We start from the raw sequence: 138,457 nt of genomic DNA on the forward strand, positions 1-138,457 counted from the left end.
TCAAAGTGTCTTTTTTGTTTACCTTTTGTTGTTTCCCCCCCAAAACAAAAGACTTTGTACAACTTCCTAAGCAGGCCTGGGGGAGGGAGCAGCTTCGCCTGTGGAGTCCCCCTCACCAGGAAGTGTTAGGGATCTTTGAACCAGTGATCTACGCGTTGAATTGCTGTATTTCCAAACTTTCATGGTTAAAAAAAATTTTTTTTTTCTTCTTCTCCCTGTAAAAGAAACTCAGAGACTGACGAGGATCTTCTGTTATGGAAGGCGACTTTTCAGGCGTTTTCTGTTTCCCCAGGCAGCTGGGCCGTTGGCGTTCCCAGGCGGAAGCGGGGCCTCTGGGCTGGGCCTCTGCCCTGCCAGGAAGCGGTCTGGGGGCGGCCCCTCGGTATTTTCAGATCCCTGGAAAGAGAGAGCTGGGATCTAACCGCGGAGACTCCCGAGTTCTCGTTGCCTGGGCCCGAGCTGCGCCCCAGGGTCATCACTGATGGGGCAAGACCACGCATTCCCCACGACCCCCGACTTCTGAACAGTTCAGAAAGTTTGTAGTTTAAAAACCAAACAAAAAATACTGGCACAACTTCTATTGCCGTATTGGCCTCTCCCTTAATAAAAATACGGTAACATGAAGCGATCATTTTTTAAAAATCTGTTTTCAAATTATAACACCGAAAAGGGGCAAGGCACAGCTTTGTAAGGTAATGAGTTCCCCGTCCTCAGAGGCGTTCAAGCAGACACTAGGCTTACAGTGGCATGGAGAGTGTTCTTTCTCTTTGGAACTGGATGAGCCCTCAGACCCTTGAAACGCCGAGTTTTTTTGGTTTTTGTTTTTGTTTTTGTTTTTGTTTTACTCCTATGTTTATTACATTTTAATCCAACAGCATATAATCTAAACTGCTCCCTCACGGAGAGCCGCGGCTGTGCCACCTGCCTGCTTTGGCCACGGAGACCGGAGTCAGGCCTGCGGGGAAAAAGGTATGCCTTTCCCAAGTCCTTTGCCAGCTGGTTGCTCCCGGGCCTCCCGGACTCTGCGTGCCGTGGATCTGGACCCCGACTGCAGACACCGCCCCACGACTGGGCCTCCGGCCAGACTGTTGCCCCACAGGAGGAGGGTTCCCTAAGTGTGCAGAAGAGGAAAGTTCATTTATAAAGAAAGACCTTGCTCCTTCGAACTGAACGACCCCCACGCCCGAGGCCTAGCTGTGTCCCCGCCGGGCCCAGGCGGAGCTCACTCCACACTGCTCCATAGCAGGGCACAGACTCCGAGAGGGCCTGGGAGTCCTGGCCTCAGAGGACCCACCGCCCCGCAGGCCTGCCCAAGCAGGCGCCCCCGAGAGAGTGCGGGACAGAGAGGGCCTGGCGGGGCTCCTTGGCGCTCAGAGCCTTCCTTCTCCGCTGCACCCAGCTCTGCCAACGGGGCTGGATGAGTGGGGGCTGGAGTCAGAATCCCAGGGTCCACACCCGTCGACGGCCGCAATGCGGACCCGCCCTGCCTTTCTCCTAAGGAGAGAGGGAAACAGCCCTGCGGGTGACCCCAGCCTGACCACCAAGAGAGCGCCAGCGTTTCTGTTTTCCTAGAGTGAAAACGTCAAATCGATGGGGGCTCCTACGCCGCTGGACACAGGTGTGCCCGGGCGTCCAGTGCGCGCAACACACGCCCAGACACTCTATATGCAAATACGCCCGCCGCCGCGGGGCCGGCCGGGAGGCAGCGTTTGTTCGCTGGGGCTCTGCTAGAAGTCATTCTGTCTCCCGCTGGTTTAATATCCGCCCTCTGCGGTCTCCGCTCGCCTCGGCGGCTACCCAAGCGCCCCCGGGAGGGTCCCGGCTCCGCCGAAAACTGCAGCCTGCCAGGCGGAGCCGCCGCGCGCTGGGAGGTTAATAGCGACTGACGACAAAGGGCCAAGGTGCAATTCCGAAAGCGGGGATTCGCCGGGCGAGGCAGAAATCGGCCTCCAGGGAGACGGGTCCCCCCTTCCCGACGCGCCACTACAGCCCGGCGCCGGGCCTCCGGGCGGGGATCCTTCTTCCAGGCGTCGCGGCCCCATTCGGCGGAGAGCTAGGCCCTCCCCAGGCCTCCGAATAGGGAGCGGACAGGGGTGGTGGGGAAGGGAAGCCGCCGGCGGGACGAAGAGTGGGGTCCCCTGGACCCTGGGGCGGGCAGGCCCGGCGCGCGGGCAGCTCCGTTGCACTGATTTGTGAGCGATGCCGATGGCCTCACTGCCGCGCGGCGCGAACCCCAAGTAGACCATTCATGTTTCTATTAATAATCTCAAACACTTCATGATATTTATGCTGCCTGCCCAGAGAAAATAAAAGGCCATTCTTGAACCCGCCTGAAATGTAATAATATTCATTAAAGCGGCTCCTAATTATGTGATTTAATCAAGCGTGGTGCGCCCGCGCTCGCGGCTCTCGCTGGAAAGGCTGGCGATGACGGTTATTATTACTGCTGTTGTTAGTGGCCTCGTGCTAGCAGCCGGCCAGCTCTTCAGTCCAGGCCCAGTTTCCTCAGAGAGACTCGAGGAGTCCCACTTTGAGGGGTGGGGTTCCCCGGAACGACTCCGAAGTCCCGGAGACCAGGCGCGGCCCAGGCCCGCTGCCCTTCTCCAGCCCCAGCCCCAGCCCCAGCCCCAGCCCCAGCCCCAGCCCCAGGCCTGTGCAAGGCCTGGGCAACTCTCCCAGGCCGAGGGTAGGGCTTTCTCCAGACCCTTGGGGCCCTCTGTGTCCCCAGGGGACGCCCGACCCGGCTTTCTAGGAGGAGGAACTCCGGGTCCTGAGCCGGGGCCCCGCCCCGTTGACTGTTCCGCCCCTCCAGGGCTGAGCCCGGCGCAATGCCCGAAGCAGAAACAAAGAGTCGCCGAGATCTGCCTCCTGGGCCGCCTTTTCACCCGCTCAGCCTGGAAGGCGTCCCAGAGAGGCCCCACCCCCAGCCTCACGGAGACCCAGGAGGGAAGAAGAGCCGGGACCCGGTAGCCCTGAGGGGCTTTCTCCGCCGCAGAGGGGTTGGGTGGGAGACGCAGGCGGGAAGGACCCTGTCCCAGCCGAGGGTCCTCTGTGGGGACGAGGAATGGTGAAGATCACTGTTGGCACCAACTGTCTGGAAGGAACGGGGCGGCCAGTCGCTCGACCCCATCTGTCGAGATGTGAAACTTGGCCTCGCGGTCCGGGCGAGCGCTGCCTCCGCGGAAGGAGCTGCCTCCCTCCTTTCAGCCAGCGCATTCGGGGTTCTCCCCTCCCGCCAATTCCTTTGTCTGGAAGGGGACTGGCAGGCTCTGTCGTCGTGGTGTGCCCCCCTCCTTTCCCTAGCCTCTACCCCCTCCACTAACTTTCCTTTCTTTCCTTCTCTTTTCTTCCCTCTCTGGATGGGTAATCACAGGCTCCGCTGCCAAGCGCGCTGCGAGGAGCTGCTGCCCGTTCCCGTCGGTGCCCCCTCCCCGCGGCAGCCTGGCCGCGTCCGCCCAGCCTGCCCAGGACATCCCTGGCCCCCGCGCTCGGTTTCATTCAGTGGCCATGGGATGTTGCATCTGAGTTTTTCCTTTACACCAAAACTTTGTGCCGAGGTTTTTCTGAGAGGGTTTTATTCTCCTACTCCAACAGCAACAACAACATGTAAATTCTGAAAACCAGTATTTCTTTAGATTCAGGCAGTCAGGGAAATGGCAGAATCACCAGCCGTTTGCAGAATTCTACGCTCGCCAAGGCGAGTATTATTAGCATATTTTCTCCCATTTTTTTTTTTTTTGTTGTTGTTGTAAAATACACATGACAAAATTTGATCTTAACCATTTTAAGTGTACACTTCAGTGGCATTAAACAAACCCAGAGTTTATTTAATGCAACATCGCCACCATGCATTTCCAGAACTCGTTTTATATTGTAAAACTGAAGCTCTGCACCCATGAACACAACCTCCCCACCCCCCACCCAGCCCCTGCCACCCACCACTCCACATTCTGCCTCTATAACTGTGACTGTTCTAAGTGCCTCATACAAAGCTCTTACTATGTGGCTGCAAGTAAGGATCCCCAGTAAGTCATGTCCATTATAACACAGAGGCTGCCTGGGTCAACCTCACCATGCCTTCCAATGCTCGTGAAAGTTGAGAAACTCCCAGTCACCCAAATGAATGGTGGAAAGACTGTAGCCTGCCTGCAAAGAAAGCTTTAGGTTGAGCTCTTCAGATGTCCAGGAGTTTGCTGTTGCACACTGGCTTAGGACAGCTTGGGTACCATGTTTTTCATGCAAATACTTCTATAGCATCACTTAGCACTGAAAGAAGTGTGGTTCGGTGAAAAGCATAGAATTTTGAAATGAGACAGCCCTGTGTTCAAATCACAGCTTGACTGTTCACTAACTCCTCCAGAGTCCAGCCATTCTCCTCTTACTCAGAAAGTTCATCTACCTAATGAGTTTCTGGTGACATTGTTTTGGGAGGTGAGGAACACACAGCACCTGGCATAGAACAGAGAGGGGATAGGGAAGCGAAACTCTCCCAGGTGAGCCTCTGCACCCCCCAGCAGTGGCACCCTCCACAGCCCAGGTACGATTTTCAGTAGAACCCTTACACCTCCTTGTTTTGCCCAACCCATGAGGCATCCATGTAGCTACTTAGGAGTAGGGGAAAGGATGTAATGCACGCAAGAGGCAGTGTCCACACAGTGAGAAAAAAGTTGGACAGAGGCAGGAGGTGCGGGAGAGTGGGACAGGATTCTGTCCATGAGGCCCAGGATGCTGGCCAGCCCTTCCAGGAACAGAACTTTCCTGCTCGTTGGAAACTGCTGTGTGAGTGCTTGTTTGTTGCAGGGCTCAGACAGGCAAAATCTTCATTTCAAGATTTTTTTCTCCACACTTGTCTTGACCCCCAAAAAAGCAAGGTGTTCTGCCGTGGGTTTCTATAGACACCCAGTACTTTACACACCACTCTCTTTTCCATTGCAAGTGATAATGGCCACACTAAGCAGGAGCCCATCACAATGAGGATTGGACTCAAAGCACAGACAGGAGTGTTTCCCGTCGCCAGGCACCAAACCAGGCAAGAGGGCAACAGGCAAAGCCAGCCTTGCCTGTGTGTCGGTCAGTGCACGCCCCACGCACCGTGCCACCCCATCCCAGCTCTTCCTCCAAGAACGAGTGGGCGTCCTAATGGTGGGATGATCTATTTTGTCTAAAAAGCAAAGAGTCTCAGTAACCCTTTTAAATTAATTGCTGTTCCTATAGCTAAAAGCATAACAGGCTTTGATTACATGCTAAATAGAATGAAACATAATCCTGAGTTAATTACATGGAGATAATTTTATAATTATATCATTCAATTTAAGAACCAATGTATTGCTAACCTCCAACTTTAACAGAAGTGATTATTCAAAACAAAAACAGTCACAAATCTGAACCTTTTGAAGGACCCAGCAGAGCCATCTCTCCTTTCCCTCAAGTGGCAGAGAATGCGCATCACTCAGCCATCCATGGTCCGTCCCTCTACCTGCAAGTCCTCCCTCTGAAAAAGTGAAAACATTGGAAACTCCCAGAAGAAAGGGGCTGTCTGCGGAGAGCATTTTCCAGCATCAACCTGCCGTCATCCGCTGGAGCAGCCAATCTGCATTTCTGTGCTGCCTGGCTTGTATGTGGAAGTAATGTCCTAGGGTCCCTGACTCCAGGAGCCCCAGGCAGGATGCTTTGGTCTCTAATCAGGTATGAATGGAATCTGTGGCCAGAAGCTGGGGTGAAGGTCAAAGCCCCACCACCTCTACAGGTGGCTCACTTCCTGTCCCAAATACTAGTGCCCTTGGATGGCAGTGGCCACTACAGCTAGCAGGACCAGGACTGGTCATCAGTTTGTACCTGTAACTCCCTGTCATAGTGTCTCCCCTGCCCCACCCACTAAGCTTTAAAGGAAGAGGCTTCTGGTGGCCTTTGAGGTGAGGTAGCTTTAGCAGGTGCAACTCCAGGGCCACTCTAGGCCTATTCCCATGATGGGTCCGCCTTTCTGAACGAAGGCCAGAACATCAGGTCTGGATGGACAGTTAAATGTTCTGATTCTTTTAAAGGTGATCAAAGACCAGCCGGGCCCATCGCCCCTGGGAACTCAGTGAGCCTTAGAATTTATTTTCGTGACTGCCTCAGAGCAGGCGATTCCACCAGTGACTCATCACCGGGAGAAAAACATCTTTTATATGTAGAGACTGGAACGCGCCCTGTGGATTCAGAGCCCCAAGGAAACAAAAACAGCACGTCAGAGGAAGAATGTCATACAAACCCGCTGGAGTCACAAGGCAAAACAGCCCCCATACCTAACGCCCAGCGTGACAATGGCCTTTGTGCCTGGCGCCACCGGAGGGGAGGAGTTGGGCGCCTCGCGGGCGGGGCAGGCGGAAGTTGGACACATTTCCACGCAGGTGAGACCATCTATGGGGCGATGAGGGTGTTGGGGCTCGCTGCTTTCGCTCCATGAAGATTTGCAGCCCCCCGCCAACCCACCCCGTCCCTTCCCCCCACAGGGGTGTTTCATCCACGCTGTTTTTTAAATGCTTCCTAGTCAAACTTGAATATGCAATGAGACGCGGGAGCTTTGTGGCGGAAATATAATTAAACTGGGGAAAGATGTAAAAGCTGAAGAATGGGATGACATCAGGCTGATTTCACACTCGGCAGTCGGATCGCTGGGCCCAAGCCGCGCTCTTGCCACGCAAGGCAGATCAAAGTGCCCTGCCACCGCTAAAAAGGCAAAAGGGGACTTAAGTATGCTAATCCCCAGGACAAATATATTTTAATCTTGTTAGAATACAAGTTAATGCTGCAGCTCAGTGGCTGAACTTGGTCAGACTGTAGAGATCCATTTTTATTTTAGCTATGAATGAGCTAGACCTCTTGGTTTATTCATCGGTAATAAAAGTAAATTTACAAAACGAACCCCTCTTTGGGCTGTGTCACCCCCACCTTGAGCTCTCCTTGCTGGGGGTTGGGGAATTCCAGAGGCTCCCAAGATGGGAGTATCCCTAACACCATCCACCCCTCTCCAACCTGTCCCCTTCTGTAGAGCATCCTGAGGCCGAGGAAGGAACTCAGCTCACGCAGCAGAGAAGAAACACGGAAACTCAGAAATTAATTAAAAGATTCTCCAAAGCAATGTTTCCCTTTAGGCTTCAGGTTTGACAACCACACCAATTCCTTTCTATCAGCCCTCTCACTTTAATTTTTGCAATGTCAATTTTCATTACTATTAATTATTTGCCGAGCTCCAACTGTACATTTGGCATTGCTCTGATGAGCAAGAAGCTCTCAGGTTCCTGCCTCTTTAAGTGTCTATTCCTGGAAGATATGAATATGCAAGTTTGTGCATGTGTATATATGTAAAATGTTGTGCACACGTAGAAGAAGAAACATCAGCCTGTAGAGTTCCCCTTGAAATAAAACCACTGTGGTAAAATATTAAGTGGAACCACCGGTATATCTGCACAGCAGAATGTGTGTGTGTGTGTGTGTGTGAGAGAGAGAGAGAGAGAGAGAGAGCGCCAGCCAGCGAGCCAGCACTTAACTGTAAGGTTACAGAAGGTTAAACTGCCCTGCAGAGCCTGCCTGCTAAATATTGCTGATGGCAGCCGTCTAAAAGGCAATTTCTGTCTTTCTGCTCTAGTGTGTGTTAGAATTCCCTCTGCCTCAGGCAGAAAACCTGACTCTCACTAAAGTGTGCTGCACAGCCCTGCATTCCAAAGCCCGTCTGTGCCCTTCCGGCTCCCTGGCCTGGGGGGGGGGGGTTCGGGGGGGGTGCAGGAGGCTACACACACACACAGTCCCCCAGGCAGGCCAGGCAACTGGCAGCTCGAGGGGAGGGGCAGCTGGCAGCAGTATCCCTTCCCCCACAGAGAGCTTGGAAGGTTGGGAGGAATCCACCCACCGACGACTGTCCCTGGTTTCCAGGACTTGGGAATGTCCATCCCTGCCATATTTCTGTCTGTGTGAGAAGCAGAGACACTCACTACTGTAAGCACACAATTGATAAATGATGGGTTTTCAAATTCCCAGGAAGAAAAGCTGGACAAAGACCCTAGAAGGGAAGTGTCTCCTGTGTTCCCATTTCTCCTAATCCCTTCAGTGCTCTGCCCTTTAGCTGTAGCCAGCTTAGTACACACTGTAGCACTTCCGTTGTGGTTCTTGTTCTGGAAGTCACGTTTGCCAGGCATTGGTGTAATGTCTCTTCCTGTCTCAAATAATAATAACACCCAATATTGATTGAGTTCCTACTAGGTCCCGGTGTAGGAATTTCTGAGGGCTGCTGTAACAGCAGCACACACTAAGGGGTTCACACGACAAAAGTCTATTCTCTGAGTCCTGGAGGCTAGAAGGCCAAAATCGAGGTGTCAGCAGGGCTCTCTCTGAAGGCTGCAGGGGAGCCCCTTCTCACCTCTTCCTGGAGGCTGGCAAACCTTGGCTGGCAGCCCCTCACTCCAGTCTCTGTCTCTGCCATCACACGGCCTTCTGCCCTGTGTCTGTACCCAAATTTCCCTTTTCTTGTAAGGACACTGGTCATATTGGATTTGGGACCCCCTTAATTTGATGTGACCTCCTCTGATCACATCTGAATGGCCCTATTTCCAAATAAGGTCCTGTTCATATATTCCCAGGACATGAATTTGGGGATACACTGTTCAACCCAGGACAGCCAGTACTCAGTATTGTATGTGGGTTATCTTCAGTCCCTCTCTTAATGCACCCCACCAGGTGGCTAGTGGTCTTAACACCATTTTACGGGGAAGAGGACTGAGATCAGGGAAGGAAAGCTTTCTGGGCTGGCCAACGTGTGTGGGGCTGGGTGAGCTCTTATTTGCTGTGTGGCATTGCTCTCCGTGACCTTGGCTGGTTTACATCATCAACAACATAATCCTGACTTGGTTCAGGCCTGGCCAGATTGTGTGTGTGTGTCCCCAGGGAGACACTGTCCCCTGGCACCAAAGAAATGCATGTGAACTTGCCTCGTAATCTTCAAGGGTGAAGCAAACACCGATGGCACTGGTGTCATGCCTGCTGTGCCTTTTCCTCTCTGGGCCTTGGTTTCCTCATCTGAAACCTGCAGATAATAGAATTAACTTGAAAGCCTGCAGTGACAATCACATGAAAGAGTGACCATGGGCACTGGGATCCCACCTGGTATACAGTGAGCACTCAGTAAGCGTCTGCCAGGGCTGGCCGTGATTTTCTAACTGCAGACATAGCAAATAATGAACTCGTGTGTGCTATCCTTCGGTTGTTTCAGTTCCATGTAAGTCCCGCCTCTCTCTTCCTCCCTCCTAGAGATCTGAGGCTCTGCAGCAGCCTGATGCCACCTTCAGGGCTCTGGAACCAGCAGGCCAGAGGGAGACGCCGTACAGCCTGCCCTTGCTCCTTAACTGCTGTGCCTTGGTTTCCTCTATGCCAGATGGGGGAATTCATCTGCCTCGAAGGACTGTTGAACTTAGACACGTAACAAGCCCAGCACAGAATAAGTGCCCGGTCAAAGGCAGTGACTGTTCTTACGGAGGCAGGAGCCAGCTGGGATCCTCCCTGCCCACTGCAGGTCGTACCATCTCAGGATCCCCTCGGGTGTTCTGTGTTGCACGTGCCCAGTAAGGTGCTGAGCAAATGGAGAGCACTCACCCACCTATTAACATGGAGCTGTTACTGTTGCTGCTATTATTACTGCTTGGCGGACTTCCCACGCAAGGGAATCTGGTTCCCATGGAGCAGACCCATAAGGTCTAGAGCTGAACTTCTCAAAGCGGAAGCTAAAGAGCTTGTATGAGGCTGTGAAATACAGGTACATAAAACTGAAAATGACTGGACATATAATTTTGCACCAAATCAAGCACCATGTTATTTTCGGCAGAGAGTAAAGGAAGATGTTCGATTATAATATTTGGGGGAAAAGCTAAAGATGGAGCCCTCCCTTTCCCAGCTTCTTCAGTGGCCCCCGGAGCACATCTGCAGTGGAAAAAAGCTGCAGGAGCCTCCCTTGTCTGGGGCTTTGCCTGGCCTCTATCTTCGGCTCTTTCTGGGCTCCACCAAGCCTTGGCCTCAGGGTGTTGAGAGACCAGGGATGCGATGCGCTTGCCTCCACCAAAGGGGCACCATTAACAACAATCATGAGCATCTGCCAGGTGCTCAGGAGTGGGATGCGCTGTGCCAGCCACTTCACAGGTCACCTCACTGTCCGCTCACACATCCAATGAGGTGAGCCCTGGGACTAGTACAGGACAGTCCTAGGGAGGCATTGAGAGGGTGAGCAAGCGGCCCAAAGTCACAGAACTGAGATCTATCCCTCCCCAAGTCACTGCATTTTAGAGAGAGTCACTGAGAGGGCAAGGGCGACACTAATCCCAAGGAATAGCTAGTCCACTATGGAAATGCGGGCATGGGCACTCAAGGACAAGTATTCGGTGAAGAGGACCGTGGCATGGAGTGTGCTCCCCAGACATTCCATCTGCACCTGCCTGTTTCCCAGCCTCCTTTGTCGTTAGGTTGAGGACATCAGCTTAGTACTGACCAATGGTCTGGGAGCAAAAGTGACCCAATAGCACCCTTTGGTCCAAGACTCTTAAGAGTGGATGTGGTTCTCCATGTCCTTTTTTTTTTTTCCTGCCTTTACACCTCTGGATGCCTCCAGTTAGACGATGTGGTCAGCACACTGAAGTGCACATCCCCTTGATCCCTGCATGACTGTGTGAAGCAGAGTGCCTCCAACTCACCTTGGACATATAGAGTTAGGTCAATGAGATGTCGCAGTTAACTTAGAGCAGCAAAGGCCAGCTCACTCTGGCCATACATGATCTACCCGGAACCCTGCACAACACGACAAGGTGACAACAGCCTGGCCCTCCTGGCACTAGGGCCAGCCCCTGTCCTGACAGAAGACTCCTTGTCCTGACTCTTTATATTTATATTCTTATTCTTTCCCACTTCTTACTCTACGTGCCTAACCTAGACTAGACTCGAGGGGCAAGATTATGTTTTGGACATCGCGCCCAAGTTGTTCCCTTTATGATAATGACTGGCTCCCACTGTTATAACTACTCAGTGTTCAATTAGGAAATGGCAAGACGGCCCATCTGAAAATTTTTCTTGAGGACTGAGAATGTAAAGCTGAGAATGAGTTAAATGACATACCGTGTCTTCCTAGTATGTGTTACATCTGCTGCTGTGTTAAAGCCGTTTGAGTGATTCCACACACCCTTCCCTCACCCAGGGTTCTGATGTGACACTGTTTGAACATGTTGACTTTAGCACCATTCTTGTGATCTTGATATCGTAAAAAGCAAACGCTAACACAGTTCAGTGCTCTTCCAATGCCTCCTTCCGCTGCCCGTGGAAGGTCATGATTCTGGGTGACACTTGCCTAACTCAAATACACTTACATTTTCATCTCTACTCACTTAGTAGGAGAAAGTCCTATATTTGTGCAGACTTGTATGACCCCCCTCCACTCAAAAATATAAAGTGTGCACACACTACGGAATACCATAAGCAGTGAGATGTTTTTTCCTTGTTTTTCACAGTGTTCATTAACCTACATTTGGATTTTCATATTTGCTAGTATAGAGATAGAAGGTCGTGGAGAAATAGGTTGCCCTGCACAGTTGAGCAGGTTGTTCACTGCACAGAGCAGCCTGCTGAGGTGATCAAGTTAAAACCCGGCTTAGATTCTGTTTGCTAAGCTTTGTGTCCTGGCATAGGGCAGCATCCACCTTGGGAAGCACAAAGGCACCACCCACTCACCAAGGTGTGATTGCCCAAAGAGGGAGAATTCCTCTAATTGGTACAAAGACATGAGTGGGTTCCAGTAGCCTGGTAGAGAGGGGTCTAGGGAGTACAGAAAAAGGAGGTGGAGAAGAGGCGGTGACTACACTATCAAGACAGGAGTGCCAGCACCTTATTTTTATTTAAAAACAAGACGAAACTCAAAAACAAAAAAACTGGCCGGGCGCGGTGGCTCAAGCCTGTAATCCCAGCACTTTGGGAGGCCGAGACGGGCGGATCACGAGGTCAGGAGATCGAGACCATCCTGGCTAACACGGTGAAACCCCGTCTCTACTAAAAATACAAAAAACTAGCCGGGCGAGGTGGTGGGCGCCTGTAGTCCCAGCTACTCGGGAGGCTGAGGCAGGAGAATGGCGGGAACCTGGGAGGCGGAGCTTGCAGTGAGCTGAGATCCGGCCACTGCACTCCAGCCTGGGCGACACAGCGAGACTCCGTCTCAAAAAAAAAAAAAAAAACAAAAAAAACTGAACAGCTGCAAAAGCAAACAGCCACTGCCAAGGTCTCTTGAGAATTAGGCTTGTTTTCACATACAGCGCACAGAGGCAGTCAGACCTCATTTTCTTGTACCCCCTTTATCGTGCTTCACAGAGACTGCGTTTTTGCAAATTGAAGGTTTGTGGCAACCCCGTGTCAAGCAAGTCTATCGGCGCCATTTTCCCACCAGCACTTGCTCACTTCTTGTCCTGTGTCACGCTTTGGCAATTTTCACAATATTTCAAACTTTGTCATTGTTATGATATCTCTCATGGTGATCTGTGATCTTTGATGTTATTCTTGAAACTGTTGTGGGGTGCCATGAACGACACCATATAAGATGATGAACTTAATACACAAATGTAGTGTGTGTTCTGATTGCTCCACTGATTGGCCGTTTCTGGTCTCCCTCCCTCTCCTGGGGCCTCCCCATTCCCTGAGACACAACAACATTGTTGGGTTTCAACAAGTTTGAAACCCAACCACAACCACAGCCTGTAAGTGTTCAAGTAAAAGAAGAATCACATATCTTTCAGTTTCAATCAAAAGCTAGAAACAATTAAGTTTAGTGAGGAAGCCATGGTGAAGGCTGAGATAGGCTGAAAGCTGGGCCTCTTGTGCCAGTTAGCCAAGTTGTGAATAAAAAGAAAAGTTTTTGAAGGAAATTAAAAGTGCTATGCCAGTGAACACACGACTGCTAAGAAAGTGACACAAGCTCCTTGCTGATGTGGAGAGAGGTTTAGTGCTTTGGATAGAAGATTAAGCCAGCCACAACATTCCCTGCAGCCACAGCCTAATCCTGAGCAAGGCCCTAACTCTCTTCAATTCCGTGAAGGCCGCGGGAGGTAAGGAAGCTGCAAAAGAAGAGTTTGAAGCTGGCAGAGGTTGGTTCATGAGGTTTAGGGAAGGAAGCCGTCTCCATAACATAAAAGTGCATGGTGAAATAACAAATGCTGATGGAGAAGCTACAGCAAATTCTTCAGAAGATCTAGCGAAGACTGGCAATCAAGATGGAGCCACTAAACAACAGACTCTCAATGTAGACCAAGCAGCCTTCTATTGGAAGAAGATGCCTTCTAGGACTTTCATAGCTGGAGAGAAGTCAATATCTGGCCTCAAAGCTTCAAAGGTCAGGCTCACTCTCTTGTGGGGAGATAATGCAGCTGGTGACTTTAAGTTGAAGTCAATTACACCAATCCAAACATCCTAAGGCTCTTAAGGATTGTGTTAAACCTACTCTGCCTGTGCTCTGTAAATGGACTTACAAAGCCTGGATGATGGCACATCCGTGTACAGTATGGTTTGCTGAATACTTTAAGCCCACTGTTAAGACTTACTTCTTAGGAAAACGATTCCTTCCAAAATATTACTACTTACTGACAATGCACCTGGTCATCCAAGAGCTCTACTGGAGATGTACAAGGAGATGAATGTTGTTGTTTGTTTGTTTGTTTTTGAGAAGGAGTCTCATTCTGTCACCCAGGCTGGAGTGCAGTGGCATGGCGTGATCTTGGCTCACTGCAACCTCTGCCTCCCAGCTACAAGCAATTCTCCTGCCTCAGCCTCCTGAGTAGCTGGGATAACAGGTGTGCATCACCACGCCTGGCTAGTTTTTTGTATTTTTGGTAGAGACAGGGTTTCACCATGCTGGCCAGGCTGGTCTGGAACTCCTGACCTCAAGTGATCCACCCACCTTGGCCTTCCAAAGTACTGGGATTACAGGTGTGAGCCACCATGGCTGGCCTGAATGTTGTTTTCATGCCTGGTGACACAACATCCATTCTACAGCCCATGGATCATGGAGTCATTTCTACTTTCAAGTCTTATTATTTGAGAAATACATTTCATAAGGCAATAGCTGCCATAGATAGTGAGTCCTCTGATGGAGCTGGGCAGGTAAATTGAAAGCCTTTTGGAAAGGATTTACCATTTGAGATGCCATTAAGAACATTCATAATTCATAAGAGAAGATCAATTATCAATATTCACAGGAGTTTGGAAGAAGTTGATTTTAACCCTCATGGACGACTTTCAGAAGTTCAAGACTTAAATGGAGAAAGTATCTGTAGATGTGGTGGAAACAACAAGAGAAATGGGATTAGAAGTTAAGCCTGAAGATGGGACTGAATTGCTACAATCTCATAATCAGACTTGAACAGATAAGGAGTTGCTTCTCATGGATGAACAAAGAAAGTGGTTTCTTGGCCAGGCACAGATTACAGGCTCACCCCTGTAATCCCAGCACTTTGGGACACTGAGGTGGGCAGGTAACTTGAGCCTAGGAGTTTGAGACCAGCCTGGGCAACATGGCGAGACCCCATCTCTACAAAAAATAAAAGAAATTAGTCAGGCATGGTGGTGCACATCGGTAGTCCCAGCTATTCGGGAGACTGAGGCAGGAGGATCACTTGAGTCTGGCAAGTCAGGACTTCTGTAAGCCAAGATCGTGCTGCTGCACTCCAGCCTGGGCAATATAGTGAAACTCCATCTTTAAAAAAAAAAAAAAGGCTGGGCCTGGTGGCTCATGCCTGTAATCCCAGCACTTTGGGAGGTCGAGACAGGTGGATCACTTGAGGTCAGGAGTTCGAGAGCAGTCTGACCAATGTGGTGAAACCCCATCTCTTCTAAAAATACAAAAATTAGCCATTCGTGGTGGCACATGCCTGTAGTCCCAGCTACTTGGGAGGCTGAAGTGGGAGAATTGCTTCAACCCAGGAGGCGGAGGTTGCAGTGAGCCGAGATCACGCCATTGCCCTCCAGCCTGGGCAACAGAGTGAGACTCCATCTCAAAAAAAAAAAAAAAAAAAAAAAGTGGTTTATTGAGATGGAATCTAATATTCCCGGTGAAGAGGCTGTGAACATTGTTGGAATGACAACAAAGGATTCTGAATATCACGTCAACTTAGTTGATAGCAACAGGGTTTGAGAGAATTGTCTCTAATATTGGAAGAAGTTCTACTCTGGGTAAAATGCTATCAAACAGCATCACATGCTAGAGAAGTCTTTCATGAAAGGAAGAGTTCATTGATGTGGCAAAATTCATTGTCTTATTTTAAGAAATTGCCACCACCACCCCAACCTTCAGCACCCTGATCAGTCAACAAGACCCTCGACCAGCAAAAAGATTATGATTTAAGATTCATATGATTGTTAGCATTTTCTAGCAATAACATATTTTTAATTAAGTTTTCTTAGAGTTGTTTACACTATACTGTAGTCTATTAAGTATGCAATAGCATTATTGTATTTTTTTAGAATAATGTTATTGCAGGCCGAACACAGTGGCTCATGCCTGCAATCCCAGCAATTTGGGAGGCCCAGGAAGGTGGATCACTTGAGGTCAGGAGTTTGAGACCAGCCTGGCCAACATGGTGAAACTGCATCTCTACCAAAAAAATACAAATATCAGCCAGGCATGGTGGTGCATACCTGTAGTCCCAGCTACTTGGGAGGCTGAGGCATGAGAATTGCTTGAACTGGGAGGTGGAGGTTGCAGTGAGCTGAGATCATACCACCGCACTCCAGCCTGGGCAACAGGGTAAGATCTTGTCTCAAAAAAAAAAAAAAAGTTATTGCATATCTAATAGACTACAATATAGTGTAAACATAGTATAAGAAACTAAAAAATTCAAGTGACTCGATTTACTGCAATATTCATTTTATTGAAGTGATCTGGAACTGAACCCACAATATCTCTGAGATATACCTATATATATTTATATACAGGGTATCTATTTCTCAGCCAGTAATCACTTCTCTCCTCCCCTTGACCCCTTCTGTGTGATGAAGTATGCTTTCCCATGCTCTTTGATGTTGAGCTTGGCTGTGTGACTTGCTTTGGTCAATGAAACATTTGCAGATGTCTTTGGCTTTACTTTCACTCTCTGGTGATTGGCTATGAAGGGAGCATGCTCCAGGTATCCTGGACTCTAGGATGAACACATGTAATGCAGACCTGAATCCACTCTGCGCCCCTGCAGCAAAACAGCCCCACTGAGCCCATGCTTAGGTCTACTGCAGTGGACCCGCAGACCCAGGAGCATAGGGGGAAATGCCTGCTTTTAGCAGCCACCAAATCCTGCCCTGATTTGCTGATGCAGGATGATGATGGTGATAGCTGACTCGAATGGCCTCTATCAAAATTAACTCCTTGTCCACATATGGAAGTTGGGGACTGATTTTTGGAGGGTTTAAAATAATCATCCTGACCCAGCTTTGATTTTAAATTCCATGTAAAGTTTAAGCTTGACATTTCAAAGTTTCTGATTTCTATTTAAATTCTTGGCTCTTAGTGGTGTCTACTCACTGCTCATTGAGAGTTACCTGTAAATCTCCCCAATTCACCACTACAAAATGATTAAGTGCTGATTCCCATTGTTCTCTTCCAATGGTAAAGCTAACATGCAGTCTCAGAACAGTCATTAGATGTGAAATGTGAAATGAACACAACTGGGGACCTCGTGGTGCTGGGTCTAAGCCCTCCCAAGTGGATTCCCTCTGTATAAAGTTCTTTCATGTTTTGGGGTGCTTTTTGGCCCATATATTGGTCCCAAGCCGTGTAATAAGCTTTGCTCATGGTATTCCCTAAGACAAGATCAAATAATTTCCCAAAGTTCCTCACCTACACTAGAGGACCTGTGTTTCTCTGCTCCCCGTAGCCTGGCAGCAGAGACCTGGAGTGGACTAGGGCGAGGCTGTGACTGCATCACCTGCCCAATGCCACATCCTTCTTCCTCATGCACACGGCCCATGAAAGCCAGACTATGCTCAGAACATGCTCAGAGTACACTCGGAACATGCTCAGAACATGCTTGGAACACACTCAGAACATGCTCAGAACACGCTCAGAACAGGCTCAGAACACACTCAGAACATGCTCAGAACATGTGCAGAACAAGTTTGGAACACACTCAGAACATGCTCAGAACATACTCAGAACACGCTCAGAACAGGCTCAGAACACACTCGGAACACACTTAGAACATGTCAGAACACACTTAGAACATGCTCGGAACATACTGAGAACATGCTCAAAACATGCTCAGAACACACCCAGAAGAGGCTCAGAACACATTCGGAACACACAACACTCTCAGAACACCCTCAGAACACACTCAGAACATACTCAGAACACAGAACATGCTCAGAACATGCTCAGAACACACCCAGAACATGCTCAGAACATGCTCAGAACACACTCAGAACACGTTCAGAACATGCTCAGAACATGCTCAGAACACACTCAGAACACGTTCAGAACATGCTCAGAACAGGCTCAGAACACAGAACATGCTCAGAACATGTTCAGAACACTCAGAACACTCTCAGAAAACGCTCAGAACATGTTTGGAACATGCTCAGAACACACTCAGAACATGCTCAAAACATGCTTAGAACACAGAGCAGGCTCAGAACACAGAAGATGCTCGGAACATGCTCAGAACATGTTCAGAACATGCTCCGAACACACTCAGAACACAGAGCACGCGCAGAACGTGCTCAGAAAATGCTTAGAACACAGAACATGCTCAGAACATGCTCAGAGCATGCTCAGAACACACTCAGCTCTGCTCTGTGTCAGCTTCCTAAGTAGCCCCACCCGTGACGCCTTCAGAGGCAAGTGGGGGCTTTCCAAGTCCTCATTCAAGCTGCTTTCCAGTGCAAGAATACTGCCTCATGGAAACATTAAAAATACCATAGAGAAGTAGAGAAAATGCCAGGATTTTTAGGAGTAGACTTGACAGACTTGCCTCACGTGTGAAATGGGTGGCTCTAGGAGGTGTCCGTCACACTTCGGGCAGACGGAGAAGCTCGTTCGCTCATGCCATCAACCTTCACTGGGTATCCAGCAGGGGCCGGACACAGGTCTCAGTCCTGGGAGTGCAGGGGGCACACGATCAGGTAAGCCCCAGCTTTCAGCGAGCTTGTGTCTCGGTGAAATGCCAGGAGAGGGCCACTTGGGGAGCACTGGTCACTTACACGGGGTGATAGTGGTGTCCCCCAAGACAGGAAAGTAGGACTTTTTCCTACACACATGCCACTCTGAATCTAAGCATTTATTTTGTTTCTTTGATGTCCAGACCCAAAGTGTACAGCAACTTTTCCTTCTTGCTGCTTTTCCTCTCTGCTCTTATCACAGACGAAGTCCTTCCAACCGGACCCTCAGTCTCTCCCTCCCTCCATGGCTTCCTGCTTTCTCTTCCACGCTGTATTGATTTTCTTTTCCCCCAACGTGGGCTTCTGTGCTAATGCCTTATTCCAGTGAGGGAGGCTAATAGCGGGGTTTCGGGGACTGAGGCAAGGCCATGAGGATCTCGTGCGCGGGGAGGCCTTTGTTCTGCAAATCTTAGCGTGCAGCTTGCACTCTCCATTCAATTAGGATCAGACTTGAAGAGGAGACGGGGCAAAGGTGACTCATCCTGTCTGTTTCAGTTTCAGCATTGTGTGCAACACGATGTTCCAAATCAATGTAAAAACCGCAATAACAAAATTGTTACTTGCCATAACTGAAGCCCATCCTGTGGCCCACAGAGAGAGCCGGGGAGTCTCAGGTCTGTATGTGCGAAAGGCTCAACTGTTCCTTCCACTGCCTCCTCGTAGAAGGACTGGGGGCTGGCATCCAACAGTACACAGTATAGAAGGAACTCCTGTGAAGAATCAACTCAAGAGGCGTTCGACAGGGCTGCGTCTCAGAGACTTTCTTTTGGTACACCCGCCTCTTAAAGCCTAGCACATAAGTGGAGCCTCCTCTGGAGGGAGACAAAAAGACCAGAATGCATTGCACGCAATGTGCTGCCTCAAACCGGATGTACAGGAGTCTCCGCAGTGGGAATCCTGCCCTGGGCACTCGCAAACCACATCTTTGACCGCACAGTGAGCTTCAAGTTTGTTTAAAAAAAAAAGTCTGGCCCTGTCTAAGTGGCTGTGCTGGAAGCTGCAGCGGAGGTCCAGGTCACTGTGGACAGCCCAGGCAGCTCTGGGTCTCCTGCAGCTGTGCCGCATTGCCACTGCCTGGGACCTGGTCATCTGCCAGCAGGATGACCGCCGGAGTAGGAAAGACAGCTCCCTGTCATGACAGACACACGGGCGAGCGGCCGTGTGCACGCGTGTGGGTGTGTGCATGTCCATGCATGCGTGTGAGTGAGGCGTTTGTGGGGGTGAGGCCCTGTCTGTTTCCCTGTTGGATGCCAAATGTTAATTGCTTTGAGGACCAGAAATCAAACTGTGATGCGGTGAAAAAGAGGACAAAACAGCTTCCCACAGGCTTTTGGGGAACTAACTGGGCAGCCACTCAGAGCCTCTGAGTTTCCATCCCCTGCTGTTTAAAGGATGTTGAGGGTGGGGGACTCCCAGTCTCTAAGACCAGGAAGGGGGCTGGTGACCTGCAAGGCCAGCAGGGCTCCTAGGGAAGTTCAGGGCTGGTACACGAGGTCCAAGGTCTAGGGAACCCCCACTGCACTTTTGCCAGGCTGGTGCCACAGCACGATCCTCAGTCCCGCCAACTGCACCCGGCCAGCCTCCAGCTTTCAGGGTGGGAGAAGAAACCAAATTTGGGAACAATTCTGAACAAACAGGAATACCTCCCACTTTTTTCCCTGCACACACTATAGTTGTCTTCCTTGGTGTGGCTGGCTCCCTGCGTTGAGTACGAGGCCTTAAGCGCCCAAATGTGAGGGCCACAGCCTGACAGAAGCTGTGCTTGGCCACCTGTTCACTGAGGAAGTCCATGATGAGTACGCAGAACAATGAATTCAGTGACGCTTTGGAATACAGTGATCACACCAGCGCCTAAGGCCTTTGAGGGAGAGCATGTTGTCCAGCCTTGTAGGCATTGCTTCATGTAAAACGGACTTACAGCTGTCAGGCCAGCTTCGTCACAGTCACAGAAAAGACCAACCCAAATGGGCTTAGACAACAAAGGGGAATTCTCGATCCACCAACCCCAAAGTCCTGCAGCCAGACGGGCTTCAGGTAGGGTTTGACCAAGGCTCAACAATGTCCCCAGAGGCTGGTTTCTTTTGGTCTCTTCCCTTTGCCTTCCATGGTTTAGGCTTAATCCTGAGGCTTCCTCCCTGCATGGATACAACTTGGCCTCCAGCGAAATCGGCCCGTGAGCTTCCTGGTTTGTATCTGGAGGAGAGGAACCCCCATCAGGTTCCATCAGCTCCCAGTGAACATTTGTGGATGCCTCATTGGCTCACATGGGGTCATATGCTTTTTCCGAGCCAATGACTTGAATGATGCATGGACGGCCCATCCCCAAGGAGCTGGGGGCAGGGCCACCCTTGCAGACCTCAGCCCTGGAACCTCAGCCCAGGACCCTGCTGAGAAGGAGGGAAGTAGGGACTGGGTTGGCCTGACACATGGCTGAGGCAGCCCCCATGACTGCCAGGGCCTCCTCTATCCTTCTGTTCAGTCACTGTCCCCTCCTCTGGCCTAACCCAAAGGACACTGTCCCTTTGCTAATTCCCTGGGGCCCTGTTTCCATCCCAGGAGGGATGATTTTACCACCTGCCCAACTCCTGCTTTTGGGCTCAGATTTAATAACAATTATCCACCTGCTGACATCCATCAGATCCGCACCCCACCCCCAGCGGCCGCCCATCCTCAGCGGCTGCACCTGGGCAACTTTGGCTTCAGGAAGCCAGCAGGTCCTCCACTATCCCCTCAAGGCCGGCTTTTCCTTGCCAACAGCACATCCTGGGTTCTTCCAAACTGCTGCCCTGGCTCTGTTGCTTCTCTGTAAGCTGCACCTCCCACCGCAAAGCCCCCTCCCCATCTCACTCACCCCTCCCCAACTCCTGCTGAGTTCTCTGTCCTCCCTAAGGTCACAGTTACTCAGGAAGATTAGCATGTCTGACTCGAACCCCGGCCCCTCTATGGGTCCCCGTGCTGTGTCCACAGTCAGGTCCAGTGGAACCCCAAAGAGGGGGTCAGAAAACGGTGTTCTTCATGGGGGAGGATTCTAGGGCCGGAGGCTATTCACTCGGTCCTTCGGCCTTCATTGGCTACAGGGGGTCCAGGGCTCCAGGAGGCGATACAGGGATACAGCAACACTGAGCTCCCACTGGACAGACGTGGCTCTGTTCACCACGTCCCCGTCGCGGTGGCCCGGGAAGGACAGAGAATCATTCTTACTTAGCACAAGGTGCTTGTTGACCTATACAAAATTAATTTCTTGACTGTCGCTGAGAATTCCCAGCGGAGGTGTTCACATCAGAGAGAACTAAGCGCACGATTGCCTGTTATCTGACAGCCTGAACAAAGGCTAGCAGGTGCCTGGCAGGCTGGGAAGACCTGGGGTAAAGGGAGATTTTTCCTAGTTCAGTGGTGAGGCCTCCAAGAAGCAAGACACGCCTCCATTGCTGCAGCTCCACGTGTCACTCCAGCCACCACCGAGGTGTCCAGAGTGGGGCTGGGGCCAGGGTGCCTGGCTCTGAAGCTTGACTGTACCTCTCCTAGCTGTGTGCCCCTGGGAATGGGACTCAACCTCTCTGCGCCTCAGGTTTGGCATCTGTAAAACAGGGATGGGAAATTGAGTGCTTTCTTCAGCTGGGGACTCTTGTGTGCCTTAATCACTTCAAATCATGTGCTTCACCTATTGCTTTGTACCCAGGCCAGTGGGCAAAATCCAGCAGTGCCCATGGCAGCTCCAGGCATAGCAGGGTGCAAGAAGCCAACCCGGGAGGCCTGTGTCTCCTCCACAGACCCTACTTGTCGCTCTCATCTGGTTCCATGATTCCCAAACTTTGCAGGTACAAAGATCTCTTTTTGGCTGGGCGCGGTGGCTCAAGACTAATCCCAGAACTTTTGGAGGCTGAGGTGGATCACCTGAGGTCAGGAGTTCAAGTCCAGTGTGGCCAACATGGTGAAACCCTGTCTCTACTAAAAATACAAAAATTCGCCGGGTGTGGTGGTGGCGGTTGCCTGTAATCCCAGTCACTCAGGAGGCTGAAGCAGGAGAATCGCTTGAACCCAGGAGGCAGAGGTTGCAGTGAGCTGAGATCACGCCACTGCACTCCAGCCTGGGGGACACAGTAAGACTCCATTTCAAAATATATATATATATATATTTTAATATCCACAGACTTTGAGGTCTGTAACCAGATGGTAGTTTATTTTTAGTACTTTCTGAGAAAACATACAAAGTCAAAAAAACAACTCTGAGTTCTAAAGGGCCTTTGAAAGGCTCTGCATTTTCTCAGTCACAATAGCACCCACCTATGCATTTGAGGCCTGATTTATATACACACGAATAGGCCTACAACAAACACATATGCATTCAGAAATACATACATCCACGATACATATGTATAAATACATACATCCACAAATACACATATGTAAAGCTTGGGTGGCTTAACAGAGTCTCCCCAAAATACAGTGACCTAGGGAACGCAGGAGTTTACTTCTGTCACGACATCCTCCTGCTGTTAACGGGCCCCAGACCATGGGGCAGCTGTGTTCCTAGGGGTCATTTAGAAACCCAGGCTCAGCCGGGCACGGTGGCTCACGCCTGTAATCCCAGCACTTTGGGAGGCCAAGGCGGGCAGATCACAAGGTCAGGAGATCGAGATCATCCTGGCTAACACAGTGAAACCCTGTCTGTACTAAAAATACAAAAAAGTAGCTGGGAGTGGTGGCGGGCACCTGTAGTCCCAGCTACGCAGGAGGCTGAGGCAGGAGAATGGCGCGAACCCGGTAGGCGGAGCTTGCAGTGAGCTGAGATTGCACCACTGCACTCGTCTGGGTGACAGAGCCAGGCTCCATCTCAAAAAAAGAAAAAGAAACCCAGGCTCCTCCTGGGTGCTGCCTGACAGACTTCCTGTGACGACAGAAGTGACCTGAGCAGGTGCTGTCCCATACTATGGCCACCAGTCCCTGTGGCTACTGGGCATTTGAATTGAGCTAGTGCAACTGAGGAAATGAATTTTAAATTTTAGTTAATTTGAATTGGTTTTAATAAAGTGGCACATGGGGCTCGTGGCTACTGTGCTGGAGAACACGGCTCTCCTCGTCCCCAGGGCCTCGCTGCCATCTGCCCAGCTGAAGTTGTGAGTGGCCTCACTGTCCAGCCTCCGCTGCTGGAGGTGTGGAGAGGTGGCACGGCCGGCGTCTAGAGGCCAGGCCTGACCTTCCTTGAGAACATGTCACCACGTGATCACACTCAAGCACGAGGAGGCAGGGAATGTGCTCCGACCAGGCAGCAAGTTGCTGGCTCCAAGTGCGGGACTCAGGAAGGAGGGAAGGAATCCCGGCGCTCAGTGAGCTGAGCCGGGCCATCTAAACCCAACGCCCGCTATTTCTTCCAGATCTGAAGGCTGTTCATCAGGACTGTACGCCCCCAGGGGTCTGTGGTGAGAGGATGGAGACCACTTACCCAGCTCAGCTGCCTACTCAAGTCCCCATTCACTCAACACCACAGGCGAGTGTCAGCTATTCTTGGGGTACAGGGAGCCCTGGGGAGTTCCCAGGAGATGGCGTGGCCCCTACTGCTGGCCCTCCTCTGACCCCTTCAGCCTCTGGCACTAAGACATCGTCTGTGGTGTGGCCCTCTTTTTAAAAATCGTGTTTCTGTTATTTGGGGTATATACACCCAGCCATGGAAATGTGGGCCATATAGTCATTCTAGGTTTAGTTTTTTGGGGAGCCGTCGTCTGGCATTCCACGGTGGCTGAGCCATTTTTCACTCCCACCTGCAGGGTACAAGGGCCCCAGCTCCTCCCCATCTTCACCAGTGCTTGTTATTTGCTGGTTTTCATAGTTGTGGTCTGGGCCTCCCGGCAGGGCATGATGTCCTCCCAGCAGCGGGAGACCCCGGGTCATTCCCTCTCTCCTTCGGCACCCAGGCACCCACCATGCTATCTCCCGCAGGCGCCCATCGGTACCCAGGGACTATGGACAGCGAGGAGTTGTAAGAGGTCCTGCCCCTCCCTCCGATCACACCGGAACAGTGACTTCTCTGAGGAGGAAGCGGGTGTGGGGCCCTCTACCCAGGACAGGGCGTGGAGGGACACAGGCTTACAGCCAGCCCCGGCTGGGTCCAGCCGTCAGCCCCTGGACCTCAGTTTCCTCCTCTGTAAAGGAGAGAAGATGGTGCCTACTTTGCCTGGCTATTATGAAGATTAAAGGAAATCATGTTCACGAAAAGCTTAGGACAGCCCTGGCATGTGAAGCGCTGGGGAAACATGAGCTGTGGTTATTACTGTTGCACAAGTCGGCATCTCTGCTTATACAAAGCCATTGTCTCCTATTGTGCCCACACCTCTCCAAGTCCTCCAGCCAGCGTGGGGAACCCGAGGGCATCCTGGGTGCTGCTCAGCAGCAGTGTCTCCTCCTCCTGCTCCCTGATGTGGCCTGGGGGCTGCAGGACAACCATCACCCCTTCTTCAGCCCTGCCCTCTCCCCAGCCCACTGCGTTGCCGTCTGGACTCGCGCTGGGCTTTCCTCCTAACTCTATCACCTGGGTGGGGTGATCTTGGCCCGAGCCTCTGTACTCACAAGGGAGCTAACAGTCCAATAGTGCTCAGCGCCTGGTGGCAGGAAGAACTCAGGCAGCAGCAGGCTGTGGTCACTCGCACGTTAATGGGGCACTGGGCTGTCAGACTGCACTCCGCTTAAAGGTCTGTGCCCCTGGAGGCTCCCAGCTGAGGGGGAGGGCAGGTGTGCATTTGGGTGGTGGTTGGTTTTGGGCAGGGTAAACTGGTCTCCAAGCTAAAATAGTCTCCTTTTGCCAGAAAATTAACTTTTTGCCCAAGACAGACACCTGGTGGCTCTTGTCCAGGAGTCATCCCTCCAGGTGTGCAGGAAGGCGGCAGAGATCCCCTGGCCTACCCTCAACCATCGTCCTTCTGTCCAGCACCCCGGCCCCACCCTTCAGCCCAGTGTGGGCCAGTTCCTCGCCCTCTGAGCCCAGGCCCTCCCACCCTTGGTGCTCAGCTGCTGTTGACACCCATCCCTGCAGCCGAAGGGACACCCCACCCCAGGCCTGGACTCAGTGGGGCAAGGCCGCATCCTCCCATTGTATTCTCTAAGCAGTGTGAGGATGAGCCCTTCATCGCATTCCTCCTGCAACCCTGAGAGGGATAAAAGGGCTGTCACCACCTCCCTGTGGGGGACACTGGCAGGGTGAGGTGACTGCCCAAGCCACGCCAGCCACGCCCTTTGGAAATGTCCTGCACAGCGAGCTCTTCTCTCTGCAGTGATTCTGCCTTCGCTGCCTCCACAGCCATCTTCCAGCCCTGGCCCGGTCTGGGACCCTCTCACCACCCACAGATGCTTGCATGTCACATTTGTTACTTGGTCGCTCCCTGCCACTTCCCATTTAGTCTGGTAAGAAACCCGGCTGCTTAAAATTTTACTCAGTCTATAAATACTATTTGCTGAGCGTTTTCTATAACAATAGGAGCTGGAGACCCCCAAATCTGGCTGGCTCGTCTCATGTCTGTTGCCCCGCCCACTCCCCGCAACTTCTCAAGCAGCTCCCTTTGAATGATAAGCTCCGTGTGTGTCTTAGAACTGACATGGCTGCGTCCCATGTGCCAGGTGTTGTGCTGTGTGCTTGAAGTTACAGCAACCCCTCACCACAGCTCTGCGAGGCAGCGGCAACTTCCATCCTTCTTACGGCAGGAGACGCTGAGGCTCCAGCCTCCACGGGGACTTCAGGGCTGAGTTTCCCTCCTGACAAGCAAGGCACTGTGCTGGGTGGGGCAGGTACGACCGGCCTCCCAGAGTTCAGGAGCATAGGGGTCTGGGAGCGAGATCCCCCCACCGCACACACACTCCTGCAGGGACGCTCTCAGGGAACCTGGGTGCCCTCCTCCTGGCTTCAGCCAGGTCTCAGCCTCCTGGAGATGCTGTTCAGGCCAACCCTTGGGATGCTGCCCTGTCCTGCCCCTCCAGGGCAGGCCTCCATGAGCAGGGGCCTGGACTCTGTGGGTAGACAAGGCTTGTGTGGATTGAGACCGGGGCTGGTAAGGCTGGGAAGGGGCGACTATAGGCACTGCCCAGGGAGGGGCAAAATCATGCCATTGCCCGGTGATGCCAGGTACACAAAGGCAAAGCTGGAGGGACAGCGTGGAGGCCCAGACTCATGTGGGTGCACTGAGAGCCAGTGGAGGCATGCAGGGCAGTGTGATCATAGGACTGCTTCTCGAGACTTCTCTGGCAGCGGGTGGGAGGGAGGCCGCCACTTTGAGGCTGGGACAGAAGGGTGAGGACCTGCACTGGGCATGAAGGCAATCGCAGCCACACGCAGAGCCAGGGAAGCCAGAGCTGTGGAGCAGATCTGTGCCCAGAGCCGGTGGGGCAGGCTGGCTCCTCCTGGGGCTCTGTGTCTGTCCTCTTTGGGCCCAGGCTGTATCCAGCTTGCCAGGCAGTGGGAGAGAGGCAGCATCCAGGCTCCCCTTCCCATATACCAGGGGAGCGGCACCGGATGGGACCACCAAGCTGCCCTGGCAGGACAGAAGAGTATGGTCACTTTCACACTGCGGAGGGGAGGCTCCCTCAGTCACAGCCTCCCATCACAGGAGGGAACTCAGGACATAGAACCACGGGGACAGGGGCCCAGCTCCCGGCCTTGCCCTGCCCAGGGAGGATTGTCCTGAGAGCCACTGCCCAGGCCTTCATGCTTCAGAAGCCACCAGAAACAGAGGCTGAACGCGGCTGCCCTGGCCACTGCAGAGCCCAGGAAGGGCAGGGCGCTGAATGGCCCGCCCAGCTGCACGCATGGCTGCGTCTTCTGTGTGCCCTGGGAAGAGAAAAGGAGGGACCTCTCAGGAAGTGGCGGGGCATCTGCTCCCGCAGGAGAAACTCTTTTACATTTCTAATCAGGAGCCTGGGCTAGGGAGTGTCCTGCCCCCGTGCCCGCAGGGATGGGGGACGATGAGGCTCCTCAACTGTTCCAGGGTAGCCCTTGCAGGCAAATCGGAGAAGGCTATGGCTTCAGAAGGAAAAGGATCAGGGAAGAAGTCCTCGCAGGAATAGACCAGGCCTTGGGCGAGGCTGAAATTCTTCCTCTACGCCAGGACTGCTACAAGAGGTTGTCTGGTTTCTCTGCTGGTACTGTCTTCACACACTTACAATTAACATTATTAGCAGCAAGTGTCACTAAGGAGCAAGGAGCGATTTCTCCAGGAATCGGAAACTCCCCTCTGCCCCCCGGCAGCACCCGGCAAACTGGAGCTGCCTAAAAGCCTGCCACAAGGGGCTGGGTTTCTGGAATGTTCTTTCATCCCCTGGGAGTCCTGGGCTGCTCCGTCCGGCCCTCCCTCCGTGAGAAGGGGAAGACGGGGCTTGGATGAGCTGCCCTGGCCGGCTCCGGGCTCCACCCCCTGCACCCCGGCTGTTGCCATGGTTGGCCTCAGGCATCCGGCTCGGCCTACAGGAAACACGCTTATAGGACTTGCTAGGGCAGGAGGGAATGGGGTAATGAGGAAGATGGATTTTTTTTTTTTTTTTGAAATGAGCAAACTGTTTAGAGAACCCCACAGAAACAAAAGGGAAAAAGAAGGAGACGATCCAACAAAAGCCACTAGAGCGAAGAGCATCAGTGACAAGACGCAGCTACGAGGGCGACCAGGGGGAGGAAGGGTGTGGCCGCAGCGGGTGTAGAGACCACAGGGGGCCAGGGTGCGGCAGGGCCTGCGGCAGAGGGGTTCCCGGGGACCAGGGTGCGGGAACCCGACAGGCAGGGAGACACCAGATGGGAAACAGGTGGACAGACAGACCTCCAGGGCTGAGGCTGAGAAACATGACCCAGGCTGGAGAGGGGAGGGCTAGAGACGGCTACCACCACAGCACGTGGGAGTGGGTGCTGGGAGTTCACGGAATCGTGGAGTCATCAAAGGAACTCAGAAACCATCCCGCCGACCCTAGATTTTACCGGGTTTTCACAGAAACTGAAGCCAAGGGGTCCAGCACACAGCCCAGGGCCATCCCTCTGGCCTGAAGCAGTGTCCTCACCACACCAGGTCTCCGTGGCCAGCTCCTTTCCTGGGCCCACCCGGCTTGCTTTGGAAATACCCAGATGTACTTGAACACCGGGATAAAAAAACTGGAAGGAGACAGGAAAATGCAGAGAGAGGGGGAAGGGTTAATCCAAGAAGGAAGAAACAAGCAGGGCAGGAAGGAGGAGGAAGCTGGGGGCAGAGAGGAGAGGGACCTGGTGACGTGGGGGGCTGAGGGCGCAGGGACCCCCTAGGCATTCTGGGTGCCATCTCTGTACATGACAAATCTCCAGACTCAAGCTCACATCGGCCTCTCTCAACTGTCTCCGTGAAGCAGGAGAACGGGCTGTAGGGTTATCCGTGGCTGAGACTCAGAGGACGGGGGGAGGCAAAAAGAAATAGAGCCGAGATGAAAGTCAGGGGACAGACAGAGGAAACCAGTCCGGAAATGGCGGAGAGGGAGAGTTCGTCTCCTGGGAAGGTTCACCGTGAATGGGTTAGGACGTCTTTATTATGGAAAGATGACTGTGGTATCGTGCAATAACCTTGGCGGTCGTGGAAAAGAAATCGCTATGGGAACTTATACTTCTGATTTACGATAGAGTGAAAGAGTTACATTACCCATGCTTTCATTTAGATTATTAGTTAAATGAGGACATAACCGCAGACCATTCCATTCTATTTGGCATACATTTCTAGAAGTCTATGAAATCAATCTGTATTTGGGAAGACCACTGCCTCCAGAGTGCTTTATTTTGTGAACTATTTTGGCCCCTGAGGACCCAATGGTCATGGTCCCCTCTGCCACAATAAATGGAGCTTACAGCTGACTTCTGTAGAAATGTCCATTTCCTTTAAGTGTGGATATTGGTCTGAAGGATTTCTTCAAACAGTCTCGTCACTAATTTTATCACGTGACCAAAACTGAGCACTGGACATTGGATTTTCAAGATTTTCTCTGATAAAAATGAATCTTCTAATCCTCCCTAATTGAACAATTCTGTGTGTGATTTGGGTTTGAATTGTAAATTATAACCCTTTTCCTATTTTCTAAAATGCTCCTTTAAAAGTCTTATAAATTCACCAGTAGTCTTCATCATTTGAGTAGTAAATATAGTCAATTAGTCTTTTTGGAAGCATTTTAGGATGAAACTTCCAGATTAGTATTCATTTTAAGACCGAGAGTTAATGAGGAAAAAGCTGGAGATGGCACCAGCCAGGCAATGTATTCAACAGAAGCTCTAATTTGCTGTGCTGTCTTGGACCAAACACTCAGCCTCTCTGTGTTTCGGGCTCCTCTAAACAGGATTACTTATTTCTGTTTACTTTAAAGCAGGTGTTTTAAATCTGGATCCTGTGAACTTGGATGGGAAAAGTTCATCCTTGTTTTTACTAGTCCATCTCTAACTGGAATCCACTGATTCTTTTCATTATGAAGTAGACATCAAACCCTTGCAGGGTTTAGCAGTGCCTGTGACATTGTGGCTGATTTAAACCACAGATATTTTCATATCATGTTATACCTACAGATATCTCAGAATATCATTTCTGCTCCTCACTACTTCAAAATTTGCCAATAGACCTGCTGCTACATCTTGTTATTAAAGATATTAGTAAAGAAAGATGCATCACAATGAAAATACATTTTGTAACTATTTAAATCTGACTGGTTCCCTTGAAATCCTGTGTATGTTATTGCATGCATTTAAATATATTCATCTCAGAAGGGTATGTCAGTAGGCTTCCCATGGCTGCCCAAAAGATCCATGGCATTAAGAAAGGTGAAGAAGCTCTGGTTTACAGGAATATGGAAAGGCGAAATGAATATTTGCTAAAAGGACGTCAGCTCTCTAGAGCCAAAAATAAGGAAGAAAAGTAAGGTCAACAAATCAGTGCTACCACGTTGAGGAATCCATACAATCAATAGCTGTGCCAGGTAAAGGGTTTGACCCTGTGGCCACACTCTAAAATTATTTGTATTCAAAGGAGTCAGTCCCCGCAAGGAGGATTTCTGACACACTTGGCCCTGTGTTCCTCTCTGGGTCAGCAGTAACATGTGGGTGCTGTTTCTGTTCCCCACCACTGGGCCATGTGGGGCCTCAGGGACCCCCAAACGCCTTGTGCTGCCACGGAGGCCTGGGAATGAGCATTGGTTCCGTGGTCTGCTCTGCTGCAGCCACGACGCTGGGCCCCCAGCACACCTTTGCGGTATGTGTTCCTCAGGGTGCCCTCCTGCCTCTCGTTGGCATACATGTTCACACCACGATCTTTAAGAGAGATGTCACCACGGACAAGCCCACGTCCAGCCTGTCCTGATGAGCAGCCGCCGGGCTGCCCAGAAAGTCATGGTCTTCTCAAAGGAAATGCTTCGGTGCTGATGTGTGACCCCACCACATCCGAGTGCAGAGCCCTGCAGCCTGGATCTCCTGACACCCTGCTCCTGCGTCAGAGCCGAGGGTCGCAGGCACTGTCTGGTCCAACCACTGCCTTTACAGGGTCTGGCCCATGAGAGCAGGGAGGGCAGGAAGCCCAGGTCTGGGGTCTTTCTCTGCCTGAGCGGCCCCTCAAGGGAGGCATGGGCGTGCTGCAGAGCCAGGAATCTGGCCTTTGATCTGGGCCACTTGTAAGTCTCCAGACCCTGGTTTGTTCTTTCCAACGTGGAGATGAAAATGGCACTTCTCTACAAAATTTGTACAAGGATGAAATAAAATAGTGCCCTCGGGAGGGACGTATAAACTGTAAAGGGCAGTGCTGAGCTCGCCACCATTGCTGTGCTAGCAGGAGCCGTGGCGCGCTGGACTCACCTGGCCGAGGCTCAGCAAACAGTCCTGCTGCAGAGCGTGGGCGGGCGGGGTTCGGTCCGTCCGGGTTCCCTGTCCTGGAACTGAAGATGGGAATTTCCCATGGGCAGGACTCTTCTGCCTCCTCACCTGTCCGGTGCCAGGTCTCCCTGGAGGACTCAGAGTCGCTGGAAATGTGGGTCCAAATCTCCCTAGACCTTCCTAGAGCAGCAAGAAACCTGGTACCACTGGCCTGCCCCAAGCCAGCCTCTCCCACCATCACCAGCTTCCCAGCACCGACTTCCCCGGGAGCCTTTCACCTCTGCAATTTTAGCTGACGGAAATGTTCTTGAATTTGCTAAATATTCTCTTACAAAAATTAATCTCTGCATTGTTCTCAATAATAAACACTTGAAAATAATCGAAACGGCCTAATACAGGAGATCTGTTACATAAATGTGGCTTGCAATACGTGAAATAAACACTTTGCAGCCATTAAATTTTATGCTGTAGAAGAATTTGAGTGACATGAAGACAGATTCACAATACATCAAGTGAAAAGGCCAGGTCATAATACGGTCGATAAGATATAATCTAATTTATAGATGTGTGTATATACACACACACGTATTAACAGATTTGCATGTGTATATATAGGATGTAAACAATTATTTGGATGATGAAATTTTGAGAATTTTTATTTTCATGTTTTTAAAATGTGCTTTCTAAATGTTTGTATTTCTCTTATAAGAAAAAATATATGTTTTTCCAATTTTCATTTTGTTTTATCTGGTTTTAAATAAGAAACCCAAGCTAAAGAGGTTGGCAGCCCTTTTCCTCCATAGTTTTCCTGCCTGAGCAGCCTGAGGTGGTAGAGACCGCCTGCCCCATCCAGGCTGGGCCTGCTCTGGTCGAAATATCCCTCCAGAGGAGCAGAGTCTCAAGGCTCCCCAGAGCAAGGCTCGCACAGGCCCACCCTGCTCCTCTGAAGGGTTGGGGAGGGCAGCTGGGACAGTCCAGCTGCATCTGCAGCACGGGAGGAGGCTCAGATGAGCATGAGTTGGTCTCTAAAGTGGATGCAGTGGAAAGAATTGGAAACATCCCCTCAGTGGGCACGAGGCAGGAGGCTAAGCCCGCTGTCGAAGCAGGCCTCAGTGAGGAGCTCCACGCAGTGGCAGTGATATCTTGAAAGGAGAGAATCCCCCGACCCAGGACCCTCAGGTACCAGCCTGTGTTGGAGACACACTCCCTAGGCCTGGCTTTCAAAGGGAAGCTACCAGGATGCAAATTGGCTTCAGGCCCACCACCGAGTCCATGTGTGCCGAGACAGGTGCAGCGACCTTACAGTCAGAGTCTGTGTTTAGCTTGAAATTTCACAGCACCTGTCCTCCAAGGTCTCCGGGCTACCCGCGGGCACTTCCTGTGGACATCCTGTCCCAGGCACGGCCCCTGGGGTCTACGCAGTGGCGTGGGCAGGGGGCGGTGCCTGGAGTTTCCCAACACTCTTAATCCTCCTGCAAAACCAAGTCCCTGCCTGAGATCAGGAAGTTCTCCGTCACACAGCCTGGGAGCACTTGCCCTGGTTTTTGGGCTAGGACAAAGCCTGGCTGGGTGAGGCATTCTGGGCCACCATGGGGTGGGGGGCGGGGGAAAGTTCCCTTCTGGATCTTCCCAGCTGGGTGAGGCATTCCAGGCCACTATCGGGGTGGGGTGGGGGGAAGTCCCCTCCTGGGTCCTTCCAGCTGGATGAGGAGTTCAGGGCCACCATCGAGGGTGTGGGGGAAGTCCCCTTCTGGGTCCTCCCAGCAGGTACTGAGTCCTCCTGATCTGACTCCTTCACTCTCAGGCGAGAGACTCCAAGGGGCTCCCTTATTCCCCAACGTCACTGGAGCTCTTGGCCTGGCCTCCTTCCCTCATGGCTACCACAGCCCACCCAATCAAAGAACACGTTTTTTGACTTAAAGTTCTCCAATTTTGGTGTTTTGTGTAAGTGCTTCCAGACAGCCAGCGGCCTAGTCTTTCGTGGTCCCTGCTCTCCTCGCAGCTCAGGATGGAGGCCCTGTCCAACTAAGCAGAGCACCACCCTCCACATTAAATGTCCTCACCAGGCCGCACCACAGGTCGCCCTCCTGCTATGCTGGTCTGACCTCGGGGGCTCCTCTCCCCATGAGGACCTCTGTGCCCCCCCTGCACCACTCCTTCTCGGCACCCAGCATGGGGCCTCAGGTGCACTAGGGCTTCCCGAGTATTTGCTTATTTAAGCACAAACCCAAAAAGGCCAAGGGCAAGGGTGAGTGTGTTCAGAACAGTGAGCACGGCAGGTTTTAGGGGGCTGGGCACTCAGAAGGGCCCACTGGGCATCTGAGTTCTCTGCGGAAGATTAAACCAAGAGGAATTTCAGAGAGGAGCGGTGGTTACTTGGAAACCATCATCGGCTACCAAGCTCAGCTGCAAGACCCCACCCAACTGTTCCACAGTCCTGGAGGGGCTGAGGTGCACTGCCCCCAAGCCAGGGGTGCGGGACTGGATCACCAGGAGGCTCCTCCAGCCCTTTCTCAGGATTCTGCACCACAGGTTCCATTCAGATCATGCCCAGGGGGAAGCGCTCCTCCAGTGGGGACAGTGGTAACTCACAACTAACCGGAAGCGCGGACTCATTCTGCCAGCCGCGAGCAGGGCCCTGAGCTGTGCTGGGGCCTTTCCCAGGTACAAATCAATGTGAGAATGAATGGGCAGGAAGCAGTAGGCTCACCCTCCTCCCAGAGATAAAGCTTTGTTTGAGCCTATGCTGTGGTGTCTGCTCCTTTGGGATCCACACTGGCAGGGTGAGGATAGCCTACGCTCAAGGGCATGGACTGCCCGGAGCAGGGATGCAGGACAGCCAGGGGATCCCGAGGCACAGATGCTGCAGCAGCCAGCCTGGGCTCTCTGCCCTCACAGCCTGTGCCCAGGGGCTCCGCCTGGGCCAGCCGGCCCTGGGCTAGGTCACCCAGCTGGCCTGTGCAGGGCCCAAGTTGGGGCCTCTGCGCCTGCTGCCGCCTGGGCTGAGGCATAAGGCCAATGGTACCTTACTTAACACTGCCGGTGCACAGGAGAAAACACGCCTGGTCTGTTAATGAATCACCAGTTACTAGAAGGGAAGCACAAGAACTAGAGATGCTATCGTTTTCTTGGACTTGAGACTCAGTTATCAGGTACAAAGGAAAGCATTTCTTAACAACAACAAAAAAACCAAACGTGTTTCTTTCTGAAGCCCCAGTGCATCACACCGGTTAGGAAGGCAGAGCAGCATCTTTTACTGGGCTTTTGTTTCAGAAGGGGATTTGCTGCAATCAGCCCTCTCTTCCAACCTCGACACAGCCATCTTTCTACAGCGGGATCTTGCCATAGGGCCAGTGCATGCTCAAGAAAATGGCTGGGATTGTTGCAGTTTGGAAAGAGAGAGCCACACCACATCCATGGGCACACACGAGCTCCACCAGGCACAGCTGACCCTGATCCCTGGAATCGAGTGAGGATTTCCAGTGGGGCTTCCACTCTCGAAATTGGTCAAGGTGTCAGCATCCACAGCATATGCAAAACTGAGCTAACCTGCAACATTTTCTGTTTATCATTTAGGGGCACTGCTTCAAAACATGCACGCACCCGTGACCCTTTAATCTTAGGGCCTTAATATTTCATCATGGCTTTGATTGCATATAAAAGCGATTCAAGGGTATATTTTTACCTGAAGGTCTAATAATTTAATAACACTTGTTGAAGCCACATTTGTATTAGATTTCACTCTGTTTTAATACCACATTGCTTTACATAGGGTCCATTTTTAATAAGGACCAAATAGTCTATTTTTTGGTTCTCCGCTTTCTTCTGTAAACCACAGGGCATGAAGGTGCTTCATCAGCGCCCTTTGATGAAGAACAACAGAGCCATGAAGATTACTTCTATCAAACAATGAAAATCACCTGATTGAAATCTTCTCTCTCTCTGTTGACAATGGTGTCGCCTCGTGGATTACAGTCACCTTTTATCGGCCAATATCAGAGAATACGCTGTAGAGAAATTCCCACTTATTCAGAAAGCTGCTATGAGGCAAACCCTTAATATAAAACGTCAGGAGTACAGTCTAACTTTTCAGGTGCCGACCTTGTTATTCCTAAAGTCTGAGACAGCTATTCTTGTTTTTCCTAAAGTTTGAGACAGCTATTCACATTCTTACTTACAGTATACCGGATCTTTCTGAGCCCTGGCCATGCTTAATCAGCTGACCCTGGGCATCCGATGCCTCAGTACATAACCTGCCTTCCCTAGACGCTGGTGTGTTAACAATCCCAAAAGGAGAAGAAAGTTACTGGAGCCCTTATCAGCTCCATGGGAAGGCCATGTCCCTCTGGGTCACATCTTGGATTCACTAAGCTCATGATTTGCGAACTTCCCCCTGCCCTGTGGTTTTGAGGGAGCAGGACTGTCTATCAAACTGCCCACCTTACTGTGTTGGGCTTTTACTCTGTGCTACTATGCTTTAGAGGGAAATTGTTTAATCTGTGGTTTACTGAAATCCGTGTTCCATATAGTGACACACCCTATAAGATTCTATGCTAGTTCCAGTGCAGCCTCATGGCATTTTTGTTTTCCAGCAACTTCATAATAGATTAAATATGTTCTACGAATATCTTACCGTGGTAGAGGGTAGAATCTTTTTTATGTCCACTGTAATTTTTTTTTCTTTCATGAAAATCTGGAGATAATTCTCCAAGATACGGAGCACAGGAATGTTTCTTTAATTAAGGAATTAAAAAAAATAAAGACCTTATTTTTTCCCTGAGAGCTCCACACTGGAAATTTGAAGCTCTAGCCGATCTCCCTGTGTCCCCTCTATTATGTATGTCCGTGTCTGTGTGCTTGTGGGCATGTATCTACACTTCCATGTTTCTATCTATCTGTTTACCTCTTTATCCATCCCTCTATTTTTGGACTTTCCCGAAGAATCCAGAAGGGAGAGAGCTATAGGTGACATCCAAGACTCTTCTTCTTCCACAAACTGTCCTTCTGAAGCAAAGCCCCACGTTTCTGGTGATGACCCCACAAGTGAACGAGCCAATATTATATTAAATCTCATCACCAGCTCCTGCCCTTGGAGCAGATCGTGAAAAGTGGGCTACAAAGAGCAGAGCCTCTCTCCTCAGCAAACACACGTTTAGGGGAAGGGGCAACAAGTTAAACTTCGTGTGAGAGCAATACCATTGACTGTATCTCTCCCCAGGTCATGTAAGGGCGATACATTTTTACGACTTCCATAATTCCATGTCAGTTACTGCATTTGATCTTTTTATCCACTTGGTTTCTTGGTCTAAAAGCAACTAATCTGAGGAATTTAAGCAACGTATAAAGGGGAGTTAAATTACAGCTAGGGAATCATAATAAAAACACACTTGTATCTCACAGGGACATTCATAGTGTGATGGTTTCGTATCATTGTTAATTGCGTCTTGGTATCAAACTATACAATATCCTATTGCGTGAGCTTCAGCACATTTAAGATTACCTCACAGACTTGTACCAAGTTTTAAAACAGACCGCAAAATCACATCAAAGAATGACTTTTCTCATATTCCATGACCATCTGAATTTTAAGCTTGATATATAGTTTATCATTTTTTATTTAGATAAAGTGATTACGTATGTGAATAAATATCAACCTAAGCCGAGAAACAGATAAAAAAGCACAGCCAGCTATTGACTCTATTTTTTTAGGGTTGTCTTAGTAAATAAAGTATTGATCTTTCCCGTTTGGGACTTCAGCACAATCCCACTCTCCACTCCTCAGCAAAACGGATTCATTGTCCTTGGCTTGTTCTTAGCAAATAGTAATCCACATCACAAAAAATAAACTGGGCATCTCAGCCAATTTGGTCTTTTTTTTTTTTTATGAGAACAGGTTCACACGTCTTCATGGAGACCCAAACCAACCATCTCATAAGACAACAATCTGAAACCGTCCAGCCTCAAATAGGTCTTCTCTCCTCATTATTTTAATAGGCATTACACACCCTACCCTGTGTTTTTGCAGGGATTTTTTTTGGACATGGAATTAGGTCGCTTTTCATCAACTCTGAGAAACTTTTCTCTCACAGCATAACATTGCCTTGTTTCTTTTATTTTGTTTTTGTTTCCTCCCCATGACTTGTTTTTATTTCGGTTTTGGTCAATAAATGTGACTTACAAGGCACCGAGGTGGCTAGAAGGATGCTAAAGTGAGTAGCTACTCTATCTCATTGTTCATGAGCAAAAGCAGCACCACCTAACAGTGACCCACAGGGAAACCTAAGACTTCCTGCAACCATGAGAAATCCAGTGGTTTGTGCGTTATCACTCAAATACAGGTTTAATCAGTAACTTCGTAAGCTACAAATATTTACATGAGTTTAGCAAGTTTGATCTGGAAAAAAATTCTAGAAAGAAAAAATATACAAGTCATGAGATATTAAAAATTTGCAAGACACAAGACTATTTTTAATGGGAAATCCAAGAAAAAACCTGAAATGCCATATTTAGCAAAACCTTAGCTATTCGCTGTAAGTCAAGGTTCCTGGCCCTCTATATTCAAAGCAAAGCATCACTGTCAAAGAAAGGCACCCCTCAGTGACAGGAGGTGCACCTCCCCGTGTCCGTTTAGTCACAAACAGGAGTCCACATTTTCTTAATTTCTATAATTAGTGTTAGTATTGTCTACATTTGAGAATTTTTAATGATGATCAATGAGAGTATGAAAACAAATTTGGCAACACTTCTACAATTACAACTGTTAACATTTTTCAGTGAAGCTTTACTTAGAGTCACAGTTCCCACCATGTTCCTGTGAAGGTCACCAGGTTTTTGGGAATAATTTTCCTGTTTAGTGCATTTCCCAAGAAAACCCAAGTTAGGAGAATGTTCCTGATTTACTACTTTAAATGCCAAATTAACCTTAACTAGGTACATTTAAATAAAGCTATAGGGACTACGTTTTAAATAACAATTGTCCTACCCTACTGGAAAATAGTGTTAATTATTATTCAGTTCTATTTCCATCGTGTGTCAGCTAGAGTGCGAGTTCATTGGCTTATGTAAGGAGCCATCATACTTAAGCAGCTACAGACAAGATCAAAAAAAAAAGCACCCAAATAATTAAGTGATATTAACTCACTAACTTTTAATCAGAGTTGAGGTGGGGAGGGGGCATGGAAAGCCCTTTCCCTTAGCTTTGTTAAATTTTCCTAAATATAAGGATTGTTTCCTGCTGAAGAGTCAGGAGAATGATTTAAACACATAATGTGCTTTTTAAGCAACTGAGTAACAATATGGCAAAGAGTTTTAGGTCTTCCGGGCAGAATGTGTAGCATCCTACCCACTTGATTGTCACCAAAGACAATGAGAATCTCTTTGTAGAAACTGGTGTAGACTATACCCTGACATTTTTCATCATTAAAGTCAGATTCCATTGAATGCAAATTTAACAGAGATAAATAAATTTCCGGGAGTGATTGTTACTAGACTTTGTATATTAAGTGTGGTCAAAGGATAATTTCCGACCAGGTCCCAACTCTCTTTCCATTCCTGTAGAAGAATGGAAGATTATTTAGTAGTAAACTCAACACACTAAATGTGAGCCAAAAAAAATTTAAAAAAATAAAAAAACTTTAGAAGAAAAACAAACAAACCAGAAGAGTTTGGAGTAAAACAAAACACAATCACTAGCGTCATCTTTTAACACATGATGCAATAATAATTCAACTTTCTAAACCATTTAAACTCAGATTGGTGCTTGAGAGGCCAATATAATTATTGTTTACTATAAATTAAAGCATTCATTAGTTTTTACACACTCCACTAAATTTTAGAGATGAATTTTTAAACTTGTGATTTCTAAAAATTTAAATTTCATTCCTGACAAAAAGTGAGTTTGTTTCTTTCACCAATAGCCATATCTCACCCAGAAGACCACATTTTGAATTTGTTGCCATGTATTTCCTTAAATTTATAGGCAATCAAGTATTTGAGAATTCAAATTCAGTTCTTATCAGATAGCTACTGCACTTGTATACGTGCACATACACTGTTATAAAATAAACAGCATACATTATGAAATCCCTATTTTGTTTATGAAATGTCTTCACTTTTTCCCCCAATACAGAATTAAATTCTTTCTTGTCAAGCTTGATTCATCAAAATCTGCAAAGGTTAATTTAAGTTTCATGTACTCCTCAGCTTCACCTATTAAAAAACTCAGGGTTTGTCATGATGTCAAACAACAGATTTTCAAAATAAATCATAAACGGAGACAAACATGGTATGAGACAAAATTTCTTATCATGAAAGATAACATGCAAACATAAAATGCAGACATTGACCTTTGGGTGTGACTTTACTCCTCTCTACAACTAGCAGCACGGCACTCCTAGAGCTCAGTATGATTAGCAGAAGTTTCACACAGATCTGGAAAAAAAAAATTAGATAGCATCACTATTACTTTAGACACCAGCCCATTAAGTCATTTTCATTATGCAAAAATGACGTTCTGGTGGAAGCATATTTTAAAAACTTTTATTATGGAAATTTTCCCAAAATGTTATTATAGAAATTACCCCAAAGCAGAAAGAAAGGTATAATCTATTCCCCTGCACCCCAAACCCAACTTCAACAAAGATCAACACTGCTGTTCTTGCCTCATATTCCAGTCTTTTTTGGCTGGAGGATTTTAAAGCAAGGCCAAGATATTGTGTCATTTCACCCATGGCTCCACTCAGAGATATTTCACAGCTTGTAAGGGGCACAGGACATCTGGCGTTTAACCCAAGGACCACAGCAGCAACTAGATACTTTGGTAATACTACTTTTCCAATTGGAAGCAATTAATGCAAACTTTATTGAAAAAGGCTATGGATTACTTTAGCTACATAACTTTAAAAAAATATGCTCGCCTTTGAAAGTAATTATTTCACGTATTAGAATTTAACATTTCCATTAGTGTTGAGAAGTCTACATAAAAAGGGAAAAATCTTTTACTTTAAATGTAGGCTCAACATTTCTAGATACATGATCTCATCTTCATACGCTGCATTCAAAATTGTTATGGGGCAAATTCATCAGTGATGATGCTTTTAAATGTTAAGTTTGATACGGAAGCAGAAGTGATACATACAGAATATATTTGTGTATTTATTTATGCCATCACATACTCTATTTAACAAATACTTCCATGAGTATTAGAAGATCCATTCATTTCTAAGCTACAGTACTCTGTTCCATACCTTGAGTGGCAAAGAGCTGCACTTTTCATCACAACCCTATAGCACATTAAGATTTTAATCATTTTGACTCCAAGACATCAAAATGACATTCTAGAGAAGTCTGGGCTATATGCCCCAAGATATTCCACCAAGAACATCTAATGAACTTGCCTTTATTTCTTGCCTAGGAAAAAAAGAGATTATCTGAGGAATAACCCCTTATTATTACTCTGTCTCACACTCCAAAAACCGAGTACATTTGATGACTTTTATTCTATCCAGTATATAAACTGCAGTGGCAGCCACAGATTCACTTGTAATCCTATAACCTTTCATTGAGATTTTTTTCACTCATCAAAAAAATGACACACAATGTTTATGAAAATCTCAGTGATGTGTTATATTTTCATCCAAACACAATCATCTTAAATCTGACATATATATTTTCTCCATTCTTCCCCACTTATTTTTGTGTATGGGTGAATGTTAGAACTTCAATATTTGGAAGAGTCTGTGAACATGCCCTTACTGGCCAACATGTGATTATTATAAATAAAGTGAAATAATTTGCATTAAGAAGAAAAAAAGTGAAACTCTTATATAAACAAGATGTATGTAAAGTGTAGAAAGGAACTAAACTTTCAATAAAACCTCTAATTCTACCAATGTCTATTTTCTAAATATTTATCTTCCTAAAAGCAGCGTGTGAATATTTTAATAGCATAGTGTCTTTGCACTTAGTATACACTCAGTAAATAGTTATTGCTTAATGTGCAGTTCCATACCCTCCAAAACGCACACACACACAGAGTCACATCTTTAAGACACTGTTTAAACTCTAGAGAATCTATCACAGCAAAGCTGTAGTGCTAGATCACAGGGCAAAGTATCGCTTTCACAAAGCAGAGTGTGACTGTCATATTTTGGTTGTAAAGTGGCTGTCCTTGTGTTTTCGATTAGGCACCAGTGCATCTGGAGTTTTCTACTATACGAACATCTCATCCTTCAGTTGTCTGAAACCATCCTCATGTGTTAAGATGCATGAATTCTCTGTTGCTTTAGTCGCTTATCACAGTTTTTATCATTGATGTGTTGCTTGAGCTTTTTCTATCAAAAATTGTTCAGTTTGAAGAAACTCTCTTCCTTGTTATTGTGGTATTAACTCACTTCAACAGCAGGGCTTTTCGAGTGGGTGGGAGAAGTCTAGTCCCTTTCTAGGAGTAATTTATTCTCGGTTTTTAACTTATGAGTGGTTCAGAACATCCATAAATATGTTTCAGGAAGAAACGTTACCTGAAAGGACTCACCCTGTTTCACTACTTTGTGGTTCAATGATGGCTTGCACCTTTGAGTATCTTTCACACCTTTTACTTCCAACACTGCTGTTCATAGTGGTAAGGACTTAATCAGTGTTTTAAAAATCAAATGCCAATTAAGAATTATCTAATCAGGTTTCATTTTATCCTTGCAAAATTGCACCTATCTTAGGTTTATTCTTTAGGCTTGCATTTTCCCAAGGTTAGTGTTAATTTTTATTCCAATTATAAATAGGCAGAAGGAATGAAGAAAGGTAGTTAAGATTATTGAAATTAAGTCAAATTGACAAACTTGGGAGTAGTCTTTCCCCAGGATATTATTATTCGGGGTGACCACTGCTGGGACTAGTTACTGGAACCCTCTCTAGTCCTCCTGGAGCATCTGAGAGAGGGCCCATGTAGCAGTGGATCTGCGTTTGTCATAGACCACGTCCTTTATGAGGAAAAAATCGGAAAATCAACATTTCAAATATTGTTCATCACATTTTTGCTTATATCTGAATGCCTACATACATCTCTGAATTGTTTGAAACACTTTAAAAACATTTTCTGTGGGAAGTTGTGGCTATGGACATCACACATTTCTATAGTATATCTCCAACATCAAAGAAAACTACGCCAAATGCCTGAATAATCCTGACTACATCGTCTCACTGTATTCTTTTGCAAGCTTCATTAAAACTGGATTTTAAACAGGAAACAACCCAATTATCTACTCAGAGTAAAAAAAAAAAAACTTTACTTGTTCTGTTAATGGGGGATTTGTGTACTTCTTGTTTAATGGCTTTTGATGACATGAATATTTATCTACAAATATGCAGTAGCTGTTATTTTAAGGACTTTGGCACTACATTTGATATAATGGATGTAGGTGTATTCTATACTTTACTGTAAACAACTGCTGAATGCTAATTGTCTCAAACTTCCACATTGTTTAAAAGTACCCCACTGGCTTTAAGTCATTGTCTTCATATCTACTCACTCATTTCTTCCCAAAGATATCCAAAAAGAATGCACAACTGTGTACTCCATTCTTATAAATGTATTAAACAAGCATCCAAGTTAGGGGACTAGAAGGTCTACGTACAGCCAACAGAGTGGAGAGTCAGTGACCACTTTCAACTCTGTATGTTATAAATACAATTCTGCTAATTTTTTCCAGCTTCTGAGTGTGTGGATATGCTTAAGAATTAACTTATTTTCCATCCTCTGAGCCAGAAAAAAAATTTTTTTAAGAAGTGGATACAGGAATGGAACCTGGAAAAAAAAAATCCAGCATCCCCCCCACCCAAACAAGCAAACAAAAAAAACTTTAGAAAGTTCTTACAAAACAAAAATCGCACCTTCTGCTGGTGTAGCAAATACTCAAGCCATGAAGTGAGGGTCTCCTTCCCTGGTCCAGTATGGAAAAATCCTCTCTCTCAAAGTTCTTAAAAAGAAAGTACTTTGGAGTCTTCTAATGCTGAACAAGAATTTTCTCCTTAACAACTGGAAATCAAGAATGTTTGAATTCACTTAACATGTAGAGGAAAGAAAGTAGAAAGAGGAAGGCCACACAGCCCTGTGGTTTCTGTTTATCTGTTTTCTCTCACATGCTGTTGTTTCTGATTCAGCGGAGACGGGGGATCCTGTGTCAGAGCTGTGGGTCGCAGAGAGGCAGCGAGGCTCGGTCTGCAAACAAGACGCTGCAAGGCTGAGTGAGAGACAGAGGGTGTGCGAGCAGCGAGTACATGTTACATCAGACACAGTACCTGATTTTTCACTGCACAGCTTGTCAGCTAGATAGTGTGCCTCCTGGGCGATAAGTGAGAATATTTCATCTTCATACTCTTCTATTATAGTTTCACACTGCAGAAACATAATAACAACATATGTGGATAGACGCACACTGGCGGGGCACTTTGTTAGGAAGGACTTTGCAACAATTTATTAGCTACACATAGGAAATCATGTAACCAAGGTGGTCCATTTTTATTAGCCCTTTTGGTTTAATACATCATTGCATTGGATTAACCCTCTTCCCAGAATGTTAATTGCATCATTTTCCTGGGGCTTAAGTACATGATGAGTTGTGTTGGAAGATGTGGGAGGCTGAGGAAGGAACATCATTCTTTGCATGTTTCACTTCCTTAAATTGGAATGGAAGCCATAGGAAGAAACGGGCCTCCCATTTAAGGCGCTGAAAAGTCTAACGGTTTTTAAATTCCAAAAAAAATATTAAAAGACCACAGTTCCTCGAAATGGTTAAACCAGTTTCCTTCAGATTTAACATAAAAATCCATTTTGTGGCTTGAAAGTGTGAAAACAATTAAGACTTCTCAGCAATCAAAACAAACTCATCTTCAGTTTCACCGTGGAGAACACACCTGACAGTTACTTCGGGAAGTGTCTTTTCATACTATTTAGAGATCCATCCAAAATTTCACTTCACTAAAAAAGAGGAAAAACAAAACAAAACAAAACAAAAAACCCTGACTTTTCAGAGAAGAGGGTGCTCAAATATGCCCCCGCATTTGATAATCTTAAATTCTAACTGAAGTATGTTTCTTTGTTAAAGAACTACCAGGTTATACTTTTAAGGAGCTGTGAAGTTACCCAACGGTATTCACTAGAGACTTGTAAATCATTTTCTGAGTTCATTAAGCAAGACTCTAAAAATTTTTAATGGCATTTTAAAAGATTTAAATTTCACAGGTTTTGCCTATTTAAAACCTGTGAAATACAAACGCACTTATTCATTGCCATTCTTATTCTGTGGTACTTTTAACCCTGATAATTGCCTTTACTTTCTAATTAAAATAAAATCTTTAAAAATCGGCTAAAGCCCTTATTTCAAGGATCCAGCAGGCCTGATATTCTGGCCAATGTGTGAACTTAATAATACATTTTTAAAAACAGGACTGCCCATCACTTTGTCTGATTCAACAGCATTGACTAAAGTGAAATATATTGCAATGTACTTTGCCAAGCATATTCTAGCAAGCCAGAGACTACCATTCATGAAAAATCAACATTATACTGGAAGGAAATTTGACATCAAGCCCACTATCATACCTAAGCCTTTGTTTAACTTAGCTTGGGCTAGAATACTTGAATTAACTCAGGATACAATTCTCCCTCCTCTGTGAAGCCTTAGAAAAAAAGAGATGGTTGCATCACTCTCCCTCTAGCATTTGGTTGTAAATATTTGAAAGCGACATTCGTTTTAATTTGGCTTTTAACCTGGAAACCACAGCCCCTGATTCCTTACGTGGAAACCTGTGAGAGAACCTTCCTCGCACCAGCACGGAGACCACTCCGGAGTCCCTACACAAATGTTTTAAGCAAAACATTGTGCAAAACTGTGTCTTCAAGTCCCCAGGATTTGTGAACAGCACCTTCCATAAAGTATCACTGAAACATGTTCATTGATCACCACAAATTGCCACAACCCCTTAGGGTCTCAAAAGTCAAGTTACCAAATGTATAGTGAGCACTTAAGCAGCAAGATAACAAAGTCAGCAGGTGACATTTTAATGTGCATTGTGATGTTCCATATCTTGAAACTCAACTACAACAAGAGTAGTAAACAACAAAAAAGAGTTCCAAAAACACGTTTCTGGATCATACGATTCATCTGCAAGGAAGAGAGCTTACCGCAAATTTCAAAGGTCTGTAAGCATCAGAATAAAAATATAATTTTTTAAATTCTTGGTATATTCTGTCTCCTTTCCTAGGAGCAAATCTCTTGAAAGTTCTCTCCTTCGTCACAGGGTCTTCCTCAAGCTTGTAGTCGTTCATTCGCTCACAGACTTTCTCCAAAAGGTCCGTTAGGAACGCCTCCGACTGGGCTAGGGGGATCTAAGAAGAAAGACAGGGCGAGGAAACTTGTCTTAATGTTACTGTTACTTCAAAGACCTTCCGGCGAGTCCACATGGAAACGCCACACTCTCCATGAATGCAAACGTGTGCCACTTCCCCAGCACAGACACAGTAGACGGCACCGTAGACTGTTATTACAATGTAACAACAACCTGCTTTACATCATTACGGGGTTAGCGTAAATTCTAGCTTTTAAAAAGTGCATATATTTCAAAGTGTACAGAAAAAAATACATTCAAACTGGAAACTATACCTCTACATAGAATCATGTTTAGAAGTCACTGAGCATGTAGCAAAAAGCATGACGCATAGAAAATGGCAGTTATTATCCATCTACTTGTCAGACAGAGAGGAGAGAGAGAGGAGGGGGAGAGACACAGAGAGAGGGAGAGAGAGAAGGAGGGAGAGACAGAGAGAGGGAGGGAGAGAGAGGGAGAGAGAGCGCGCGCTCAGCTGGCTGCAGACCCCCTTAGTCGGGGAGAAGTTGAGGAGGCCCAAAGTCTGGCCCACCCCGGGGCTGCCCTTGGCTGCGCGTCCCCCGCGCTGCAGCCGCGCGATGGCCCGGGCTGGGGTGGACGCGGGGCTGGGAGAGGAAGGGGCTCACGGACGGGAGCCCCATCTCCCAGGCGGGCTCCTGGGCTGCTTTCTTTGGGAACAGCTGGTGCACGTCCCCGCTCGCCCCTCTCCCTCCGGAATTCGGCGAGGATTCAGCTGGACCCTTTGGCCACCACCTCCGCCCCGGGCGCGGGTCAAAGAGCACCCCTCGCCCTTGGTAACGGAGACAAAACGTTCGGGGCCGTCTAGACAGGTCAAGGTGCAGGATGCGGCGTCCCCGCGGCTCCTTCCGGAAGGGGGCGTGGAGCCGCCAAGGGCGCCGGACCGCGCCGCAGCCCGCGGCCTTTGCGGGCTTTTTCCCTCTCCACCCTCTGCTGATCAAAGTAGGAAGTTTGCATGACAACCGCAGTGAAAGGGGCTGAATCACAAATGAACTCGATTTCTGCAGTGTTGATCTATCCAGCCTCCATTGTCCCCTTTCAGGCGCAGTATGAACCCTTCCGGTGCCAGCGACCGCGCTACATTCACAGGCGCGCTCGGGGCGCACAAAGGGTCTCCGCGCTTCACCGCCATCTGGCCACAAATCTCATCAGCGGCGCGGCGGCGTCCCCTTGAAAGCGCGGGCGGAGGGTGCGCCTGTGTTCTTTAGACCCAGGTTCCATTACAAACCGCCCCGCCTCGCCACCGGCGCCCCCCGTTTCAATAAGGAAGCCAGTTTGTCAAAACATTCTAAAAGAGACTTGGGAAGAGGACGCGCCAGAGAAATACAGCCGCCGATTAACTATCAGCTGCGCCTCCCCTGTGCACAGGTAACATCCCTCCTCCTCCCCCACGACTCCACTGGAGCTTGATTTTGAGCTGCTCTCAAGGCCCAAGCACTCGAATCGGAAGTCCAATAGCTTATGGACTATTTAATAGCATATACCACCACATGTATCTAATCACTCAAATGCCACGTTTTTAAAACTCACGAATGTTTTAATCTCTAAAAATGTCTGCCCTCAAAAACTGCAGCCTAAGCGGCTCAAAGTGCACATTTCAAACACAAGTTGCGTTCTACTTACGCTTTAATTATGCCGTTCATTAATTTTCATTGATTAAGTTGTAAAACATGCACACAATACGTAGATTAACAAACAAAACTGAAAATCTGTTTTATTAATTTACAGAAACAAATAATTAAACACATGCTAATCATTGGAAAAACTATAAAATGCAGAGGCAGATTTTAAAATGTAATTTAATCCGGACAGATCACTAGCGGAAAGATTATGGAGGTTTTCGTTTTCTGTGATGCATGTATTTTAAGTATTATTTCCTTAGCTGATACATATACAATATATTCATAGTAGCTTCTGGATGTCAACAGAGTAGCATTTTACCTGAAAGTGAAGAGTAGACTCTTTCATTAAAAAATATCTAACTGTAATCAAGAAATTCATTCTCTCGCTTCTTCCCTTCCTCCCTCCCCCCGTCTGGTTTCCCATCTGAAAAGTAAACATACTTGATGCTTGGGGGGATGGGGACAGAGCCAGGAGGCACTATGGTCTGATCGCCGGGGCTTTCAGAAACTTAGGCCTTTCTTCCATTAGAACACCAAACTCCATCCTAATACACCACCTAATTCATGTTGAGTAGAGACCACGCTGAAAACTAATTTTTCAATTCACAGAATATTGTGAGCTATTTGCAAAAATTGCTGAGCATATAAGTTTTGAGCAAAATTGTGATGCTTGTGTGGAAGGCCTTCCACAACTCACTTCTGCGGGCCATTTGATTCACTTCCTAGGCTGCACCTTTTGGAAACAGTTCCCCATGTTACAACTTTCCACCTCCCAGTGGATTGTTTTTATTTTGAAAGTGTAATTTGACCTGTTTGAATATACTACCGTTTTGCCTATTTTAACACAAATATGGCAAGGTGCAAACGTGTGAATTTCTATAATTTTGTCAGTCTATGAAGGTTGACTGGCTTTTTGATGTGATTCACTAGCCCTTTAAAGTAAACATCCTTTAAAACTAGAAAATGTTTGCTGGCAGCTAGCTCGGAGACACTACCTTATGATGTTGGTTAAAAAAAGGAAAGGGAAAACAGCCAGCGTGACACGAATGGAGCTCATTTTTGCAGAAGGTTAAGAAACATTTTGATCCTAAAATGCCAGAGCATCAATTTTTTTGAGAAAATATTTAAGAAAAAGATGCTATGCATTACAGCTCTTTATACATTTATTCAAATGTACATGATTAGAGTTTAAAATGATTCTAAGCAGTTGAACTACGATGAGTACATTTAAAGACTGTTCACAGAATAACTGGGCTTCCCCCCTCCCACTTCAAAGTGTTTTGATTATAAGAGGCCAATAAGTATTGGGACAAGTGGAATAAAACGAAGTCTTTCTATACTGTGAAGATTTTGAATAGTACTTGTCAATAAAGCACCTCCTATTGTAATCTTAGGGAGCCTTGCTTCTGCCCTCCAAGGACTGTCTCAGAGATACTAACCTCATTAAAATATGAATGAGAAGGCCTGTGTATCCAGAGAAAACCCACGCACTGGCACAGTTTTCTTATCTGCCATTGCTTTTACATATGGACTTGTTTGGTACAAGTTATAAGTAGAAAAATGATCCATGATAATTTCATTGCTATCTTAGAGTACCCCAAGCACTCCAAGTAAATCCTAACTTTTCCTAAATTTTAAACCCACCTATAACTCTTAATCATACTTCCTAAATGTAGTGCCTATTTCTCCCCCTTTACGTTTCTTCTGACCTTGTGCTTGTTACGTGAGCAATGGAATGGGGGTGGGGGGATACCCACATCCCTACTTTAGAATGGAAAAAAGTACTTGAAAGTTCTGACTTTGACTTCTCTAGAAAACCGGAGCTAGGGAGTTTATTACAGACCGCTATGATAACGCTTTAATAACGGCCAATTACAGCATGCCTCCATGTTTGTTCATTACTGTGTCTCTGTTAATCTTGTAGTAAATTTCTTGCTTGATAGCTGTCACAATCAGCAGGAATACAATTATGTTACAGTGGAAACTGTCGTTGTAGTATATCTGTCTCTGCCATTACAGTCTGACAACCTCCAATAAATTTCACTCATCTTTATCGTTATTTTGGAGTGTCCTTCAGATATGAAACCAGTACTTAACCTGCTTAGTGACTGATAATTAATTTCACATTGTAGCAAAGATTTTCTTTCTGGAGGTTTAGTTAATGTAAAATTTTAATTGCATTGTAGCAATATTGCATCTAGTTTAATCACTAACTTTTCATCCATAAAAATTGAAATCACTGCTGATATTAGTTAAAAGTCAATATTTAGAAGTGAAAATTCAAAGCTCCTTTGCTCTAGGCTACAACAGGGGAAGCATGAATTCAGAAACTCTTGTAAGCTGATGAGATATATAATTAGCTTTTATGTTAATTGACTGCTATGAGTTTGTTGTATGACACTTCTTCATATAATATGCAAATAGCATTGACTGTTTAGTTTTATTAGACAATATAATTAGAAATCTAAAGGCGCTCATTTCGATGAGGAATAATAAAGGCTGATACATTTCCAGTGTTCTGCATATCAGAAACAAATGAATTGCATCTGGACGTAATAAGAGAGGTTTTAGCTAGACATTATTTAGGGAGCCAAAACCACATATAACAGAATTAATAGGAGTGCTTCCAGCCGCCGTAAATTCCGTATTTAAACAGGTGAATTTGTGGTGTCCATAAGACCTTGGGGGGGAAACACAAATGTTTCAGCACAATTTGCCACAAATAATAGTGTACTTAATGAAAATAATACCTAAATGTTGCCTGCAATAATTAGAGTGAAATGAGTCATTCTTACTTAAAATAGTTTGCAAGTAAGTGTTCCTGTTCTTGTTACTCACAGACACTTACCAATAACATATATGCTTAGGTTTTTCAAAAAAAAAAAAAGTAATAAAATAAGAACAATGTGATTTTGGGGGGATATTTTTCCAGAATTCTTTTTTTTTTTTTTTTTGGAGCTTATTTTCAACTTAACAGTGACCAAACAGAAAAAAAAGGACAAGGCATAATACATCAACATTCATGATCTTTCCAAATGGGAATCATCTAACAATTTGATTCTTTATGAAGTTAAAAAACACACTTTCCTTTTATTATTAAATGCAAAATTGGTACTAGCATTTGCTTTCCTATTTTAAAATGCATTCTGCCAGTTTAAAAAATAAACCCTTTAATTTTTGAACATTTTAGGGAGAATGAAAAGAAATACAATCTGTCACACGAAAAATACCATAAGCTTAACCTCTGTTAAAAAATCTTCTAAGCAAGGACTTTGGGCGCCCAATTCACACTGCACCTCTCGGCTGTGCCCTCCAGTGGGCACCGCTCAGAGGGCTCCTACTGGTTTCAAAAAACTCCTAAGAGGAGAAAGTGAGAGTACTTAAAAGGGCAGAGGTAACAATATTGCAGCATAAATGGAGCATGATGCGAATTTGTTCATTCGTTCAACAAATATTTACTGAACTCCGTCTAATGTCAGACAAATACACTTCTGTAATTCCGACGTTTAAAAAGAGGACCCTTCCGTGATTCTGCATAAAAATTAAAATAAAATTTTTGAAAAAGAACATGTGCCCAGTGGAAGTCCAATAAACATGAATTAATGATAATATAACCCTTTGTCATCAATTGAGCTAAACACTGAAATTCAATATCTGTTTCCTTATTTTACAGTTTTCTGCCCAACAAAGAGTTGCATGCTTCACCGTCCTGTTACTGAGAACATAATGGTTGATGAGTGATGATCTGTTTGGAACCACCTCTGCAAAACATTTCCCCAACCTAGAAAAGGGGAAAAGTCCTATTTTTGGAATCTGTTGGGGCATTTCCCAACTTGGCCTTCTGAATACTTGCAGGCATATGGTAAGACTTCCTTATAAAATGTTAGATGTCTGGCCGGGCGCGGTGGCTTACACATGTAATCCCAGCACTTTGGAAGGCCGAGATGGGTGCATCACCTGAGGTTGGGAGTTCGAGACCAGCCTGACCAACATGGAGAGACACCGTCTCTATTAAAAATACAAAATTAGCAAGGTGTGGTGGCACATACCTGTAATCCCAGCTACTCGGGAAGCTAAGGCGGGAGAATCGCTTGAACCCGCGAGGTGGAGGTTGTGTTGAGCTGAGATCGCGCCATTGCACTCCAGCCTGGGCAACAAGAGCAAAACTCTATCTCAAGAAATAAAATAAAATAATAAAATGTTCGATATCTAAGAGGAAAAAGGACAAATGAACTGGATGATGAGTCAGGAAATTCTGCATGCTTCATCTCACAGATGTGAAAGCACACACATACTGCACACACGCACACACCACGCCATGCATACAGGCACACAGATGTGTACACACACATGGATTATGCAGAAGGGGCCAGCTGGCTTCTGGCAAGCAAACCAGAAAACATTGTATGGCTTCCGGGGAGGCAGAGACCACTGCAAGCAGAGGGGCTTCAAGGTTTCCTGACCCTCTGCTCTTCCTGACCTGCGGTCCCTGCACAGGGCCACACCTCAGGGGAGTCCCTGCTCATCTGGTCTCCACACCCTCGTCCTGGTCTCAAGCCCCACCCCCCAGGAACTCTTTCACATCCCAAGAACAGGCCTTGGTGATTCGAACAAGAGGCTGTTCCACCTCCCAGACCACCAGGCCATGTCTGAAGCCACACCTGGAGAGCTGCTGCAGGGCACTGGGCTTCCCCCATGGGAGATGCCTCACCCACTGAAACAGACATAGTTCACCTCCCCCATCCGAGGGACCTGGGGACTGCAGGGTGTCTGTGCATCCCAGATGCCCAAAGTGAGTCTCTGATGTCCAATCACAAACTGAGAGGGTGGAGGGAGGGACCAGGCTGCCTGAGGAGTCGACTAGAGGAAACGAGGGGATTCGGGGATTTCTGGGAGGTGTGTCTCTCGGCAGGTTTGTGCTGCTGACTAGGAACGCTGGGGAAAGGGAGAAGTCGTCTGGAACTGGGATGAAGTGAGGCCTTTCTGTAGTGGGGAGGGCAGAGCCTTTTTTCAATGAGCATTTATTTTCTGGTTCCCAGGGGCTAGAAAGACAGCTCTTTCTTTAAAAACATCTGTTAATGGAAAAAAGTAATACATCAATTGATTTCTTTAAAGCAAAAACAAAAAGAACAGAAGGGTAGAGTAAAAACGAAGGCTCATCCCTCCCCCAGACCCCTCAGGCCCCCAGCTCTCCTCCCCCGAGAAACATTCCAGGTGTGTGTCCACATGTGTGAGCACATGAACATCCACGCATGTCTGTGTCCCTCCTCCTCTTTGACACAGATTGAAGCACAACATGCACCCTGTTCAGCTGCTGCTGTGTCTTTGTCCTTTGATAGACCTCAGGGCTCAGAGGACTCATTCTGTGTCCAGGATTCGAAGGGACAAATGAGCTGGATGATGATTCATTCCCTGACCACTGACCATTCCCTGAAACAAGCGACTCAAAAGTCAAATCCACCCCCATAGGAGACAAGAGTTAAAGAATGCCGTCCACCCGGAAGGCAGTTTCAGGTGGGGTGCTCCCAAGAGTTCTGAACAGATGGCAGAATATGGCTAGAACATTTGTGAAAAATCAGTTATGTTGTTTCACTAACAGTGTTCGAGAAGTTTTTGGATAAAATTTACCTTAATCTATGCCAAAACAACAGTCTCAGTGAGAGAGGATGAGAGTTTTTAACCCCACTTCCCAAGTGCAGACCCCAGGGTTTCAGGGTTGGCCAGTGAGGAGTGGGCTGGCACAGGATGACAGCCAGAGCAGAACCGCGGGGACCTCAATAAAAACTCTCAGATGAGGAGGCTGAAGTATGATGAGGAACACGGTGTCCCCAAGGAGTCACAGGCTAAGCTGGACGGAAACCCACACAGAAGACTCCGACCCCAGCCTGGGGCACACCCAGTGCCTCTAGAATGCTCGGTCACCCAGTAGGAGCAACGCTTACCTCAGCTGACTGGGAAGCTGGGGATGGCCCAGCAGGAGTCTACTTCTTGGGGTCACAATGACTCAGACCCAGTGTGCCATATCCAGGAATGTTCTGGGCCCAGGGTGACACTCAGGCCATTCCCTTGGTCCTGCCTGGCCACCTTCTGTTCCCTCCTGGTGCCTCCTCGCCCTCCTAGATCCTCAGCAACCCTCCTGGAAGCCCTTAGGTTGGGCTGAGCTGTCACGGGCATTGCCTCTGCTGGGCCAGCAGATGGGCTGAAACTGCTGTGATTGGCGTCTCCACCACCCTGGCCTTTAGCTGAAACATGGCTGCTGGTCCTTGGGGCATTCTATTTCCTAATCAACTTCTGCAGCAGCTGCTGCACGTACCATGCCTTCCACAAACGACCAAGTAGGGCCATAGCTGTGGGCTGAATCATGTCGCCAAAATCCATATGTTGAAGCCCTAAATCCCGGGACCTCAGAAGGGGACTGTATCTGGAGATAGGGACTTTGAAGACGGGATTAAGAGCAGATGAGGTCACTGGGGTGGTCAATGAGACTGTATCTGGAGATAGGATCTTTGAAGAGGGGATTAAGATCAGATCAGGTCATTGGAGTGGTCCCTTTTCAAATCTGACCTGTGTCCTTGCAGGAAGAGGACATTAGGAAACCGACATGCACAGACGGACAGCCATGTGAGGACGCAGAGGGAAGACGCCATCTACAAGCCAAGGAGAGGCCTCAGGGGAAACCAGGCCTGAGACACCTTGATCCTCCTAGGTTTCCAGCCTCCGGAGCCGTGCAAGAACGAATTTCCATTGTTAGGGGCTCCTGTGTGGGGGACTTGTTACGCAGCCGCGGCTGTATCCACAGTCACAGAGCGTGACATCCTCCTGCCTCAGACTCTGCTAGCTGCAGCCCACGCCCATGGATCTGAGCATTCACCAAGAACAGGTGACTCCACCTCCAGGAAGCCCGGACACCACGCAGAGGCGGCCAGCGGGTCCACCCCACACGCCGAGCAACACAAAGGTCCCTGCAGGGCTGCACCTGCATGCGCAAAAAATGGTTGGTCATCTGAATTTGCCCTGCAACACGGCAAAGTGGGGGCACGGGGTTCGGGGTCCGCCCAAACACCTGAATGCTAGCCTGGCTTCACTTTTATTCACTGGCCATGGGCGGGGACATTCACACATCTTCTTGTCTTCTAGTGTCCTCATCTGTGGAACCGGGGCGATGATATCTGCCGTAGTCAAGTAATTGGTTGGAAAATCCTTCAAAGCATTTGATGGGATACAGAAAGGTGCAGTGTTATTACTTTACCTCTGATAGCCATCATCGTCTTAGATCTTAAACACCTTTAAAATGACACGCATTGAAGCAGCACAGTGCACAGTGATTTCTGTCCTCTCCCTGCAGGCGGGGAGCAGGAGGAGGGACACCGTCCTGCATATGGCCCAGAAGCAAGGCCGACTGGTCCCTTCACACCAGTGTGCATTGAAGAGCTTTCCCGTGAAGCTCTTTCTGCCGAAACCCTTCTCCTCCCATCCTCTCAGGAACTGGGAGCTGCCAGGAGGGGTGGCCAGATCCACAGTGCTCAAAGTGTGGTCCAGGGACCAGCAGCAGGGCTCCCGTGGGAGCTCATCAGTCATGCAGAGTCCCAGGTGATTTGTGTGCACAGCCAAGTGTGAGCAGTGCTGGTTTAGGAAGATGAGGAGGAAGAGGAAGATGGTAGCTACCTGGTGATTGTTTTGTGTTCTGCTTTTGTGCTTTATCTAGAAAGCATGCAGCGGAGATCGGAGGAAGGGCCATTTGGTCCAGAGAGACCCTGGTTCACAGGCTTGTCCTGTCCCACACAATGTTGGGATGAACTGAAGAAAATGCCTCCATTCTCAGACCCAAAAGGTGCAAAGACGGCACCTTTGGGAGAGCCAGGCACTCCCAGTGTCTTGAGTGCTGAATTTAGTAAGACACCGTATTGTGCATTCAAAAGCAATTAGATCTCTAGAATGAACTTTTCACTGGCACTCAAAAGAGAACGAAGGAAGCAGAGAAGGATGATAAATGGCATCTTAGTGGTTCCTGGCACCTGTCTTAAGAGTAAGATCTTTTACTACATTACAGGGCTGGACATTTTCTCAAAATTGTATAGATCCTTCGTGTCATTATTTTCTCCTGCATTTCTGGTCATCTGCAGCACACTCCCCAGGCGGGTGAGTGGTGTCCGAGGTCTCACCCTGCGGGACTGGGTTCCACTACTCAGGAACCGGCAGCCTGTGTGGGGGAATGCTCCTCCCATGCAGGCACACACCTGCTGGACCATCCAGGAAGAAAAAGGGGTTGTGTTTTCTCTGATCCATCAAATTCAGATCATTCTAGAGCGAAATCCAATTTCAGTTTAGAAATGGGTTTCAACACTTAACATTTCAGACACTGCATCTTCTCCTGGCTCCAACATTTTTTGTCTTTTAAGAAATATCCAGTTTTGAATAGGCTGCGACCAGACCTGTCATCACTTCAGGTGGAGACAGGGCAGGTCATCAGCGAACACCTGGAGTGTTTGAAGAGGCCACCACACCCCAGGGGCCGGGGAAGGGGCGACCTGTGTCTTTCTGCTTGCCTAGTGGTTCCTGGATCCCAGGTCCATACCATCTTTGCCAGACTGGAAAGAATGGATGCAGGCTGGGTGTGGTGGCTCGTGCCTGTAAACCCGCACCAGAGAGGCCAAGACAGGAGGATCCCTTGACCTCTTGTTTGAGACTAGCCTGAGCAACATAGTGAGAGCTCATCTTTACAAAAAATGAACAAACTTAGCTGGGCATGGTGGTAAGCACCTGTGGTCCCAGCTACTTGGGAGGCTGAAGTGAGGGAATCACCTGAACCCAGGAGGTGGAGGCTGTAGTGAACCGACTTCGCACCATGGCACTCCTACCTGGTGATGGAACAAGACCCTGTCTCAAAAACAAACACACAAACAAATAAATAAATAAGAAAGAAAGAAGAAAAATGGGTGCAAAGTATAAAGAACAGGTTGAATCCAAACCTGACCTGTTATCAGTGGCAAAAAAGAGACTATTAATACGTTAATACTGTTCTGGTCAAATAAAATCTTTTGTCTTGTTTGCCTGTTTACTCAAGTAGTGAAATTCAAACCTGAAGGGAAGCAATGAACTCACAATCTTAGCATCCTGACAAATCGAAGTGTCTCTTTCCAGCCTTCACCCACATGTAGCTCTCATTCTCTTATCCTCCATCCCACATATTCACACTGAATTCAGACATTTCCGTGGTATTACACAGCCTCCATATCCATAGTTAGTGGTAACAGAGTGCTCAATAAGAATTCATAGCTTCTTGACTTTGGGACATTTGGGATATTGACAACATTTTAAAAATGGTCAATAACTCTGCTGTGAGGATTTCGGTATCCCTTTTTCCTGTAGAATTATTTTTGCGGAACATATTCCTAGATTTGGGGTAACTAGGTCGAAGGAGGTATATATTCCCATATGCTCATATTTCTGGTCGAGGAATGGAAGAGCACTCAGCTAAGACAGAGACATCCATAAAATAAGCTGCAAACCAAATCATGCTGTGAATTTCTGTAGTGGGCTCCCCTCTCGAAAGAGGAACAGGCAGCTCATCGTTTGGGATTCCTCTGAAGCCTCTGGCTCTCGTTTATCCTGTCCACTTGGAGGCGAGAGCCCGTGGTAGAAGGACAGATGGTGTGAGCATCGTGCCGGCTGAGAGGACCCACAGGCGGTCCCAGGGTATTTCTTAGCGCCTGCTGGGAGTGACCACTCTGCACAAGGGCCCTGCTGGACATGAAGACACAGCTGTGGACAAAGTGAAGGGCTCCCTGTCCTCCCAGCATTTGTGGTCTGGGTCTGAAGTCGCCGGGCGGCAGCTTCCCTCTTATACAGAGTCCCTGGGCCGCCGCCTTGTTTATGTACAGTTGTCTCTTTTCCTTTTTTCTCTTTATTTTTATTTTTTTGAGACAGTTTCACTCTTGTCACCCAGGCTGGAGTGTAATGGTGCGATCTTGGCTCACTGCAACCTCCGCCTCCCCAGTTCAAGCGATTCTCATGCCTCAGCCTCCCGAGTAGCTGGGATTACAGCAGTTGTCTCTTTTAAGTCCTTCATGTCATGTGTTTCCATTTTGGCCCCTGCTGATTTTTTAAAAAGTAGATAGATGTGAGATAATTTTGTTCCATTTGAACAAAACGTTTTCACTATTTAAAAATTAATAATCTCGAGATTACATTAAATGTCTTCCCTCTTGACACTGTGTGCATTTGGCTAAAGGTTATCTTTATGTTCGTTGATACCCACCTCTTGAAAGAGGGTTATGCTTCTAAATCTGGGGTATGAAACATTCCCCTTTGGCCGGGCGAGGGGGCTCACGCCTATAATCCAAGTACTTTGGGAGGCCAAGGCAGGCGGATCACTTGAGGTCAGGAGTTCAATACGAGCCTGGCCAACACAGCAAAACCCCACATCCACTAAAAATATAAAAATTAGCCGGGCGTGGTGGCACACATCTGTAATCCCAGCTATTTGCAAGGCTGAGGCGTGAGAATGAAAAAAAAAAAAAGAAAAGAAAAGAAAGAAGGAAGGAAGGAAGGAAGGAAGGAAGGAAGGAAGGAAGGAAGGAAGGAAGGAAAGAAGGCTGGCTGGCTGGCTGGCTCCCCCTCCGAAGCTCCTGAAGAGAAGAAATCTTAGTCCCATATTCTTCCAGGCCCAAGAATCCTTGGCTGAGGGTGGAGCAAGCCTTCCAGGAAAGTCGCAGATGGGACTCTGTGATTGCAGAGATCACATGCACTCCGTAAACTCCACCCAGGAGCTCTGTGCGAAGGACTGACATGAACAAAAACAAGTGGTGTTTCTAATGGGCAGGACCAGGTTTCTTTACATGCAGGCGACCCAAGAATGGCAAAGAACCCCCCGGAGTAGAAAGTCTAGTGCACGCCACAAAGCCAAACGCTGAGATCCGCTTGCTTGCTCATGGCCCCTGAGCACCCCCTCTGCTCCAGGGTCCTGCTGGACATGCAGATACAGCAGTGGACAAAGTGAAGGGCTCCCTGTCCTCCCAGCATTTGTGGTCTGGGCCTGAAATCACCGGGCGGCAGCCGCCCTCTTATACAGAGTCCCTGGGCTGGCGCCTTGCTTATGTACAGCCCGTGAGCTGAGATTGGTTTTTACATTTATAAAGGATTGAAAAAAGGTCAAAAGAATAATATTTAATGACACACGAAAATGATATGAAATGCAAATTGCACTGTCCATACATAAAGTTTCGTGGGACACAGCTGCGCCCACATTTGCATACTGTCCCCAACTGAGCCGAGTGGTGGCAGGCGCCCAGCATCCAGCACCCTGAGCTCTGGACTGTGTTTACAGAAGATGCTTGCCAGGTTCCAGCATGCCAGCGTCACGTCAGGGGCCTTGCACCTGCAGTTTGCAACCTGCGTCCTGCCCTGTGGCTGACGTCACCCTACCTCCGCAAGGGCAGGTCCCCAGCTGCTCATGCCCCTGCCAAATCGTCTTCTTTTCTCTGGAGGCCAACAGCATTTTCCTCCTACTGGGCACAACCGAGGTTCCTCTAGACATGCCGAACACGCATGTGCGCATGTGCCCACATGCATCCACACACACAGCTGTGGCACCAACTGGAGAGTCGGGCTGCGCTCACCCAGGCACTGCATCTTCTACCTGTTGGCGTTGACTGAGGATGCCTTCTGGGCCAGGAGCCATGAACGGGGCTTTGCAGATAGAGGTGCCGTCCTCTGTGACAGCCTGGCTGGGTGGGTATCGCTACCGCATGTTGTAGGCCAGGAAACTGAGGCCCTGAGACACACTTCAAAGTGGGGGAGGCCGAGGGTGTGACTGACACACCAGGCCATGTCTCTGCCTATGCCACCATGTGGTGCACACTCTGTAAGTGCCCGTTGACCTGGTTTCCTCTCCGCCTAAGGTGGGTGAGTGGTAGCCACGTTAGGGTATTCCTGCTGGGGGCTTCCATCCCTGCTCCAGTTCCTACCCTGAGGTTGGCGGCCCACCCCATTTCACAGAGGAGGAAACACAGCCTTCGAGAGGGTGAGTCTCTTGCTCAAGGTCACAAAACCAGTTTAGATGCTGAAGCCAGAAGACAAACCAGGTCTATCTGGAGCCAAAGCCTTTCTCCGAGTGTCAGGGCCAGAGGGGGTGAGCACCTCATCTTCATGGAGGTGCTGGGATACCTCCGCAGTCCTCATAAGAGATGCTGCACCTATCCACACCACCATGCACACTGCCCTGGGTTGCTCCTTACAAGCACACCAGTCACAAATAGCACCAGGCAGGTGCCCCCAAATGGATTCTAGACCAATCAGTGTCATGGAACTCAGCCTGCCCTCTCCTTTTCCAAGACAACCAATGCATCACTTTCCTGCCGAACATTCTATGGAAAGAACCATTTGAAAACAGCCAGACTCAAAGCCAAAGCACATTAAATCCAGCCTCCCTCTATGGGAGCCGCACGGTGCCCACTGTGTGTTCTGGCTCCTTTTGTCCTGGGGGAAAAACACTGCAATCCTCTAAACACATCCCATTATCCTCCATTCTTTACCCGATTTGTGGATTCAAACAATTCTTATTCAGTGGAATAAGGAGCAATTAACAGGACTAGGGATTTATTAAGGATAAGTCATGCCAGACAGTTTTGACAGCTTGTTTTGAGTGTGACAGAATTACAAAATCCGAGGCTAGATGCATTATGTATTTAGGTTTTTGTGCAGCATCTAATACCAGGCTTGTGAAATTATTCTTGCCAAATGGTCTGAACCCGCCTGGATGAGAACAGTCTCATGTACCGGAAACTGACTCAAAGATCAGAGACAAAGGATAAATGACATTCAGCCATGCACCCAGATGGGGGTCGGCGTGGCAGGGGTAGGGAGTGGTGCTTCACGAGGGGCTGCAAAGGTCAGTGTTAGGGTTTGTTTCCCGTAACGTCTTCATTATTATCTGGAGGGAAGGGCACACTGCCGGCCACCAGGGCTGTGTGGGAGGGTGGGAAGCTCCAGCCTCTGAGAGCTGATGCTCACCCTGCAGCTACTCAGCAGTGACCGAACATGAAGAGGCCACAGAGGGACTGGAGCAACACGGGGGCTGGGCCAGTGCCCCCAACACCCCTGCCGCCCAAGAACAACCCACGGAAGGCGGGAGGGGACAAAGCCCATCAGCCTCATGGACTTGGAGAGTGGGGAGGGCCCCGGGGTCCCCCAGCCATAAAGCCTCAGTGGGTTGGGCTGTGTCCCCAGAGAGACGCTCAAGTCCTAACCCCAGTACCTGTGAATGTGACCTTATTCAGAAAAAGGGTCTTTGCAGATATACTCAGTTAGGTTGAGGTCATATTAGGATAGGATGGGTTCTAATCCCATATGACTGGTTCCTTACAAGAAGAGACCCAGACCACACGGGGGAGGAAGGCCGTGGGACCACAGAGGCAGCGGCTGGAGTGATAGGACTCCAGTCCCAGGAACACCAAGGGTTGCCACCACCACCAGAAACTAGAAAGAGTCACGGACTAGATTTTCCCTCTGAGCCCCCAAGAAAAATATGAGCCTGCCAACACCACGGTCTTGGACTTCTGGCCTTTGACCTGTGAGGGAATCATTTCTGCTTGAGACACCTGGATTGGAGTGCTTCGTTATGGAAGCCTGAGGTCACTAACGGAAGTCTGATTTCAGAAGTGAAGAATTAATAATGGAGTCCAATGGTCCCCACTTCTGTCTCAAGGCTAGAGGTGGGGTGGTAAACTGAGGCACTGCACAAGCTACACCTGCCAAAGGGTAGATTCATTTTCCCTCCAAGATACAAATGACAAAAGAAGAACTTTTCTCTAAGGCAGGGGTCCCCAACCCCCAGGCCTTGGACCAGTACCAGTCCATGGGCTGTTAGGAGTCAGGCCACACAGCAGGGAGTGAACGGCAGCTGTATTTACAGCCGCTCCCCAAAGTTCACATTACCGCCTGAGCTCCACCTGCTGTCAGATCAGCAGCGGCATTAGATTCTCATAGGAGCATGAACCCTATTGTGAATGGCATATGCAAGGGATCTAGGTTGCACGCTCCCTATGAGAATCTAATGCCTGATGATCTGTCACTGTCTCACATCACCCCCCAGATGGGACCATCTAGTTGTAGGAAAACAAGCTCAGGGGCTCCCACTGATTCTACATTATGGTGAGTTGTATAATTATTTATTTATATATTGCAATGTAATAATATAAATAAAATGCACAATAAATATAAAGCACTTGAATCTTCCCCAAACCATCCCCCTACCTTCATCATTGGAAAAATTGTCATCCACGAAACCTATCCCTGGTGTCATAAAGGTTGGGGACCACTGTTCTAAGGGGCCCAAGGGAAGGTTCAGGTCTGTTAGGTGGTGGCTAGCACAACCCTCAGCGCCTGGCGGCACAGCTGCACCTGTTGTTTGTATTTATGAAATGGAACACACATGCCATTGGCACCTAGGTGAATTACCCCTAACTCTGTGCTATGCTACTATCATCTCTCTCTCTCTCTCAGCACTTCACACCCTCAGATGATGGTTTTATTTGGTTTGTTCAGGAGTACTGAATCACCTGTTTATTTCTTCCCCCTGAGGATAGTATAGCATTTCATCTTTCTTTCTTTCTTTCTTTTTTTTTTCTATTTTTTGAAACATAGTTTCACTCTTTGTTGCCCAGACTGGAGTGCAATTGTGCAATCTCGGCTCACCGAAACCTCCACCTCCTGGGTTCAAGTGATTCTCCTGCCTCAGCCTCCCGAGTAGCTGGGATTACAGGCATGTGCCACCATGCCTGGCTAATTTTTGTATTTTTAGTTTCTCCATGTTGGTCATGCTGGTCTCAAACTCCCAACCTCAGGTGATCCACCCGCCTCGGCCTCCCAAAGTGCTGGGATTACAGGCGTGAGCCACCACACCCAGCTCATCTTTCTTTATTCCCAAATTCTAAATGCAATGTTTCCCCTTCTTAAACAGAATATTTGGTTGATCAGAACATTGTGCTTCTACTCATGTAATATATTCTCCTACAGATTTTCAAATTCATCCCAGCCAGTACTGGTAAGACCACAGACTCCATCTCAGTCCCACACCCAACAGGTCTTACTGTACTGTAAAGCTACTGTCTGGATAAACAGGACTTCCTAGACCCCAAAGCCACACTATTTGTGTCTTTTCTATGAAACCCCAATTCTGGTCTTGTGGACTCTTTTTATATCATGCTAGTCTTGATCAGCTAAAACCTGACATCCCAGACACAACGTCATCAAATTAAATACCCAGTAAGTGAACAGGTGCCTAACATCAAATTAAATACCCAGTATGTAAACAGGTGCCTAACTCCTCTGTTTTTCTTGACATTGTATCACTCTCCTAGAGTCTTCACAAAATATCAGAAATGGTCCCCAACTCCTCATAGAATTAACATAACAAAGCTATAATCAACTACTTATTCTTTCATTTTCCAGACATCGAGAACCTATTATGAGCAAAATATTGTGTTAGGGAATGGGGGTACAAGATTAAAAACATAATTAAGGATAGAAATGTGTTACAGTACATACATAGCTAGAATAAAATGCAGAATTTAACAAATATCCTAAAAATGCTATAAAAATACTTTTGATATCCCAAAGTTGTGAGAGGATATCTGATATCTTAATTTTCCACAAATTCATTTTTGTGAAAAAGTGACAAAGTGTCATTCCAACTCAGTGTGGGGGAAGCAAGGCTTATTTCATAAACAGCGCTGGTACACACCGTGATGTTCACCCAGGAAACACCCTCCATATCAACTCTGCATGTAGATGGAAAAGATAAAGCATGCACTAATGGGAGAACATTCAGAAAGCAATTTGTATAACAAAAGGCTGGCAGGGGACATTCTCAAACAAGACGGGGTGCCCAATGCCTTCGTGGATGGGGAGGTGTCCATGGGGGAGAGGAGCCACCACACACGGATCACAGTCAGGAGGAGACACGCATCAGGCAGGCCAGGGAGAGTTACTATCCCCATATTCACAATGGTGTAAAAGACAAACCACCCAGCAGAATACTGGACAAAGGCTACAAATGCACACCTGGAAATAAGAAATCCAAATAGCACGCTGGTGGAAAGATGCTTAACTATACTAGTAGTCAATGAAAGGGGAATGAAGGCAATAGCGAAATACCACCTTTCACTGGTCAGATTACCAAAATTAAAAGAATGCTATTATCCAGTGCTGGCAAAATGCAAGAAAGCAGCCTCTGTCGTCCACTGCTGGCAGGAATATCCACGCTGCAGCCTTCGGAGAAGCAGTCCAACAACATAGGTTCGGGTTAGAATCTTCCTACCTTTTGACCCCTGCCTTTCAGGAATCTGTCCTGGAGAAATCCAATCAACAGTACTTAAGGACGCATCACCATGGGGGCTTGCTGCAACGTCGCTGGTGGCAAAACACCAGAAACAATGTGTGTCCATCTGTAGAATGGTATTCTTAACTGGAAAACATCCATATCCCAGGCAGCTACACTTTTTTTTTTTTTTTTTTTTTTTTTTTTTTTTTTTTGAGGCGGAGTCTTGCTCTGTCACCCAGGCTGGAGTGCATTGGCGTGATCTCAGCTCACTGCAACCTCCACCTCACAGGTTCAAGCGATGCTCCTGCCTCAGCCTCCTGAGTAGCTGGGACTACAGGCGCCTGTCACCACGCCCAGCTAATTTTTGTATTTTTAGTGGGGATGGGGTTTCACCATATTGGCCAGGCTGGTCTTGAACTCCTGACCTCAGGTGATCCGCCTGCCTCTGCCTCCCAAAGTGTTGGGATTACAGGCATGAGCCACTGCTCCCGGCCGCAGCTATGCTATTAAAGAAGTTAGATCTCTGTCTGTTGACCCGGACAGTGTGTGGGAAGCCAAATGCCTGAGTCTGTTAAGACTGCTATCACAAAATACCGTAGACTAGGTGGCTTAAACAGCAGAAACTTGGCTGGACTTGGTGGCTCCTGCCTGTAGTCCCAGTGCTCTGGGAGGCTGAGGTGGGAGGCTTGCTTGAGTACAGGAGTTGAAGGTTACAGTGAGCTATGATAGCACCACTGCCCTCCAACCTGGGCAACAGAGCCAGCCCCATCTCAAAAAAAAAAAAAAAAATACAGACAGGATCTCATTCTGTCGCCCAGGTTGGAGTACAATGGTGCAATCCCGGCTCACTGCAACCTCCACCTCCCGGGTTCATGCGATCCTACCTCAGCCTCCCGAGAGGCTGGGACTATAGGCGGCGTGAGTCACCATACCTGGCTAATTTTTGTACTTTATGTAGAGATGAGGTTTTGCCATGTTGCCCAGGCTGGTCTCGAACTCCTGAGCTCAAGGAATCCACCCACCTTGGCCTCCCAAAGTGCTGAGATTACAGGCGTGAGCACCATGCCTGGCCCCAGCATTTTTTTCTTATAAAACAGATATGTATTTTCTCATAGTTCTGGAGGCTGGAAGTCCAAGATCAAGGTGCTGGACGATTCTGTTGCTGGCGAGGGCTGTCTTCTCGGCTCACAGTGGCCTCCCGGGGAAGCATCCACAGAGGCAGGGCGTGCTCCAGCGTCTCCTCCTGTCTTGTAAGAACATCAGTCCCACTGGATCCGGGCTGCAGCCTCATGATCTCGGGGGACCTTAATCACCTCCATAAAGGCCCTGTCTCCATCCAGTACAGTCACAGCGAAGGCAGGGCTTTATCATGACTTTGGGGGGCACCGCCAGGCCATTGTGTGCAGAAAACATTTAAAATTATTTAACATTTCCACGTTCTTCAGTGGAATATACGTAGCATGATTTCACTATTATTTTAAAACATCGAAGCCAGAAACCTGCATAGCTGCTGCCTGGTGTCTGAGCAAGTGCAGTGTTGGCAAGGGCGAGGCTCTTGACTTCAATGGGAATGGAGCAGGGTGGGGAGGTAGATATGCGTCTTTTCTCTTATCTCTCGCTAAAATCATCTTGTGTTATTTTGATAATTAATTTTTTGGGTGGGGGTCAAGGTCTTACTGTCACCCAGGCTGGAGTGCAGTGGTGCGATCATGCAGCTCATTGCAGCCTCACCCTCTTGGGCTTAGGTGGCCCTCCCTCCTCAGCCTCCTGAGTAACTGGAGACCACAAGTACACGCCACCACACCCTGCTAACTTTTTATTTTTTTTTTGTATTTTTGTAGAGACAGGATCTCCCTGTGTTGCCCAGGCTGGTCTCAAAATCCTGAGTTCAAGCTATCCTCCCACCTTGGCCTCCCAAAGTGCTAGGATTACAGGGAGGGGTGAGCCACGGCAGCTGGCCTTAAAATTTTTAACAAAGGAATATTTGAAAACCCGCATAGAGTCATGAGACACGTGAGTATTTGGCCTACCTGATTTGCACAAGGCCTGGAAAGCCACACACAGGGGTCCTGGCCACTGCTGGGCCAGTGCAGGGATCTCCAGGAGCCTCTCCTGAGGCGTGCCCTGGTGGCCCCAAAGGAGTTCAGGCTCCTTCCCCAAAGCTTCAGGCAGCTTGAGAGCTCCTTTGCTAAATAGATGAGCTTATGAGTGGACCTCAGGAACCCCCTCGAATATTAGAAATGACCATTAATCCTGCATTTTCGTAGAGAAGGGACAGCAGAGTTCTCCAGGACACGCACGCCCAGCCTCCATGTGGCTGGAGAGGGTTCCTTTCCTCTGATGTTTTCAGAAACTTCAGGAAAAAGGACATGAGAAGGGCCCAAAGAGCCTAATTAACTTTGACTTGACTTCAACAATGGGCAGGAGAATAAGACCCCTTTTAATATAAAATTAAAATCTCTCCACCGGAGCCCTATCCTCACCAGCGCTCTCTCTCATTGCTTTAAATTGGTCTTCTTGGCCGTGTAGGACTGTGGCGGGCGGGCCCAGGAGCCCAGACTCGCCCATTCCCAGGCAAGTGTGTTCACAGAGCTCTGACAATGCTGGCTCTCGGTCATTGTCACTCTCCCTTCTCTGTCCGAGGTTAAGCTACCCTGTGGGGGGATCAGCTGCTGCCAACGTGGAGGCCAAGCTGGGATCACTTCTTCATTCCAACTGGAGAGAAGGGAAGTTCAAGTCCAGCAGAGGGTGGGTGGGTAGACGGTGACATTCAGAAACGTCAGCCGGACCCCTGGCCCTGCATAGGCAGGACAGCAAGGCTGTGGCTCTTCAGGGCCAGCTGAAGAACAGGACACTGTCTCCACTGCCACAAAGCATCAGAGATTCCCATCTTCTTTGAAGCACGGCCATCTTGGTCTTCCTGCACTTCCTGTTCTGTTAGAGACCTAGTTATAGACAAGGCTTCTCCACCTAAGAAAAAACAACTTTGTCCCAGCCATGAGTATTCTGGGCTTCAGAACCTGGAGGTGTTGAAGACCACAGGAGGGGAACTGGACCGTCTGCTCCTGGTGAGTAGCCAGAGGCTGGGAGTGGCTGTTTCCCAGTCTTTCATGAGAAACCAGAAGTCTGATGTTCTATATGAAATCTTGATCCACATTGGAGGCCCTGAGCCTCCAACCTTCCATGTGGCTGGGTCCTTCCGCCATCACCCTCACCCATCACAGCTTCAGACACCTCTGGCCTGTGTTTGTTTCCTAACCTGCTGTAACAAAGTGTCCCAAGCTAGGGCCTTGAAACAACAAAAATCCACTCTCTTACAGCTCTGGAGGCCAGGCGCCCAAGACTGAGGCACCAGCAGGGCCGTGACCTCCCTGCAGGCTCCGGGAAGGGTCCTTCCTTCCCTCTTCATAGTTCCAGTGGCTGCTGGCAACCCTCGACATTCCTCTGTTTGTGGACGCGTCACTGCACCTCTGCCTCCCAAGGCCCTTGGCATTCTCCCCGGTGTGTGTCTTTGTGTCTCCATCTTATCTTCTTATGAGGATGCTGGTCACTGGATTAGCCCTGCCCCACCCCACCCTGCTCCAGTATGACCTCATCTTAACTGACAGCGTCTACAAAGGTTCTATTTCCAAATAAGGTCACCCTTCAAGTTTCTTTTCTTTTTTTTTTTCTTTTGTTTATTTTTTGAGACAGAGTCTCATTCTGTCGCACAAGCTGGAGTGCAGTGTTGCAATCTCGGCTCACTGCAACCTCTGCCTCCCTGGCTCAAGCGATTCTCATGCCTCAGCCTCCTGAGTAGCTGAGATTACAGGCGCCCACCACCACGCCCAGCTAATTTATTGTATTTTTAGTAGAAACGGGTTTTACCATGTTGGCCAGGCTGGTCTCGAACTCCCAACCTCAAGTGATCCACCCGCCTCAGCCTCCCAAAATGCTGGTATTACAGGCGTGACCCACTGTGCCTGGCCCACCCTTCAAGTTTCTGAGTGGATGCAAATTTGGGGGGCACTGTTCAATCCAGTGCACTGCTTCATTGGATTTGGGGCATAGTTCCACAACCACCTTAGCCTCTTCCTGTCCTGCTGACGTGTCTCTCTCTCCACACTGGCCCCAACTATAGTCAGAGGTCCACAACTGGCAGCAAAGGTTTTTAAATGGAAATAAACACACATCACCAGCAGGGGTTTTTTGTTTTGTTTTGGTTTTGGTTTTTTGTTTGTTTGTTTGTTTGTTTGGAGACAGAGTCTCACTTTGTTACCCAGGCTGGAGCACAGTGGCACAATTATAGCTTACTATAGCCTTAAACTCCTGGGCCCAAGCAATCTTCCTCCCTCAGCCCCTCTCCCCTCCACGACCCCTGCACCTGCCCAAGTAGCTAGGACTACAGACCACCATGCCCAGCTATATTTTTTTAAGAAAGTTTTTTACAACTGGGGTCTTGCTATGTTGCCCAGGGGTCTTGAACTCCTGGCCTCAGGCGATCCTCCCACCTTAGCCTCCCAAAGTGCAGGGATTATAGGTGTGAACCATTGCCTAAGGCCAGGCAGCCTTAGATCATTCTTTATATGGTTACAACCCCACATCTTTCTTTAAACATTGGCAGCTGGATTTGAGTGAAGAAAATTCCAGACTTTTATAGAACAGGGTTTCTCCATCCTCGGCACTACTGTCGTGGGGGACCCAGTGATCCTGTGTTGTGGGGCCGCCCTGTGCACTATGGTGCTGAGTGGCATCCCTGGCCCCACCCACTGCATACCAGGAGCCTCTCCTCCCCTCCAGCTGTGAAAACCAGGAATGTCTCCAGTCACTGCCAAATGTCCCTTGGGGAACAAAACCATCCCCAGTTGAGAACCACTGGCATAGAACCTCGCTCCAAAAGTAGAAACTTGGGCTCGGTCATTCTGCTGAGATGAAGGCTCTCTGCTCTCCAGTCTGATGGCCTCCCTGCCTTGACTTCCACATAGTTTTGTTCAGGTGGAACCCTCTGTGCAGTTTGACTTGATATCCTTGGCTATAAACTGAGCCCAGAACCAATCCGACTGTCCCCAGACACAACCCCCCTAGTTCCCACAGGCACGCGTGCCCTGCGTCCTCAGGCCTCGACTGAGATCCGATGCTGCAAACTGCGTGACCGTTCACCCTTTCTTCTAGGTGTTAACAGGCTTCTCATTTCAGAAAGGCTTTTTTAAAAGGAAAATTTGGGCTCATACTATGCCAAAATTCTTGGCAAATAATTGCCTTCTATGCTAAATGTTGATGTTCTTAGAAACAGAAATTCAAGAAATGGAATCTAAATAACCTGTAGATAATTAGGCTAGCTATGACATTTAAGTTCGAGAGGCTTCAATAACCAGCTTAGAAGTTTTAAAACAGTGTCTGGACAGCGTAGTCTGGTGTTGGACACCACCAAGGCTTCCACCAGCCAGCCCTGATTTATAGGCTGGTCAAAGCGTGTCCTTCTCTTCCTCTCTCCGCAGCTTAGGATATCGGCACTTCCCTGTCAAATGGGGCTGTGCCCACGGAGACACGGCCAGCATTCAGAGAGGGGATAATTCCTTATTTGTACTTCTGTTTCCTAAGACCCCCCCCCCCACGTTGACCCTCTGGGAGCTTTCTCTGCATTCAGCTTCACACAGTCACACCAGGCAGACAGCAAACAGGGAATCCCAGCAAGAATGTCAGGCCCAATGGGTGCCGGCCTAAGAGACAGCCTGGACAGAGCTCCAGGGCGGTGCCTCAGAAGTGGGGAAACGGCTTGTTTTGCTTTACCAGTTCCCTAGAACCACCTAAGCCCTGGGCCTCTGGCCACTGTCAGCCCAAAAGCAACAGCAAGAAGCCCTGAGCAAGATGAGTGGCCCTTGCTGTGCGCACTGTCACTCTCCCTGCGTGGATTGGGTTAAAGTGTGAGAACCAGACCAACCTGGATTCCACACTAACAGCTTGAGCAAATAAAGAGGATATGCGTCAACATCTGCTCAAACTGATACATAAGATTTTGCGGAGATCAGTGTCTAGGAGGATACTTCATAAATTAAAATGATACTAAAATTTAGAGAGGGAAAATTGGTTCTGAAAATTCAGCATGATTGGCTTTATAGCTGATGGATGACAAAGCTAGCTTCGTGGCTTCTGCTGCCAGAGGGGAGCTGTGTCTCTGTGCGTGCCTGCAGGCTCTGTATCTTCCTGTAGGTCACTGCCTTTCTCACCTGTTCTTGGACAGTGTTCTCCAGCTCTTTAGAAGGAGGACCCCAGATGACCCACTGCTCTATTTTATGGTTCCTACCACCTCCTCTGAAAATATGTTGCTGAGAATTTTTTTCAATCAAATCCAACTGAAAAGAACTTGAATTTTAAAATCCCATAATACCTCTACAATATCTTCCCATATTATTACAATGGAAAAACTGCCTCGCTCATAGAGTTGGGTCTGCAACACACACGTGCTTGTGCCTCACCGTCTCCTGGCCATGCGTGTTGGGAGTCCCTGGGAAACACGACGGACAAAGTTCATCTCATCAATCAGGAAAATGCATGCCCTCACACACCACCTGCCTGAGTCTACAGTCAGAAAACAAAACGTGCTCATTTCTCCTTTACCGGTATTACAACCAAAAGAATCCCAAATCGATACCCACTCAGTGTCCTTCTAACAGATACAAGCTCTGCACATCACTCGAGAATCTTCTATTGCAGTGAGAGTAACCAAGCTTAAGCCCTACAGTGAGAACCTCCGTGTGGCTCACACCACACAGGCAGCCGCAGAAACAGCGCCTCCCAAACGGCGCGGCCTTGCTCAGCCTCCAAACCCGGGCCGCGCCCGACAGGAACGGCTGGAGGGAGGAACTAACCAGGCACCTCTCATTCAGGGTCTGACATTGTAACTTGGCACATCAGTGAGTCTGCTCGGATCTTCCGGCTCCGAACATGCCCGTTCGCCAGAGAGGGAGGGGAAACATAACGAGCTTGTGCCGCATTCCCGATGGCTCTCCACGCAAAGTTAACGTGTTCAAGCACACGCCCAAGCGAGGCGTGCACACCCACCTCCCCGCGGGTGCAGGGCGCGCCTCCGAACGGCAGCGAGGCGGACGCTCCGGCCAGCGCAGAGCGGGGCCAGCTCCGCCGCCCGGTGCGTGGGAAGTCCCGCGGCACCAGCAGGGTCCAGCGCTTCGCTCCATCCTGGTCCCGCGTGAAACCCCCGAGGGGCCAAGTGGGTATCAAATGTGGATTCCACTCGTCCACAGCGCCGAGCATGATGAAAATCTGAGCGCCTCTGACCGGGGAAGCCATAGCTATGGGATTAAGGCGAATTTCTCGTGGAGACGAGGAAGACGTGCAGTTTGTAATTACCTGCTCCCCGTGGCACAGTCCGTCCTCCATGCCTGGCTCTAACCGGACAAACCCTCGGCGGCTTTGCTCTCCCGGCATTGTTTCAGCACCCACCAAGAGGATTAAAAATAATCTCTTTCCCTTTTAATTTTGTGTCCCCCACATCCCCTCCTCCTCCCCACAGCCCCTGGGGACGGCATGAATTTTTAATCCCTGAGGTCTGAGCGGGGGAGGGGGTGTTAACCCCTTGTGGAGGTGGCGCCCGAGGCCTGGAAGCCCGGGGGGAAAGGTCCCCCTGCTGGCCCCGCCGGGAAGAGCACTGCGTGCCCCCAGGACTCTGACGATGCCCGCCGTGTGTGTGCACTGCCCAGGCCAGCGGGTTAGGGGCCCGAAACAGGTAAACAGGAGAAGCTGCCCTTCCTTTCCTCTGACCCAGGCACAGTCTCCTGATGGCCTCAAGTGCCTCCCCTGGTGCCCAGATAGGCTGCCGGCCACACAGCTGCTCCACGCCTTCCCTGTCTCTGCTCTTTGAGCTCAAACACACACGCACACGCGCATGCACACAGACACACACACATGCACACACATGTGCACACACACACCGTGCATGCATAGACACACAGACAAGTGTACATACGTGCACAGACACAAACACACATGTGCACTTGCCTGTGTGCACACAGACACACACACACGATGCAAACACTTGCTCCTGTTCCCCCAGGTTTGAATTTCCACCCTGGCCTTTCTGATGACGTCAGACCTTAGCATGCGGGGCGGATCGGCCGCAGGCAGGGGCCGCTGTCTCAGCCTGCTCCACTCACAGCGTCGGGGGTTGGCCAACTGCGCTGAGCCAGGCAGCCCTGGTGGCAGGTCTGGGCAATTCATAGAATTGGGTCCTGAACGCCCCCTACTGCCCCCACAGCAGCAAGGGGCTGGCGTGGAGACTGGAACGTGATGGGACGCCAGCCTCTAGTGAAGGCCACAGTCAGGCCACAACTAACATGCAGAGCACAGGGCTTTCTGGGCACTGAGGGAGTGGGCACTGGGCAGCTCCTGGGCAGGAAAGATCAGGCTGGGGAGTCAGAGCTCGGCCTCGGCCCGGTGTCTATGGGCAAGGGACACTGGAGGGCATCACCTATCTTCCTGGGAGGATATGACTGAGGAGGTCGGTGGTTCTCTGGCTCTGGTGGGCACAGGACCTCAGCTCGGGGAAAGGGAGGTTGCGACAGCCCAGTGGTGACCTGGCTGATGTGAGAGCGGGACTGTGTTCAGCAGAAAAGGCGGCTGGATGCGCAGCACATTGCAAAGGGCAGGGAGAAGGCTCCGCTCAAAAACAAACAAGTGGCAAAACACTCCTGCATCCCGAATTCCCTAATGCCAATCCAACATCTGTGGGGCTCCTGCCTTTGTGCCCGGTCAGCATGCAAGTACTTCTGGGATGGACCCAGCATTGGTGCCAGGGCTCCAATCATCATGGACTATGAATGCCAGCTGTTCCCATGTGCCCTGCCTCCGGGAAGGTGAGCTGTGCCGGACCAGCAGCAGAAGCTTCAGGGGAGAGCCTTCTCTCTGCTAATGTTTGATCACTTGGGAGAGGAGGAAGGGAGCATTTCAACGGCAGATGAATCATGATCCAGAGATGGGAGAAGCCAAGAGCTTACAGGTAGGTGCACACACTCAGGCACAATGGCAGCCAAACACATAAGGCATAAGGATACACTCAAGAAATGTACAGAATCCACAGGAATAAGACGGAAAAGCTTTACTGAAGGACATGAAGGAAGCCGGGAATGAGCAGAGCACATACCATGAGACAGGTCCAACCGGCTGCCTCCCCAAAACGCCTTCTCCCTTCCTTGCCCACAGACGGGGCCTGATTTAATCCCAGAAGGCTTCGAATAGGGAGGTGACATTCAGGGCCCATCCTGCCTTCCACGGGGCTGCAGAGGCTGGAAAGCAAAACCCTACGCTTCCAAGACTCGTTTGCACCTGGAGGGCTCTATAGGATTGGGGCCATGTCGTCGGATGCATTCCTCTGTGATTTAGAAGGTGGTGGACGGAGAGCCCGACTTCTCACCGATTCTGCTGTTCTCTGGTAAGCACGGTTTACGGTCATCGGGATTTTCTGGAGAAGTCTACAACATCTTCTCATGGGAATCAGTATGGGGAGGGTGTTGTGATATGAAGAGGCAGGTAAATTCCTTTCCATTTAAAAGAGCTCAGGTGTTTCTGAGATTTGCAACTGGAGGCTGGCAGGTACATTATTTGGTGCAAGATTTGGCTGTAGGTAGTAAACCCTCCAGGATGAGATTCTGGGCTGGGCTGGCCTCACCTGGAAGGGTCAGAGGCAGTGGGGTCCAGGTGCCATTTGAAATGGCATGCTGTAAATCCATGGCATGCAGTGGCAAAACAGGGACTTGCAGCATTACCTGTGGTCACCTGGAGTGAAGTCCCCAGGGAAGGGGAGGCTGTGGATGACTGATCACCCACTGCAGCAGACAGGTCCTGGGTGGGGCAGGTTATTTCTGCAGTACTGGGAGGTTAGCAAGCCTACGGGCTGCTCTGTGCTTGAAACCTATAGTTACAGGTTTCAGGAAACTTCTCAGATTACCAGATGCATCCAGGGCCATACTGAGGTGCCTTTCTTTGTCCCATGCTACCAGGCTTCTCTCCAGTGACCAGTGACCTGCTGTATGGTCACCACACTCCACTTCATCCTCCTCCTGGACACAGCTCGACTGTTTCCAGCCCCTCTTCCAACTAAGTGAGGACATGTGCTGGAGTCCCAGCCATGGAACGTGGGTAGAAGCAAGGCCCCTTATTGTTGGCCCTGCCTGTAAACATTTCCCACAGAATCCTCCATGCTCTCTCTCCCCATCTACCTGCTGGATGAAGAGGACTGTGGGGCTTACAGGAGGAGGAGCCACAAGACAGAAGAGCCTGGGTCCCTGAATGACCAAGTGGAGCAGAGCCCCCTGGCAACTGACACTAGACTACAACATAAGCAAGAAGTCAACTCTCAACTCTCGTTGACACTGACACCAGGCGGTGTTATGGTTCTTAAACTATCCTGACAAACACACTCAGTAAAGAATGATGCCAGCAATTTAAATAAAAATGAGTGATGGTGTTTCTCTTTTTAAACAAGATAAAAAAGAAATAAAATAGAAGATGGTACACAATCAAAGCCACCAAACAAATTAAAAATGTATACAACCCTGAGTCCTAGGGACACAAGGACCAGAGCATCCATCTGTTCATGCTTCTTGCTCTTCTTTGAGAGGAAAGGAACATGAGGACTGTAAGTAAAGGAGCCAGGGCTATTTATTACTCAGCATGCTAACATCTGCTCATGTCCTCTACATGGCTGAGAGATGAGACCCACGTGTCTCAGAAGAGCAGGTCCTTGGCCAATGAGAGTTATGGAAAGAAGAGAGAGTAGCAGCAGAGATAAAGGGGGAAGCTACCTCCCCTCCAGCCCCTCCTTCCGAGGACTCTCAAAGCATCAAAGGACACATGCAAGGAGCAAAAATAGAGGATTGCATCAGTTCCTGAGGTTGCTCCAGGGCCAGTGACACCACCAGGAGTGAAGCTGGACAAATCAAGTGAGGGCCACATCACAGCTTTCTGTGGTTTTTGTTTGTTTGTTTGAGATGGAGTTTCGCTCTTGTTGCCCAGGCTGGAGAGCAGTGGCACGATCTTGGCTCACTGCGACCTCTGCCTCCCGGATTCAAGCGATTCTCCTGCCTCAGCATCCCAGGTAGCTGGGGCTACAGGCATGCGCCATCACACCCGACTACTTTTTTTTTTTTTGTATTTTTAGTAGAGACAGGGTTTCATCATGTTGTCCAGGTTGATCTCAAACTCCTGACCTCAGATGATCCACCCGCCTTGGCCTCCCAAAGTGCCAGGATTACAGGCGTAAGCCACCGCGTCCAGCCTCTGTTGAATATTTTAAACAAAACAAAATCATGTGTCTGTGCATAGCTTTCCATCTTATTAAGAACAATGCTACTTTTTAGAATAGGAATTTCTACATTATCATGGAATTCTTTTGATTTCTAAAAACAACAACAACTTCAAAACTTTATGTTTTAAAATTCATAAGTAATATGTTTATTATAGAAAAAATTTTTAAAGATAAACAAAAAAAGAAAGAAAGAAGCTCAGCAGTAATACCGAGAGACAAGAACTGTGACTACTGCAGTGTATTTCCTGAGGCTCCCTCCTGCAGCGAACAGATACAGACACGTAAGAGGGCATCAGTATGTACAGGTTAATAACCTCTTTTTTGCACTTAATAACAGGAAAATACCCTTCTGACTTTTTCACATGGCAATTTACAGGTTCCTGTGAACAACATTTTCTTGCAGCATCATGTTTCTCAATTGTTGCTGAAGTAATTTACATATTACAGTGGTATCCATAGGCCAACAACCCTTGTGAAACAATTTAGGAGTAGTCCCTGAAACTCCTGGTTGCTAAGTGTGGCCTCCAGCCCTGCTGCCCATCTGCACACCATCCCTTTCTCTTGTGCTTGCAAGAAAATGCAAGTAAGTACTAGGGACTGTTGTCACCAACCTAATTTTCAGACACTGCAGGCTGGTCTCACTGTCTTCTGAGCTCTCTGCTTTCGCCCGCGTGTGACCCTGAACTGTGGCAGATCTGGGGACCGCCCACCAAAGAGCCCTCCCACCCGCTTCCTGCTAATCCCAGACTCCGCCCCTCCTCACGTGCCCAGGACAGGTCGCGCCCCTACAAGGCCCCAAGCTTGGGTCTGGACTGATCTGAGGGGCGTCTGCGGATGCCCCACTTGCCCCACAGTTGGTCTAGCCACAGGCGTTAGAGGCCCTCCTGACCCATGAGATATGAGGGGAGTTCTGGGGGCTGGGGGTCGGGGCTGCTGGACAAATGTCCTCCTTGTTAAAAAAGAGACCCCATGCAAAGCTGCTCACTTTTTTGCTCTGAGCACCACTGTGGGCTGACTCGCGTCCCCTCCTATTCACTTCCTGCCCACCCCACACCATCCACCCTTCACTCTCTAAGATGTGGCGTTCACACTGGCGGCTGCTGAGGTCTCTGGGTCAGAGTGTAAGCTCCTATCGGGCAAGAATTCCTCCCCTAGTCCACACCACACATAGACCCGGAGTGCTGATCCAAAGGAGACCAGTGCCAGGGCACATCGGTAGGAATCTGAGCCCCAAGGCTGCTGCCACCAGGGTCCAGGAGCCGGCTTCAGGCGCCTTTCTTTGTCCCCCTCCCCACCCCATCCTGCCCAGCTGTGGTTCCTTGGTCCATAGAAAGCGTAGGCCGCTAAACCAAAGCTGTCACTGCTGTACTATCAGGATTCAGAGATGTTCTGATTTTCTTTCTGCAGAAGGAGTCAGGAATGGTTGCAGCATTGTTTGGGTATTAATAATCTTCCCGAATGAAATACCTTTAGGCTACTGTATCATGCTGGGGACAGCCATCTGCTATAGTAGCTTTCAATTTTTTGGACATGACCCACTTCTTACACCAAAACTCATTACATAAAGTGTCACAAAACATACTTTCCTTTTATATAAGATGTACTCTGATATTTAATATATATTTCTACATTCTTGTATGCCACTACACAGATTTCATGGCCCTCTAGTGAGTAGGAAAATTGCTGATGGGCTGAATTCCCCTGCACCTCCTGACTGGCCTGTTAGAATAGCCCGCCCTCTCATTTTGTCCATGTACAGTTGTGCAGGTTGCGCACTGCACAGCTCCAGGATGTTATAGTACCCTGTTGTTTCGTAGTACCTAATGGGATGGGGTAGCTCTGTCAATAGTGTGGGGGCAGTGGGAAAGCTTCCCTTCTGCTCCCTGTGAAGGTTTGTTGAAATAACTGAAAAACAGATTAATAGGGGAAAAAAGCAGACAAACGTTAATGTGTGTTAGCATGGGAGCCATATGAAATATGAGACTCCAACAAGGGCAAGATGGTTGAGACTTAAATATCCTTTTCATGAAGGAGAAGGAAGTGGGGGGCCATGGGCCATTTTAGAGGGATAGCCAGTGATTCTTAGGAGAAATGAATGGACCCAGGAGGCAGATATTATCTTGTCAATGATTCTCTTAGGAAACTGAATAGGACCAACAAGTTACGGGAAGGTGAGGGGTAGAACTGCACCGTGAACAAAGATTTGCTTCTCATGTGACAAAGCCTCCCAGGTCATCACTTTGAGCTGCCCTCAGAAGAACAGACGAAAAGTCTGTCTGGGGGTGGTGGCGACCTTTAGGCTTTTCTCTCCTCTGGTGGCTAAATCTTTCCTGGTTATTTGATCAAATTCCTCGGGAAGAGATCTTGACAATTGTATTTCTTTTGGAAAGAAGTTTCCTAAGTCGGATAAGGAAATTTCAGGGAGAGTCTCTCTGCACTTGGGGGCTGGAGGAGGAAACAAGGTTAGAAAGTTCAGGATTCTGAGAAAACTTCAAAGGGCTTCCAACGTCCTTTAATTCAAGTGCTCAGCTTGCCAAAGCACCGTGCGTTGGGGTCTCGTTCTCCTCATCCTAGCGCTAGCAAATGGGATTGGAATTTGTCTAAATTAACTTATCAGCAAATTAAATTAATACTAATTTGTCGAAATGAAGTGAGTCACTAAAGCTTTCTGGGCCTCATCTGCATTTCTAAAATGAAGTTAATTACAGCGGCCCTGTTTACTTCCCAGAGTTGTTTTTTAAAACTTCAGTTAAAGAAGCATGAGGCGTTGGTACAAACTTGGCCTTGTCCTCACTGCTGCTGTTGGTGCTTTCTGATTGAACTTTCCAACTTTCGTAGAGAGCGAGGCCTTGCTCTCACACTCAGCCAAGGCAGAGGATGCCCCTGAGCTCTGCTTCATCATTTACGATACCCTCGGTGAACACACATTTCCTGGGTCCCTGTGGGTAACACACACCTTGTGCTGGTGATCCTGAATCCAGTGACTGGAGTTCGGAGGCTCAAAATCTAAAAGCAAATGTGAGCCCCTCGACTCCAGCTCCCTGACCCTGGGTGCCCCCCGACCCTGGGTGCCGCCCTGAGAGCAGCAGTGCGTGCGTACCCTCATTCAGGAGGCCGGCCTTTCGTCACTGGGAAAGGAGGCGGGTAAGCAAATGAGAAGTAACTGCCTCCAAATTGTCTTCTGCTGTGTTGCTCTGTTTCAGGAAAAAGTGCCATTAATCCAATCTGTTTAATAAACAAATAAATAATAGGGAAATAACCGCAGTGCTGAGATGCTGGCTGCATTTTGCTGAACAGACGAGGCTTTGTGCCAGTGCCGAGGAGCTATCAAGTGAAGACGTCCCACCTACTGTGGCAGCGGGGGTGGTCTCCCACCTGTCACCAACAGCCTGGGGCCCGAGGAGGCAGCTCTCTGAACTCGACTGTAGTGAGCGCTCCCCCGCAGAGCGAGCCTCGCCGTTCCCGCTGTTCTGAAGACAGAGACCTCTGCGAGCGGAGCACGCGCTCCCTGCGTATCACGAACATCGAGCAAGACGGGGCACGTGAATTTCGTTTCTCAAGGAGAACAGCACTAAAATCCTTGACTAGGGAGAATGTTTCCAATGGAGCAAGGCAATCAATCCCCTGAGATCTATGTACATCGTGTATTACTAAACAGCTTCCGTCCGCTGTACTTTTACAGGCTGTCCCATAAAGTTGGTAACATTGAAGGCTTCTGAGCTAGCTTGAGAATGATGTTGATTAGAATAATATGCATTATTTTCTAATCATTCCCCGCACCATACGACCCACAGCTTCCTCCCTTCTAGCCTGCTTGGAGGGTCAGCCTCAGATGATGGGAAGGGAGGCCAACCGGGCTTGGCTTTGAGGCTCCCCAGAGCACCCCCAGTCTGCTGAGTGTGGGGCGACCGTCCAGTGGGTCTTGCTCTGTCTAACTCAAGGGAAGCTGAGGCACGGTTCCTCGAGGGTCTTGCTGCCTAGCTGGCCAGGAGTAGAGTGTGGATGGAGCCACACGCCCTGAGGTCCTTTCCAGGAAGGAAAGTCTTCCAGCCTCACACGGGCCTCCGTAACCGTCACTCAAAGGCAGGTAAGCAGCCCTGGTGCTCAGAAACCACGGCAGCCCTACGGAGGGAACGCTTTGCTTGACGGGACCTTTCAGTACTGTCTTTGTTGGGATTTTCCCAGGGCTGTTTATCGGGAAGGTTCTGGAAACACTGGAGTGGAGGGGAAGTTCTACTGGAAGGCAGCCAATGAATGCTGCGTTTGCAAGCCGGCTGCCGTGGCGGGGGCAGGGTGGGGGGAGAGAATTCTGCCGGGAAAATCCTAGAACCCGGTGTGGAACGTGCAGTGGGATGCTCCCTGGCAAGTATTCACAACCCCTGCCCTAGGGCCTGAGAGCTGACTCCCTCCCTGCCAGGCTGAGTACTGTCAGGCAGGGAAGGCGGAGCTGGGTAGGGGAGTCAGGGGAGCCAGAGGGAAAGCAAGTCCTGCTTGATTCTGCCAGCTGCTCTCTGGACCTAGGGGTCTGGGAGTCACCAGGCTCCAGGGAGTGACCCCCTAACCATGGTCAGGGCACCTCTTGCCCATGGGCGGGCATAGGGAGCCAAGTGAGGAAGGTCAGAACAGGGGTGAGGCTGGGGGCGCGATTCCTGCAGCCCTGGACGTGGGCGTGGAAATCCTCTTCGTGGAGACCTCTGCTTGCTCCTCGGGGCTCACCTGAGCTTCCTGACCGATGCTGGGGCCTCACTGCTGGGCCTCACGTGGAAAGAGCCACTGCACACCCCTGGGGCTGGGGGGTTTCTGTCTGAGCTGCAATGGGGCTAGTAGCAAAGTACACAGAGTAGAAAAAAAGCGGGATCCCCACATATCCCGGGGCTCCTGCGGCGCAGCCAGACCCAAAGACCCGCCTGCTGCTGGGAGGACATGCAGACCCTCATGGGCACCTGGCCCTCATCTGTGTCTGTCCAAGCCCCACATCCACACCGGGGACTGAGCCAGTGTGGGCAGAGGCCTGCCTGCAGCCACAGGCCTCTGACTTGCCACTCTCTGGGGGCCTCCTTTGACTCTTCTTCTAAGCAAGGGATGCCTGACCTGAGAGAAGCTGGTTTGCACATCTCCTCTGTCCACACTGCCCTCCGCAGAGCCACCCCAGCCTGAGGCTAGACGGAGAGAATAGCCCGGTATGGACGCAGGCCACTTTGCACCCATAGGGTCTGCACAGTGCCCGAGAGGCCACTCACTCGCTTTGCTTCTTCCCCTGGCTCCCCTTAGGAACTCGGGTTCTCGGGGGAACCCGCCTCATCCCTCTCACAGAGGAACAGCCTCTCCAAGGACCCTGTGGCATCAGCACCCTCAGCTCTGAGGACACGGCCTGTGTTTCATTCCATCCTGACTGAAGTCCAGAAAGGAGGAAAATGCAGGCAGGGTGTCCGGCCACCCTGTGGCCAGCCGGACCGGGCTGGGAACACCTCTGGCTTCGAGGCTCCTCCAGGCAGGATGACGGAGGCCCGAGACCCTCTCATTTGGCAGCTGTGTACCTTCTTTTGTTCTTCACTGAAGGCCAAGCTGAGCACGGGCTCTGTGAGGTGCTGGGTGGAAGGAAGAGAGTGGCCCCCGCAGTAACACCAGCCTGGCCCCCATCCCAGTCCAAGCGGGGCAAGGGCAGAGCTGACTTCACACTGCCAGATCCCCTGCTTTCGAGTTTGGCCAAGTAGCCTGCTGGCAGAAGAAAACAATGCCACAGGAATGTCAATCACAGCAAGGAAGGGTTTTCTAAGTGGGAAGGATGAGAGACCTTCTAGAAGTTTCCTGGGAAAGATGGTGCAGCTCTTTGAAGCATGGGAGTGGTGGGACGTGATGGGGTCACTGCGTTGTGAGTTAGCCAGAGGCAGGAACTGCTGAGCCACACCCCCACCGCCAGGCCACGCTGTTCCCCAACACGAGGGCTTTAAAGACAAGTTCTCCAGCATGAGGAACCCACATGCACGCCTACAGGGTGCGCCATGTTTGCAGAGAGAAGTCTGTGTGTAATGCTGGCCTGGGCTACTTCTGACTGAGCAGGAGCCCCAGGCAGAAAGATCGCCTGAGATCAGCACCAGCTCCTTGTAGCTGCGACTCTGAGATTGCCCTGGGCACACTGGTGAATGTAGCAGCCGAGCTGCTTTCAAATTGCTTTGCAGACTGAGTGTTCCTGACAAAATCAGAAAAGTCATTTCAACTTGATCACCTTGAAGTGGAACATCCTTCAAGACAACAGAAAGCAGGGGAGGGTGTGGCCCATTTTCTCCAGGCAAATTTAATTCCATTCTGGTATTAGACACATTGGAAAGGCTTAGGACTCCCATACGTGGACTCCTGGGTCACATCACTCAAGGATGAGGTGCGAATTCGAGGAGGGTGGAAGGTACAATTTGGTGCCATCCCAATCCCCACATGGCCCTCCATCCACTGTGAGAGCTGTGGCCACTCAGCCTGATTCCCCCTGTTCTCATCAGTAATGCAGAGACGCTATTCTTTCTGCAGGGTCAGTGTCAGGACTAGAAAATCACTTAAAGACTGTCGCCCAGCAGCTGTCAATAAAGAAGGGCTACCCGGCTCCTCCCCTTCCAGCCCCTTCCTCAGGGCTCTGCAGTCATTTCCTTGGCTCTCCTTTGTCGGCCCGGTAGAGAAAGACTTCCTTTCTGCTGGCCCAGGAGCACTAATGATGGGTCTGATAGCCCAGATTGGAGTTATTGAAGTATTGAGACTCAACTTATCTTCAAAGCCATGCTAGCTGGCACAGACCCCCACACCTACACATATGGACACAATGCACACACGGACAGGGACTCACATCTTCCCTGGCCCTGCTTGACAGTGGGAATCAGCTCCCGGCCGGGTATCGGGGACCAGTACTGTTCTGGGTTTTGTGGAGGCACATGTCCTGCATTCAGGTGACCACAAAGGACCTTGAGATTCCTGGGTGCAGGCGTCAGACCTGCAGCAGAGCAGCCAGTGGGCCTGCACGGGGTCCCTCCGGTGGACTTGCCAGACATGCCTCTTGAAGGATTCATCCTTGAGTGTGCCTTTGGGGAGGCAACACACCCAACAGGGACCCCTGAGAGCCCAGCACTCTCCTTTAGAGGTACTGACCTGTGGATGGAAATTCCTCCCTCATTCATAACTGAGGCGCATTAGAAGCCTGAGGCACTTTCGGTAAGGGCTGCCTGTCACAGCCCCACAGTTCAACCACGGCACCCGTCGGTGACTCTCCTTTCCTGCCCTGTCCTCTTTGGCTGGGCACACAGCTCCGGGAAGACATGGACCCCACACAGACAGCCTGGCTTGCATTATTTAAGGCAGGTGCAGTGCACCAGGACAAAAGAAAGCTGCAAGAAATCCAGACCCACTTCTGTTTAGCTTTGAGTGAGTTGGGATATATTGGGGAACACCTTTCTGTTAATATTTCTCCTAGAATGATGCTGAAATTGGCTTATGTGCTCTGGGCACCTAGTACCTGAGGGCTCAGAGGGGAAGGTGTCCCCTAATGGGTCCCTCCTGGTGTCTTAGATTCCATCCTTCCAGCACCCCACTCACCACCTCTGATCCTCAGGGGGAGCCCCTCTCTAGGTTGTGCAAGAACATTTCTTCTTTCTCCATAGCCAAGTGTCCCGTCTGTTACAGAAAGTGGGTCTTACAACCTGCACCCCCAACTAGAAATCTGCAGCTCTTGGAAGGGGAGGGAGTGTGGTACCCAGGAGGGGGCCGTTCTGCTTCGAGCATCTCTAGGCCACCCCTTTGGCCTCTTCTGGGCCCCCTGCTGGCCTCACCAAGAACCATGGATGCGCTATTTTTATTCTGATGAAGAACAGTGCCGAAACGTCTTTCGACTTGACGAGACACAAAATTTAGGTGCTGAGAGAGATACTTCAATTTCAAGCTTAAAGATTACTTTGGGTCCCCCAGGACTCAGAAGCAATTTAGAGCTGATACCCTGAACAAGAGAAAGGTTAGAAGATTAAGACCAACTGCTGTTTGGATAAATGGTTGGTAATTGCCCATATCCGCAATTATACACTGGCACATAATATCTTTTCCGCTACCTTTCTCCTCTCCTGCGTCCCATCAGGATTGATTCGGAAGGAGCCCACCTTGGCCTTCTTCTGCCGAGCCTTGGTGATGTCGTGCTCTACCTCGTCCATCAGGGCCCTGCACGCTAAACAAGACACAAAACAGCTGTGATCAGAGGAGGAAGAGAGCCGAAGCCAGGCCTGTGCAGGTGGCCTCTCTGGGAGGGGCAGAGTGACTTCCTCTGTGCCATCCTCCAGCTAGAACAGGGACAGTGCCGATGTGCCCAGGACCTGGGGAGGACTCTCGTCCTCTGCAGAGTTTTCAAACACGGCAAGACAGACTTTTTTTTATGTTCCCTTTTGTATTTTGTGTTTTCAAAACCATATACAATCTACTTTTACATTTAAAATGTGCTTTTTTGTTTTTGAGACAGGGTCTCACTCTGTTGCCCAGGCTGGAGTGCAGTGGCACTATCTCAGCTCACTGCAGCCTCAACCTCCCACACTCAAGCCATCCTCCCATTTCCACCTCTGAGTAGCTTGGACTACAGGCACACATTGCCACACCCAGCTCATTTTTTTTTTTTTTTTTTTTTTTTTTTAGAGACAGGGTCTCACTATGTTGCCTAGGTAGGTCTTGAACTCAAGACATCCTGCTACCTCAGCCTCCTAAAGTTCTGGGATTACAAGTATGAGCCACCATGTCCAGCCTTAAAATGTGCTTTCCTATTTATTTATTTATTTATTTATTTATTGAGACAGAGTCTCGCTCTGTCACCCAGGCTGGAGTACAGTGGCACAATCTTGGCTCACTGCAACCTCTGCCTCTCAGGTTCAAGCAATTCTCCTGCCTCAGCTTCCCGAGTAGCTGGGACTACAGGTCCTTTCCTTAAATACAGCAGACGCTCATCCACTGAGTCCATGGGACCTGGAAGCCCCTCTGGGTTGCAATAATTACACCCAAGTAGCTTCTGCACTGTGAGAAAAGTTGGTCGAAACTAGGCCTTTCTCCAAAAGATACATTTTTGCTGGATTTGAAGTCAAAGGGGACTCTCTGAAATTTATTTTTATGGGAAATGCAGCTGGCTTTGTCCCCTAAAATCCCTTCTCCCCAGGCCATGGCTGCCCAATGGAGACAGCTGAGCTGTGCCCTTGGGTCTGAACTCTCACAAATAAAAGATAAATGAAGTGATGTGTCCAACGTCAGCCTCATTTGCTGAACCAAAAACGGATTCTGGCTTTCCTGTCTGTGGATGGAAGTCAGCATGTCAGAGCCAGCCCAAAGGGATGTGGGAGAAAAGAGACAGCGATGTCAGTGTCCTGACGGCCACGAGCAGAGGCTGCCCGCCCGTGTGGACCGCTCCCCTGGCTGTGAAATGAGACCCAAAGCTTCCATCTGAGTCACTCTCCCTCTGTCTGTGTTTTGGTCCCTGTTAGAACAGCATAGCCTTTCTCTGCCCAGCACATGACTTGGGCACAGTTGATACCGCGTTTAGTGCTCCCTTCTCATCCTGTGTCCGAATGCTGGCACTGAGGGCACAGGCTGTGTGGACGAGGTCAAAGGCCAGTTGTGAGCGTGAAGCTGGAACACCAGCATGCTCACTGCCTTTAGTTGCTGGGTATTGCATTCCACGTGTCATGCCCTGGTACACTCCAGGACATTGTGGTGGTGATTCCAGCACTATCCCCATTTCATGGACATGGCTTGGAGAGATGGAGGGACTTTCCCAGGTGTCTCCCCTACCCAGTGTGCTATAGAAATCAGCAGAGCCACTGTTTGAGGACACAGATGGCACTCAGTCCTCGGAGGCCCACAGCCTGCGTTCCCTCCCAACCCTGCTCTTAGGGGTCAGTGACCTTCAATCGATGTGAGAGATCATTGATCACTATGATTACCTGTTATTGAGCAGTACATCTAACGAGTGTCACTGGGCTCCTCTGGGGCCTGGAGGTCTCTGACAGAGTAGCCTGTCTCTCTGAGGCTTCTAGGAGGAGAAGGAAGTTTTCATGGCAGAGGCATGAAAACCTGTGTCTCAGGTGTCCCCATTAGCACTTACTGTTTGTACTTGACACAGTGCACAGGGGCTCAAAGCTACTGACCACAGCCAAGCCCCTCTTCTCTAGGAGCAGGACTTACAGCTCCAAGAATAAACACTTCCTTTCTGGCTCCCTTGCAGCGAGGCCAGGGCCTGTAACTTGGTTCTACAACCATGTGTTCTGGAATCTTCCTGAAGAGCCAGTGCTCGCCCTACACCCTCTCTGACCCACTAAAGGTTGGATCTCAGCTCAGGCCCCAGAACCAGGGTGCCCTGGGAGATGTCAGGGTGAGGAACTCAAAGGCGGGTCCTGGGTCCTGCAAGGGGAGACTCTGTGCTGACTGGGACAGCACCCTCCACCCTTACAAGAGGGAGACGAGTGTCCAGGTTGTCTAAGCCACTGCTATTTTGAGTTCACTACACTTACACAGACGAGCATCACCTTCTACCTCTGGGATGGAAAAAGAAAGGATCCTCCGTGGCCAGTGCTCCCCAGTGGGGGATCTTAGCCAGGCAGGGCCAAGGCTGCCAGGGGAGTGTGGGCCCAGAATCCTGGGCCCGCAGGTGGTGGACAGCCCAGTAGGCTCAGATGAGGAGTCCTCTAGGAAGAGTCGGCGGTGACCATGTTACTGCTGAGAATGGGGCCGCCTGGGACCCCTGAGGACAGCAAGAGCGCAGCTTTCAGACGAGAGTAGGAGGAGAAGGGATGGGATTGTCTGATGTCCTCTACCCTGGCTCCTGGGAGAGGGAAGATGGTGGGAAATGGTGTCTTGGAAGTAGAGGCCAAAGCGGTCAGCACAAAGGAGGGGTGGCCCCTGGCCTCCAGGCCAACTTCAGAGGAGCCATGCACAGCCCAAGAGGGTGGCCGTCAGCCAGGTGTGAAGGTTCCCTGAGAACCAGGGTGGGCCCAGTCCAGCATTTCCAGGGGCCCAGGTGGCCTCTGCCCTGACAGCCACCTCCAGCCCTTCCTGGTGGACCCAGGAGCTGGAGATGGTGCATCCTCACCGCCTGGCTGGCAGAAGACAGTGCTGGCCAACAGAAAGAATGTGGCCTTGCCATCAAGTGCCCAGCGTCAAACCCTGCTGGGCTGTGGGTGAGCATCACCCGGCTTTACCCAGAGTCTCTCCCATCATAGGGAGGGGGTTGCACAAGTCTGTAGGCCACTCCACGCCTGCTGTCGCCTTCCTGGCCCCACACATGGCCACTCCACGCCTGCTGTCCCCTTCCTGACCCCACTGGCTGCTTGGAATCCCTAACTTGGGCCCAGTGACAAGCTGGGGACCCCGTCTCTCCTCAGCATCTCTCTGCTTTCTGTGCCTGCAGACCTGTGCCCAGGCTCCTGCCCAGCTGCCCCAGCCTGAGCCCGGATGCTCCCTGTGCTGTGATCACTGTGGGTGTCCTTGGCTCCCTGGAGCCCCCAAGGCTGGACTTGCTGGCAGAAGTGGAAAGGGGCCAGCGAGTGGGCTCAGCTCGCAGGGCTCTCTGGGTCCATATGTTAATGTTCCGCTGCCTTCATTTCAGACCCACATTTCACAAGCACCAAGACAGGCCATGTAAAGGCAGAGCCCCTTGGAGTGCACACCTGTCATGCAGCAGCCCCTAATGTCCTAAGCATAGGTGTGGCAGTGGCAGGACCAGGGCACGCTCCCCCACCCAGGCCACGCAGGGCTTCTTGGGGTCAGGGTGGCCCCGTCAGCAAGGGAAGGTGCCGGGCTTCCAACAGGACAGGAGGGCCCCCAGGCCTGCCATCCCTGACCTCCCCTCGGAGGGGCCGCTCCACAAGAAAAGATCATTTTAAATTTCCGCCCCAGGTCACAGAACAAGTTAACAGAGTCACATCAGCGACCTGGGCTCCAGATTTCCAGTCCGGCATTAATTTAAATGTTAATCTGAAACCTTCACTTAAATCACAGGAGTTTAGAGTTTATTAGAGCAGGCGGCGGGAGTGGGGCCTCATGGGGGGATTGGCAGGTCACGTTGCCTGCCAGAGGGCAAGCCCCCTCCCGCTGGGCCCACCAGCCCCTGCCTTTCTGGCTGCCTCCTTCCTTCTCCCTCCCTTTCTGTCTTGGAAGATTTGGAAATGGGAAAGAGATGGAGGTAGATGTCACGACAGATTCAGATGAGCCCCCGGTGGCTCAGGAACCAGAGCCATCTCAAGGGGCTTGCAAGAGCAGGTGGCGTGCACGCTGCTTCCCAACTCCACAGTGACACCACACAGGTAGCCTGGATCAACAGGGGTGGGAGCATTTACACAACAGGAATAGGCAGATGCTACAAATCAGGGCCCCGCCACCACAACACTCCTGCCCACACTCTGCACATGCCCACAGGGGCTGCATGTCCCTAGAGGTGAAGGGATCAATGAATGTCCAAGCATTTGCCATTTTCAAGGTTATGAGCAAGATGCCAGGAAGCCACCGAGGTCTAAGTCCCAGCTCGTGCGCCCCAGAGAGCTCATGTGTGATGGATGCCATGCCTCCATTCCTCCAGGGTGTCTGGGCCACTCTCCCCACCAGCAGGAGTGGCTATGGGAACCAAGCCATCAAGAGCTGTGGGCAATGTGGATTTTCCTCCAGTGGCCTTTACGCCACAAGCAGAGGTGACGTCAGAACCACGTGGGGAGCTGCTAGAAGTACAGACCCAGGTCCCAGCCTTGGAGACTCTGAGTCGGGGTCTGGGTTAGGCCTTAGATCTGCAAATGTCTTTGACATGCAAGAGGTCAGTGTGCTCTGCAATGGGGGCCTCCCTGTCCCGAGGTGCACCAGCTAGCAGCAGCTCTCCTGCACCCTGAGCCTCTCTGGAGCGGGTGCTGCTGGCCGGCAAAGAGGGGTACAGGGGCCACTTTCTCTGGTACCTCAGAGAACATGGCTCATCTCCAGAACAAACAACTTTCTAGCAGTTTCTATGAGCAAGGCAGGAGCCCCCGGTACTATGATGGTGGTGATTAAAGTGCTCACACAATTCTTTCCACCCACATTGCATCTCCTGCATGGCTGTGCCCACACTCCTTTGAGGGAAGAGGAAGCCCTGACTCCCACAGTTGCAGGAGGCCAGCAAGGCAAACGTGCCGGAGGAGCCCTCCCCCAGCTCCTGCTCCCCAGAGTAGAAATGGCTGATGCCACAGTCTTTCTTCAAGCCTGGTCTCTAGACATCCAAAAGCGTGGCGGGCCCCGCTCTGTGCTACGAGGAAGCCATGAGAAGAGGCTGAAACCCAATGGCGAGCTGCGCCCACGCAGAGGCCGGGGTGAGCTGGATGCAGCTGTGCACGGCCTCCTGGGCACCTCAGGCCTGACTAACTCAGGAGCATCTCCCACCGCCCACAGAATATCAGGGCCCACGATGGACTCGCAGCATCCTCCAGGCCCGCCGTGGTGCCCGTGGCTCAGGCAGGTGCAGGAAGGAGCAGGGCTTTGGAATCCAATCTCAGCTTCACCACACCCAAAAGCAGCTACCCTTCCCTCCTTCCTTCTTTCTTTCCTTCCTTCCTTCCCTCCTTCCTTCCTTCCCTCCCTGCCTCCCTCCCTCTTTCCTTCCTTCCTTCCTTCCTACCTTCCTCCTCTCCTTACTTGCCCTGTTGGCTGCTTCTGTCCCCCAAAAAGATATGCTGACATCCCAACCCCCAGTACCTGTGGATGTGGCCTTATTTGGAAATAGGGTCTTTGCAGATGGGATTGATTCAGATGAAGTCATACTGGAGTAGGGAGGGCCTTAATCCAAGGACGGGACCTTCTAGAAGAGGAGAGATGCAGGGAGGTGACCTCACAACACGGGAGAAGGCCACATGATGACAGAGGCAGGGACTGCGTTGCTGTCTACAAGCCAAGGAAGGTCCAGGACCACCAGCAACACTAGAGCTGGAAGAGTCAGGCATAGATCCACCCCTCCAGGTTTCAGAGGGGACGCAGCCCTGCCCATGCCTTGATGATAGACTTTGGGCCCCCAGAACAGGGAGGCTCTACTTCTGCTATTGAAGCCAATAACAATGGGGGTTGTGTGTGGGGATTACGCAGCAGGCTCAGGACACTCACACATTCTCTGAACGTTGTGCTGCTCCGGGCCAGGTGTGGGAGGCGCAGCAGTGAGGGAGGCCGCAGCCCCATCCTCGAGGGTCCCAACCCAGCCGCAAAGACCCCATGAACAAGCTCGGCGAGCTGAGTATTGCTGCAGAGAAAGAGAAAGTTACAGGAATGCACAGTCACTCGGGTCCTGGGGAAGGCCTCCAAGGACAAGCAGGAGTTTCCAGGAAGGAAACCAGAGAGCACAGCTCCTGGGGCAAAGAGTGTGCACTCCCGGGAGGGCCCAGCCATAGCACTGGGTGTCTGAGCCATGGGAATGCATTCTTTATGCTCCGTCTTCCTCACTGCTTCTTATTCATTTTTCTATCATAAGGATTTTCCCAACTTGAGTGTGGTTGTTGCCATTTTAAAAACTGTTACGTAACATCCAATCAAGCAGATGCACCATCATTTCCTAAGCTTTTCTATTTGTGCGTGTTAGGTTGTTTCAAAGGCTTACAAGATGGATAATTTAGGCTTGTAAACCATCCTCATTTGAAACATAGCTGTCTTTTCAGGTTAACCTAGAGCATGGTTGCATTTCATTTGGTCATTTCAACAAACTTTAAACACTTCTCTTCTGAGTACTGTGTCCCACGGTGCTGGAGATGTAACGATGAGTGGGAGGAGCCACCATCACTCATGGAGTTTGCAGATGAAAGAGTAGCATCTACAAGTTCCAGAAAGGAGAAATGCAATGTGCTAAGCAAACCTACATGGATAGGGTGGCAGGTTAGAAAAAAAGACCGAAAGAAGACTGCAGCGTTTTGCCATCTTCCAAGAAGAGGTGGTGTCTATTGCCCCACCCAAGTCTGGGCTGGACCTGAGACCTGCTTTGGCCAGTACCTGTGGCAGAAGTGACATGCCAGCCTCCGGAGGCATCACCAGCCCACGAACCTCCCAGTCTATTCTCAGCCTGGGAGAAACAGTCAGCTGATATCTTCAGCCTCTGGCTTGGGGTGAGTTACTCAGCACAAGTGAGCTGGACCTTGTCAAAGAACACAGAAGGCTTCCCTAACAGAATGACAAGTAAGACCTGAAAGATGGTCAGGCATTTACCAGGTGAAGAGCAGATGAAGCTGTATTTGCAAAAACACCCTAGTGGAAAAGTGAAAGGTGAGTTTGATGCACAAGAAAAAACAGCAGTCCATGGTGGCTCACTCCTGTAATCCCAGAACTTTGGGTGGCCAAGGTGGGCAGATCACTTGAGGTCAGGAGTTTCAGACAAGCCTGGCCAACAAGGTGAAACCCTGTTTCTAGTAAAAATACAAAACTTAGCCGGGCATGGTGGTGGGCGCCTGTAATCCCAACTACTCAGGAGGCTAAAAAGCAGGAGATCTGCTTGAACCCGGGAGGTGGAAGTTGCAGTGAGTCAAAATCATGCCACTGTGCTCCAACCAGGGTGACAGAGCAAGACTCCATCTCAAAACAAAAACAAACAAACAAACAAGAAACCAGTAGCTCAGATACCCGGGGAGAAAAGAGAGGGAGAAGTGTGTTCTGTGCTAAGGTTACAGAGGTTGGGGGCCAGGCAGAGCCCTGCAGATACAGGTAGGGAATTATGTATCTATTCTCAGCCAAGTGGAACTACTGCAGTATTTTGAGTAAGGTGAGATTTGATGAGATTGGATTTTTGGTTTTTTCTTTCTTTTTTTTTTTTGTTGTTGTTTTGTTTTGTTTTGTTTTTGAGAGGGTCTTGCTCTGTCTCCCAGGCTGGAGTGCAGTGGTATGATGTCAGCTTACTGCAGCCTCGACTTCCTGGGATCAAGTGATCCTCCCACCTGAGCCTCCCAAGTACCTGGGACTCCCAGCATGCCTATCTAATGTTTGCGTTTTTTGTAGAGACAGGGTTTTGCCATATTGCCCAGGCTGGTCTCAACTCCTAGGCTCAAGCAGTCTGCCCACCTTGGCCTCCCAAAGTGCTCGAATTATAGGCATAAGCCACCTCACCCAGCCCCAAGATGTGCATTTTTCAAAGACCATTTAGGCTGCAAGCCAGGACAGCAGACAGGAGAGGACAAAGACGCATGCTGGTAAGGCAGTTATTGAGCAACTGCAATGATCCAGGCAAGAGATTACTGCACGGTGGAGGAGACGCAGAGATGTGGATGAATTCAAAGCTTTTGGGGAGGTAAAAGCAATAAGACTAGTGATGGGTTGGATGTGAAGGTTTGGGCGGACACTGCTGGTTGCTTCCTAACCAACATCCCCCTCCCACTCTCTTCTCAATTAATAAAGTACCCTCCCTTTCCAGTGATTGTCATCCGTATGTGTCAAAGAAACAGGTTCATTCCAAGTTCAATTCAACCACAGCAATTCCATGCATCTTGCCAACTGCTGGTTTGGGATGGGTGTGTGTCATAATTGCGGAGACGGGTGGGAGAAGGGGTGGTTGGCAGGCTTCTAGACAGGCATCATTCTTCTCTTTTACAAAGTGGAGACATGTAGGAACATCCTAACACCTCGTTCCTGCCTCTGGATGACATCATCTGCAAGTGATCGCTGGAAATATGGCAGCCATTCTGGCACCATGAGGGAGTTGGCCTGAGGTTCACAGCAACAGGCTGAGTTGGGCAGGGTGGACATGTGGATGACACTTGAGCTCTGGTGACACTGCTGAACCTCCATGGGCTGCTTGACCTCCTGGCTTCATACATGTGCTTTTGTCTGTTTTCTCCTAATTGTCTAAGCCATTTTGAGTTAGGGACTATGTTCCTCACTCCCTAAGCCTATGTGGGCTTCAGCATGGTATTGGCCTGCTCAGGTCACCATAACAAAGTACCAGAGCTGGGGGTTTAAACCACAGAGACTTACTACTCACCGTTCTGCTGCTCGAAGTCCAAGATCAAGGTGTCAGGAGGGTTGGATCCTTCTGAGGTCCCTCCTTGACTTGCAGACGGCCGTCTTTTCCCTGTGTCCTCGCATGGCCGTCCCTCTGTGTGTGTCTGTGTCCTAATCTTCTCTTCTTATAAGGACACCAGTCATAAGTTTACTATGGGCCTTGTCTAAAGGGTCCAGCCCAAAATCTCATGTTACCTTAATGGCCTCCTTAAAGGTCACTGGGCCCATCTCCACATACAGCCACATTAGGGGTTAGGGCTTCCACATGAATTTTGGGGGACACGATTAAGCCATAACTAGCAATACCAGGAAATCTCATGTCCACATGGCAAGACGTCCACAGGTTGGCCGGTCAGCGTTGGTGGCCTCAGCCCACCAGGGACCTCCTGACTCTGGCTCCACCTCTCTGCAAGGTTCTTGGTTTTCCCACAGGGATGCCAGATGGTGTCCGCAGTTCTAAGCTTCAAACCCTCAGAGCCCTACATCTGGAGGTGTGGAGGATCACTCCTCACCTGTCAACTTCCATTTGTAAGGAAAACGTTGCCAGACACCCCCGCAAGCCCCTTCCCGCTTCCATTGGCCAAAGCTGTCCCGCAGCCTGGCGCAGCCCCGGCCCTGGCGTGGAGACGCAATGATGGTGTTTGGCTGAGGCCGATGGAGCTGCACTCTCGAGGGCTGGGAAGGCCCAACCAGTCCTCTGCAGCTCTTGGCAAAGCTGAACAAAATCAGGGTTTCTCTCAGCAAAACTACTCCTGGCCCAGACACCCCAGGACATGCTACGATGCTCAGAGCGCCGGGCAGCGATTCAGGGCGGCAGCCGGCGGGAGGGTGCTGGGCAGGGGCGCGCGGCCAGCTGGCGCGGAGGCAGATCGAGCCCCGAGGCTCCTCAGGCCGCGCGCCCCAACACAATCTCCACGGCAACCCGTCTGCAGGAGGGACTCCCCATTGAGTTTTAACCCAAATTATATTTTCCAGGTCTAAAATCAGAGCCACTGTGGAAGGAAGTGCTCATGGTAACAGTTTGGAGGTGCTCTGCGTGTGAGGACCAGCGGGGAAGCAAGAGCCGGGAAACAGGATTTTAAATGGAGCAGCAAGCCCCGGCCGCTCGGGGCCCAAACTGCAGTGCGCTGCTGTGCTCCTTTAGAGAAAAGAGGCAACGTAGGAGGTTGTGGTGTTGCTGTTTGTTTTCAGGGAATATTGTAGTTTCAGTGTAATTCTATTTACCTACGGTCTTACTCAGTTACCTTTGACGTGCAGGAGAATGGCCTTTAATCATGTGACCAGCAAACGCTGTTTCCTCTGGGGGAAATGCGGACAAATCCACAGTGGAGAGATTTTTGATCCTAACAGAAAAGGGTCTTGGGTTAGCCTCCAGGTAACCAGAAATCCAATCCATGTCTTATTTATTTATTTGTTTATTTATTTATTTATTGAGACAGAATCTTGCTCTGTCAACCAGAAATCCAATCCACATCTTATTGATTGATTGATTGATCTGTTGAGACAGAGTCTTGCTCTGTCTCCCAGGCTGGAGTGCAATGGTGCAATCTCAGCTCACTGCAACCTCTGCCTCCTGGGTTCAAGCAATTCTCCTGCCTCAGCCTCCCAAGTAGCTGGGACTACAGGCACATGCCACCACACCCAGCTAATTTGTGTGCATGTGTGTATTTTTAGTAGAGATGGGGTTTCACCATGTTGGTCAGGCTGGTCTCGAACTCCTGACCTCAGGTGATCCACCCACTTCGGCCTCCCAAAGTGCTGGGATTACAGGCGTGAGCCATCGCACCTGGCCGAATGCACGTTGTTTAAATCTCACTTTTTATCTTTCTTTTATTCCAGTAAATCTTTTTTGTTTGTTTGTTTTTTGCTTTTTTTGTTTGTTTGTTTGTTTTTGAGACAGAGTCTCACTCTATTGCCCTGGCTGGAGTTTGGTGGCACAATCTCTACTCACTGCAGCCTTCACTTCCGGGGTTCAAATGACTCTCCTGCCTCACCCTCCCGAGTAGCTGGGACTACAGGCATGAGCCACCACGCCGGGCTAAATTTTTGTATTTTTAGTAGAGACAGGGTTTTGCCATTTTGGCCAGGCTGATCTCGAACTCCCGACCTCAACTGATCCACCCGCCCCAGCCTCACAAAGTGCTGGGATTAACAGGCCTGATTACTCTTTTAAAGTTTTTATGCCAAGTTTCTTGAGTACCAAATTTATCTTCTGTACAATATTTGATAATGTGAAGAAAAGTCTAGAAAAAAACGCAAACCAAGTTGCTTATTGTTAACTGTTTTCCCAAGGCACCCAGCAGAGCTATTTTTGTGTTGACTCCTGTCCCCTGGGTTCTTGCCAGTGAAAGTTACCCACTATGTGATTAAAGAGGCTTGGGGGCAGTCACGTCTACAGCGAGCCGGGGGAGCAGGGGCCCTGAAGCAATGCTTCCCGCACACACACCAGACACCCGCTGAGAATGCCGCGGGTGCCATCGTGAAGTCAGGGGTAGACTCTCTGGGGCGGATACTGTTCTTATCGAGCCCATTTAATGGACAGGGGAAACTGAGGCTTACAGCGGATAAGCACAGTGCTTCAGGTTGTCCCTGGCTGCACAGCCAAGATTCAAAAGCAAGTCTGTCTCCAGAACTCAGCCACCCATCACCCAGGTGCCGTCTGTGCGATAGAGAGGCCCTGAAGCGAACACTGATGGTGAGAGAGCTGGCAGGAGAGTGTGGTCCGAGAGCAGTGTGGAGGTGTGTTTCTAAAGCCAGAGCACCCCACACCAGGCTCCATGCACATCACAGGGTCCCTCATTACCAATGAGGAAAGTTTTGTTATAGAAAGAACCTTACACATACAACTTGTGTGAGTTCTGATAAACTGACGAGGAATGATGAGGCCGACCTCATCTCTCATACAGTGAGCCCGGCCACCTCTGCCACCTCGCGGCCCCTTCAGTCCCATCTAAAGGAATCCCACCTTTCCCAGCAGACTCAGGCACCTGCTGGCCTAGGAGGAAAATAATTTCCCAAGAAAGCATCTAAAGACAGCAGAGTGAGTTCTAGCTAAGCTCACAGCTGTCCAGCCTGTCCTGGGGCTGAGGAAGCCGGGGGGCAGGTGTGTAGACAGCCAGTCCCACTTGGGATGAGGTCACACAGTTCCTGTCGCTTTGTTAGGAAACCACATTTTGAGAGCTGTGGCATCAACTCCTCTTAGAAGGGGCGGCTTGGTATCCTCCATGGAAAGGGCCCCACCTGTAGAAGGATGATGGGAGAAGCCCCTCCCAGCCCCCATACTGCTCACTGCTCTGTGGCGCCACCGGCTCTAACAAGTGCTGTGCCTCTGGCAACGTCCTAGTGCAGAACCCAGGCGAGGCCGGCGAGGCACATGGTGTCTACTGCCTGTTCAGGCAAACCACTAATTTCCAGGTCAGCTCCAGGTCAAAGGCCACCATGTGCTCCAAGACAGTCCAAAGCCTCCCTCATCCACTGTGGACAAGTTGGCCAATCTCGGGCACTCGGAGCTGAAACAGGGATTCAGGGAGTGAAAGATGACAGGGACACACAGGCCGAAAGCCAAGCACCAACCAAGCCAGCCCCTCCCAGGACATCCCCTGACACAGGAGCCTGGGGAACAGCCGAGTCCCCCAACAACCCCCGTCTCGGAGGACAAAGCAAAGCCAAAGCAGAGCCGTGGCATTCTTTTTAAGCAGGTAAATAACCATTCTCCTGTCTCCATGTTTTCAATGCCATCTCTATGCATCTGAGTACAGATTTGAATCTCAGAGAAAAAATACTTGAAAAGCAGGCATTTTGTGCATGGTTTACATTTTAAAATCAAGTGCAGAGGACTCGGGGAAAGGCCCACCCGAACCATGGTCGTCACCATCCATGGCACCGTTCGAGTGGGGACCTGCAGTGATGGTTCCCCGAACACAAAGCCAGCCCTCGCCTTTACCAAAGGGTGCAGAAGGTACACGTTAAGCCAGGATCTTGTTTTACTTAGAGAGGGACTGAGCCAGGTTTCCAAGGAGAGAGGCCATCCCTGAGGAAGAGACCGTGGGGAAGACGCCACCCTTGCTTGCAAAGCCTGGCTTAACTGTCAGAGGCAGAGAGGGCTGAACTCCATTTATGAAGGATATTTAAAGAAAAGGGGTGAGTCATGTGGCCTACTGGGTTATTGTCCAAATGTCCCCAATTTTTTTTACCCCTCCATCTCAAGGCCTTTGCTGTGTAACTTTGCAGTTCTTCCCAACTTGCCACTGACACTGGGCTCGGCCATGTGGCCTGCCAGGGGAGCGTGGTAGAAGGGACAGTGAGGTACATAACTTCACCTGTTGTATGAAAAAATCATGGTGAGAACCATCAACCCAAGAGGCAGACACGAAACAAACCAGCAATCATGTGACCCGGAGTTCGCTGTGACGTGGAGCTGGCAGGAGGCCTTTGGGTTTGATTTTCGGCTTGGCCAATGGAAGGGACCCAGCCATGGGAGGCAGAGAGAGCCCCCAGAACGAGGGGCTCCAGGTGTGGCTGGGCAAACGGCACATGTCAGGGTCCTGCGAAGCACCGTGTGGTTCCGGCATTAGGGAAGGAGACACTTCTAAGTCCAGGCACACAGACCGTCTGCGTCCTGGGAAAGACTTGCAAGGGGCGGCTTCATGACCAGTGACCTGTGCCCAGAGCCCGCTCTCAGAAGGGCCCTGCGCCCGGGGCAGCACTCTGCTATCGCCATCGTGAAATTCTTACTGATGCTTCACACCATTTTCATTTTGCACTGGGCCCAAACAATTATACAGCCAGTCTGGTCACGGGGGACTACGTAACTGAGAGCTGACCAGCAGCTCAGAACACGGCAATGTCTGAGTCCACCCTGGCCACTATAACAAAATACCAAAGACTGGGTGGCTCAGAAATAACAGAAATGTGTTTCTCACCATTCCGGAGACTGGAAGCCCAAGATCCAGGTGCTGGCAGATTCAGTGTCTGGGGAGGAACCAGTTCCTGGCTCACAGAAGTCTCACTGTGTCCTCCCGTGGTAGGAGGGGTGGGGGCCCCTCTGGAGGCTCTAAGGGCACTAGCCCCATTCATGAGCCTCCACCCTCCTGTTCTAATCACCTCCCAAAGGCCCCGCCTCCCAACACCATCCCCTAGGCCTTCAACATCTGAATATGAGGGGACATGAACATTCGGACCACAGCAGTTAGCCCCCTGCACTGCACCTGCATGCAGGGAACCTGGGCCTGGGGAAAGGGGGTGCCAAGGCTGAGGTGCAGGTGGCCTGGCTCAGTCAGAGCATCCTGACTCCGTGAGAGCAGCAGCAGGTAACCCACAGCCCCACAGCTGGCACGTGCAGGACCTCCCACATCAGTGCCTGGGTGCTGCCCCTGTGCCAGCCACAGTGCTTCATGTGTATTATCCACAGCTCCCTATGAATAAGCGGCATCACCGGTACTTTACACATGGGGCCTTGAGGCACAGACAATGTCAGTCATTTGCCCGGGGACCCACAGCCAGGAAGCAGCTGGGGCTCAGGTGGTCACCCTCCTGTAGGGAACACCATTAGAACCAAGAGGATCTTTACCGCCGCCTAATTCCCAATGAACTTGTTAAAGTTCTAGAAAATGGAGGGAAACCTAGTAGAAATGGCTGAGCTCCCAATGGACAGACATATAGAAGGACAGACGAAGAGGGTGAGACTCTGCACAGCATGGCTGTGGGCCGTGTGCTGGAGGAGTGGTGAAGAGGAGGTAGGGCCCTGGAAACAGGGGAGCCCTTTGTCACAGCAGCCACCCAGGGCTTCTGAGCCCAAAGCCCTGGCAGATGAGGCAAGGGGCTGGAAGAGGAGCTTCTTCCGGGAGGCGGCTCCACAGTGTCAGGCTGTGCGTCCCGGAGTCGTGGGGCACCTCTACCTGCGAGGGACTCTCTCCTGTAAAGAACACCATCAGAACCGAGAGGATCTTTACCATCGCCTAATTCCCAATGAACTTGTTAACGCATTTTTAGTGTAATGAAAACATTAGATCAATCCCTAGCAGGGACTGTTGTCATTAAATCGATAGCCCGGGTGGTCCATCACGCTGACAGCTGACGCGCGCAGGAAGGTCGGCTCACAATGAGAGTCACACAGTGCCCTCCACAGTGATGGGGTGAGGGAGGGGGCCGGGAGAGATAAAAATCTCCATCTGAAGCACCTTGAAAAGAGAGGACAGATAGGATTGTGTCAAGGTTGCAGGTGCCCTGGAGAAGAGCAGGGTGACCATGGCAGCGGCTCGCTGAGAGCGCACCTGCACGGGTGGCTGTTTCAGCAGGAACCGAGCAGGTTCTTACAGTGTCTGCAGTGCGTGCACCACTAGGATTCCCACTACACACTCCTTCATCGTCGCTCCAAATGAGTCCCACAGACCAAAGAGAGGGATGGGGAGAGTAGGGGCAGAAGTAAATCTTATAAAAGACGCCCAGGGTGAGCGCTGGGAGTAACCTCGATGGGAAGCCAGGAAAGGGAACATGGGGCCCCGCCGCTCAGGACAGGCCTCCGCAGGCAGCGGCTAAACACGTCCCCCAGGAAGTGTGGGTTTCGAGAATGCGTACACTGGGCCTGGAAGCCTCGTGGCCTCATGTTTTCGGCTTTCTAAGAAGGGATCTGTACTAAGAGAAAGGGGAACGGGGATGGGACGATGAGAACAGCTGTTCAGCACACCGATGTGTGCACCCAGAAGCATTATAACCGTAACTCTCCAATATATGCATATACATGTGTGGACACAGACACACACACATACACACATGCACATGCACACACACATGCTCATGCACATGCACACACACGCCATGTGGACAGCATCTGAGATGGACTTGAGTTCACCACCAGACCTTAGACAGAAGCACAGAGGACAAGGAGAGGAGCTCAGCAGTGTGGCTTCTGTGGGTGAGCCTGGGGGGCCCAGCAGCTGTGGGGCCTGCAGAAACCGGCAGATGCGGGGGTGAAAGTCTGGGGTCCCCGTCAGCATGGGAAAAGATCCGGCTGGGGAAGTAGAACACACTAGAGAGGAAAGCCACTGGCAAGGTTGAGCCCAGTGTGGGTTTCTGCAGACAGTCCTGGAGAATGTAGACAGTCCACAGAAAAGACAGCAGAGCACTTCGAGAAGTCAGCCAAGTGATGATGAAGTGTACAGACAACAGCCAGTTAGAAAACAAAAGAAGAGGCCGGGTGTGGTGGCTCACGCCTGTAATCCTAGCACTTTGGGAGGCAGAGGCAGGTGGATCACCTAAGGTGAGTTTAAGACCAACCTGGCCAATATGGTGAAAACCCATCTCTACTTAAAAAAAAAAAAAAAAAAAAAAAAAAATTAGCTGGGCGTGGTGGTGGGCGCCTGTGATCCCAGCTACCTGGGAGGCTGAGGCAGGAGAATTGCTTGAACGTGGGAGGCAGAGGTTGCAGTGAGCCAAGATCACGCAAAAAAAAAAAAAAAAAAAAGAGAAAAGAAAAGAAAATGAAAGAAGAAAATGTTATGTTAACACCAACAAGACAGGGTAGCCAGAAATAAATGAAGCACTGGTGCCTTAGGGCATTGAAATGACTTTGTCCACCTCTACAGTAAGGAGAGCGGTTAGTTAGATATTAGATAGCCCACAGAACGCACAGTGCTGGGAGCCGGGCACCCATGTGGAGCTGGACTTCAGGGGAGGAGACGACGTCCACGTGGGGTCAGCGATCCTGACCACTGTACCACTCTGGTGGGGAACGCTGATAGTGGGGGACGGTGGGGGGAACAAGGGGCCCATGGAAAATCTCCGCACTTGCCACTCAGTTATACTGTATAGCTAAAACCACATAACAGAATAAAGTCTAGTTAAAGGAGGAAATTTACAGGATGCATTTGAAGAAAACCTTGAACTCTACTGGGAAATAGTAAAAAGATTCAAGCAAAGGAGATTGTTCTTAGATAGGAAGGCTAAGCATGGTAAAGATATAAACATGCATCTATATACATCTAATGAGATAAAGATCAAATAATAACCTTTTGGACCTTTATAAAATAACCTGAAAGTTAATAGAAAATATGAGTAATATGTGATATTAAAATATAAATGTATAATAGGAAATATCTATAATAGTGGTGCAGAAATAGTTAAAAACAGCCAAGAGTCTAGAAACTTCCATGGAGTCCAGACTCTAATGTGCATGGGAATTGATTACAAGATATTATTTAAAATAATAACAGTAAGGTACTAAGCAAAGACTTAATGAGTGTATATTGTATGCCAAAGGTCCACTCATTAGCCTCAATTTCTACCACAACCCTTTACACCAAAACTAATTCCAGGTGGATTCAATATGATTCTTTGAGGTAATCTTCAAGTGTGCTCAGTTTTGCCAGGTGGGATTGTTCATGCCTGTGGTCACAGCTACTTGGAAAGTTGAGGTGGGAGGATGGCTTGAGCCCAGGAGTTCTGCTACACTCCAGCCTGGGGGACAGAGCAAAATCCCCAACTCTTAAAAATAAAGAAACAGGCCAGGCGTGGTGGCTCACACCTGTAATCTCAGCACTTTGGGAGGCCAAGGCGGGCAGATCACCTGAGGTCAGGAGTTCGAGACCAGCCTGACCAATATGGAGAAACCCTGACTCTACTAAAAATACAAAAATTAGCTGGTCGTGGTGGTGCATGCCTGTAATTCCAACTGCTCAGGAGGGTGAAGCAGAAGAATCGCTTGAACCCAGGAGGCGGAGGTTGCAGTGAGCAGAGATCATGCCATTGCACTCCAGCCTGGGCAACAAGAGTGAAACTCTGACTCAAAAAGAAAACAAACAAAGTAACAAACAAAAATGTGTGCCTTGTTTTTATAAATATGAGATGAAACCAAGAAGTCATAAGGAAAAATATTAATAAATTATGTTACATCAAAAATTTGTAGAGAAAAAGCAAATTCAAAAGATAAATGAAAACCCAGAAGCATGCAATACCTATGAGAAGAACTATTTTAATTTTGCTTAAAAGGCTCTTATAAATTATTAAGGAAAAAATAACAGCCTAATTTTTTTAAATGAGCAAAACAGGCTTAGAATAATAAATAATTCTAAGCCTGCCTCTTCTCTTTGCTCATTTTATGCTATTTATACTATGCTCATTAAATACTATTTATTTTTTATTCTAAGAAGAATGGTCAGGTGAAAACATATCAATCTTACACATAATTTTAGAAATGCTAGGGCCAGGTGCGGTGGCTCACTCCTGTAATCCCAGCACTTTGGGAGGCCAAGGAGGGCAGATCACCGGAGGTCAGGAGTTTGAGGCCAGCCTGGCCAACACGGTGAAACTCTGTCTCTACTAAAAATACAAAAATTAGCCGGGCGTGATTGTGGGAGCCTGTAATCCCAGTGACTCGGGAGGCTGAGGCAGGAGAATCCTGCCTTGAACTGGGGAGGCAGAGGTTGCAGTGAACCAAGATTGTGCCATTGCACTCCAGCTTGGGCAACAAGAGCAAAACGCTGTCTCAAAAAAAAAAAAAAAAAAGAAACAAAGAAAGAAAGAAAAGAGAAGAAAAAAGAAATGCTAATAAAATTAAGTGATGACTTTCTTTTATCAGATTGGCAAAAATTGAAAATATGCAGAGTTGATTGAAGCAGAGTTGATTGAAGAATGTGCACAAACCATCACATACTAAGTGTTAGGTAGTGAACTGGCAGAAACGATAGGAAGTCCACAAAAACTGTCAAGAAAAGAGCTCTAAAACCCTGTTAGTAAAAAATACAGTTAAGTAATTCTGTGTATAGCATGTAATTCATGTTTAAAAAACAAAAACCCAGCACCTCAGACCTTACTAGTAAGAGGATAGCTACTATCAAAATATCTGAAAACCATATGTTGGCGAGGAAGTGGAGAACCTGGACTCCCGGACGCTGCTGCTGGGGGTGTAAAACGGGGCAGCTGCAGTGAAATACAGAGCGGCAGTTTCCCAGCAAGTTAAAATAAGAACTCCCACAGGACCCAGCACATCCCATCTGCACATAGACAGAGAATTGAAAGAAGGATCTCAAGGAGATATTTGCACTCCTGTGTTCATAGCAGCAGGATTCACAGCAGCTAAAACATGGATGCAAACCAAACGCCCATCCACAGATGAATGGACAAACAATGTGGTCTGTACGTGTGATGGGATATTACTCAGCCTTAAAAAGGAAGGGAATCCCGACGTGTGACACAACCTGATGGACCTCAAGGATATTTTGCTGAGTGAAATAAGCCAGTTGCCAAACGACAAATACAGCAGATTCCGCTTACCTAAAATCCCTCAAGTGGTCAAACCCACAGAGACAGAAAGTAGAACCGTGGGTGCCAGGGGCTGGGGGGTGACAGAGCGGGGAGTTCGTGCTTCATGGGGACGGAACTCCAGTTTGGGAAGATGGAAAGTTCTGGAGATGATGGAGGCAAGTGATGGATGCTCAGGAATGTGATTGCCCGTAACGCCATGGAACTAACTGTACGTTTAGACGGTTAAGATGGAAAATTGTAGGTTACGTGCATGTCACTGCAATTAGAAATGAGACCCGAGCCTCACGGATCAGGTAGCATTCACACAGTTGCACCAGAGACACTGTCAAGGTTCGCCTACCCTGGGGTGGGCAAGTGTAACTGGCTGCAGCTTTGGTTCAAGCCCAGGAGTGGGCAAGTAGGGGTGGAGAGGAGTGGCACCTACATTTTCCACAGCAAGCATGTACAGATTTTGTCATTGTTATTATTATTATTACCATTGAGATGGAGTCTTGCTCTGTCGCCCAGGCTAGAGTGCAGTGGCATAATCTCGGCGCACTTCCACCTCCACCTCCCACGTTCAAGCGATTCTCCTGCCTCAGCCTCCCAAGTAGCTGGGATTACAGGCGTCCACCACCACGCCTGACTAATTTTTGTAGTTTTAGTAGAGATGAGGTTTTGCCATGTTGGCCAGGCTGGTCTCAAACCCCTGACTTCAGGTGGTCTGCCCGCTTTGGCCTCCCAAAGTGCTGGGATTACAAGTGTGAGCAGCCACACCCAGCCCACTCTTCGTAATTTAAAAGGAGGAAGAAAATGATCTGACATCTGCGAGAGGCACGGCAGCCGGAAAAAGCCCACAACCGAGGCATGACACTCAGCGGAGACCCCACCACTGGGCAGGGCCCTCTTGGGGCAGGCTCCAGCAGCCCTCTGTCCACACCTGCTCCCTGCAGCCTCCCTAGGGAGCCGGAGCCTGCATTTCCTGAGCTTGAGGCCAGGAGTAGCACCCACATGCTCTTCCCAGAATTGTCATGCTTATTCCATCACTAGGGTGTGGGCCCCGAGGCATGCCAGCGCTGGGCCAGGCACAGAGGAGACACAGTGAGACACAGCGGGGAGACGGCACCACCTCAGCAGTCCCACGTGGATCCTTTAGGGGGACGGGTGGCCTAGAGACAAGCCCGGCCCACAGGGCGGAGGCCGGTCGATGAGCATCCGTGGCGAGGTCATGAAGGAGGCCGCTTGTTCCTGAAGGCCGTCGTGCCCCTTCCTAGCCCGTTCCTGCCACACCCTGCCAAAGGGGAACTGACAACGGCCTCAGGTCCGGCCCGTTTCAGAGGCCACCAGCAGATCACTGGAGGTCTGCAAGGGCCCCTGGAGGTGCCAGCCCCAGGGTCGACAGGCAGAATCCTGCAGCATGGGGCACACTTCCCAGTCAGAGCCCACCTTGACCCTCCAGACTGTGGGATGGCAGTAAAACCACAATAGCTGGTGTCGGGAAAGCAAAGGAACAAGGTCCAAAGGGTCTTGTCCTTCCAGGGTCAGGTACCACGACGGGGGGGTCTAAGCAGGGGCCTTATACCGAGACCCTGGTCACCCTCAGGGGTGCCCTGGTGGAGGATGGGCAGTGGTTGGTGGTGCCCAACATGCAGGGGCGGGCAGAGGTGGAGCAGCCAGCAGGGGAGGCTGGAAAGGAGGACCCGAGGATTGGCCATGAAAGCAAGAGGCGCCTGGAGGGGCAAGGGCCATGAGGCTGGGCCCCCGTCTCTCACCACATACAAAGGTCAACTCAAAACAGATTAAAGACGTAAATGTGAGACTGGAAACTATAAAAACTACAAGAAGAAAACATAGGAGAAACACTTTATGACATTGGTCTGGGCAAGAATTTGGGGGGTAAGACCTCAAAAGCACAGGTAATAAAAGCAAACATAGACAAACGGGATTCCACCAAACTAAAAAACTTCTGTACAGCAAAGGAAGCAATCAACAGAGTGAAGGGAAAGCCTGTGGAATGGGAGAAAGTATTTGCAAGCCATACATCTGATAAGGGACTAATAACCAAAGTGAATAAGGAACTCAACTCAACAGCACAAATCAAATGATCCTATTTTAAAATGGCCACCAGGTATATGAAAAAATGCTCAACATCACTAATCACCAGGGAAGTGCAAATCAAAGCCAGAGTGAGAGAGCACTGCACACCTGTTAGAATGACTCAAACCAAACAAAACCAAAGATGGCAAGTGTTGGTGAGGTTGAGGAGGAAAGCAGACCCCGTATACCATTGGTGGGAATGCTAATTGGTACAGCCATTATGGAAAACAGTAAGGAAGTTCCTCAAAAAATTAAGAATAGAACTTCCCTATGATCTAGCAACCCCACTACCGAGTACAGACCCAAAGGGAATGAAGTCCCTATGTCAAAGAGATACACTGAAAAGTCACAGTGCACCTCATAGATAGGTACAATGATTAGGTGTCAATTAACACAAAATTTTAAAAGAAGAAGTGTTGGCTCTGCCAGCCCCAGCTAAATCGGATGGCCCATTGGCCTGTATTGGTCCATTCTCACATTGCTATAAAGAGCTACCTGAGGCTGGGTAATTTATGAAGAAAAGAGGTGTCACTGGCTCATGGTTCTGCAGGCTGTACAGGAAGCATGGCTGGGGAGGCCTCAGGAAACTTTCAGTCGTGGCGGAGGGTGAACACAGACATGCCGAGTTGTTTACTGATTTTCTATGACTGTTGTTGTGCTCCAACGACAAAGTTCAATAGTTACAACAGAGACGGCACGGCCTGCAGAGATGGAAATACTTACCAGCTGACCCTTCACAAAAACAGGTGGCCACAGAGCCACGTTCAGAGTCATACCACGCGTGGTGGGGAGAGAGCCAGGGCTTTAGTGACCCACTTGGACGTTGGCCCATGGTTGTTGAGGGCTGTTCCTGGGGGCGCTAACTCCCTGGCATTTCCAGCCTTCTTTGCACTCAGCAGAGGAGGTCAGTAATCTGCTGGAGGCCAGAGGAAGCTCTTAGGTGCCCACATCAGGCAGCAAGTGGGTGCTAGGAGGTGTCAGCAGGGCACCAACAGGCTGGTGACCCCCTTACCTCGGAGGGAGGCAATCCACACAAAACCCTTCACCACTGCTCAGAGATGGCAGGTGCCAACGTTAGCATGATTTCAGTTCTCAATAGCATTAGCCTCTTCCCACAGGACTTACGAAGAACAGCCCAACACCACAGAACCCCACGGAAGGGGCTCAGCTGCAATGTCACTACCCAAATCCTCCAGGAAGGGAAACCAAGTCCAGGGCTGTGTGCTTTGCCAAGAGCCTCCCTCTGACAACATAGCAACGATTAGCAATAAGGTGAGAAAGAATGCTGGTTTCATGCATTTTATTACTAATATGACTCCTGGAAGGAGGGCAGGCAGGACACTCACTTCCCCCGAGTAGGTTGGGTTTTCTGTTTTACGAGGCAGAATCAGGAGAATCGCTTCAGGACATGGAGCAGCAGCGCTGCCGCCTCTGCGTTCACTGTGAGTACTCAGGGCCGTTCGTGCCAGAGAGACAGAATTCAACCAAATTGAAGGAGACGAGATGTCCCTGCCCAGGTCTCCCTAAATGGGTTGGCTTCAAGTGGAAGAAAATACTGAAAGAGATTGTAAAAGAGCAATGCAGAGTGAGACAGAAAAAGAGAAGAAGAAACCCCTAAGACAGGAGATCTCATCATGGAGTTGGAGCTGGACCAGGTGAAACAGTGAGATCCAAGAGGGGCCCGTGCCACCGCACCCCCTTTCCCAGGGGTCTCCATTTCTCTGTTCAGCTCGTCCTCTCTACCTCCCATGCCCTGGCCCTGAGGCTTGCTGGCTTCCTGACTCCTCATCCCACTTCTCCAAGTTCCACCTTTGCACCCACCTGACGTGCTCCAGCCCTGCACCTGGTCTGTTCAAAACTCATCAGCAAGTCAAAATGTCCCAATGCCCGAATACATGTCTATTTGCAATTACATGCACATGCTGCAAAACCCTATTAGGGACTATGTCCAGTTTTGAGATAAACATGACCAGGAGTTCTAACATTTCAGCCCTCAGGGGCTCATGGCCTCCTCTTGGCTTGCACCCTGCAATGCACATACCACACTCTAAACCTGAGGCCAGCAAGCGGCCCTACCTGCATCTGCTCTTCACACCACTCTCAAGTATGGGAGGGATCCATTGCCAGAACGATTTTGAAAACCTTTTAGGCCTTTCCAGAGCATCTTCCCTAAAGCTCATCCCCCCAGAGCCCCGCTCTGTCCCAGAACACACAGCGCGCTCGCCTTGGTCTGTCCCAGAGCGCTGACAAGCTCATCTTGGTCTCTTCCAGAGGCACTGCTAGGGCCCCCAGCCTGGGTTACGCATTTGCATTTGAGCAGCAGCTTCCTGGAAACAATTCCTTAGAGTGAAAAGCAGGCCCTGGGTCTGGACAAAGAGAATGTATTTTGGGTGATGGTATCTTCTACTTCATCTCCAATCACCCAAACCCCAGGGGGTGCCTGCTGATGGTGTGTGGAGTGGACGTGGGGACTGACTCTGGGAAGGTTCTTGGAAAGGGTTCAACTGACACCCACCAGTGACACGACAGCCCCTGTGGAGACCCTGACTCACACCTCCTCCGTCATCAGTCCCTCCACCCTCACACCTCAGCCCCAGCCCACTCCCTCTCTAGCAGCTCCCATGGGATGGGCCCTTGTTTCAGACAGTCTCTGTGGGCTCCCAGCCCTGCCTTCCCCTCCACACCCTGTCCCCAGCCCCTGGTGCCCAAGCAGGACACCTGAAGCCACCGCCCCTGTCCTGTCCCCCTCTTGGTCCCAAAACCAGGCTGGAGAAGCCAGCGCCAGTAAGAGAGCCAGCCTCGAACTGCCCAGGCAGAGCTCGTTCACTCCTGCCTGCAACCATGGAGCCAGCAGCCGTCCAGGAGAAGCACAGGCAGAGGCAAAGAGCAGAGGCCCCCCAACCCAGACCCAGCCGAGGTCAGAGCCAGCAGAGGCATCAGGGGCTCGGTCCCAGCCTTCAGAGCCTCTTCTTCCCATGTGCCCAGTCCCTGCCACAGCGGGCCCTGTCCTCCTCGCTGGGGCCACCGATTCTCTCAAGGCTCTTACACCGCCCACTGTAACCGACGCGATGGAGGCCGCCTGCTCTTCCTCTGTTCTCTGATCAGCTAAAAGCCACCCATGAATTCCTGCATTGAGAGGGCAAGCTTCAGCCAGGAGACCTGAGAGTGTGTTTTTAAATCAATTGTAGCTAACTGGTGTCTTGTAACCAGCAGGCGTGTGAGAGATGTCATCCGAGGCTCAGGGACAGGTGCATGCCTTCCCTGGCCGCCAGGCTGAGCCATGATCCCAGCCCACCCCAAGTGAGCTCAGAGAGGTGAAATGCCTGTCCAAGTTCACGGAGCCAGGGCACAGCAGGGGCAAGGCTGGAACCCAGGGGACCCCAAAGCAGCTGCCCTCGAGACTGGGCACAGGGCCTGGACTGGAGGTGCTGAGAAGGACCCCCAAAGGGCTTCTCTTTGAGTACCCAGGAGCCGGGTAACAGGAAAAGGCGGTGGCCCAGCAGCCTGGCCCCCTTGGGGAAGGGTTTGCTGAGCTCTCTGGAAGCCCCTGGACCCCTGTGGCACCCCCCTTCATACACACTCACCTCCACAGAACACCTCCGGGTCCCGGGCACCCCGGGCCAGCGCAGGCCCCAGCAGCAGGGCCAGCAGAGCCAGGGGCAGCAGCATGGGCCCCATGCCAGCCGACCGACTGTGCTGCCTCACACGGGCCTCCTCCCAGGCCCCTCCTGTGTCCTTCCACCAGTGCTGGTCATGCAGCAGAGAAATGGCATACAAAGTCCCCGGGCCGCACTGCCCTAGATACCTGCCTACCTGCAGGTGCTGCACCTGGGCCCCTTCCCAGTGAGCCAGCTGCACCTGCACCACACAGCTGGTCCTCTCCTGGTCCCCGCCCACCCCCACCCCCACCCCAAACCTGCCCTGTCTGCCCTTCCCTCAGTACCCAATCACCCCCACCCCACATCCCCACACCTGTCTAAGGTTCTCACACCTGTCTCAGGTTCCCACACCCTCATCCCCATCCCACCACCCTCGCCTCCCTCCCTGCCCCTACCTTGCCCTGCAGCAGCTCGTGCTGCACCTGGGCCCACTTCAGGTGCTCAGCAGCCTCGGCCCACTTGGTCAGCACCCTGTGCCTACCCTCACCCCTAGTTCCCCATCCCGGCCCTCCTCCTTCACCCCTTCACATCCCCACCCCATCCCTAGTCCCCACTCCAAGGCCAAGTCCCCACGCTTTGGTCGGTCCCCAGCCCTATCCCATGATCTCCACAACCAGCTGAGGTCTTCACACCCATGTCCCTGTCTCCAACCCACCCCTGTCCTGTCCCCACCCCCTGCAGCCCCCATCTGCCAGGGTCATTTTACCATCCTCTGTGGACCACAGGTATGAGCCCTGGAGCTCAGGCCCTGCCACTCAAAGCCCTGAGGGCAAACCCTCTCCCAGCAGGTAAAGGTGTGAGGTCCCTGGGCCCCTCTGGGTGGGGGGACATCCTCCAGGGTTCTGAGAAGCTCCTCCTGTCGGGGACCCCGCCTTTATCTTCCTGGGGACCTTCCCACCCCCATGCCACTCTCTTTCTCCTTTGTACCCTCCCATGGCCCCCCTTTCCCCACTTTATCCCCGCACACCCCATAAGCCTCTGAGTGGGAGGAGGGGATGCGTGTGCACTCTGACAGGACCTTGCCTTGAAAGCAGCGGCCCCTTCGCAGAGGAGCAGGGCATAAAAAGCAGGGCGCCCCCCGGCCACCTCCCCTAGAGGTGGAGCCTCCACGGGGGTTGACTCAGAGCCTGCACTGGTGACCTCCCTAGAATACCCTGCTGTGGATCCAGCGGGCCCTGTGGAACACAGGTGGTGGAGAGGGAAGGCTAAGTGTTTAGTGCAGGGAGGAGAATGCTGTTCTGAGTGATTGTCTCCACATTCATCTCATCTGCATTTTCCATGGTGCTCTGTTTGCTTCTGAGCACTTGGTCCCTAAAATAATGCTGGCCCCATTGAAGATGACAACAGGGAGTGACATTTAGAAGAAAATGGAGGTGAGGAAGAACAGGGGTGTGGGGAGAAAGGAAGGAAGGAGGAAAGATAGAAGGGAGGAAAGAAGGAGAAAGAGAGGAAGGAGGGAGGGAGGAAGGAAGAAGGGAGGAAGGGAGAAACGAGGGAGGGAGGAAAGGAGGCAGGAAGGGAGGAAGAAGGGAGGAAGGAAGGAGGGGGAAGGGAGGAGGGAGGGAGGAAGGAGGGAGGGAGGAAGCAAGGAGGGGGGAAGGGAGGAAGGAGGGAGGGGGAAAGGGAGGAAGGAGGAAGGAGTGGGGGAAGGGAGGAAGGAGGGAGGGAGGAAGGAAGGATGGAAGAAGGAAGGAGAGAGGAAGGGAGGGAAGGCAAGGGAGGGAAGATGCCCCAGGATCTCCTGGTAACCACTGTTCCATACGGACTCTGCATCCCTCTGAGGACCCTGGCACCTTTTAGTGCAGAACAGCATCTGGAAACCAAGCCCGGGGTGCTCACTGCATTCATTGCTGCAGGGGTGTCATGGCTCCCAGGTTCTCAGGGAACAGAAGGAGGAAATACCTGTATATATCCATATAGACAGACATGCTCACCCCAACACACATGTGTATGTCTCGCTGACTGTTGTTGGGTCTATGTGTACATTTTACTGAACCTGTCAGTTGACACTGAGACCCCAGCCCCAGTCTGGCCACCTCCGGTTCTTTCTCATTTTCTCGCTTTCCAACATTAGTAGGCCCTTCTCCGACAGCAAGAAACCGGGCTCCTGTCTTCCTGGAAAGGGGTATTTGCTCCATTCTCTGCATATCTCCCCAGCCGCCGCCACTTCCTCATGTCACTTGCTCCTCTCCCTAAGCTATGTCATTTACCAGGCCCCAAAGAATGGGCTCCATAAATAACAGCCTTGTGGGATCTTTATGGACAGTTTGCCGCATGCCAGGATCTGTGCTTTATGCAGGGATTCATCTTTAATTCACTCAATATCCCCAACCTGTAGATAGGAAACCGAGCCTAAGGAAGATGTAGTCATTTGCTCAAGTACACTTGCTCGTATGGTTAGTGACATCATTTTATTTTTAGCCAGGGCAGCAGTGTGCTCAGTTCCTGGTCACCTTGCTCCTAGGTACGTCTAGGAGACGAAGCTCTGGCCTGTGAGATGTAAGTAGAGGCTGTTGGTGGGGCCTCTGAAAAGTTTGTTGAAAGTGGGAAGACTGGCCGGGCGTGGTGGTTCACGCCTGTAATCCCAACACTTTGGGAGGCTGAGGCAGGCAGATCACCTGAGGTCAGGAGTTCAAGCCTGGCTAACATGGTGAAACCCTGTCTCTAATAAAAATATAAAAATTAGCCGGGTGTGGTGGCAGGTGCCTGTAATCCCAGCTACTCAGGAGGCTGAGGCAGGAGAAGCACTTGAACCCAGGAGGTGGAGGTTGCAGTGAGCCAAGATTGAGCCATTGCACTCCGACCTGGGCAACAAGAGTGAAACTCCATCTCAAAAAAAAAAAAAAAGAAAACTGAGTAAGGATGTGAGCAAAAAGAATAGCAAAATTAAGAATTTGATAACACAAGGAGTTGGTAGTGGTCTGATGAAACATCAGTCTCATATCACTTGTGGGAGTGTAAGTGGGTACCGCGTCCAGTGAGGGTTACCTGGTAATAGTCAAATAATCATTTAAATTCTAAGCAGGCATCCTGGGTGACCCAGTGATTCCTCCTGCAGGAATTCACTCCACACATACACTCGCACAGGTGCACAGTGGTTTGTGTCTGAAGTTACTCATTGCAGCATTGTTTGAAACAGCCAGAGATTTAAAAAAAAAAAAAAAATCTGCTTTCAGTAGGAAACGTGTTTAAAGTATGGTGCAATGAACTACCGTGTCAGGGAAAAGAAAGGGAAATTTCTTTATGGAATGCTATGGTATAATCTCCAAAACGTATTTTTAAGTTTAAAAAAAAAAAAAAAAGATTCCAAACAGTGTGTATATAGCAGGTCCTTGACTTGTGATGGTTTGACTTGTAATTTTTTGACTTTATAAGGATGTGAAAGTGACATGCAGTCTATAGAAACCATACTTCAAATTTTGAGATTTGATCTTTCCCAGGCTAGGATATGCATCACGAACTCTCTCAAACCTGGGCAGGGGCAGCCACAGCCCCCAGTCAGCCCTGAGACCATGAGGGTGAGCAACCTGCCCTCTGCAGTGGGCTGTGCTGCCCAGTGATGCTGCCAGCTGTGGGCTGATGCGAGTGTTCTGAGCATGGTTAAGGTAGGCGAGGCTACGCTGCGATGTTCCCTTGGTTGGGTGTATTAAATGCATTTTGACTTAAAATACTTCCGACGTATGATGGGTTTACTGGGATGTGATGTCATCCTAAGATGAGGAGCGTCTGTAATGTAATATGCTACTCTTTGAGTAAAATAAAATATTTCTGGAAGGATACCAAGATCAGTCTCCTCTGGGTAGAAAACCTAGTGGCTGAGGGCCCTTGGATAATACAAAATCTGGCCTTTGTCCCTGGTTCCTGGGTGGGAGACTCTAAGTCTTGGGAACTTCCCAAGTGGTTAAACTGTCTTCATTGTTCACATGACTCATGGTGGGCCCTGGGAGCTTGTACTGATGAGGTGAGCCAGCGTGGCCCCTGGATACCTGCAGGATGGGAGGTGGCCACTAGCAAACCCAATCATGTGATTAGAGGACTAAGACTTTGGGCGCAGGGCTGTCAGCCCAACCTGCTGACCTCTGGGAGGCGGTGGAGGAGCTGGAGACTGAGTTTTCCCCAGCTTGGCCGATCACTCAACCAATCGTGTTTATGGAATGAGATGCCAATAAAAGCTCTGACGGTGGGGCTCCGTGGAAGGCCCCGATGTGCCTGGAAGATGACGTGTGCTGATCCATAGGGCAGGACATGGAAGCTCTGCATTCGGGACCCAACCAGCCCTTGCCCCACGTGTCTCTTCATTTGGCTGGCCTGATGTGTGTTCTTTATTATGAAAATGGGATTGTGGCTGGGCGCGGTGGTTCAAGCCTGTAATCCCAGCACTTTGGGAGGCCGAGACGGGCAGATCACGAGGTCAGGAGATCGAGACCATCCTGGTTAACATGGTGAAACCCCGTGTCTAATAAAAAATACAAAAAACTAGCCGGGCGAGGTGGCAAGCGCCTGTATTCCCAGCTACTCGGGAGGCTGAGGCAGGAGAATGGCGTCAACCCAGGAGGTGGAGCTTGCAGTGAGCGGAGATCTGGCCACTACACTCCAGCCTGGGTGACAGAGCGAGACTCCATCTCCAAAAAAAAAGAAAGAAAATGGGACTGTGGCCAGGCACAGTGGCGTATGCCTGTAATCCCAGCACTTTGGGAGGCCAAGGCGGGTGGATCACCTGAGGTCAGGAATTCAAGACCAACCTGGCCAACATAGTGAAACCCCGTCTCTGCAAAAATACAAAAATTAGTTGGATATGATGGCTGGTGTCATCATGCTGGGATTCCAGCTCCTCAGGAGACTGAGGTGGGAGAATTGCTTGAACCCAGCAGGCAAAGGTTGTAGCAAGCCGAGATCGTGCCACTGCACTCTAGCCTGGGCGACAAAGCACCCAGTCAGATTCAGTCTAAAAAAAAAATAAGGATTGTAAGTGCAACACTTTCGTAGGCTCTGGGAGTGTTCCAGTAAATTATAAAACCTGAGGTCATCAGGGGAGCCCCCGGATTTGTAGCAAGTTGGTCAGAGGTGCAGGTGGCCTGGGGACCCCACTTGGGGGTGGCATCTGAAGCAGGGGCCATCTTGTTGGGACCCTACCCTTAACCCATTTATGCCAGAGGTCACGAGGTTTTTTTTTTTTGTGTGTGTGAAAAATCAGACCTTGACAATGACTTTGAGCAGTAGGCTATAAGTAAGTCCCACAAGCTTAGCGTTCCAATAATGGAACACTAGGCATAAATAGGTTAAACCTGTGGGGTCTGATGCTCACTGGGTGGCAGTTCCAAAGTGGAAACAAAAAAAGGGAAATGAATTTTTGCTATAGACATTTTGTACCTTTTTTGAATATATTTCCTATTTACAAACAAATGAAAAGAAAGGTATTTTTAATTGTAGGAAAAACAAACAGTTTTATACGAAAGCCATGGTGCAAACATGAAGCCAACTAAAACATGGCCTAATTTTGAGTTACTGACAGAGCTTAGAAAAAGACTTTCTTCCCGCGGACAGGGAGCCCTCTCCTTCCAGAGGGGAGTCTAAAGCTTTCCGCCTGCTTCATGTGTTTCAGAAGCTCTAGCTTTCATTCTCTGTTCGATTTTACCAACCAGCCCTGAGCAAACAGACCTCCGACCCTTGAAGTCAGGAACACTTGGAGTTTCTCCGGGCAAGGCACAGGTGGCCGGTGCCAAGCTGCCCAGGTGAGGAGAGTCTGGAGGACTCACACCTTAGGTGTGTTTGATTTCACCACCGCAGGAAAAGCCTCCTCACGTGCACTGCACGGGCTTGCAGAAAACGGCCTCAGCCCGGAGAAAGGCGTTCGGAAAAGTGCGCTCCGCTCTGTCCCAGACACTCCCTCCCCCTGGCATCCTTGCAGCTCTCTGGTTGGGGTTTTTGGGGTTTTGTTTTCTTTCTCTTTGCATCCTCATTTCTCCTCTGGGCTTTTCTGTTGCACAAAACAGAAAAAAAAGAGAAGAAAAACACTTTGACAGATTGTTTTATTCTGTGGCCACAGGAAATCAGAGGGGACTAAATGTGGAAGGAGCTGAGCGACTCCAGCCCTCTCATTCGGTGTACAGAGCAGCTTAGCAAGAAGGCGTGAACTGCTGGGCTGGGCTTGCATTCTACAAAACTCTGCAATTCACCAGGGTCAGCCTGGGCAGGCACTCCAAGTCCGTGGCCTGCGTCAAGTGAGTCGCACAGCTGACGCTACCTGGAGGCACTGGTGTCACCGACTCTTCCCCATCTGCTGGCCCAATCTTTTAGGCTTTCGCTGTCCCCTGGTTGTCTGTGGTCCTCCCCAGAGACAGGCTCAGTCCTGCCCAGCACTGTGGAGCACCTACCCTGGTGGCCGTTCCAAGCTTCAGCCCCCTGGGCAGATCCAGGCTGAGACACCACAGGAAGGCCAGGGGAACCCCTATACTGCCCAGACAGACCCCATCCCAGCATCCACTGACGCCACTGAACAGCCCCTTAGGGACTCTGGCCGCTGCTTCCTCTGCTTGGGGCAGCATGATAAGGCTCTGCAGGGCTGAGGAGGGGCAGGGTCCTCAGAATGACAGGTGCGTCCAAGCCACACCATGTGGCACTGTGAGTGGCCTGTCCCCCTTCTTAGCCAACCCTTTACCTGAGCATCAGTGCAGCATCGTTTGGGCCGGGATGAACGTAGAGTTTAAATAGCCATGGTCCCTTCTGTCTGCCGATAGTGACTCCAGGGCCTGGTGGGGCTGGCAGGGCACCCAGCTCTGAGGAAAATGCTGGACTGTCCCCTTCACATCCCTCCTCTCAAGCCCACCTGCCAGCAAGATAAGCATGAGCCCCAGTTCCCGACGAGGCTGGTCCAACGCCTCTGACCTACTCCCTGCAATAAGGATGGAGGGAGAAGCAGCACCTGGCCCCAGCCGCCTGGCCATGCAGGCCTGCCAGCTCCTGATAGAGACCAACTGGGTCCGTGACTTAGCCCTTCTGAGACTCAGTTTCCCCGATCTGTAAAACAGGATGTGAAGGTGAACTTTAGGTGATGACTTGACTGGGGAAGGCAGGCCTGGGTAGCTGGTGAGGCCTCAGGTCTGGGTGTGTCTGGAGGGTGTTTCCAGGAGAGACTGGCATTGGAATCAGTGACTGAGGAAGGACGCTCAGTCCCCAGCCTGGGCCGGTGCCACCCAGCCGCTGCGGGCCCATAGCACACAAGGCCGAGCACAAGCGTATTGCTCCCGCTCCCTCCTGGGCTGGGGCCCCTTCTCCTGCCTCCGGACATCACACTCCAGGCTCTCTGGCTCTTGGGCTCTGGGACCCCCACCCCGAGCTTGCCTGGGGTTGGCGGGGCCTCTGCTGAATGGCAAAAGTGGGCGGAGGAAAGAGCGGTGGCCACTGAAAGGCGGTTTGAAGAGGAGAGAGACTGAGGAGGCCAGGGCAGAACAGGGCCAGGAAGTAAGGTGGCAGCCAAGGGGCGCCCATCAGTCCCGTGACAAGGCCTGGTTTGGGGGCTCCGTGGAGAGCCCCCAGCCACTGCCACTCTCAACTACACTTGTGGAGCTGGGTGGCGCACGATGACTTTGCCAGGCTCCACGACGTGGAGCTGCAACCTCTGCAGCAGAGCAGGTGGTGGAGGGCGAAGGGACCCTGTGCTCTCTGCATTTTCCCTTTCCCAAGTTCCAAGCAGAGAGCCAGGCCCAGTGCGCCTTCCTCCCAGGGATGCTTAGGATGCAGCCCAAGGGGACACCTGTGTCCCAGGCATGTTTAGGAGCAGCCTGGGAGAACAGAATCAGGTTATATGTCGGGCTGGGAACTCTGGGGAAGCCCCGATCCTCTGTGGCACAGAGAGGAAGAGACTGTAAGGCTGATTCCCAGGATGGTGGGGGGCCCGCAGTCTGCACTCCCATCCCAGCAAAGCCTCAGACACCCAAACTCCCACGGAGATGACTCCTCCAGGCGGACCTGGGGCTCTTGCACCTGCTTGGTAAAAGCCACTGGGACCAGCTGCCTTTCAGGGTCGAGAACAGGAACGCATGCATGGAGAAAGTTTCATAAACATCTCAAACAAGGGCACTGTTCATGTACTCAAGTTCCTGAATATAAAACTATAGTCTCTACCCCTTCCAAAGAGGCCCAGGCACATTGCGATGACATTTACAGTCATCATCATGGTTATTCTATGCATGTGGTTTCAGAGGGGAGGAATATCTGGCATTAGAAGACCAAGACTCAAGACTCAGCTCCACCCGTGTGTAGGCTGTGCGGCCAAGGATAAGTCACCAAGTCTCCACAGTCCTCCATTTGCTCACCTGTAAGTGGACTAACAACGCTTTCCATCTGCAGGGTGGTGCAAGGGGTACTTAGGATCCTGTACCAGAACTACTGCATAACACAGAGATCAACACACAAACACAAGCCAGGGTCCTCTATCCACCAGACGAGAGCCCAGGACCACACCCGCCATCAGCAGTCATTTTCCTGGGGTGGTATTTGCTCACATTCTGCTGTGCATGCAGTCACAGGGAACAGGCTAAATGAAGGCCTCTTTCATTCAGCCTGAGTTGTCCACCCAAGGAAAGACTCCAGCAAGCTTGTCTGGAGGCATATTAGAGCCCATGACCCCAAATAATTGACCTGAATATTGTGCAAGATGACAATTCCTGGGCGTCATTCTGGCCAGATGTCCAGGAGCTGGTGAGGATAAAACTGCTAACTTGGGGAGAGAGATGGGTCGCTCCTGGGGAACCGCAGAACTGCTTTCTGCTAACTGCACTACCGGGCACCTGCCTATTGTTCTGGGAGGGGGCACAGGAAGGAAAGTCTGCTTTTCTGTACTGGGGGAAAGTCTGCTTTTCTGTACTGGGTAAGTAACTTTCAAGGTAAGGATAACCTGACTGCACTCACTGAGCCTTTAGAACAATGACCACTGTCTGGTGCATCCCAGGATGTGGCTGTTTATCCCGAGGCTTGTTCCATTTCCAACAGATATTGATCACATCCCTTCTCCATGCTGGGCGCTGGGGATGCGGGGATGAAAAAGCACAGCTCACTCTCCTCCAACCACCCGCCAACCCAAGCGTGTGTTCCAGTGTGCTGGCGCCTGCTGAGCCCGACATTCTGATGCAACCTGTGGGTGGGAGGAGGCAACACAGAGGGAGGGTCTGAAATTCCAAAGCAAAGAATCTGATGCCTCAGCTTCCCAGGGCAGCAGTCACAACTGCCCAGAAGCAACAGACAGCAAGGGCGGCAGTGGGTACTGGACACGCTAGCGGCACCGGGCCAGAGTCCACAACCACCTGCAGCCTCAGAGCTGGCCCCTGAAATCCACCAAGACAGGGCGGCCAGAGCCTCAGATTCTCAGGCCAAACCAGTCTCAATGCTGGGCAGCCTTTTCCACGTGATGTTGCTAGATCCCATCTTAAATGGATACCGTAAATTTGTATTAACGTGGCATCTCACATTTAAGGAGTTTTTGAGGAAAGGTAGTGTTGAAAGTTTACCCTCCGGGCAAAAAAGAATGAATAAGAAGAGAAAAAGCCAATAACCTCACCCCTCTGAGGTTTAAACCACCGGCTCATTTCCCGGGATATATATTTCTCTTTCATTGAATTGTTTTGTCTCTTTTACTTAGATTGAAAACCTCGTGGGCAGGATCACGTGGCCCTTTTACCCCCGAGAATAACCAACAATAATCACTCGCTTTAAATAAATGAGTGTAAGAGTGAAGGCCTGTGTGTCTAGTAGCTACGCCAACATCTGTGCAAGTGCAGAGAAACGCCGCGGCCTCCCTTCTGTTCCGTGTTGCCTTCCTTGTGCGGACAAGAAGTGAGCCCCTTTTCCTGAGGTGGTCCTCAGGCAAATTGGGTGCCTGGGCTGGCCAAGAAGAGTGCAGGGAGGTCTCACCATGCCCCATTTGCACAGGTGACGGCCAGGCTTGAAGGGGGCCCATGGAATAGCAAAGCCCTGGAGAATGAATTCAACTGAGAAGGCGAAGGAGCAATCTTCCCCTTTTGGCATAAGGAGGGACAGGCCAGGAAATGGGCACTTGCAGAGGACAGGTGTAGAAAAGGCTGCACTTCAGGGAAGGTGACTATGAGGGTCTGAATGTTTGTATCCCCCCAAAATCCACATGGTGAAACTTAAGCCCAAATGTGATGGTATTAAGAAGTGGGGCCTTTGGGAGGTGATTACTCATGAGGGCAAAGCACTGGTGGAATTAGTGCCCTTATGAAAGAGGCCCAAGAGAACGTATTCACCCCTCCCACCATGGGAGAGCACATCGAAGATGTTATTTATGAGAAACCAACCCTCACCAGATGCTGAAGCTTCATGGCTCTTGATCTTGGACTTCCCAGTCTCTAGAATAGTGAGCATTAAATATCTATTGTTTTTAAGTTACCCAATCTAAGGTATGTTGTTATAGCAGCCTGAAGAGACTAAGAAAGAAATTGGTACCAGGAGTGGGGATATTGCTATAACAAATACCTAAAAATGTGAAAGCCGCTTTGCAGCTAGGTAACGGGTAGAGGCTGGAAGAGTTTGGAGGTGCCTGCTAGAAAAAGCCTACATTGCTGTGAACAGAACATTAAGGACAATTCAGGTATGAGCTCAGAAGAAGAGGAGGAGGGCCTCTGAGAAAACCTCAATGTTCCTCAAGATTGATAAGAGGTCAGAATGAGAATGTTGGTAGGAATACGGTTAGTAAAGGCCATTTTGGTGCAGTTTCAGAAGGAAGTGAGGAACGTGTTATTGGAAACTGGAGGAAAGGCCATCTTTGCTATAAAGTGGCAAAGAATTTGGCTGAATTGTGTTCATTCCTAGTGCTTTGTGGAAGGATGGATTTGTGAACAATGAAATAAGGTATTCAGCAGAAGAAATAACTAAGCAAAGTGTTGGAGGTGCAGCCTGGCTTCTCTTACTTGCTTATAGTAAAATGAAAGAAGAGAGAAATGAATTAAAGATGAAGTTTATAATCAAAAGGGAAGAGAACCTAAAGATTTGGAAAATTAGCCTGGCCATGTACAGAGCAAAAAAGCATGTTTAGGAGAAAAAATCAAGGGTGTAGCCAAACAACCACTGATAAGGAGATTGGTATGGAGAAAAGGAAGCTGGATGCTGCTCATCAAGACAGTGGAAGAGTGACCCCAAGAACTTCTGAGCTCCTCAGGGCTGCTTTGCCTGTCACAGGCCCAGAGTGCTAGGGCCTTGGGGATAGAATGATTTCAAGGCTCTGCTGCCCACACTCCAATGCAGTGCTCCTTGGCCACCCCAGGTGTGGCTCAAGCAGGCCCAGGGGTGGCTCAGCCCACCCCTCTGGAAGTCACAAGCAGTAAACTCTGGCAGCATCTATGCAGTGCCCTCTCCATAGGAGCTGTGGGGACATGGCTCCCTCCATCCAGATTTCACAGGATGACCTGGAGAGCCCCAGCACCCAGGGAGAGAACTGACACAGAGGTGGGGCCACCTCAGAGAGTTCCCACCAGGGCAATGTCCAGTGGGGTTCTGAGGGCAGGAGTGCCCACGAGACTCCAGTACAGTAGAGCCAGCAGCCCCAGCCTGGGAGGGCAGCAGGCATGGAGCTACAACCTGGGAGAGCTTCGGGAGTGACCATATACCACACCCTCCGCGACCCCTCCATTCAACCACTGAATCTTTCAATACCTCCCAACTCACCTCCTCTTCACCCCCCATCTTCCTCCCTCCTCTGAACAACTGCAGACCCATCTTCCAGGCTCCTCTCCCCACTCCAGACTCTCCAGAACTTTCTCCACAGTGATGCTGCTAAAAACCAACCCAAATGTGACCCAAAGACCCAAAGGCTAAGTTCCACCAAGGGTTCCCACATTGCCTTGAGGTTAAAGGAGATTCATATGGAAAGAAGGAAGCCGAATGCTACTTACCAGGACAGTGGAAGAGGGACCCCAAGGGTTATCCTATGCATTGGCAAAAAAGCCCTGCACGAGGGGCCCCTGGCTGCAGCACAGCAGCACCATCCTCTGGGCACCTTGCTCAGAGCTCCATACATGCACTGCACCTCTGCGCACAGGCTGCCCTCAGTCTGAAAGGCTGAGCCACCCTTCCCAGCAGTTCCTAGTCCTTCAAGACTCAGTCAAGATTAGCTCCTCCAGGAAGACTTCCCAGAGCGCTGTCCTGCCCCTCCGTGTGAGTCTGAGCCCTGCTCCAGCACCTCCAGCCTCTATCGGAACCCCGCACCCACCAACCCTCCATAGAGGGGCTCCCTGGGCTGGGTTGGGCACCACTCTCCGTGGACCTTGGCACTGAACATAACTTCCAGTCTGGCACACAGTGGACAGCCAGTAAAAAGTGTGTCTGACACATCAATAACAGACTGATGTGAAGCAAGTCACAATGACCCCAGGACTCCACTTTTCCACCAAGTGAGGGGATATTATGCAGTGACCTACAAGTCCACTTCCAACCCTAGTATTGCACCAATTGTCCTTGAACTAAAGCCACTGAAAACAAAGCCTGGTATAAGAGGGTCTTTCTTAGATGGAACATAGCTGCTCTCATGATCTGTCATGCCACGTGACACGCCATATTCTGCAGGCTGCAATGCTGCAGCATTTGTGACCTTGGGAACCACAATTCTGACACAACAGATTAGACACTAAGCATGTCTAGCTATCATTAAACTTCCCCAGCAGCAGGGCGATGATCGGATCAGACCTCAATTCTGCTCTCAGTTCTAATAGGAGTTTAGAGCCATATGTGCCTCGTTGCCTGAGGCACAGTAAGGCTGTGTTTAACAGGGCTCACGCTAGGGAAATAATGTTCCAACGGATCATAAACAATATTGCATTTGCATCGTGAATGTTTTTCCCTGTTTCCTCTCATCATAAGAAAAGCTGTATGCATTTGGTTCATCCTTCCCCAAAACACATCCAGCCTGTTTTTCCAGAAGCACACGGTGAGAAAAACCTCCTCCTGTCTGATGGACCCTGTTAATCTGAGCACATCCGAGCTGTACCTGGGGCTCCGGTCAAAAGCACATGCCTCAGAAATGACTGCAAGCACCCAGACCAGGGCGGGAACGAGGAACTTCAGATCAGCCAGACTCCTCCTGCAACATGGCCCGTCAATCCTCCACTCCAGGGGGCTCACCTTTTCTCTCGGCCGATTCTTCGACGTTTCAGGCTACACACAGGGGAGAGAGTGTGTGTGTGTGTATGTGTATATGTGTGTGTTTGTGTGTTTATGTATGTTTGTGTGTGTTTATGTGTATATGTGTGTTTATGTGTGTACGTGTTTGTGCATGTATGTTTATGTGTGTTTGTGTGTGTTTATGTGTGTATTTATGTGTGTGTTTATGCATGTGTGTTTATGTGTGTGTTTATGTATGTGTGTTTGTATTTGTGTGTTCATACTGCAGTGCTTTTGGGGGATATCAGGTTTCCTTTCAATGTTTCCCAAAGCAGCACATGTAAACCTGGCCCCCACCACACCTGCAGGGCTCACTCCCCAGAAGCAACACTTCCAGCTTTGCAAATTGTTTCCTGCTGAGTTCCACATTTCCAAATAGCCATGTACTGCCATCTCTTAGCATTTCAATGTTGCACTCACTGAACTTCCTATTTAGGATGAGGAGTTAGTAACTGCCCCCGACGCACACACACAGAGCTGCACACACACACACCCTGAGTTGCACACACATACCCCGAGTTGCACACACACAGAGCTGCACACACACACAGAGCTGCACACACACGAAGCTGCACACACATGCACTGTTGCACACACATATTCTCATGCCCGCTGTGCGTTCCCCGAGCCTGGGCATGTGGTCGTTTTTGTTAAATCTGTGTCTAGCATTGACATTCTTATTGTGACGCTGCCTCTCACCACCGAGCCCCTGCACTTGATTGTATTTCCTTTCTTGTACAAATTTTGCATATCTTGGAGTTAACTGACTTTTTTCCTCTTTCACTTAATTTTCTACACCCACCTTAAATTCATAGCCAGCTTTTCGGGCAGAGCTCAACCTCCCTCTCAGCGTGGTAAAGCACCCCTTGATTAACTGAACCAGGCCCTTCCCTATCAGCTCCCCCACATCCTGGATTCCATGCCTCCCTTCTTGTTTACTCCCCTCTTTAAATGGAACAAAATCTCCACGAGCTTCAAAAAGAGGGTGTTTTGAGGCTGGGTTTTTTTTTTTTTTTTTTTTTTTTTTTTTTTTGAGGCAGGTTTCACTGTGTTGTGCAGGCTGGACTCAAATTCCTGGGCTCAAGCAATCCTCCTGCCCCAGCCTCCCGAGTAGCTGGGACTACAGGCACGCAACACCACACCACAGTGAAGACACTTTTTGAGACCTTATAAAATTATAAATATCTTTATTCCACTCACATACCTGATTGATGATTTGCTGGGTATGGGATTCCTGGTGGGAAGTCATGTTCCTCCTAAATTCCAAATGCTTATCATGGAATGTGACCTTCTAGCTTGTGCTTGAAAAGGTGTGGAGGCATGATAATGTCCCCCAATGCCTCCACCCCCACACCTGCTCCTCCACCCACCACCTGCGCCTTCATCCTCCCACACATGCCTCCTTCTGCCCCCACACTTCCATCTGCACCTCGCATTTCCAGCTATCAGGAGCATGGAATGGCTCAGAGTCCCAGCTGCACCACTCTGAAATCTCTGGCCACATCTGTGCAGCCAGGGAGGCACATGACAGGGTTCCAAGGCAGCGCTGTTCTTGGAGGACCCTCGTCTCCTCTGATGGCTGTGAAGGCATGAGGATCCTCATGACCTTGGGCTGCTGCAGGCCACGGCTCTCCCCCATCCTTCCTCCCATCTCCATCACTGGGGTGTCCTCCTCTGAGGCCCAATAACTTTTCCCGCCCCCTCCAATTTCTGTCCTGCAGCCGTGTTGCCCTGTGGGATCCGTGCACGTGCAGTTCTGTCTTCTCATCTGCTTCTCACAGGAACCAGGTGAACCCAAAAGTCAAAATGTCATTTTCCTTTGATTATTTGTTTGATGTGCTTTTTCTCTGGCAGCTTTTAGAAGCTTCTCTTCATTACTGGTGTCCTGAAACGTTGTGACAATATGCTTTCGTGTGAGTTTTTCCTCCCTTATGGGTGTGGGCATTCAAGGGGCCTGTGTTTATTTCCCGTGGCTGCTGAAATGCAGCACCGCGGGCTGGGGCTCATAAACATCCGAAATGCATTGCCTCCCAACTCTGGGGCTGGGAGTCCCAGAACAAGGTGCCAGCGAGGTTGGCTCCTCTTGGAGGTCCCTGGGGAGGATCTGTCCGGGCCTCCTCCTGCCTCAGGTGGCTGTCCAGCCGTGGCACTCCTTGGTTTGTGGCTGCTTCACTCCTATCTTCACATGGTGCTATCCCTCTGCAACCATCTCTGTCCAAATGTCCCCTTACAAGGATACCAATCATATTAGACTGGGGGCCCACCCTGCTCCAGCAGGACTTCATCTAAACCTAACTAATCACATCTACAAAACCCTGTTTCCTAATAAGGTCACCCTGGGGTTAGCATTTCAGTGTATGAATGTGGAGCAGGGGACACAATTCAACACATGCCAGGGTCCCTTCGATTTGGAAACTCAGGTCCTTCCACCCACCGTGGGCTCCAGCCTCACTTTTGGGAGTTCCCACTTGTTGGATGTGGGGCTGCCACAGTGAGCTTCTGATGTGCTTGTCTTTTTCATATATTTTTAAATGCTTTGTCCTTTTTTTCCTGGGAAACATCTTTTTGTCGTTGTTTTTAGAGGTGAGGGTCTCAAACTCCTAGACTTGAGCAATCCTCCCACCTTGGCCCCCCGAGTAGCTGGGATTTCGGGGCACTCACCACCATGCTAGCTGGGAAATGTCTTTAGCATGTGTGGAGCTATTGAAATGTGAACACTCTGCCGTCCTGTGCTGTCACTGGCAGGGCATCCTGAGCTTGTTTCGGACCCAGCCCCACTCTCACCTCCACAGGGGATAGGTTTCAGCCATCCCGACTCCTTGTTGGTTTCCTTTTTATGACCCCTGCTGGGGTTGTTTGCTTTATTTTGTTTTATCTGTATATGTTTTATGTGTTCCTGTCTATAAGTGTTCACATCTGTTTCTATGTGTTCATATCCGTTCCTGTCTGTCTGCTTTGTATGTTCCTGTCTGCATGTGTTCGTATCCGTTCCTCTGTGTGTGTTCATATCTATCCATTCCTGTCTATATGTGTTCACATCTGTTTCTGTGTGCTCATATCCGTTCCTGTGTGTTTTATGTGTTCCTGTCTGTTTTATATGTTCCTGTTTTATGTGTTCACATGTCTGTTTTGTGTTCCTGTGTTTTGTGTGTTCCTGTTTTGTGTCCACATGTGTGTCTGTTTTACGTTTGTCTTATGTGTTCACATGTGTGTCTGTTTTGTGTTCCTGTGTTTTATGTGTTCACATGTGTGTCTGTTTTGTTTTGTGTGTTCCTGTCGGTTGTGTTCACACATGTCTGTTTTGTGTTCCTGTTTTGTGTGTTCCTGTGTTTTGTCTTCACATGTGTTTTATGTGTTCCTGTTTTATGTGTTCACATGCGTGTCTGTGTGTGTTTTATGTGTTCCTGTCTGTTTTATGTGTTCGTGTGTCTGTGTGTGTTTTAGGTGTTCCTGTCTGCATGGTTTTATACGTGTTCCCTCACTTAGGAGGGCAGCTCTTTTGGGTCCATTTGCTGAGCAGGTGGGGCAGAGCCCAGGGGCTATGACATCCAACCGACCACCAGTGCCGCAGGGGCTGTGCTGGACCTCAGAATGGAAGCAGAGCCAAGCTGCAGCGTGCCTCAGCTCACCACGGGACATCAGCCTCATCGGCCCCTGGGGATCCAGCGGCCACTGGGTCAGAAGGCCCCAAAGTAAGGGGGGATCGTGGCGGAAGCAGTTTAGGGGACTGGGGAAGAAAAGAGGGCTGAAAAGCCTGTGTTGGTGCCACAGAGAGGCAGGCAGGTGTGGCTCACTCCCAGTGCCTGAAGATGGGGACAGGGATGCAGGGGACATGGGAGTGGGAGGGCTGTGGGAAAGTCGCCACTCCACCTGGAACCGGCCCTCATGATGCAGAGACACGGTGTGTGCTGTGAGCACAGGCATGTGACGTGTCACTCGTGTTTCTTTCTGAGAGGTCAGAGTGTCTGTGATAAAGTCAGGTGTCCAGAGGCACAAGCACAGCCAGGCAGTGCTTCCCGCGGGACGATGAGCTCACAGACCGCATCCTTCTAACTCCCACTGTGCTTACAATCTTCACACAGGCGCTTAATTAGTCCTCAGTGGTTTCAAGTTCAGTAACTGGGTCTGTTTCCTTACAGTGTTTACCTCCACGCAGAGGGGTGTACTCCCCTTGGTTGCAGAGCCCCGTACTGCCTGGCACCAGCCTCCATGGGGGCACAGGGTGAGGACCTGCCAGAGCAACCAGTCTCTGGCCCCTCGAAGCCTGGTGGGACACCAGCAGCACCAGCATCGACTGGGCACCAAGAAATGCAGATGCGCAGGCCCCGCTGTAGGAGGTTCTGCACAGACAGGAGCCCGGCCTGGACTTCGCACATAGCTTCCAGTCTGGGAAGTGCTGGCCCTGGGCTGGGAGTCACATGGCACAGGGTGCACCTGCAACCCCCTCCCCTCTCTGGATCTCAGCATCCTTCTGTGGGAGGTAAGAGTCTGTCCAAGCTGTTTTCCCAGACCCTGACGGTCTGCAATTAATTGAAGGAGGCTCCGAACAGAGTAAGTAGAGCCTGCAAACATTTGTGTCTGTGCAGGGGCCCACCCGGGACCTAAGTGGACATAAAGTTGTGATTTCTTGCAACTTAATTTTTTATAGAATTTTAGAACTGGCAGATATCTCAGAGATCATGCACATTGCAACCTTGATTTTTACACATGAAAGAACGGAGGGCCACATCGGTCATGTGGCTTATGGGAGGCCAGAGAAGCTATCGGCAGGGGTGAGAGCCTGGATATCTAAATGGACAACAGCCAGACCAGCTGTGGACACAGAGCCTGGAGATACAAGCTGCAGCCACCAGTCCGGGAGCTGGCCCACTGTCTACAAGTCAGGGGTACAGGAAGTGAGGCCATTGTCTCTGCAGCAACCAACCCAGGAGCCGGCCCACTTTCTACAAGCCAGGCTTGTGAGAAGCGAGAGCACTGTCTCCACAGGAACCAGCCTGGGAGCCGGCCCGCTATCTACAAGCCAGGCTGTGGGAAGTGAGGCCACTGTCTCTACAGCAACCAGCCCTGCTATTTACAGGTTAGCTCCTGGGCTCATTGGAGAGGTACGGGAAGTGAGGCCACTGTCTCTACAGCAACCAGCCCGGGAGCCGGCCTGCTATCTATAAGCCAGACTTGTGAGAAGCGAGAGCACTGTCTCCACAGCAACCAGCCCTGCTATTTACAGGCCGGCTCTTGGGCTCTTTGGAGAGGTACGGGAAGTGAGGCCACTGTCTCTAACAGCCACTCAGGAAGCCAAACCATAACCCTTGTAACCATCGGCCCCAAATGGCCCAGGCTTGGTTCATAACTGCCGCTTCCCTAATTGTTGTCCCCACTTGCAACTCAGGACCAACCAGAGAAAGCCAAATGTGCCCCCAGCCAATCTCCTGGTGAGACAGGACATGATCTCTTGACTCCTTTGAGGATGGCAACTGGAGTGGCTGGTTTGGCACTGCCCCGCCCCCGCCGTACACGCTGGCCACTCCTTGCAGGAGGGAGCATGCAAGTGAGTGAGTCAGGGAACTGCAGCAAACAAGCGCTTGAAGCTGCCCGTGGCTCCTCTCTGGCAGGAGCTGGCTCTGTGAGGGCCCCGCAGCAGCGTCCAAGCATGTTACAACCAGTGCTCTTTTAGCTCTGCGGTCCAGGGACAGCCAAGTACCAACCAGCTCAGTGGAGGGTCAGGGTGGCAGCCCCTGCCCTCTCGACACCCGGGCTCTTGTCCAGTGTCCAGGAAGGATCAGGCCACGCGAGCTGTTTGAAAGGTGATGAATGCGGAAGACTTTACTAAGTGGTGGGTGGCTCTCAGCAGAAAAGAAGGCTGGAAAGGGGGTGGGAAGGTGATCTCTCCCTGAAGCCCGGCCCTCTCTGAAGCCACACTGTCTGAAGTTAGCCACATCTAGCCACAGTCTCTGATGCTCAGCTGCTTGTGTTGCTCTGCCAGCTGAAGTCTTTTATGGGCAGAGGATGGGGCGGGGCAGGCCAAAAAGTTAACGTTCAGGTGGAAAAATGAGTCAGCTGTTTTCACTTAGGGCCACGGTTCCAGGCTTAAGGGTGGGAGTTTGCCGGGAGCCCAGCCCTTCTGTATCACTGGGACATGCTGCTTCTGAGCCACCTCCAGGTTCCCACCACAGCAGCCTCCAGCCAGGGAACCGGCCTGGTGCTCAGGCAGGAGCCTTCTTTTCTCACACTGAGGCCTACCCATCCCCTGCCGACATTGGGGACTCTGCCAAATACAGGTGAGGAAGCGGCCCCCTTGCTGGGGAAGTTCCTGAGTTGTTAGTGGGGACAACAATTAGGGAAGCGGCAGTTATGAACCAAACCCGGACCATTTGGGGCCAATGGTTAGAGGGGTTATGGTCTGGCTTCCTGAGTGGCTGCTAGAGACAGTGGCCTCACTTCCTGTACCTCTCCAATGAGCCCAGTGCTCACTGTCCCTTCCCTCTGCTCACTGTCCCTTGCCTGGTCTTCAGTTGTTCCCACAGCAGTGAAGCGGGGATTAGATGCCAGGCCTCTGGGTCCTTTTGCCAAGCTCTCTCGATAGCCACACTGCCCAGAAGGAAAATATGGGTAGTTTTGACAAGTAAGTCATGGCTGCTGTTAGCTAGTGACTGGGCCTCAGAGGGCGGCTGGGAGGCCCCCGGCAGTTTTCGCGACGTTCCTTTGGTGACATGCATTATAAGGCCCAGACAATCAGTTGACCACTAGACTTCTAGAATTGTTTTCTCTAACATGGCACTAGCCGGCTGCATGAACCCACAGTCATCCGCCTCTATTTTGGGGTCACATCTCTTACTTGCTGTCACACAGATTCGAAAATGGGCCCGACTCCTACCACCTCTGCACGGTCTGGGTTTGGCCACCCAGTTTCCTCATGGAGGCTGAGATGCCTCAAGAGCGTTTCTGTACTCCAGTTGCACATCCCCAGACATAAGCACACGTTAAATTCCCTGAGAGGCCGTGCCTAGTTTGAATCTTTTTTCAGTCACTGTGCAGCGTGACAGTCGAAAACACAACTGACTCAACTAAGTCAGATGGGTGCAGAAACCTTTCGCATCATTTTAATATGAAAACTCCCCCAGGTTTACAATGTGGTCCATTGAAAAACAGGTTTAAAGAAACAATGCAGTTTACAATCCTAAACCCAAACTCCTCCTAAAAACAAATATTTCAGGGAATGAACCTCAGAGGAAGAAAAAAAAAGTACAAAACATCTACTTTGATTGTGATTTGTGAGAGAAAGTTCCCACGATCCGAGGGACTTGGGGGTTCTCTGTGGCCACCCCGCAAAGCCGAAACGTGGGAAGGAGGGCACAGGATGATTGACTTTGATCCTGACCAATCACCTGCCCCCGTGAATGACCCTTTTCTAGCTCAGTTGCCCGGCTGGGCTCAGGTGCACTCCTGGGAATGTGGAGTGCTTTTCTCCTGCTCATTTGGAATTCCATCCCACCCAGCACACTGGCCTTCCTCTCTGCGAACCCTGGTTTTCCAAACTGATAGCTCCCTTCTCTGCCACACTACAACCCACACTGCAAGAGAAGCTTACCAAGCACACACTTGCACTCAGGTTTGTTATGAATGACAGCACTGGTTCTCAAGTGAGGCCCGGGGAATGGGGGATTGGATTCAATACTGGAGCCTTTGCAAAACCCAGAAGCTTAGGTCTCTGGTCCTTCTCCAGGGGAGGGCAGGCCAGACAATCTCAAGTCAAGAACTCTTCAGAAATACCCAGGAACCGTAGACAGACCCACTGGCTGTTTCTCTACTGTCAAAGCATGGGAACAAATCACGTGGGTGCTCTGGATAAAACATGTCCTTGGCCGGGTGCGGTGGCTCATGCCTATAATCCCAGCACTTTGGGAGTCCGAGGCAGGTGGATCACTTGAGGTCAGGAGTTCAAGACCAGCCTGGCCAACATGGTGAAACCCCATCTCTACTAAAAATACAAAAATAAATAGCTGGGTATGGTGGCGGGTGCCTGTAATTCCAGCTACTCAGGAGGCTGAGGCAGGAGAATCACTTGAACCCAGGAGGTGGAGGTTGCTGTGAGCTGAGATTGTGCCGTTTCACTCCAGCCTGGGCAACAAGAACAAAACTCTATCTCAAAAAAAAAAAAAGAGTCTCCTTAAAACACACCCAATCCATGACATCAGGTTAAAATTAACATCTGAGACTGCCGAATAGGAAAGCAAATGAGGCAGCACTGGAGAAGAGGAAACAGGGCCTGGTGGCCAGCAGACTTGCCTGAGGGAGGGCGTCATCGTTTGCATCAGCTCCTAGCACCCTTCACCACAGCCAAGCCCCACCCAATACCTTAGAAGTCTCTTTACCCCCCTAAGCCCCGTGAGCTTGCCCCCAGGAGAACTGATGAGGCAGGAAAGTGCAGAGGTGTTTGTAGTACCTCTGTCCCGTGTCCCCACAAAAAGCATCAAATCACAGGATATTTCATAATCTAACTTAGTATTACACCATCCAGCCACTTCTTCCTATGCCCTGCCCTTAAAGGAAAATGTCCCCACAAAGCTGAGCTCCTGAGGCCTCTGGCTGGTGCTGCCACTGCTCTGCCAGCTCTGGGGTGCACCCAGCTCCCCGACTTGTGTGGCCACTCCTGCACCAACCAGTGGCCAGCAGAGTCAGAGCTTCCACTAGGCCAAGGGCAGCTGGTCAGCTTAACGCATCCTTCTGCAGGGCACTCGGACCTGCATCTCACTGGCTGTTGTGTTCTCAGACCTCGCTCACTACCTAGCACAGGGTGGGGATCAAATGGCTCCCCAGACAACACAGCTCCTTGAGGCTCTCTGGTGGTACTGTGTCAACCTGCTGCCTCCACCTCCCAAGAGCCCGGCTCTCCACAGGACTCATGGGAGCCCACCCAAGGCAGAGCCAAGAGCCAGCCCCAAGGACAGACACCGTGGTGACCCCAGGATCACCCCTGCCCTTTCCACACTGAGGCCAGGCTCTCAGACTCGCTATACATGAGAACTACCTGCAAAGCTTAAACATTCCAGCTGCACCCAGACCAGCACCATCCAGACCAGCACCACCCAGACCAGCACCACCCAGACCAGAACCAACCAGACCAGCAGCACCTAGACCAGCACCACCCAGACCAGTACCACCCAGACCAGAACCACCCAGACCAGCACCATCCAGACCAGCAGCACCCAGACCAGCACCATTCAGACCAGAACCACCCAGACCAGCAGCACCCAGACCAGCACCATCCAGACCAGAACCACCCAGACCAGCAGCACCCAGACCAGCACCACCCAGACCAGCTGCACCCAGACCAGCACCACCCAGACCAGCTGCACCAGACCAGAACCACCCAGACCAGCACCACCCAGACCAGCTGCACCCAGACCAGAACCACCCAGACCAGCAGCACCCAGACCAGCAGCACCCAGACCAGCTGCACCCAGACCAGCACCACCCAGACCAGCAGCACCCAGACCAGAACCACCCAGACCAGCACCACCCAGACCAGAACCAACCAGACCAGCAGCACCCAGACCAGCACCACCCAGACCAGCACCACCCAGACCAGAACCAACCAGACCAGCAGCACCCAGACCAGAACCACCCAGACCAGAACCATCCAGACCAGCACCATCCAGACCAGCACCACCCAGACCAGAAGCACCCAGACCAGCACCATCCAGACCAGCACCACCCAGACCAGCAGCACCCAGACCAGCACCATCCAGACCAGAACCAACCAGACCAGCACCATCCAGACCAGCAGCACCCAGAACAGCACCATCCAGACCAGCAGCACCCAGACCAGCACCATCCAGACCAGAACCAGCAGCACCCAGACCAGCATCACCCAGACCAGCAGCACCCAAACCAGCACCATCCAGACCAGCAGCACCCAGACCAGCACCATCCAGACCAGAACCACCCAGACCAGCAGCACCCAGACCAGCACCACCCAGACCAGAACCACCAGACCAGCAGCACCCAGACCAGCACCATCCAGACCAGAACCAACCAAACCAGCAGCACCCAGACCAGCACCATCCAGACCAGAACCACCCAGACCAGCACCACCCAGAGCAGCAGCACCCAGACCAGCACCACCCAGACCAGCACCATCCAGACCAGAACCACCCAGACCAGCTGCACCCAGACCAGCAGCACCCAGACCAGAACCAACCAGACCAGCACCACCCAGAGCAGCACCATCCAGACCAGAACCACCCAGACCAGCACCATCCAGACCAGCAGCACCCAGACCAGCAGCACCCAGACCAGCTGCACCCAGACCAGCACCACCCAGACCAGAACCACCCAGACCAGCACCACCCAGACCAGCAGCACCCAGACCAGCACCATCCAGACCAGAACCAACCAGACCAGCAGCACCCAGACCAGAAGCACCCAGACCAGCACCACCCAGACCAGCACCATCCAGACCAGAACCAACCAGACCAGCAGCACCCAGACCAGCACCATCCAGACCAGAACAACCCAGACCAGCAGCACCCAGACCAGCAGCACCCAGACCAGCTGCACCCAGACCAGCACCATCCAGACCAGAACCAACCAGACCAGCAGCACCCAGACCAGCACCACCCAGACCAGAACCACCCAGACCAGCACCACCCAGACCAGCACCATCCAGACCAGAACCACCCAGACCAGCACCACCCAGACCAGCAGCACCCAGACCAGCACCATCCAGACCAGAACCACCCAGACCAGCACCACCCAGACCAGCAGCACCCAGACCAGCACCATCCAGACCAGAATCAACCAGACCAGCAGCACCCAGACCAGCACCATCCAGACCAGAACCACCCAGACCAGCACCACACAGACCAGCAGCACCCAGACCAGCTGCACCCAGACCAGCACCACCCAGACCAGCAACATCCAGACCAGCACCACCCAGACCAGCACCACCCAGACCAGCATCATCCAGACCAGAACCAACCAGACCAGCAGCACCCAGACCAGCACCATCCAGACCAGAACTACCCAGACCAGCACCACCCAGACCAGCACCATCCAGACCAGCACCACCCAGACCAGAACCATCCAGACCAGCACCACCCAGACCAGCTGCACCCAGACCAGAACCACCCAGACCAGCAGCATCCAGACCAGCACCACCCAGACCAGCACCACCCAGACCAGCACCATCCAGACCAGAACCAACCAGACCAGCAGCACCCAGACCAGCACCACCCAGACCAGAACCACCCAGACCAGCAGCATCCACACCAGCACCACCCAGACCAGCAGCACCCAGACCAGAACCAACCAGACCAGCACCACCCAGACCAGCAGCATCCAGACCAGCACCACCCAGAGCAGCACCACCCAGACCAGAACCAACCAGACCAGAACCACCCAGACCAGAACCACCCAGACTAGCAGCACCCAGACCAGAACCAACCAGACCAGCAGCACCCAGACCAGCAGCACCCAGACCAGAACCACCCAGACCAGCACCATCCAGACCAGCACCACCCAGACCAGCAGCACCCAGACCAGCAGCACCTAGACCAGCACCATCCAGACCAGCACCACCCAGACCAGCACCACCCAGACCAGCAGCACCCAGACCAGCAGCACCCAGACCAGCACCATCCAGACCAGAACCAACCAGACCAGAACCACCCAGACCAGAACCACCCAGGCCAGCACCATCCAGACCAGCAGTGCCCAGACCAGCTCCTGCACCTAGATCAACTGCTGTAGCCAGACCAGCTGCCATAACCAGACCAGCGGCACCCAGACCAGTGGCACCCAGACCAGTGGCAAACAGACCAGCAGTGCCCAGACCAGCTGTGCCCAGATCAGCTGCTGCACCCAGACCAGCTGCACCCAGACCAGCAGCACCCAGACCAGCAGCACCCAGACTAACTGCAGTAGCACCCCGGGGGCTGGGCCCCTGTACAGGCATTTTCAAAGCTCCCAGGAGACTCTGCTGTGAGCCAGGTTAAGACCCTCAACCCAAGACATCCTTATCACACCAGGCTTAGGACTCCTGCTCCTTCTTCAGCTAGTGCCCTCACCTTTGTTGTTCCACAGTCAGGCCACAATGCCCACAACTGTTTAGATTGAAACGGAGACCACCTCCCTTCATATTTCACCATGAATCCCTCCCCCGCCACAAAAGCTGTAATCCAGCAAACAGGTGGAGAATAGCGTGCTCAAAGACTAAACTACATGGGAGAGATCAGGTTTAAATTAACATCTGGGATGGCTGAAAGGGAAGGGAAGTCACACAGAGGCAGGAGGGGAAGGAGGAAGGCATGGAGACCAGTGGATACGCTCCCTGGAGGGCAAGGGTGTTGTTTCCATCCACTACCAGTTCCCTTTGCTTGACTGAACGTTGTAACCCCAGATTTCCTATGTTGAAACCCTAACCCCCAAGACGAAAGTATTTGGAGGTGGGGCCTTTGGGAGGTGATGAGATCATGAGGATGGAACCCTTGGAGCCTTTCCACCACTGAGGTCAGAGCAAGAAGATGGCCCTCTGCAACCCGGAATAGGGCCCTCCCCAGAACCTGGCCATGCTGCGCTGCCACCCTGGCCTCAGACTTGCAGCCTCAATAAATGCCTGTTGTTTATTAGCCACCCGGCCTGATACATTCTTCCAGCAACCCAAACAAACTGAGACATGAAAGTGGCGTTGTTCATCTGGGGTAATACCTGAGGTTCACTGCCTCATGCCAAGGAAATCAAGGACGTGGACACATAAGGAGTGAGGTTAAGAGCGAAAGTGTAATAGGCAAAAGGAAGAGAAAAGCACTCTCCTGAAGAGAGGGAGGGTCCTAAGCTGGTCTTCTGGTCTGAGGTGAAGTGCAGGAGGTTTTTTAAATGAACTTGAGGCAGCACTGTCTGATGTACATAAAGCACAAAAGATTGGTCGCTCAGGTGTACCATATGCATGGTGTGCAAATAACTGGTTAGGACCATGTGTGCCATTTGCATCGCTCATGAAGAAGCTGACCGCCCCAGTCTTTTTTTTTTTTTTTTTTCTTTGAGACACAGAGTCTCTGTCACCCAGGCTGGAGGGCAGTGGGTGCCATCTCAGCTCACTGCAGCCTCCGCCTCTCGGGATCAAGCGATTCTCCTGCCTCAGCCTCCCAAGTAGCTGGGATTACAGGTGCCCACCACCACACCTGACCAATTTTTGCACTTTTAGTAGAGATGGGGTTTCACCATGTTGGCCAGGCCAGTCTTGAACTCCTGATCTCAAGTGATCCACCTGCCTTGGCCTCCCAAAGTGCTGGCATTACAGGTGTGAACCACCGCTCCTGGCCTGCCACCCCAATCTTTTATTATGTAGGTGGGTTCTCTACCTGGCTGGCGCCATGTTGCCTGCCTCGTTACTGTACAAGTGGTGACAAAGGAAGGGAAGATGGCGCCTCCATGCTGAACATGCCCGGCCCTCAGGTAGCCCTTTTCTGTTGGCACAGCTGCCGGCATTCACCCACGAAAACTTCCAGCTTGCTTATTCATGTTTTCAGCTCTATTTTTCAGGCTGCTCTTTGTTTGTTAGAAAAGAAATCGGCCGGGCGCGGTGGCTCAAGCCTGTAATCCCAGCACTTTGGGAGGCCGAGATGGGCAGATCACGAGGTCAGGAGATCGAGACCATCCTGGCTAACACGGTGAAACCCCGTCTCTACTAAAAAAATACAAAAAACTAGCTGGGCGAGGTGGCGGGCACCTGTAGTCCCAGCTACTCGGGAGGCTGAGGCAGGAGAATGGCGTGAACCCGGGAGGCGGAGCTTGCAGTGAGCTGAGATCCGGCCACCGCACTCCAGCCTGGGCAACAGAGTGAGACTCTGTCTCAAAAAAAAAAAAAAAAAAGAAAAGAAAAGAAAAGAAAAGAAATGATCTGGGGACTGCTTCTTGTTAAAAAGAAAACCTTGCCAAGGACTCCTTTACCGTCACTACCTACCTAAAATAATTTCTTTCTAACTCCTGTATCAACATCCCCAGCCCTCCCTCCCTTTCACCTGGTCCCTGTCCTGCTCCACCCTGTCTGCTCACAATTGGCACCGATTTCCTTGATTGCAGAGATGCCTGGGAGCCCCAGAGCAACCTGTGCCTGGACCCCAGAAAAACCACAGAACCTAGGAGGGGAAACAAGAGAAACGATTAATTATTAGAAATAAATTGCATACATTAAAACGATGGTTACAGGAGGGCAGAGAATTCAAGAATTTAGGCTTTAGATTTTAAAACCACAGTGTTCTGACTCCAAAACATCTGAGGAATATGGGAAAATGCCTAGTTTCTCTCCAGGGAATCCCACATCCAGCTATTTTATTTGTTTCAAAGTGTTTTCATCAGATTTTAAAGATGGTTTACTGCCTGAAGATGAAAGGAATGCTTGTCGGAGTAATTTTTCATAGTTCTGCTCTTTTATCCAACTAGATCAAGAAACTAAGCAGGTGTTTAGGAAAACGGCTGCATTTTGTACCTGTGGGAGCTTCAAAAGCAGTGGAGATGCAAAACGGTTCTCAAATCATCCAAACACATTTTGCATCTGGAAATACGTACATATTCATTTACCTTCAAATTGCTAAAATGATGTCTTCTGAAGTTGCCAGTTTTCCCTTCTGTTTGCAGTGTTGATGCCTCATCTCCAGAAGGTGGGGAATGTTTTGTTTTGTTTTTGTTTTTTTAGATAGAGTCTTGCTCTGTCACCCAGGCTGGAGTGCAGTGGCACAATCTCGGCTCACTGCAACCTCTGCCTCCCAGGTTCTCCCACCTCAGCCTCCCGAGTAGCTGCGACTACAGGCATGTGTCACCACATCCGGCTACTATTTTGTATTTTTAGTAGAGATGGGGTTTCACCGTTTTAGCCAGGATGGTCTCCATTTCCTGACCTCATGATTGGCCTCCCACCTCGGCCTCCCAAAGTGCTGGGATTACAGGTGTGAGCCATCCACCTGACCTGGAAGGCGGGGAATGTTCTTTTTGCTGCCCAAAGCAGGCAGGATTCCTGAGACTTACTCATCAGCCAAAAATATTCCTCAACTGCAAATCTCTTAAAGGCCACCTGGATCACCTTAGTCCCAAGCCTCGCCCAACTGGACACATCACACAACCGTCTACCAACAGGGTGTCTAGCTTTGGGGTTCTTCCAAACCACAGCAGCAAGCTCACAAATGCCTCCTCAGCACTGAGCAGATGGAGGGTGTCTGTGCTGAACATCCTGTGTCTCAGTGTCCCATCCAAGCTGTCTGGGGCTGGCCCCTATGAGAAAGGCTCCTCACTCATTAAAAACACATAAACATGGCAATGTGGGGTGGAGAGTGACAGCCCAGACCTGCATTGAGGTTTGGTTCCCAAAACTCACTTTGATTTTGTTCTGTTTTCTTTCCTAATAGCCATCTGATGGACTGAGAGCTCCAAATGAGAACACAAACTTAGACTAAATAAACTGCTAAGTTGAGAACTTGGATCGACCAGCAGGCATATCTTCCTAAACTGTGAGTCATTACCTGGGTCTCAGTCTGGCCTTGCCAAGTGCACTGCATTTTTGAAGTGGCCTAAATGGGTTTGTTCTGCTCCCATAGATCAGTCCTCATGCTCTCCCAGCAGGAAATTGATTGTGAAAGAAAACGTTCTGACTCAAAAGGAAAAGAAAAAAGGGCGTCTTTCATCAAATACTAAAAGTTATTTGATGAGTCATATTTCAGTTTGAAACTGACTTGCAGATGAGTCTTCTTTTACTCTTACCATGTAACCCATGCAAAATTTGCATCTAAGCGTAATAAAGATGAATAAGATCTCGCATTTCAAGATTTAGTAGTTTTAAGGTACTGGTGTCTCTGCACCCCCCAAAATGAATGATGTTATGAATAATGTGTTAACCCAAGTATTTTAAGTGAATAAAATATATTTGAAAGAAATAGGAAGCATATTTTCCCAAACAGAAGAATTCCTTTGTAATGCAATTAATCAAGTGCTACTTTTAAATTATTCACCTTATGAATTCGAGTTTTGAAAATCTCATTTTTCTAAAGCAGAATAGACCTACCCAGCCTGGTTTGAATGTCCTATCCCCCGCCCCGATTTCCCTTTGAGCAGACGAAACAAAGAAAGTCTGCAACCTTCAATGCGATGGCTTCCCTACGGAGTTCCAGTTACTCACGCATTCTCTAAAATCCTATAGCAACTCTGCTGTTCAAGGACCCTTTGTATAACGTCAACAAGATCTCTAGCGTTTCCTTATCGTCACCACCACCATCACCATCACCATCTCCATCACCATCAAATGAGAGCCAATATGGGAGCATCAAACTGTAAATCTGGATTGTTTCGGAGCATGTGTTCAATTTTGAATGAACTGACAGGCCATATTAAACAACACATGCTCATATTACATATTATCCAGAAATATAAAACAGGCTTAAACCCTCAACCATTTCAGCCCCATACTCTAAGACTGGTCCTTTCTCAGGAGTCGTTCACACGCAGTGCCGAGGACGGCCAGCAGATGGCAGCACCAAGGCTCAGACAGAGCGGAAACCAAGCGGGAGCTCAAGGGGCGTTCGATGCCCACTGTGATATCGTCAGGACACCTGAGAAAGGCAAATTATGTTCTTTCTTCCTTATTTTCTTTCTAAACACATTTGACAACCCACCTTTTATTAACACGTCTGCATCCTCTGAGAAAATGCTTTTGCACACCACCACGCTCCTGCAGCACAAGGTCTCAATCGGGGATTAAGAAGGCTAAGATCCTATATAAAGAATTTTTATGTCTTAATTGTCTTGAAAGCTTGGCATGGTAATTGAAGAATTCAAAGGTCAAAAAATCTACTTTGTCTCTCTTATTTTTCAGAAAATCAAGAAGCCAACAACGCCAAGATTGATGGAAATACATTTTCCTTGTCTCTTCCGCATATTATACTAAGTGGTAATGTCAAACTGCCAGGACTTTCTGATGTTTTCTCTCTAAAGGTGAATATGCCTGAGTGTGCCCCGATAGAGATGCTCACTTATAAGTAAAAGGAAGAGCAGAGAAATCACAAAATAAGTCATCACAAGGATAGTAAACATTGGAAAAAATGTTTAACCTCACTAGCAATCAAATTCAAAAAAAAAAAAAAACCCCACCAAGATATCATGATTCACTATCAAATTATTGCACATCAAAATGTATTAATAATGAGTCCTACATGAGAGAAAATAAATTGATCCAACCTTTCTGGAGGGAATTGGAGCCAGAGACTCAGGAGCTTTAAAAATATTCATAGTCTTTGACTTTATTAGCAACCATCTTGGGACTCTAGCCCAAGAAAAAAATCTGAAATCCAAAATACAGAGTCAAGATTTTTCACTCTAACGGTACGTGTAACAGTAAAACGCAGGACGCATTCTAAATATTGCAACAGAATAGTAACTCAATTATATTTATATGACTGTATATATTTAGTCAATGAAGTAATGCCCATACATACTTTCAGAGCTAAGCATCTGAAAGGATATAGACAAGCTGCCTCTAAATAGTAGGATTAATGATCGTTTCATGCTATTCTTTTGCTCATCTATGTTTTTAAGTTTTATGCAACAAACCTGTTTTAGGAGGAAGAAAACCAGTAAAAGAGACTTCATTTAAAAAATCAGTTTATT

The 138,457-nt window shown here is 50.0% G+C and overlaps 1 protein-coding gene and 2 long non-coding RNA genes across 6 annotated transcripts; 2 read left to right on the forward strand and 1 right to left on the reverse strand.

Moving 5' to 3' along the window:
- Positions 1–28,921: 28,921 nt before the first annotated feature.
- CNPY1 (canopy FGF signaling regulator 1) lies at positions 28,922–70,912 on the reverse strand. Of its 4 annotated transcripts, XR_012433130.1 has the most exons (6): positions 70,712–70,912; positions 45,201–45,404; positions 43,316–43,412; positions 39,370–39,454; positions 34,945–35,031; positions 28,922–31,204 (listed from the first exon to the last, which is right to left on the reverse strand). XR_012433130.1 is itself a non-coding variant. In XM_015448337.3 (5 exons), exons 1-4 carry the CDS (start codon positions 70,787–70,789, stop codon positions 39,417–39,419), a joined length of 417 nt encoding a protein of 138 aa, XP_015303823.3. In that variant the 5' UTR covers positions 70,790–70,912; the 3' UTR covers positions 34,750–35,031; positions 39,370–39,416. The 4 variants fall into 4 exon arrangements, 3 of the variants coding, with proteins under 3 accessions (XP_015303823.3, XP_065398916.1, XP_065398915.1); XM_015448337.3 differs by lacking the exon at positions 28,922–31,204 and having other exon boundaries at positions 34,750–35,031; XM_065542844.1 differs by lacking the exons at positions 28,922–31,204; positions 70,712–70,912 and adding an exon at positions 46,385–46,472 and having other exon boundaries at positions 34,750–35,031.
- LOC141409963 (uncharacterized) lies at positions 45,812–51,234 on the forward strand. The gene is made up of 2 exons (XR_012433131.1): positions 45,812–46,789; positions 50,717–51,234. It is a non-coding gene; the product is annotated as an uncharacterized lncRNA (long non-coding RNA).
- LOC141409964 (uncharacterized) lies at positions 70,433–73,811 on the forward strand. Its single transcript, XR_012433132.1, has 2 exons — positions 70,433–72,788; positions 73,357–73,811. It is a non-coding gene; the product is annotated as an uncharacterized lncRNA (long non-coding RNA).
- The last annotated feature ends 64,646 nt before the right edge of the window (positions 73,812–138,457 follow it).

Source organism: Macaca fascicularis, chromosome 3 (assembly GCF_037993035.2).
Source record: "Macaca fascicularis isolate 582-1 chromosome 3, T2T-MFA8v1.1".
NCBI classification, from domain to species: domain Eukaryota; kingdom Metazoa; phylum Chordata; class Mammalia; order Primates; family Cercopithecidae; genus Macaca; species Macaca fascicularis.

Bases quoted from the DNA above. Each gene is read 5' to 3' on its own strand.
- CNPY1 (XM_015448337.3), bottom strand. From the start codon at position 70,789: ATGCCGGGAGAGCAAAGCCGCCGAGGGTTTGTCCGGTTAGAGCCAGGC. The intron at 45,405-70,711 runs GTAATTACAAAC...CTTTCTTCTTAG, and splicing joins GACTGTGCCACGGGGAGCAG to ATCCCCCTAGCCCAGTCGGA. The intron at 43,413-45,200 runs GTAAGCTCTCTT...ATGTTTCTGCAG, and splicing joins ACAGACCTTTGAAATTTGCG to TGTGAAACTATAATAGAAGA.